This window comes from Lepus europaeus, chromosome 13, assembly GCF_033115175.1.
Source record: "Lepus europaeus isolate LE1 chromosome 13, mLepTim1.pri, whole genome shotgun sequence".
Classification (NCBI taxonomy): domain Eukaryota; kingdom Metazoa; phylum Chordata; class Mammalia; order Lagomorpha; family Leporidae; genus Lepus; species Lepus europaeus.
Window position 1 is genome coordinate 86,167,387 of NC_084839.1, and position 120,965 is coordinate 86,288,351.

At 50.7% G+C, this 120,965-nt stretch overlaps 4 protein-coding genes and 1 non-coding gene across 13 annotated transcripts; 3 read left to right on the top strand and 2 right to left on the bottom strand.

Moving 5' to 3' along the window:
- Nucleotides 1-18,222: 18,222 nt before the first annotated feature.
- Nucleotides 18,223-31,775, bottom strand: TMEM127 (transmembrane protein 127). The gene is made up of 4 exons (XM_062209878.1): nt 31,650-31,775; nt 30,926-31,243; nt 21,405-21,569; nt 18,223-20,729 (listed from the first exon to the last, which is right to left on the bottom strand). Exons 2-4 carry the CDS (start codon nt 31,167-31,169, stop codon nt 20,422-20,424), a joined length of 717 nt encoding a protein of 238 aa, XP_062065862.1. The 5' UTR covers nt 31,170-31,243; nt 31,650-31,775; the 3' UTR covers nt 18,223-20,421.
- A 218-nt stretch (nt 31,776-31,993) lies between these two features.
- Nucleotides 31,994-36,302, top strand: CIAO1 (cytosolic iron-sulfur assembly component 1). The gene is made up of 7 exons (XM_062209879.1): nt 31,994-32,258; nt 33,403-33,551; nt 33,635-33,746; nt 33,834-33,922; nt 34,137-34,338; nt 34,778-34,865; nt 35,672-36,302. The coding sequence occupies exons 1-7, from the start codon at nt 32,120-32,122 to the stop codon at nt 35,910-35,912; spliced, it is 1,020 nt and encodes a 339-aa protein (XP_062065863.1). The 5' UTR covers nt 31,994-32,119; the 3' UTR covers nt 35,913-36,302.
- A 6,732-nt stretch (nt 36,303-43,034) lies between these two features.
- SNRNP200 (small nuclear ribonucleoprotein U5 subunit 200) lies at nt 43,035-77,256 on the bottom strand. The gene is made up of 45 exons (XM_062209880.1): nt 77,086-77,256; nt 76,402-76,565; nt 73,633-73,804; nt 71,148-71,340; nt 70,624-70,679; nt 68,235-68,333; nt 67,731-67,883; nt 67,543-67,642; nt 67,220-67,356; nt 65,737-65,820; nt 65,474-65,647; nt 64,777-64,914; nt 64,383-64,538; nt 63,681-63,851; nt 62,377-62,570; nt 62,037-62,160; nt 61,088-61,237; nt 60,733-60,843; nt 60,126-60,257; nt 57,774-57,962; nt 57,242-57,439; nt 56,708-56,860; nt 56,517-56,597; nt 56,145-56,228; nt 55,366-55,472; nt 54,919-55,037; nt 54,493-54,647; nt 54,193-54,382; nt 53,840-54,013; nt 51,845-52,005; nt 51,340-51,567; nt 50,819-51,010; nt 50,545-50,723; nt 50,210-50,361; nt 49,246-49,354; nt 47,272-47,380; nt 46,722-46,911; nt 46,463-46,627; nt 46,132-46,253; nt 45,743-45,886; nt 45,487-45,663; nt 45,082-45,242; nt 44,898-44,979; nt 43,525-43,617; nt 43,035-43,428 (listed from the first exon to the last, which is right to left on the bottom strand). Exons 1-45 carry the CDS (start codon nt 77,128-77,130, stop codon nt 43,285-43,287), a joined length of 6,411 nt encoding a protein of 2,136 aa, XP_062065864.1. The 5' UTR covers nt 77,131-77,256; the 3' UTR covers nt 43,035-43,284.
- Nucleotides 77,257-77,398: 142 nt separating this feature from the next.
- On the top strand, nt 77,399-114,253 carry ITPRIPL1 (ITPRIP like 1). Of its 9 annotated transcripts, XM_062209881.1 has the most exons (7): nt 77,399-78,139; nt 86,599-86,896; nt 96,497-96,558; nt 97,134-98,672; nt 110,359-110,581; nt 111,712-111,816; nt 112,563-114,253. In XM_062209881.1, exons 6-7 carry the CDS (start codon nt 111,807-111,809, stop codon nt 114,221-114,223), a joined length of 1,671 nt encoding a protein of 556 aa, XP_062065865.1. In that variant the 5' UTR covers nt 77,399-78,139; nt 86,599-86,896; nt 96,497-96,558; nt 97,134-98,672; nt 110,359-110,581; nt 111,712-111,806; the 3' UTR covers nt 114,224-114,253. The 9 variants fall into 9 exon arrangements, 7 of the variants coding, with proteins under 7 accessions (XP_062065865.1, XP_062065866.1, XP_062065867.1 ...); XM_062209882.1 differs by lacking the exons at nt 86,599-86,896; nt 110,359-110,581; XM_062209883.1 differs by lacking the exons at nt 86,599-86,896; nt 110,359-110,581 and having other exon boundaries at nt 77,399-77,743.
- LOC133773120 (U6 spliceosomal RNA) lies at nt 82,836-82,942 on the top strand. The gene has a single exon (XR_009867894.1). It is a non-coding gene; the product is annotated as a U6 spliceosomal RNA (small nuclear RNA).
- Nucleotides 114,254-120,965: the final 6,712 nt, after the last annotated feature.

Genomic DNA, 120,965 nt, shown 5'->3' on the forward strand with positions numbered 1-120,965 from the left:
TATTTGAAAGGCAGAGAGAGAGAGACCTTTCATCCACTGGTTCACTCCCCTAAATGGCTGCAATGACAGGGGCTGGACCAGGCCAAAACCAGGAGCCAGGAGCTTCTTCCTGGTCTCCCATGTGGGTGCAGGGGCCCTACTACTTGCCCTAGTGCTCTCCCAGGCACATTGGCAGGGAGCTTGATGGGAAGTGGAGCAGCTGAGACTCAAACTGGTGCCCATATGGGATGCTGGCACTGCAGGCAGAGGCTTAACCTATGCCACAGTGCTGGTCACCAAAATAAATCATTAAAAAGTAGGAAGTTTTATATTTTTCCCTTATTTGTCTATATCCCCACAAAACTTTATCATAATGAAATATGTTTACAGTATAAGATCTTTTCCTCTTCTGTTATACATTGATATACACAAAATAGAAATTTAAAACTTTTTAAAATTTCTGTGTTCATTAGTTTCTTTCTTTTTCTGATGGCAGATTTAGACAGTGAGAGAGAGAAAGAGACAGAGAGAAAGGTCTTACTTCCATTGGTTCACCCCCCAAATGGCCACTACGGCTAGTGCACTACGCCGATCTGAAGCCAGGAGCCAGGTGCTTCCTCCTGGTCTCCCACATGGGGGCAGGGCCCAAGCACTTGGGCCATCCTCCACTGCCTTCCTGGGCCATAGCAGAGAGCTGGACTGGAAGAGGGGCAACCGGGACAGAATCCGGCGCCCCGACCGGGACTAGAACCCGTGGTGCTGGCCCATTATTTTCTTTCAGTATTTTTTCTGGACTGTGTTTTCCTTTCCATTGTTAGTGTACATTAGAACAGTAACATGCATTTATCAAATGTCAATACATAGTGAGGATAAAAATTTCTTAGATATTTCATATAATGAGATAGACAGGACTGATAGTTCTTTTAAATTAATATTCATTGAATATTACTGTATCTAGGCTAAAAAATAAAGTGTAAATCACTAGATCTTTTCTAATTTTTCATTTTTATTGATGTAGCACCAAGAAAGCTCACTCTGCTAAATAAATAGTTGGTAATGAAAGATGATTCTTCAGATTGTGTGTGTGTGTGTGTGGCACACTGTTCTGTTGTCAACTTGGTCAAGCTGCATATTACCCAGAATTCCCTTCCATATAATACAAGTCTTGTATGAGATTTGGGAGGCAGAGGGAAGCATTACTTCTGAAACTGTGGTCGGATGGGATAGGCAAACACAGAGGTAACTGGTGGGTTCTAGCTTGTTCTCATTGTCCTTTCCTCTGCTTCCAGGACTTCTTCCTGTCCATGGCCCTCATGACAACAAGGGCCCCAGCCTCAGCACCAGGCTGCAGACCCGCAGAGGCAATGGCTTCTCACAGCTTCCCATGACTTTCCAGCTCCTCGTCCTCAGCTCGGGAAGTCAGCTGGGCTCGCCTTGGGTCCCCCTGCCCGTGCTGCAGAGTAGACAGTTTGTCCAGGCAGCACCCTGGGCAGAGGTTCACCGACACAGGCATGCTGTGAGGCATTCCGAACAGGTCCCTGGGCCCCTGCGCAGCCAGTGCCTTTCCCAAGCACCATTGATTGGCTTCTCTCACTGTAGTTTTTTTTTTTGTTTGTTTTTTTGTGTTTTTTTTTTGGCACGCAGAGTGGATAGTGAGAGAGACAGACAGAGAAAGGTCTTCCTTTTTGCCGTTGGTTCACCCTCCAATGGCCGCTGCGGCCAGCGCATCACGCTGATCCGAAGCCAGGAGCCAGGCACTTCTGGTCTCCCATGCGGGTGCAGGGCCCAAGGACCTGGGCCATCCTCCACTGCCTTCCCGGGCCATAGCAGAGAGCTGGCCTGGAAGAGGGGCAACCGGGATAGAATCCGGCGCCCTAACCGGGACTAGAACCCGGTGTGCCAGCGCTGCAAGGCGGAGGATTAGCCTGTTAAGCCACGGCGCCAGCCACTCACTGTAGTTTTATATGAAGGAAATCATGTAGGATGTATGTTATATCTGGCTCCTTTCTCTTGAAATAATGCTTTTGCAATTCTTCCATGTTATTGTGTGTTTCAGAAATTTGTTCCTTTTTTTGCTTAGTATTCTGCTGAATGGATACACTGACATTTGTGCATCCCTTGAATGTATATTCCTGTTGTTTCCAGTTTGGGCTGCTGTGAATATTCCCATAGGAGTCTTTGGAGTAAACACCTAGAAGGGGAATTGCTAGATTGTATGATAAGTGTTTGTTGAACCTTTTACGATATTGCTGTTGTCCAAAGTAGTTGAACCATTTTATATTCCCAGCAGCAGCAGTATATGAGAACTCTGGTTATTCCAGATTCTTGCCAGTACAGGCACACCTCGTTTTACTGTGCTTTGCAGATATAACCAATGGAAGGTTTGGGGCAACTTTGCATCAAGCTTGTCTAGGGGCACCATTTTTCCCTCAGCCCAGATGATCTTCAGCATAATTTAGCAATAAAGTATTTTTCAGTTAAGGTATATACATTGTGTTTTATACATAATACTATATTTTACACTTAACAGACTAGTAAAGTAGTATAGTGTAAACATCATGTTTATATGCACTGGGAATCTTGCATTATTGCCATATTCACTTTATTGTAGCGATCTGGAACCCAGCCCACACCATCTTTGAGGTATGCCTGTACTTGGTGTTGCCAGTCCTCAATGTAGCCATTCTCAAAGTGTATAGTGGTAGCTCTTTGTGGTTTTAATTTGCACTTCCTTGTTAACACGTCATGTTAGCATTTCTTCAGGTGCTTATTGAACATTTGTATGTCTTTTATGACTTGTGTGTTTTGAAATATTTTGCCCATTTTAAAATTTAACAAAATTTTGTAATTTAAATTTTTTATTCTGGATCCACACCTTTTGTTAGGTAAATATCTGGCAAATATTTTCTCTGATTCTGGGCTTGCTTTTTCATTCTGCTAATTATAAAGCATAAGTATTTGATTTTGATAAAGTTCAATGTATCAAGTTTTTAATGGTTTGTGTCCTAAGAAATCTTTGCTTATCCAAATGTCACAAAGATTTCATCTAGAAGTTTTATAGTTTTCACTTTCATGTTTATGTCAATGGTGCACTTTGAGTTAATTTTTGTGTACTGTGTCAGGTAAGGATTGGGATTCCCCTTACCCCTTAGATATCAAGGTATTCTATCACTTGTTGAAAAATAATCCTTTCCAGGCCGGCGCCGTGGCTTAACAGGCTAATCCTCCGCCTTCAGCGCCGGCACACCGGGTTCTAGTCCTGGTTGGGGCGCCGGATTCTATCCCGGTTGCCCCTCTTCCAGGCCAGCTCTCTGCTATGGCCCGGGAAGGCAGTGGAGGATGGCCCAAGTCCTTGGGCCCTGCACCACATGGGAGACCAGGAGAAGCACCTGGCTCTTGGCTTCAGATCAGCGTGATGCGCTGGCCGCAGCGGCCATTGGAGGGTGAACCAACGGCAAAAAGGAAGACCTTTCTCTCTGTCTCTCTCTCTCACTGTCCACTCTGCCTATAAAAAAAAAATAAAAAAAAATAAAAAAAGTCAATGTATCCCAATCAAAATCTCATGAGGCATTTTTGTAGAAATTGACAAGGGGATTCTAAAATTTATATGGAAAGGCAGAGAACTCAGAATAACTAAAACAAGCGCACTGTGGCTGGCGCATTGCGCTGATCCGAAGGCAGGAGCCAGGTGCTTCTCCTGGTCTCCCATGGGGTGCAGGGCCCAAGCACTTGGGCCATCCTCCTCTGCACTCCCGGGCCACAGCAGAGAGCTGGCCTGGAAGAGGGGCAACCAGGACAGAATCCAGCGCCCTGATCGGGACTAGAACCTGGTGTGCCGGTGCCGCAAGGTGGAGGATTAGCCTGTTGAGCCACGGCGCCAGCCAGATACATTGACTCTTTGAATATTTGGGGAGAATTGATATCTTAACAATATGGAATCTTCAGAATCCATGAACAGCATATAGTTCTCTATTCAATTACTTAAATCTCTACTTCATTTCTCATAGCAATGTTTTTCAGCTTTCAATGTTTAATATTTACAGGCCTTGTAAATATTTTGTTAAATTTATCCCTACATATCCCAATTTTTAATGCTATTACAAATATATTTTTAGATTTCAAATTTTAATTCTTCATTGCTAGTGTATAGAACTACACTTGTCCTTATGTTGACTTCGTATCCTGCAATTGCTAAACTTATTTATTCATTTTTGTAGATTCCTTATAACTTTTTACATACATGCTCATATCTTATGCAAATAAAGAGTTTTGCTTCATCCTTCCCAATCTGTGCTTGTTTCCTTTTCTTGCTTCACTTCACAGACTAGAAACCCAGTACAATGTTAGATGGAAGCAGTGTGAGCAGATACCCTGGCCTTGTTCCTGGTTCTAAAGGCCAAGCATTGGGGCGAGCATTTGGCTTAGCAGTTAAGACACCTGCAAGCCATATCTGAGTGCCTAGGTTCAATTCCCAGCTCTAGCTCTTGAGTCTGGCTCTCTACCAGTGCCAGTCCTGGAAGGCAGCAGGTGATGATTCAAGTAGCTGGATTCCTGCCACCCATGTGGGAAACCAGGAATGAGTTCCTGGCTCCCAGCTCCAACCGGTCAGCCTGCCCAGTACCAGCCGTTTGGGGTATTTAGAGAGTAAATAGTAGATGGGAGTGCTCACACTCTCTTCCCCCCCCCCACCCCAGAATAAAATTTTAACACTCAAAAAGTTTATAAAAATAAGAAAAGGGGAATGCATTCAATATTTTACCCTTTTCCAGTCATGTTCCTTTACTGTAGATCTGCAAGTCTAGCCATCTCTCCTTGCAAGCAGAATTAACAACCAGATGCTCTACATCAAGTTGTGCCCCCTGGAGGATTTCCTTTGATTGTGCTGTGGTTGGTTTGAGGTTCATGTGCTGGAAGCGTAGTCCCTAACGTGGCAGTGTGAGGTGGTGGAACCTGGAAGAGGTGGAGCCTAGTAGTGGTTACCGCTGTGGTGCTGCTGCTCTTAGGATCAATGTAGTTCTCATGGGCCCTCACAAGGTTGCTCGAGAAAGGATCACTAAAAAGCAAACCTGGCCCGAGTCACCACCCACAGCTTCCTGTCCCAGCGTGTGAGCTCAGTCCCTTATCCCAAGGGACAGCCTAATGCCTTCGTGTCTGACTTGGGACCAGATGTGCCTCTCACAAGAAGCTTGTTATACTGGTAGATGCCCTGCCAACTCTTGTCTCACCTCCATCCACTTTATTCCTACCAGGATAGCTTGGTCAGGTGGGATACGAGTGTCCCGGTGTTCGAAGCATTCACTGGTGCCCAGGGCATTACCTAAGCAGTATATTTCTTACGAATCCCAGAGAGAAGAAGGTGTGGCTTCCCTGGGCCAGTGGGAAGGGAGAGTGGTCCAGGGCATTCACACTCAATCGGCGTCAGGGAACGAGAGAGGGGGCAAGGGACCAGTGGGCCAAGACCTTCACTGGTGCTCAGGGCATTACCTAAGCAGGTTTCCTGAAGGGAGCTGTACTTGGAAGGTTTCCAGCAGACACAAGTGCCGTGGGGTCACACTGTGCCTGAGAGGTGGTGCCTGCAGCACAGCTGGCACTCTGTAGGCTGAGAGGGTCAGGTAGCTGATACCCAGGTGTTCCATAGCGAAGTGGTCACCAGCAGGTGGTAGGACGAGGCAGGTCCCTGGAGGAGGTACAGTAAAGCACTAGGGGGCCATGGAAAGCCAGAAAATGTGTAGAGTGCTGGGCCCTCTCTTGCAATGGGACAGAGCTGACTTGTATTCAGAATGCATGTCGGGGCAACCCCAAATTCCAATCATTCACCAGAGATACCACAGCTTGGCTCAGAGTCCCAACAGCCTGCCCTGTGGTCACACAGCCTCCTCTCCGCCACTGCCACTTGCAGCTTTGTCACTTCTGCTGGGTCACAGGCCAAGTGCAGAGCAGCTTGCTGAGCAGGCACAGCTCCCGACAGTGCCTTCTTTTGTTCTGGGCCCTGTGCAAAACTGACAGCCTTTCAGTTTATTCAGAAAATGGGTCAGAGAAGAACATCCACATGAGATCTCACCTCCAGGGTCTGAACCTATGCCTCTCTGAGTGCCAGGAGGGGGCAGCTGCACTTCTCCTTCACCTTGAGAGAGAGAGCCCAACATGCCCCAGGCTGAGTGACCCCCAGAAATCTCACTGAGCGTGTGTGTGTGTGTGTGTGTGATTTGTTTCCCACTCTCTGGCAGACATTTGCTTCATCAAGGTGGCTACAGTAGCCGTTCCTTGCAGTCAGCATGACATCATCAGTGTATTAGACCTGCGTGGTACCCTGTGGGGCGAGAAGAGAACCAGGTCCCTGCAGACTAGATATGACAGATGACCAGGGAGTGAATACAGTCCTAAATCTAGATAAGCAACAGGGATTACTGGCCCGGCTAGCTCAAGGCAAACTGCTTGTGATGGTCTTTACTGAAACTCATCGAGGGGAAAAAATGTTCATCAGATCAATAGCAGAAGGCTTTGTTCCAAGGGAGGCATTGATCTGTTCCAGCTATGAAACCATACCTGAAACAGCAGCTGCAATTGGAGTTACAACCTAATTCAGCGTAGAATAATGCACATCACTCTCTAAGATCCTTCTTGGGTCTGCACAGACCAGGGAGCTAAGCCGGATGGGAACGTGGCAGAAATCCTTCCGGTCGGTGACTCGGGGCACTGAGTCGGCAGTCCTCCTAAAGGAATGCCATGTTGCTTTGGGTTCACCGTTTTGGTAATCAGAGGCTGGTGTTGATGGGTTCTCTTCTTCCACCCTTCATTTTCCATTTCCTCTCCCAGTTGAGTACAGTTTGTCTTGTTTCCAAAACTTACACTTCCTCATCAGTAAAGTGGGTAGTGACGCCAGCCCTGCCTGCGTTGAGGGTTGTTGTAAGGATCGCATGAGATTGCAAAAGACACATTGTAAACAGCAGAACCCTCTACAGGGTGTCAGGAATAATTGCTGTAGTTATTATTACCTCTCCTCTCCCACTTACATAGAAAACTTGAGGTCATAATCCCCACATTGCTATTTCAGTCAGGATTCTTTTTATTGCTTTTTCTTGTTGCAAGTACTTGGAATCCACTCAGAGTAGTTGAAGCATAAATAGGGAATAGAACCTGAAACACACAGGAATGTCTCAAGAAACTCATGATTCCGGGGCTGAAAATGAACTAGAACTTCATGTGGTACTGAAGCAGGAACTGGAGAAGCATTAAGACCATAGTGAGAGTGCACTTCTCAGATCTCTGGTTGTGGTGAGCATGATTAAGCTGCAGCCTCCAGCCGCCCGTTGGCACTGAGACCACCCTCCCCGCAGGCGGCTCCCGCCCAGTGGCTGCTGTGGCAGGGATACTAACGCGGCCCGTTCTGGGAGGTGAGGGACTCCTCCGACGCTGGCTCAGCATCAGCTCTGCCACAGCCTTGTTGGAACTGCACAGAGTCTCGGACCTCACCAGCCACTTCCTTCCTGCCTGCTCCACGGGGTCAGACCTGCAGCGCGACTCTCCTAAGCTCTCCTGGCGCCATAGTTCCTTCCTGTGTGTTTTCCCAGCACATAGCTTGGACATCCAATCCTGTCTGGGCATCTCCTCAGATGATTCAGACTAACACAGGAACCTTGATCTTTGCTATCCGACAATCCCAGGCTAGCTCGTCTCTTGTCTCTTTTCTTTATACTTTTCTGCTTTCCGCTTTATTCCTCACTCACCCAAACCCCTTCCTGGTCTGCTGTGCTTTTTCATCCATACAAAGATGTCTGACCCAGTTTCTAAATTTACAGATCCTCCCGGTTTGAGCACTAAGGGATACTAATATCTTTGAATCCTCATTTTTAAGCTTGGAAAACTGCAATGTCCTCACTTGGATTGGGAGCCCATCCCTGCTCTGACTGTGGCAGATACGGCCAAGGAGACAGAAATCATAATATAAACATTATTATTAAAACCCATTCCTCTTCTCCCTGTAACTCTTTCAAATAAATAAAATTAATCTTTAAAAAAATAAAGGGTACAGGGTTTCTTCATAAAAAAAGGGGGGGGCCCACAAAGTGGAGTTCCCCTTCTGAGATTCCCTTCTGTCTGAATTGTTCAGCAAATGTTACCTAGAGCTGCACCGAGAAGGGACAATGACCACAAAGAAGAGTTCTCAGCACGCCAGCACCAAATCTGCAGTGCTTAGTGTAGTGTGTCTGGGTGTGGGGAGTTAAAATAAGGACGTAGACAATGGTTTGGACATTGTAACTGGAATAGAATTCATTGTGTGGTTAGGAAGCTTATAAACAAAATTTTAAAGAAAATATATATTAGAAAAAAAAGACCCATTTCTCAGCAGATGACTGCCGTGTTTAAATGAGAAAATAGGAAAAATCAGTCAAGAACTGCTTCATTTTCCCACCAGTAAATCTACCAATATATACCTGTCTTTTTTGTTTTTTGTTAAAGCTATATAACCTAAACCCTCTTTTTAGGTGATTTTTGAAACATTTTAAAATATTTATTTATTTATTTATTTATTTGAAAGAGCGAGGAAGAGAGAGACAGGGAGAAGGGAGAGAGGGAGAGAGATCTTGCATCCACTGTCTTACTTCCCAAATGATTGCAACAACCGAATGTGGGCCAGGCCAAAGCCATGAGCCAGGAACTCCATCCAGGCCCCTCACATGGGTGGTAGGGCCCTGAGCACTTGGGACATCTGCTGCTGCCTTTCCAAGTGCATGAGCAGGAAGCTAGATTGGAAGCAGAATAGTCAGGACTCAAACTGGCATTCCAGTATGGGATGCTCACATTCCAAGTGGTAGCTTAACCCATTGTGCCACACCACCAGCCCCTTAAAATGTTTTTATTTATTCTGTTAGGGAGATCTTCCATTTGCCAGTTCACTCTCCAAATGCCCACAACAGCCAGGGCTAGGCCAGGCCAAAGCTAAGATTCAGAAACTCAATCCTGATCTCCACATGGGTGGCAAGGACCCAAGCAATTGAGCCATCACCTGCTGCCTCCCAGGGTGTGCACTTGCAGAAACAGAGTGAGGACTCAAACCCAGACATTGCAATACGGGATGTGAGCATTCCAAGCAGTTACTTATCCACTGCACCAAACACCCACCCCTACCTCTACTCCTAAATTGGAACCCAGGATGACTATGTTCTGTGGGAAGGCCTAGAGGATGCTTCATTTACATAGCAATAGGAGGAGCCAGCATTGTGGCATGATGGGTAAAGCCGCAGCCTGCATCCCAGCTTCTCCACTGACTTCAAATCCAGCTCCCTCCTAATGGCCTGGGAAAAGCGCCAGAAGATGGCCCACGTGTTCAGGCCTCTACCACCCACGTAGGATGAAGCTCCTGACTTTGGTCTGGCCCAGCACTGGCTGTTGTGCATGTCTCGGGAGTCAACCAGCAGATGGAAGAAGCTCCTGGCTCCTGGCTTCGGATTGGTACAGTTCTGGCCATTGCAGCCATTTGGGGGAGTGAACAAGCAGATGGAAGACTTTCCCTCTCTCTCTGCCTCTGCCTCTCTGTAACTCTGTCTTCCAAATAAATAAATGAATCTTTTTTCTTTTTTTTTTTTTTTTTTTTTTTACAGGCAGAGTGGACAGTGAGAGAGAGAGACAAAGGTCTTCCTTTTCCGTTGGTTCACCCCCTAGTGGCTGCTGCGGCCGGCGCACCGCGCTGATCCGAAGCCAGGAGCCAGGCGCTTCTCCTGGTCTCCCATGCGGATGCAGGGCCCAAGGACTTGGGCCATCTTCCACTGCACTCCCGGGCCACAGCATAGAGTGGACAGGAAGAGGAGCGACTGGGACAGAATCCGGCACCCTGACCGGGACTAGAACCCAGTGTGCCGGCGCCGCAGGCAGAGGATTAGCCTATTGAGCCGCGACGCCAGCCAATAAATGAATCTTAAAAAAAAAAAAAGAGTTCTGGCCGGCGTCGCGGCTCAATAGGCTAATCCTCCGCCTTGCGGCGCCGGCACACCGGGTTCTAGTCCCGGTCGGGGCACCGATTCTGTCCCGGTTGCCCGTCTTCCAGGCCAGCTCTCTGCTGTGGCCAGGGAGGGCAGTGGAGGATGGCCCAAGTCCTTGGACCCTGCACCCGCATGGGAGACAAGGAGAAGCGCCTGGCTCCTGGCTTCGGATTAGCGCGGTGCGCCAGCCGCAGCGGCCACTGGGGGGTGAACCAACGGAAAAGTAAGACCTTTGTCTCTCTCTCACTGTCCACTCTGCCTGTAAAAAAAAAAAAAAAAAAGAGTTCATCTACCATGAAAGAGACACTAAACAGGGACTAGCATTGTGGCATAGCAGGTAAAGCCAGCGTCCCATACAGACACCAGTTTGAGTCTCAGCTGCTCCACTTCCAATCCAGCTCCCTGCTAATGGCCTGGAAAAAAGCAGCAGAGGATGGCCCAAGTGCTTGTGCCCCTGAACCCATGTAAGACACAGGAGAAGCTCCTGGCTCCTGGCTCTGGTTTGGCCAAGCCCTGGCTATTGTGGCCAGTTGGGGAGTGAATCAGCAGATAGAACATTTCTGTCTTTTCCTGTCTTTTCTCTGTAAATCTGCCTTTCAAATAAATAAATAAATCTGAGAGAGAGAGACAGAGAGAGATAGACTAAACAAAGAAGTAGACAAAATGATCCCGTCAAGTTAATGTCAACCACATGCTACTGGCCACCCCAGTACTGGCACAATGGGCAGTGAGTGGGATAGTCATGGTGGCAGGGGAGGGGACAAAGCATGGACCCCATAGCATAGGCTCCCATTCAAAGACCGATGTACCTACTGCCACTTCTCAAGGTCCAAACTGGCAGCAATGAAGTCAGTGCTGCTGCTCCAAAAATGGCAGCATCCCCCAAGGACAGCAGGTAGCCACGTCCATGTCGGAGAAGGCAGCATTTATTTGGACTAGATGCATTCTGGGTATGGTTTGTCTTTTCTGCCTGCAGAGCCATGGCCAGCACCAGTGTCTGAGGGCTGAGTGTTTCACGCATTGATCCAGGATCCCACAGAACGTCCTGTGACCCCTGAGGAAGGGCCTGCTGCACAGCCTAGGAGACACGACAGTGGCAGGTGACGAGGGGACCCACTGCACCACCCTGGAGAGCCAAGCTGAAGGAATAGCTGAGGTGCCAGCTTAGAGAGGATACTTGTTAAGGCCAGGCCATCACCTTCCAAGACACAGTTTATACTCTATCAACAACCAGCTGGGTGTCATGTCCCACTAGGAAGAAGACAGAGGGCTAGGAACCAAGGTGGGAGTGGCTCCACTCTCCATTCATCCCAAAATGGGGTGTTTCTATCACTACAACTTTGAAGTTTGAGGGTTTTGAGGTCCTGGTTTCCAAAGAGCAGAAGTATGCCAAGGGACCAATAAACAGGAGTCACCATCCTGGCAGGAGTCATGTGTTTTAAAGATTATTTAGGGGCCAGTGCTGTGGCATAGCAGGTAAAGCTGCTGCTTGCAGTGCCGGCATCCCACATGGGCACCAGTTCGAGTCTCGGCTGCTCCACTTCCAATCCAGCTCTCTGCTATAGCCTGGGAAAACAGTGGAAGATGGCCTAGGTCCTTGGGCCCCTGCACCCACAAAGGAAACCCAGAAGAAGTTCCTGACTCCTGGCTTCAGATCAGCCCAGCTCTGGCCGTTGCAGTCATCTGGGGAGTGAACCAGCATGTGGAAGACCTCTCTCTCTGTCTCTCTCTGCCTCTCTGTAACTTTTTCAAATAAATAAATAAATAAATAATTTTTTAAAAAGATTTATTTATTTATTTGTTTATTTATAAGATGTGTTTGAAAGACACAGTGACAGAGAGAGAGGGAAAGAGACAGAGAGAGATCTTCCAACCACTGGTTCATTCCCCAGATGGTTGCAACAGCCATGGCTGAACCAGGCCATAGCCAGTACCTGGAGCTCCATCCAGTTCTCCCACATGGGTGGCAGGCATCCAAATACTTGACCCTTCATCTCCTGCCTTCTCAGGCACATTAGCAAGAAGTTGGATCAGAAGTGGCAGAGCCAGGATTCGCACTAGCACTCTGATATAGAATGCTGGTGTTCCAAGCAGTGGCTTAACCCATTGTGCCATAACACCCACCCTTGGCAGAAATAATTGACTCTAGAGGGTGGGGGAAGAACTGCTATAATTCAAAAGTTATACCTATGAAATTTATATCTGGGCCAGTGCCACGGCACACTAGGTTGATCCTCCACCTGCGGCACTGGCATCCCATAGGGTCGCCAGTTCTAGTCCCGGCTGCTCCTCTTCCTATCCAGCTCCCTACTGTGGCCTGGGAAAACAGTGGAGGATGGCCCAAGTGCTTGCGCCCCTGCACCCGCATGGGAGACCAGGAGGAAACTCCTGGCTCCTGGCTTCGGATCGGCACAGCTCTGGCCCTTGCAGCCATTTAGAATGAACCAACGGAAGGAGGTTCATTGAGGAGTGAACCAATGGGAGTAAGACCTTTCTCTCTGTCTCTCCCTTTCACTGTCTGTAACTCTAACTCTCAAATATAAATAAATAAATTTATATTTATTAAATGAAAGCTCTCTATAAAAAAAGAAATAATTGACTCTGATCAGCACAAAGAGGCAGGGCTTCAATTATACAAAGAAATCAAAAAGGACTGTTTGGCACCCACCTGACTCACCCAGATGTTTTTGTACGCACTTGCTCCATTTTGATGATCGATGGACAAGTGCCGCAGCTGTGGCCTGAGAAGGTGATGGTGGCCAGGGGCTCAGCAGAAGTGAGAGTGAGGGTGGGGAGATCTAAACCGGGTGGCAGACAAGGGAGAGGGTGAGCTCTTTTGCCACCTCCGGAAAGCTGTGGTGGAGGAGACTGGCTCATCTGATGAGCATCATTTTCCCCCAGAAAAAGCAGAGCTGCTCCCAGAACTCGCGCCAAGGAGCGCACCTGCTTGGCACATGGTGGTGAACGCCCACATCCCCTCGCGACGGAAGCACCGCTGCCCAACTGCCTCTGTGGGAACTCCACCCCCGTGAGTTTACTCAGCCAGGGTCACACTTCCCCTCTGGGGACAATGACTGGCCCCTCGCTTGTACTCAGGCCAACTCTGAAGGCCATCCCAGCTTCAGAGCTCTGTACAGGGCAGCTGAGGTGGCTATGAAAGTCCTCTTCAGCCCAACTTCTCCTTCCAGTCCCGGCTGCCTCCTTCCCTTCTGCCACAGGTGTTGAACTTGAGAGCACTTCCTGCATGCTGGTCTCCAACCCAAGACTGCTGCCGGAGGACCCGGCCTGAAACAGACTCTGTCCCAGAGCTCCAGCGCAGCCCTTGATCCTGGGCACCCTCTGCCTGGCCAGTGGGGAGGCTCAGCACACTCCCTCTCCAGCGTCCCGTTCTGCTGCCCCCTGTCACACTCCCTTGCCCTCTGTCCTGCCCTTGCTCATGGCCTGCGGGTCCCAGACTAGAGAGCATGTCTGCCAGTTTGAGCCTCGGGCAGTTAGTAAGCACCTATGTATTGTCTTAGCAGCAACATGCCTAGAAATCACTTCTCAGGCATTACCCCCAAGGGCAGGCATTCCACCAAGGGCTAAATGGACCTGCTCTCAGTTATCATTAGCTCTGATGCCTGTGCCTTGGACCCTTTCCAAAAGTAAGTTGTTTGAGTCTGATGCAACCCCTGGTCTCCAACTATTAGGCCAAAAGGCAGCAATAAGTGCCTTTTCTTTCTTTCAAAATGTGTATGCAACCCAAAGCTCTATCCATCTATTATTCATAATGGAAAGTGTTCACAGCCTTCATCCACTTCTCCTCACTATGTGGCATCTCCTCAGAGCAGGCAATTTGCTCCTAATTCAGAACCTAAAACCTTTTGAAAGATTCTGTTTTCATCATCAAGAATGAGGCTGTACATGAACTGCAAGGCCAAAGACACCTCAGGTCGACTCCTCTCAGAACCAGGCCAGAACATCTAGTGACCAGCTATTGTATGATGGGCCCCTTCCCCAACACCTGGCTGAGACACTGGGCCTTGGGGGCCAATGGCTACCTTCCCCTTCTACCAGGTCCCAGGCCCTCCACACCACTAGCCCTCGGAAACAGTGCTGGTTGCCTTCCACGTGCAGGGAGCTACACTAGGGGTGAGGTCCCTTCTCCTCTCTATCCCTTGATTGGCCCAGGGAAAGCAAAAGATGACTACACCAATAGGCAGGTGGAGAGGGGGAGACTGGTCGTGACAGGCAGCTCCAGCCCTCCTTCCCCTTGGGAGTGGGCCACCTGCAGGGAACAGAATCCCACTGCTTGGCATAGGGGGTGCAGTCCTGCAGAGGTCAGACTTCCTCTGGTCGAGTGCTGTCATGTTGGGGGTGGGGGGCAAAGGGGAAGTGGCTTAGTCTGCCTTGTGATAGGACTGTATGAGCAACCCACAAGCTGACAGACTTAAGGACAGGGCCTCCAACCCAGCCCATCTGCCACTCCTTTACTTCTCAGGGTCTTCAAAGAGACCCCAGGATAGCTTTCCTGACCCCTTCAGCCTTGCCCTTAGAATCCCATTGCATTGCATGGTATATCCCTAGTATGAGTTTGCACACTTTGGGTAGTCACCTTGTGCCCTTCCCTTGCCAGCTGAGATCTCGAAGACTCGGGAGACGCCATATGACTGTGCCAACGGAGGCTGAAGAGCAGCAACGAGCAGGGGAGGGAGCGCTTGGGGGCATGCGGTGGCTTCACAAGCCCAGCAGCCTCACATCGCCGCTGCTGGGAGGTGAACCCAAGGGAAGCAGCTGGGCTACCTGGTGCACCTCACCAAGAAGTGAAAGGTCCTTTACGGCGCTAGCTGCCTTTTTTTTTTTTTTTTTTTTTTTTTTTTTAATTTTTGACAGGCAGAGTGGACAGTGAGAGAGAGAGAGAGAGAAAGGTCTTCCTTTGCCGTTGGTTCACCCTCCAATGGCCGCCGTGGTAGGCGCATTGCGGCCGGCGCACCGCGCTGATCCGATGGCAGGAGCCAGGTGCTTCTCCTGGTCTCCCATGGGGTGCAGGGCCCAAGGACTTGGGCCATCCTCCACTGCACTCCCGGGCCATAGCAGAGAGCTGGCCTGGAAGAGGGGCAACCGGGACAGGATCGGTGCCCCGACCAGGACTAGAACCCAGTGTGCTGGCACCGCAAGGCGGAGGATTAGCCTAGTGAGCCGCGGCGCCGGCCTCTAGCCGCCGTTTTCTAGAGACAGAAGTAAGGACAGAACCTTCTGGACAGGGCTGCTCGAAGGTTGCATCCTCAGGGACTCACTCAACCCCTGAAACAAGATGGATCCACAGTTGTCTCTCAAGTTTCTTTTAAAAAAATCTATTTATTTGAAAGGCAGAGTGACAGGGAGAGGAGGACAGACAGAGGGAGAGAGATCTTCCATCTGCTGGGTCACTCCTCAAATGGTCGCAACACCTGAGGCTGGGCCAGGAGCCTGGAACTCCTTCCAGGTCTCTCATGTGAACAGCAGGGGCCCAAACACTTGGGTCATCTTCCGCTGCTTTCCCAGGTGCATTAGCAGGGACTTGCACTGGTGCTCATATGGGATGCCAGTGTCCCAGGTGGTGGCTTAACCACTGCACCATAATGCCAGTCCCTGAAAGTTCTTCCATTGCCGAACTCCTTAGATGCATGGTTGGGCTGAGGGGCCTTTCCCTCTCTAGTGCCCTCCCACCCAAGTCCAGCCCATCACATCCTTCAGCTCTGAGTCCAGTGACATTTCTCCCTCTAGCAGCAACACAGCCTAGCATTTTCCCCAAAGCTTCCAGAGAAAAACGGGTGTCTTAGCTCTCAAGCCAGCGTCCTTAACACAATGCCTTCACTTCACGTGAATAGAGACATTTTTTGTCCGCTGTACACCTCCCCACCCCAATTACAAGGCTATGCCCACAAAAAATGCAGAGGCAGAGGAAAGACTGTAGTCTTTGAACTCAAGGGCCACAGGCTTCACTCGTCCCTGGGGTCTCCACACAGATCCTCGTGTCCCCTGTATGCAGCGGCTGAGTGTGCGGACACTGTGGGTGAGACGCCAGTGGAAGGCTTCCTCATTATCCAGTGGAGACCACCCTCCCACCCCCCACAATGCTCCTGTTCACCAAGGGCCTTCCCTTGCTGCCCTGCACATCCCCCAGCTTAAGTGTGGGAGCCACCCTGGGCCTGCACAGCCAACTCCACCTTATAACTGTTGTGTGGTGATCCCTATGCCAGCACCCAGCAGAGACACTGGGCCTTGGGGGCCAAGTGTGACTGCTCTCTTCCCCTCCTACCATGTCCCCTCTGCTGCTCTGTAACTCTTTCAAATAAATAAATGTTTGAAGAAAAAAAAAAAAGCTGAGCCCTTTTCCCTTCTCAAAACCCTTCCAGGGCTTCCCTCACCTTTCTAACCTCCTCCCTCAACCCCATCCTGGCTAATGTGCTTTTGTTTTGCCATCACCTCAGTGGGTCCTCCCCACCCCCAAATAGTCTTCCACATCAAGCCCTCGGGGAAGCCTTTCCTAATCAGATCAGAAGTAGCACAGGGGTCTGCACTGTGGCAGCAGGTTAACACCCTGGCCCGAGGTGCCAGCATCACATATGGGTGCCGGTTCGTGTCCCGGCTGCTCCACTTCCGATCCAGCTCTCTGCTATGGCTTGGGAAAGCAGTAGAGAATGGCCCAAGTCCTTGGGTCCCTGCACCCATGTGGGAGACCCGGAAGAAACTCCTGGCTCCCGGCTTCAGATCGGCCCAGCTCCAGCTGTTGCAACCAATTGAGTGAACCATTGAGTAGAAGACCTCTCTCTCTATGTGTAACTCTTTCAAATAAATAAATATTAAAAAAAAAAAAAAAAGTAGCACAGCACTTTCCCATTTCACTCTGCCTCCAGAGACAGGTCCACCTCCTGAACCAGGGCTATAAAAGCCTCACAGACAGGGCACCCATCAGCCATGTCTTTCTTGGGGTAAACTAACAGTGCTTTATGCATAACCAAAGGGGCCCTTCACAAGTGTCTGAACCGACCTGCAGTGACAGCAGGCACGTTCCCAGCTCCTGCAAAATGTGTGTATTGTCCCAGGAATGGAAAAAGAATCTCAAAGTGTGCCACTTCCGAAAAGGAGCCCTAAGCCCTCTTACCATAGGCTCGGTATGTGGGCAAGTGCTTGAGGGAGGGACCGGGGAGATTCTGGGCAACCACTGAGGGCTGACACTGCCCTGGAAGAGCTCTGCTACAGATCACACTCCCACAACGGTTTTTACTCCCATGCCTTTCCCAGTATCCACTCCCAATGTTTCAAATAAGGGATGGACCACCAGGCACAGCCTGAAGAAGTCCACTACCTCCCATACAATGGTTACAGTTTGAAAGCAGCAGTCTCCTGCAGCTAACAGGGAATGCAGAGCTCAGGGTTTAAAGTTGAGAACGTGGGCAGAGTCTACTAAGTTGTGGGTGCTAGAAACTTCCTGTTGGAAGCTGTCAGGATCAGGGCACTCCTGGAGGTGAAAGTGGCGTGCATGGAGGGGTAGGTGTTTGGTTTAGTGGTTAAGAAGTGGAGGAGGGTGCATGTCCTATATCTGAGGACCTGGGTTTGACTCCCAGCGCCAGCTCCTGACTCCAGCTTCCTGCGAAAGCAGACCCTGGAAAGCAGCAGTGACGGCTCAAGCCATCAGCTTCCTGCCACCCGTGTAGGAGAGCGGATTGAAATCCCAGTTCTTGCCGGCGCCGCGGCTCACTAGGCTAATCCTCCGCCTTGCGGCGCCGGCACACCAGGTTCTAGTCCCGGTTGGGGCACTGATCCCGTCCCAGTTGCCCCTCTTCCAGGCCAGCTCTCTGCTGTGGCCCAGGAGTGCAGTGGAGGATGGCCCAAGTCCTTGGGCCCTGCACCCCATGGGAGACCAGGAGAAGCACCTGGCTCCTGCCATTGGATCAGCGCGGTGTGCCGGCTGCAGCGCACCTACCGCGGCGGCCACTGGAGGGTGAACCAACGGCAAAAGGAAGACCTTTCTCTCTGTCTCTCTCACTGTCCACTCTGCCTGTCAAAAAAAAAAAAAAAAAAAAAGAAAGAAATCCCAGTTCTCCACTTCAGGCCGCCAGTCACGGAAGGTATCTGGGGAGTGAAACAGCACAAGGGAGTGCTCTCTGTTTCTCAATCTAAAAAACTATAAATGCCCTGCACAGAGAAGGCACAGGTACATACCGAGTTTCTTCTAAATCATGAGCCGCTTGTCTAAGAGTTAAAGAACAAACCAAATCAGGAGATATGACAGAAAAATGACAGACAGCCATTGGAGTTTACATTCTCATTTGTGGTTTCTGCTGTTTTTGTTTTGCTTTTTAATTTTTTTCCTAGAAAAAAAAAAAAAAACACAACCAGGGGAATTTATATGACAAACTATCGGTGTCAGGATGGCGGGGAAGAGAGAAAGAAAGGCCCGAGGCATGGGAGGCTAATAAAAACTGGGTTCTGAATCACGTGGAACGGTCCACAGGGTCATGTCCAGGTCCTCGTGAGATGACCGGGTCACTTTGGCATGCGTGTTTGGTGCCTGGTCTCCTGGCCTGCCCACTCAGACGCCCACAGTCAAAGAGAGCTGGCCACACCTCAGGAAGCTGCCAATGACAAACTCAGGGCTTCACAGAAAGTCAGACTTCATTCAGCTCCGTGGCTCTGTGCGCGCCTACCACAGGGCAGCGTTCCTTGCCTGACAGAAGAGTCTGGAAGAGCGGAGAGTCACCTTGGGACACACTTTGGCATCACGGCAGTGAACTCCGGGCAGCCGCTCGCTTGTGGGCACACCTGGTCATCATCGCCCACATGGGCATCTGTCCAGACACCTCCTGTCACGTGGCCAAAGACAGACAGGGGCGGGACAGTCCCTTTCCAGCCACAGCTCAGGAGCAGTGTCCATTCTCCAGTCTTGCTTGAACTGCCTGTTGCCTTAAGGGTTGGAGGAGACTGGAATCTGTCTCCTTTCAGCTCAGCACTGGATGCTGATCCCAAAGCCAATAACTAAACGAGGACAGCTCGGCCATCTGGATCCATACTGAAGGTCTGTCAAGTTGCTCCCACTGTATGTCCCAATGTCAGGGCAGAGAATTCTGCCAGACCTGGAGCTACAGGGCAGCCAGAGTGATGGCTGGGCAAAACAGATCCAGTTCCACACTGCTAGGCCAGAGTACATTCGAGATGGGGAGAGGGGCATGCAGCAAGCTGTAGCCCCCAGTCACAGTCTAGGGGACGTGTGAGACCGAAGGCTACGGCCACACCTGCTTGTCTGACGGGGTGGTTCTGACACCTCATGTGATGGGGCCCGCTGGTTGTGGTTCCTATGTGGAGAATGGTGGGTTCCTGCCCTGCCATGGCCCCTGTTCCTGAACTGAGGCCAGGTTACATCTCAGTGCCGCAGTTCTGAGGAGCACCACGCTGGCCGGCCAGCCAGGCCACAGTCCTCAGCCCCTCGGGGGCCACGCGGCTCTGGGTTCCACAGGAAGGCCCCAGGGAGCCACAGTTACTGCGGGGTTGGGGGCAGGGACGAACCAGGGAGGAGGGCGCACACTGCTGGGAGAGACTCGGGGAAGAAATACTACAGGCTGGAAAGGAGCCGTGGCCCAAAATACTGCAGAGCCAGAAGGAATGGGACACATTTGTGGAAAACAACAGCCTTGTCCCTATTTTAAAAAGAATATTATGGTCGCTGTTGCTTGGTTTTGTTTCCTTGTAAAACCACTCACATTTTAAAAGGCGAAGGGGCTGGGGAGATCAAGTCCCCTTCGCTCTGGTCACGTGTAGGCACCAGGAGGCCTCGGTCTCCCACCAGGTTCTCCTGCCTGGCTCCAGTCACACAAAGCCAAGGGCAGGGCAGGGCAAAGCAAGCGACTGCCCTGCTTCCCAACGGCAATTCCTTCTCCCCATAGAACCAGAACACTTGTGAGGAGAAGTCCAAAGGCTAAAGTGCAGAGAATCCCAAGGGACGGGCGGCCTGGCGCTGGGGCACGCAGAGAGGGAATGGTGGGGGACTGGAGCAGGGGACACAGCAGGGTCACCCCAGAGCTGCGGCTGTGGAACAAACACTGGTCCTCGTGAAGGAAGCACCCCTTCCCCTGGGCCCTGGTGACACTTTTCTCTGGGGTGTTACTATCAGCAGCTTCCCAAGGAGGGTCTCGGCCCCCCTGATTCGGCCTGCAAGGGGAGGAAACTTGTCGGACTATGCCTGGTTGGTAATGACTAGTGAACATGACGGGAGCAGAGGGTGGTAGGAGGGCTAACAGTGCATTACATAAAATCGATGAATCCCAGGTTTCAAGAGCAGGGACACACAGACAACCCTAAAGGCAAAGTCTCTCCTGGGGAAGGTGTGGTGGAGATGGTCAGGATCCTACCCGTGAGGCCTGCTGGGACAGGAGCTCCCCTGGGAATGGGAGGAGCTAGAGTTGGGGGAGGGACTGCCATGGAAGAGAGCTTCTGGTTGGCATTAGGGAGTGTAGGCTGGGGGCGGCTGGAATTGGTTGATGACCTCATACTCCGCCGGGTAGGGCTCATTCTCCTCCATCTCAGAGAGCAGCTCCAGCGCCTGCTCCTCTTCCTCTGTGGGGTAGTGGCGCAGGAGGTTGGCTGCTGTGGCCAGGATTGAGGCTCCACCGGCTCCTGCCACCAGGTAGAAGCTGACAGCAAAGGTGACATAGACCTGGGAGCCATGGTACTTCTTATGTTGCTGCTGCTGGGCCAGGATGAGTTCGGAAGCCCAGTAAGAAAAGCCGATGACGGTGGCACACTGCAGGACTAGGGGATGGAGTGACAGCACAGAGGGCATTAGCCTTTAGCCGGGATGCTTGCTCTCAGCCTCTCTACCCAAACCCCATTCTCAGAGAACCTGCCTGGCTCTAGATCCTGGAAGGAAGCCTTGGGACTTCTGACCTGACTCTGGAGACAGCTGCAGGCCCCTACCAGGCCTGTCCCATCTGCCTTGAGAATTTGCAACTGGGATATGAAGGCTGCCAGGTATGCCTGGGTACTTAAAGGGAACGGACAAGGTCACAGGTGCAGGAGCTGCACTGGGCACCACCCCAAGTCCAATGGACATGCCAGCCCAGTCATGAGGGAGACAGTTGGCTGGTTTCCAGGGAAGCAGCCACCCAACCACGTACTCCAGGGGAGACAGCCTGGCTCCTCCCTCACTCCAGGCCCTGAGCTCGATTAAGCTGCAAACACCATGTTTGGAGCGCTGTGAGATTCCCTGTGGGATTCTAACACCGCCCCCACTCTCCCCAGCTGAACTGAATACGTTTGTGATCCTGGCAAATGTGCAAGCAAATGACTGAAGCAGGCTGCCAACAGCCCCGGTGCTCCGTGAAAAGCTACCGCCTGCTCCTACAAACCAGAGTCCTGCCTGCTGCTCCCAACAGTGTGCACCCTCCCAGGCAGTTCCTCCCCACTACAGGCAGGCCCCAGGCTTACCGGTGAGGATATGGGCGAAGGCATAGCGACGGGTGATCTTCAAGGCTGGATGCTTGGGCCCAAAGACATCCAGAAGGAAGGCAGAGAGACTACACAGGATGCCCAGGAAGCAGAAGGCGGCAATGACCCGCAGGAGTAGTACTGTCTGAGGATTCATGCAGAAATCTGGGGGGGGGGAGAAGCAAATCTTCAGGGCCTCAAGTAACACCCTGATGTAGGCAGTCCCACCTGGGCAGGGGTTGGGGGCCCCCAGCACAGGCCTGGGGGGCTGGGGAGTCCTGGAGTGCACTCTCCTAGCACCTGCTCCCAGCTGCTCTGCAGGGGAGCTGTGACAACTTTCACGGGGCCCCTTGGTGCAGCCCCACCCACCCCAAGGCTTTCTCAGGCGACAAGACCAGTCTAAAGCAAGACGCCTGCTTGTGCCTACTGTGCTCTTTCAAGAACTTTTAAAGATCCTGAGGATTAACTAGGCAGGTTAACCCATTCTGCCCCAGGATGCTTTGGCCTGGCACGAAAGGCTCACTGACTTCTAAGCCATGACAGAGGTGGCCATGGCCAGAAATCAAATAATGCTGATTCTCCATTCGCTCATTCACTCCCTTTTTGCTCCAAAATGAAAGCTGAACTTGACACTATGTTAAGCGAAATACACCAAATTCAGAAGGGACCACTCATGAGCCAGCCAGAACAAATTCACAGAGACAGAAAGTAGAAGGCTGGTTGGCAGGGCCTGGGGAGGGATCATTGAAAGGATACAGTTTCAGTTTGGGATGATAAAAAACTGTGCAAATGGATGGTGGCCATGGTTGTACAACAACGTGAACACACTTAATGTCACTGAACTGGACACTTGCAATGGCTAAAATGATAAAGTTATGTGTATTTTCCCATGGTAAAAAAGAAAAAAAAGAAAGGAAAAAGAAGCAGTTTAGAGAAATATGTACCTACAGGAACGTATTAAATATATTAGGAAAGATGGTAGATTGGACCATCTCATTTCTTTTTACTCCCTCCCTGAGCCCTACTAGAACAAAATAATTTCTTGAAGAATTATTTTATGGGGCTGGCACTTGGCGTAGCAGGTAAAGCTGCTTCCTGCAGTGCTGGCATGCCATATGGGCACCGGTTCGAGTTCCAGCTGCTCCACTTCCCATTCAATACTCTGCTGTGGCCTGGGAAAGCAGTACAAGATGCCCCCAAGTCCTTGGGCTCCTGTACCCACATGGGAGACTGGGAAGAAGCTCCTGGCTTCAGACTGGCACAGCTCCAGCCATTGCAGCCATCTGGGGAGTGAACCAGCAGATGGAAGACCTCTCTCTCTCGCTCTACCTCTGCCTCTCTGTAACTCTGCCTTTCAAGTAAATAAATATTTTTTTAAAAAAGGATTATCTTATTTATTTGAAAGGCAGACTGATAGGGTGGGGGTAGAGAACCACTGTGCCACAACATTGGCCCCAAAAGAACATTACGAAAAGGCATAAACCCATATGAAAGGAAAGAGAGGTACAAAACAAAATTCTGAAAACTGGGAAGAACAGACCTAGACTTGATAGAGGAGATGCAAAAAGCCAGCAGGGGAAGAGCAAAGCATCAACTACGCTTGTACCATAAAGCTCCAGAAGGCTCAGGAACTGACAGCACCGGGGGTGCTCACTCTACCAAAACCAGGAAGGAAACCCAGAAGAAGACACGCCATTCAAGGCACCCCAAGGTTGAGGCGGAGGGAGAGCCCCAGGATGGCAAACACACACTGTTCACACGGGGCAACTTCCGTGCCTTTCCAGGACTTCAATAGCATCTTTTTTAAATTTTTTTTTCTGAAAGGTAAAGTTACAGAGAGAGAGGGAGAGATAGAGGCTGAGAGATCCTCTATCTGCTGGTTCACTCCCCAAATGGCTGCAATGGCTGGAGCCAGGAGCCAGGAGCTTCTTTCGGGTCTCCCATGTGGGTACAGGGGCCCAAGGACTTGGGTCATCTTCTACTGTCTTCCCAGGCCATCAGCAGAGAGCTGGATTGGAAGTGAAGCAGCTGGGATTGAACATGGCACCCACATGGGATGCTGGCACAGCAGGCAGAGACTTAACCTACTATGCCACAGCACCAGCCCTGATTTTTTTTTTTAAGATTTTATTTATTTATTTGAGAGACAGAGTTATAGACAACAAGAGGGAGAGACAGAGAAAAAGGTCTTCTGTCCGTTGGTTCACTCCCCAAATGGCCGCAACAGCCAAAGCTGAGCTGATCCGAAAAGCTAGGAGCCAGGAACTTCTTCCAGTCTCCCGTGTGGGTGCAGGGGCCCAAGGACTTAGGCCATCTTCTGCTGCCTTTCCGGGCTACAGAAGAGAACTGGATTGGAAAAGGAACAACCAACCGGGACTAGAACCGGCACCATATGGGATGCTGGCGCCGCAGACGGAGGATTAACCTACTGCGCCACCACGCCAGCCCCGATTTTTTTTTTTTTTTTTTAATTTCAACAAGACACACTGTTGGTCTCCTTTGATGGTTAATGCAAACTGCTACAGCTCCCAGAAGTCTACAATAAAGGATGATCCAAAAAGAAAGCGGGCCAGGATTACGTATTTCAAGCCTTAATGAAAGTAGGAAATGGGCCTTCATTTTCTTCCCTCCTGTCTTCCAACCTGTGGCAAGCTCTCCCCTCTTTCAAGCCGTGGGTCATCAAGTGATTTAGGAAACTCGGGAAAGGGCTGGTGAGACTCGGACTACAGGTTTCTTTCCTAAATCCTGACCTTGGGCTAAGAGTTGGGGCAGTGATCAGTTTAGTGCATGTCTGAATCATGGAGGTGGCAGCTGAAAACATGTTCCCCGATCCCCAGACAGTCCGATTGTAGGTCTGGAGCAGGGCTTGGAATCTATAGAGTTCAACATGCAGCCCAGGTAATCCCCTGCAGGTGGTCCCAGCCTTACACAGCAAACAAAACAAAACAAAAAAACCCCACTGATCCCAGACTCCAAAGATGGACTGATGTAAAGTTCAAGAACCTGGGCAGAGGACCTAAACCTAAGCAAGCAGACTCAACACCATGGTGTCCTGAGTAGGAGGAGCCCCTGGACCTGTGTGACCAAGCATGTGGAGCCTGCCTCAGGGTTAAATTCATCAGCAGATGCTGCCTGGGCTCAAACAAGGTCCTCATGCTTGTGTCTGGCATCAGGTCCCCCATTCTTGTCTACGGACCATCTGTTTTGGGACCAGGCATCCAGGCTGAGCGACTGCCTACTGTCAGGAAGCTCGCCTGTGCGGGAGCCCCGCCAGCACCAGCGCCAGCGCCAGCACCAGCACCAGCCTTTGTTTAATCTAACCCCGCACAGCCTCAGTGCTATGGACCTGCACAGTCCAGAAACCCACAGGTGCTCACTGGAAGAAAAGCTCCAGGAGACAGGACTATCCCCTGGCTTTACTTGGAATATTGTTAACAACTCCCTGCGATAGTTCTTCCTGGGGCCCAGGTGGCACGTGGCAGGTACCAACAGAACCAAAGTGTCCACTTAGTGCCTCTGAGCATGACCGGCCAGAGGCAGGGTGTATGGGCTCGTGTCACACGCTGCTCTGCAGCTGGCTGAGATGCCAATTGCCTTGCTTAATGCCCCCTGGTACTCTGATGATGGGAACATGTGGGACTTCAGAAGGCCTGTACTTGGATTCTTCGGCTAGATGGTGAGCACAGGACGTCTTTGTTGTCCTTAAAAAATGTACACTTAGGATATACACTGTGCCACTTATTTTATACTTATTTTTATTAAAGATTTATTTATTAATTTATTATTTCCCACCCTCAGAGCGACAGAGAGGGTGAGAAAGACTGAGAGAGGGAGGAGAGCGGGAGGGAAGGAGGGAGGGAGAGAAACTTCCATCCTCTGGTTCAAACCCCAAAAAGGTCACAACAGCCAGCTCTGGGCCTGGTAGAAGTCAGGAGCCAGGAACATCCTGGACTCGCATCTGGGTGGCAGGGGCCCAAGCACTTGGGCCACCATCTGCTGTCTTCCCAGGCGCATCAGCAGGAGGCTGGATCTGAAGCAAAGCAGTCAGGACTGGAACTGGTGCTCCAATGTGGGAGGCCAGCACTGCAAGCAGCAGCTTAGTCTGTTCCTCCACAATGCCAATAATATACTTATTCCAGTGAGGAGGACAGATACGTGATACAAAGCTTCCCAGGTGATGTCCCTCTCCTTCCAGATGTCCTCTGCCTGACCCCAGAACAAACTCTGTTGGAACCACCTTGCACACAGATGAATCAAAAGTCTGGGGTGGATGCTGTGATGCAGTGGTTATGCTTGGGACAACCACATCCCAAGGAAGAATGCCTGGTTCAAGTCCTGCTACTCCACATCTGCAATGCAGCCTCCCGCTAAGGTGCCTGGGAGGCAGCAGATGATGCCCAAATACTCGGGTTCCTGCCAGCCACACGGGAGGCCCGGATAGTTCCTGGCTCGTGACTTCAGCATGTCCCATCCCTGGCTGTTGTGGGCATCTGTGCAGTGAACCAGTGGACAGAAAATCTGTTTCTCTGTATCTCCCTCTCTCTGTGTTACTCTGCCCTTCAAATAAATAGATCAATCTTTTAACAAATGCTATTTTTAAAAAAAATGTTCTTGGAGCCTGCATTGTGGCATAGTGGGTTAAGCTGCTGCCTGCAACACTGACATCCCATATGGGCACTGGTTCAAGTCCTGGCTGCTCCGCTTACAAGCCAGCTCCCTGTTAATGGCCTGGAAAAGCAGTGGATCATGGCCCAAGTGCTTGGGCCTCTGCACCTCTGTGGGAGACATAAATGGAATTCTAGGCTCCTGCCTGTTGTGGCCATTTGGGGAGTGAACCAGCAGATGGAAGATCGATCTCTCTTTCTGTAAGTCTTTCAAATAAACAAATATTAAAAAAAAAAAAATTCTCTCTGTCAATCCTTGTTGTCCACTCTGGGGTGGCCGGGGTGGTGGGGTGTGGTTCATAACACAGCTCAAATCAAAGTCTACTCTAGGAGATTAGGTTGACTTTGTCAAGGTCACACAGAGTTAGACTCCAAATGTCAGTGAGGGCTCCCCTGTACTGAGCAGCTCAGAATCACCCAGCACCTGAGCCAGGCACTTTATTTTTCGCTGATGGAGATAACCAATCAAGTCCTCAAGAGCTGTGTTTGAACAGCCAGAAGCTGACACCGTCAGAGGCAGCCGCAACCCGCAAGGCCAGCAGCTGCTGAGCTTACAAAAGGAACAGTGTGGGCATTGAAATCTTAAAAAAAAAAAAAAAAAAAAAAAAAAAGGGCAAGAAAGGTCTGGGCCACTGTGCAACAAAGAATGTCCACATGGGCAATTATTGGACAAAACCTACTTGGGGTGGTGTTGAAGCCTGGGCAGCACTCAGGCCCTCCAGTCCAGCTCTGGAACATGCTCAGGACACCAGCAAAGCTCTGGACCTGGAGCCAAGTCCTCGGCTGGCCACAGGCTGTGTGTTACCTTGAGCAGGTCACTTTCTGGGAGGGTCAGCTGACGCTATGCTGTGACACAGCAGCCCCCTGTACTGTGACTGCCCCTGGCCTCCGGTGTGCCTCTACTTGTTACCCCAAAACTTCAATGACACACATCAATCAGTGTGGGCCAGACTCAGGGGCTGCCCACCAGACTGAAAATGGGGTACCAAAAAGGGACTTTTGATCCAAAACTCCAACACATTTTGTTTCAATGTTAAACTGCTTTTCTCTGTTCCAAAGCTGTGACTAAACAAACCCTCAGGTTCAGTAGGAAAAGCAAACAGGAAATTCCCTCTGGGGGTGCTCATGGATGCCCCAGAGCCTGCCTGCTAACAGGCGGGCTTTCCTCAAAGGATCTCTGTGCACCCAAGAAGGCCAGGCAGTTCCCCGGGCATACAGGATGCAGCTCAGAGCCTCCCCTGGGCTCAGCAGCTCGGCATCTTTCTCCCCTCCCTTCCTGGACAGCACTACAGCAGGGCAGGCCACAAACACCAGCTCCCTTGAGAGCACGGCTAGACAAACAAAGCCCCAGAGGTGCTGCACGGGTGACTTTATTGGTGGGACAGAAATGGTACACAGGGCCAGGTCTGTAAATTTGACCCGGTGGTTCAGGGGACAACACTTTGGCAGGACGCACGGCACACTCTCTCCTCCAGTTGTGCTCCGGCCTGTTTATTTTGGTGCACATGGCCTGCCGGTCCCCTCCAGTCATCAGGGAAGAAGGCAGCTGCTGTGTAATAGGATCCCATGGAACTGACTTTGCCCAAGGTCAATGGTGAGTCACCGGCTGGGTTTGTTTTGAAGGCTCTGGCTCTTCCTGTCTACCTGTCCCTTGCTCTAACTCATGCCTGACCCACATAGGCTGCGGCAGGAAGGCAAACGCGGCTGCTGACCAGCTTCCTGCTTCTGTCCCATCTCCCTGCCTCCTTGCTGGGATTCCTGTTAGAGGAGCTCCCCCACTGCCCCAGGCCTTCTCTGTGTATCCATCCCACCTGCACGGCCCTCCCACTGTGACTCCAGCTTTCAGACAGGCCTCTGACACAGGCCACCAACAGGGCCATCTGGTGCCAGCTCCGTAATCCCACAGATACCAATGGTCTTAATCTGGAGACAGGCCTTGCAGGCCCTGGCAGTGCCAGCTGCACCTGTCACCACCCTGCAGGCACACAGGCCCTCCCTGGAAGGCCCTTGATCTTCCAGAGGCTACTGACAAGCATGAGTCACCTGACTTCAAATCCAGCACTTCCTCATTCTCCAAAGATGCTTCCTGAGGCTGTTGGTGGCACTGTCATTCGCCGGTGGCACTGTCATTTGCCGGCCACACTGGAGCAGCAGGTAGGGTGTGGAGCTCCCCCTCCCCAGGACCACTGGAGACCCCAGCCAAGTCTCAGGATCTGGGCTGGGGTGAAAGATCTCTGAGAGACACAAGCTCCCCTTTAGGGGAGAGGGAGAATTCAGAATGGAGTCTTTTAAGCCAGCCTGCATCTGCTACAGCCTCGGAGGCTGGGAATGACAGTGGGAGGGTGAATGGCTCTGCCTCCGGATTACCAATCCGAGCCCAAACATGGAGGCCACGTGCAATAAAACAGAGCTCGGCTTCTGCTGGGCTTGTGATAAAAGCTCAATGAGAACAGAGAAATGAAGAGCCTCGGGCAGCTCTAAAGGAAGGGCAAAGGAACCTGGAGCACACTTGGCAGGGTGGTCAGGGGATGGGCTTCAGAGCAGTTGTGTGCTACTGAGCTCCCTGAGCCAAGACCTTCGCAAAGCACAGCTGAAGACAGTAGCTACCAAGAAAGGATGTTCTGTAGGAGCAACAGAGAGCAGGCAGGAAGCGTGCTCAGCATCACGTCAACGTGGGCGTTCAGGCAGGGGCTGAGCGGTGACCAGCTAGCCTGCCCTCCCTCTGGAGCGTCTGTAGGAGCCGTATGCCCCCAGCTCTGCTCCCTCAGGCTTCCAGGTCAGGACATCTCCCGGCCCTGCAGATTAGCACAGCACACAGGACACCTGTGCCTGAAGATCGTATGCCTGGGCACCCAAAACCCAACAAGTACAAAGACAAGGGGGAGGAGAAGCAGTTAGGGACCTCCTGGATCCCCAGTTTCTCCTGTGATAGCTTGAGGGGCACCAGGGTCAACTTTCTAATCAATGGGCACCAAATGTTCCTAGTGTGTAACCACCAAGGAGAGGGCCACAGCTGCCCAGGTAGAAACTACACAAGGGCTAATGTGAGCAAATGTACTGTCAAGGTTAAGGCCACGTGCTTTATGAAAGACACAATCCGACCTGAGTAATTTCTTAGAAAGGGTACATAGGTATGTGAACAAAGGAGAGGCTGCAGCAAGAGTTCATTTTTATTTTTAATATGGCTTTGACAAGGATGCCCATGCACACCTAGGTGGGATGCTCATGAGCTCACTCTTCTGACAGCTGAGGTAAAACAAAGGATAGGGACCGTAAGTGAGATAACATCACTTCATTCACTTCATGCTGGCATGAGAGATGCGAGGGAGCCCCAGCTACACCAACCCCAGCTGGGTGGCCGGGGGGATCACTTTGCTTTTCTGAGCCCCAGCTCCCCAGATCTCAGAAATAACGATGAGACCTGATCACCTCTTGCTCCATCACAAGAAACTTCCAGGGATGATCTGCCAAGGAGGGGCATGGTGAACGGTCTCCCAGCTCCTGGGTGACACTGAACTCTCGAACACTGAACCACCAGAGGATCGATGCCGAATTAACAGACGGTGGCAGCTGTGTTTCAGGGAAAGCCAAGTGCAGGGAACTGTGCTGAGGGAAAGCCGACCAGACGCACTCCAACTCCCCGGCCTTTAAGCCATCAGCTACATGGCAGAGAAAAAGCTGCCAGCACCAAGCCTCCTTCACGGGCCTGATTTCGGCTTTCATGAGCCAATCCAGCCAATGGTATTATCCAGGTGAAATCTGGGAACAAACCAGAAAAGCTCCCAACCTGTGCTCTGTAAGATCACCCTAAAGCTTCTAGAACTCAAGAGAGAAGCAAAACGTTGAAAGAAGGCTCAGAGACAGACAACATGGGGAAGGAGATGAGGCTTTTCAGGCTTCTTCACCTTGAAGAGGTGGGATACGACCCAGGGCACAGAGAGGCACAGGGGCCTTTTTGCCAATTCTAGTGCCTGAATCCGTCAAGAGGCAACGTACAGATATTTCACAGGAAGGGCTTCCGACACACAGGGCAGCGACATCTGGAATGCCTCCCTGCCAGTTATGGCACAGGTGGAAAGCAAGAAGACCTTCAAGAAAGGCTCAAAAAGACTTCAGGGTGATGAACCGAGCTGTGACTAGGGGCTGTTGGGGGAGCACACACCATTTTCACATAAAAACCAGGTGCTGCCGTCCTGCCCTCACCCGGCCTTCACCCTCACCGAGGGACGCAGGACTGGGCAGGATGGGCTCGGGGGCTCCCAAGGATCCACCTTCCCGAAGGCACTGGCCTCCCTTTCAGTAAAGTGAACAGTCACTTTCCTCTGCCTACCTGGTGGAGAAGCAGGAGGACCACAGTCAGGCACACCTGTAATGGTTCCAAAGACTCACGTCCAACTCTTACTGATGCTGGCAACGGAATTGAGTTCTGATGACCTAAAACGCCACAGGCTCTGTTGTTCCTCTAGTAAAAATCCAACCACCAGACAACTCTAAAGTATCTTTTTAAACCTATTCATACTGGAAGCTCCCTTTTCTCCATCCATCAGTCCACTCCAGAGCGGCTTTCCTGTATCCCACAGGTTCCTTAGAAGGGAGCAGCTGGTTGTGATACCCAGCGCCCTTCCTCCCACAGAAGCCTAAAATAGCACCAGTCCGGATTAGCATGGCTGTGAGAAGGTGCATTGCTGAATAACATCAGATTTAATGAGGTGCCCGGACCCCAAACAGAGCCACCTGGTGGGCAGGAACACCAGGCAGGAATGGGGCCGTTTCCTTCCACCAAGTGCCTGGCCCTGGTCAGCTCTGCTCCAGCCTGCACCACATTCCGCTCCCCACCCAGGCCCGGAGCGCCCTCACCTTTCAGCAGGTCCGGGTGCACGTAGCCCAGAACATCCGAGACCCCCAGCTCTTGGCGGGAACAGGTGCCTCCGTGGATGTGCAACCAGGCGGGCTCGGCGAGGGCAGTGCACAGCGCGGTGATGGACAGGGCGCCAGGCAGGGCCGAGGCCAGGCTACGCTCCGGCTGCTTGGGCACAGAGCTGCCTCCTGGGCTCCTCCGCCGGCGCCCGCCGGGCAGCCCTGCGCCTCCGGGGGCGTACATGCCCGGGGCCGCCCGCCGTCGCTCTGCGGTCGCTGCTGGTAGCCGCCGACCTCCGCGGGGCGCGCAGAGCCTGCCTGTCCCGGGAAGAGCAATGCGCTAGGTTCGCAGCCGGTGAGGCCGGCGGAGGGCTGTCAGGGCCGACCCGGGAGGATGGGGGGTGGAACCAGGGATGAGAGGAGAGGGGAGGGCTGCGGCGATTTGGGGGGCGGGGACAGAGGACTTTGGAACAGGGGTGTGGGAGGAGGACCCGCAGAGGGCCAGCGACCAGGTTGGGTCTTGGCAAACTACGGTGACGGGGAGGAGGTACCGGGGCTCGGCTACTAGGAGGGAGAAGACCCGGACGCGGGGTCTCGGCCAGAGGGTGCTGGGAGGGGGCGGAGGGCCAGGCTGGGCCGCAGGGACCGGGGATCTGGGACCAGCACTTTGGGGTGCCACCTGAGCAGAGGAAGGACCCTCCCCAGGCGACTCCTTGTTCCTCACCGGTCAGCAGGCCTCAAGGCTGGGATGGCGCCCCGTCACGGGCTCCTCTGCTGCCCGGGGCCGAGCGATCCCAGGCCCCAATCCCGCAACGCCCGGACCGACCCAGCCGATCCACTTCCGGCTTCCTCCTCCTCTGCCTCCGCCTCCTCGGGCTCCCCGCCCCGGCCCCCGCGCGCGTCACGGCCCGGGCGTGCCGCCGGCTCTGTGCGCAGGGCCTCATGGGACTGGTAGTTCGGGGCGGTCCCCCGATGGTTTCCGGGGGTAGGGGTGGAGAGCGACTACAACTCCCAGAGGGCCATGCAGCCGCGCAGCGGGCGCTGTAGTTCCTGGCACGGCCCGGGTCCTCGGCCGGAAGCTGGACCTGTGGGTGGCTGTGGAAGCTGGAGTGGGCGTCGCGGAGGCTCGCGCGCCTGTAGCAGCGGTCGGCGCGGCTGACTGCCCACCTCCTCCTAACCCTGCGCCCCGTCGCCATGAAGGATTCTCTGGTGCTGCTGAGCCGTGTCTCGGCGCACCCGGACTCCCGCTGCTGGTTCCTGGCCTGGAACCCTGCGGGGACTCTGCTGGCCTCGTGCGGTGGCGACCGTAGAATCCGCATCTGGGGCACCGAAGGTAAGGCTGGCCTGCCTGTGCGACCCTGCACCGAGCGCGCACCGACGAGGCCGACCCCGAACGAATTACAGGCCGAGGGGTGGGCGACCTCCGAGCCAGGCGTTAGGCACCCCTAGAAGGGTTTTTCGTGCAAAGGAGCCAGCAAGTGCTGGACGCGAAACGCCGACAGACAGGCTGGAACGCTTGCGGAATGGTAACAGTGGCGGAGGCCGCAAGAGGTGGAGACGGGGTGGCGGGAAAGTAGCTCGCGGGAACCCTGGCACCCGCTAGGTGAACTTTGCATTTTATCCCGAGGGCATTTGGGAGCCGTTGTCAGTTGTCAGTCAGGGTGGTGGCTCCGTGGGAAGTAGATTCAGTTACTCTTTGAAGAAGCTTGTTTAGGGTGGGCGTTGTGGTGCAGCAGGTTAAGCCGCAGCTAACAACACCGGCCTCCCGTATGAGCCCCGGCTGGAGTCCCAGCTGCTCCTGCTAATCCAGCTCCCTGCTGATGCTCCTGGGAAGGCAGCGGATGATGGCCCAAGTGCTTGGGGACCAGGATGGAGTGCCAGACCTAGCCCTGGCTGTTGTGGACATTTGAGGAGTTGCTTTGGTTTTCTTTTTCTTTTTCTTTCTTTCTTTTTTTTTTTTTTTAAGATTTATTTATTTATTTGAAAGGCAGAGTTATAAAGAAGCAGAGGCAGAAAGAGAGAGAGAGGTCTTCCATCTGCTGGTTCACTCCCAATTGGCCGCAACAGCCGGAGCTGGGCCAATCCGGAGCCAGGAGCCTCCACCAGGCTTCTCACACAGGTGCAGGGGCCCAAGCACTTGGGCCATCTTCTGCTGCTTTCCCAGGCCACAGCAGAGAGCTGGATCGGAAGAGGACCAGCCAGGACTCGAACCAGTGCTCATAGGGGATGCTGGCACTGCAGGCTGTGGCTTTACCTGCTACGCTACAGTGCCAGCCCCTGCTCTGATTTTCAAATCAGTAAACAAGCCTCTTTAACAAGAAGAAAGAAAAAGAAGAGCATGTTGTTAAATAAACTGATGGAGCCTTATCCCTGCAACTTGGCCCCGCTCCTAGCCCCATTGTCAGACTGGCATTGGTGATGCCTCCGCGCCTCCTTTCGACCCCAGCTCCAGAGCCTGTCCTGTCCTCTGGTCTTAGGTGACAGCTGGATCTGCAAGTCTGTCCTTTCTGAAGGCCACCAGCGCACCGTGCGGAAGGTGGCCTGGTCTCCCTGTGGGAACTACCTGGCCTCTGCCAGCTTTGATGCTACCACCTGCATTTGGAAGAAGAACCAGGATGACTTTGAGGTAAGCAGGCTGGAGGGGACCTTGCTCCTTAGGGCAAGTTTAGGAACCTGAGCCAACCCTTCTCAACCCTCCTCCCTTTGCAGTGTGTAACCACGCTTGAGGGCCATGAAAACGAGGTCAAGTCAGTGGCTTGGGCCCCGTCTGGCAACCTGCTGGCCACCTGCAGCCGAGACAAGAGTGTGTGGGTCTGGGAAGGTGAGTCCGGGTCCCTGCAGGAGTCGGACCCAGCTGACAGGCGTTCCACGGTGGGCGTCCGGCTTCCCTTCCTGTTGTCTCCCACAGTGGACGAAGAGGATGAGTATGAATGTGTCAGTGTCCTCAACTCCCATACACAGGACGTCAAGCACGTGGTTTGGCACCCGAGTCAGGAGGTAACTGTTGTCCAGCATGGGCTCCTGGTGGGCAGGGCCCCTGGGAGCAGGTGTGCGCCCAGCCTTTTTCTGCTCCTCAGCCTCAGCCTGCTGGTACGGGGTCTCAGTGACCAGAAGACCCTGGTCTGAGCCCTGGGACTGTGCTACCCCAGCACACAGGCACTTCCTGGGCCACACAGACGAGTGCTGGGTCTCTCCCCTCTCTCCCCCCCAGCTGTTAGCCTCTGCCAGCTACGACGACACAGTGAAGCTCTATCGGGAGGAAGAGGATGACTGGGTGTGCTGTGCCACCCTGGAGGGCCATGAGTCTACCGTGTGGAGCTTGGCCTTTGACCCCAGCGGCCAGCGCCTGGCATCCTGCAGTGATGACCGAACCGTGCGAATCTGGCGCCAGTATCTGCCAGGCAACGAGCAAGGTGCGGGTCCAGTAGTGGAGCTACAGGAGACACAGAGGCGTGCGGTCTGCTGGGACACATCCTGATGGTGGCGCGTTGGAGTGAAAGGAGCAAGTGCCAAGAGAGGGCTCCAGAGAGAACACTCAGAGGAGTTGGGGAAAGCTGTGTGAACAAGGGGTCATAGGATGGAAAGGATGTGGGGAGGAGTTGGGTGGGTTGGCTCAGCTGGTTGTGTGGCCTTTGAAGGCAAGCTGCTAGGAAGGTACGCGATAGTCTGCGGCAGGACGGGAGCATTTCGTCCTTGGAGTTCTGCTCCAGGAAGACCCGTGTGGCCACAGTGTGTGCTGCGGGCCGGTGAGGATGGCAACGGGGACGGACACGGCGACTCAGAATGGCCTGAAGTCTGCGGTGCGCAGTCCCTCTGCCGAAGCCTCGGGCTCAGAACCGGTCTGTCTTGCAGGGCTGGTGTGCAGCGGCTCTGCCCCCAGCTGGAAGTGTGTCTGCACTTTGTCTGGCTTCCACTCCAGGGCCATTTACGACATTGCCTGGTAAGACCTCCATCCCCACTCCACTCCCGGTAAAGCAGGGATTTGAGAGAGATCGTGACCCTCTGCCCTGCTACCTGCGGAGCACAAGAGAAGAGCCGCCCCGTTTCTGTAGATGAGGCCCCCTGTCCACCTTCTAGAGCCAGCCGGCCTGCGAGTCCCAGGGGCAGGACTCATCCTTAGACCCAGGAGCCCTGGTTAGGAGCGCAGGCTGTGAGGGCAGCACCAGCCCCAGGATTCACGCAGCGCCATTCCGTTCAGAGAGCAGGACTGAATCTGTGGATCGGTGGCTGGGGTTGTTACGGTTTGGTAACACGAAGGGAGAGTTAGTCAGAAGATCGTTCTGGCCCTGAGAGTGAGGGAGGCCTAAGAATTAATGCTAAACAATGGAAAAAGTTCATAGGCATCCAACCATTAGTAGTAGTATTAGCAAACAGTTTGGAGTAATGTATACAAGTATGTTGCAAGAAAAGTGGACTTAAGCAAATAAGGTAAAACTCAGTAGCCTATTATATCAGTTAAAAAAAGACTTCAAAGCATGGGAAACTGCTTATGCTCAATGAGAAGTGTGCTGTTCAGAGCTGCTTGTGGTTTTTAGGTTAGTTATAACTGGAAGGAGTATGGAGGCATCTGCAGACCGAGGGAGGTGCTGCTCGTGGCTCTGTCTTAGGGACATTCTAAAGTAAGACTGAGCTGAGGCCTGCAGCTTGGAAGAGAACAGGCTGTAGAACAGATCTCTCTCTTGCCCAGTTTGCCTCATGGGGAGGGAAGAGCCGTCTGCACACCTCCTGATGGCACGTTTCTCCCAGGTGTCAGCTGACCGGGGCCCTGGCTACAGCTTGTGGGGACGATGCCATCCGGGTATTTGAGGAGGATCCCAGCTCGGACCCACAGCAGCCCACCTTCTCCCTGACGGCCCATTTGCGCCAGGCCCATTCCCAGGATGTCAACTGCGTGGCCTGGAACCCCAAGGAGCGGGGGCTGCTGGCCTCCTGCAGTGATGATGGGGAGGTGGCCTTCTGGAAGTACCAGCAACCTGAAGGCCTCTGAGCTGCCTGGACTTCGGCGTCACGGTCCCTGAGAAAGTGTGATGAGACTTTGCCAGTCCCAGGAGGGCCTGGAGGAGCATCCTGGACCGTGATTCAATTTGGCTGGCTTCTCTGCAGACTCCAGAAGAGGCCTGGAGCCGCACAGTGGCTGGCTTTTCCCCGCCTTTGACACGAGGCCCTCAGTAAAGAGCTACAGAATACCAGTCCATTTTTGTTATCCCACAGAGTTTGCTTGCTTTGGGATACAATGTTAAATTTGGGTGGGTGGGGAGTATACTATTTGTGTGTGTGTGTGTGTGTGTATACAAGGGTATGTCAGAAAGTTCCCAGAGATTGTATATTGTGAAAAGATCATTGGTTTCAAAAAAAAATTTTTGCACCAAAATAAACATCTTTTAATTCCACTTTCCATGAACTTTTTGAAGTTCCCTTATCTATATGTAGGAGGGAGAGTGTGTCTCAGACCTTTCCGAAATTGTAAACTTTATAAAAATAATACATTTGAGTCCAAAGTCCTCTATTTTATAAGAACAGTTCATTTTTTAAAATTCTGTGGTAAATCCTTGTCTGAAATAGGTTCTGCCTTCCCAGTTTCTGGGTAAATTTCTATGTTTAAGACATTCTACTAGGGGCCAGCATTGTGGCGCAGCAGGTCAGGCTACCACCTGCAACACTGGCATCACATATGAGTGCTGGTTTGAGGCCCAGGTTTTTTTTTTCCTTAAAGATTTATTTGTTTGAGAGGGAGAGACAGAAAGGTCTTCCTGTCTCTGGTTCACTCCCCAAATGGCTGCAATGGCTAGAGCTGGGCCAGGCTGCAGCCAAGAACCAGGAGCTTGTTCCAGGTCTCCCATGTGGGTGCAGAGGCCCCAGCACATGTGCCATCTTCCACTGCTTTCCCAGGCACATTGGCAGGGAGCTGGATTGGAAGTGGAGCAGCTGGAACTCGAACTGGAGCTCGTATGGGATGCCGGCTTGCAGGCCTCAGCTTGACCTACTGTGCCACAATGCCAGCCCCGATCTACAGAGTTAGAGGCAGAGGCAGAAAGAGCTAGAGAATTTTTTTTTTTTTTTTTTTTTGGACAGGCAGAGTGGACAGGGAGAGAGAGAGAGACAGAGAGAAAGATCTTGCTTTGCCTGGTTCACCCTCCAGTGGCCAGCCACTGATCCAAAGGCAGTAGCCAGGTGCTTCTCCTGGTCTCCCATGGGGTGCAGGGCCCAAGCACTTGGGCCATCCTCCACTGCTTTCCCGGGCCACAGCAGAGAGCTGTCCTGGAAGAGGGGCAACCGGGACAGAATCCGGCGCCCCGACTGGGACTAGAACCCGGTGTGCCGGCACCACAAGGCGGAGAATTAGCCTATTGAGCCGCGGCACCGGCCATAGAGAAGTCTTCCATCTGCTGGTTCACTTGCCAGATGCCCGCAGTGGTCTTAGCTGGGCCGGCCAGGAGCCAGGACCTTCCTCTGAACCTCCCTTGCGGATGCAGGGGCCCAAGGACTTGGGCCTTCTGCTTTCCCAGGCCATAGCAGAGAGCTGGATTGGAAGTGGAGCAGCCAGTATTCGAACTGGCCCCTATATGGGTTACTGGCACTGCAGATGGCAGCTTAACATGCTACACTACAGCGCCGACCCCAGTAAAATCTTTAAAAAAAAAAGTTCAACCAGTGTTAAAGGAAATATTTCTTAATTTGGGTTTGCTCAGAGTAAAGGAAGCCTCTGCTTTTCCTTAGAAACCCTCATACATCCTGGACCATTATGCTGTGATGGCAATGGAGGATACCACAAAGTAAATGGGGAAAGACCCTTAAGGGTCCAGTGGTGGGGGAAGGTTTCATGTGAGGTGTTAAGAGGGTGGACACTTAATCTCATTGTGGTATTTAGAGGTGGAGCCTTTGGGAGGTAAGATTAGATCTGGTCATGTGAGGAGAAGCAACCGCCCCCCCCCCCCCCATGATTTAATCCTAATGGCTTCGTAGAAACAGAGGCCAGGCAGACACACACGACCCCTTTCTCTTACTAGGTGAAGCCTTGCACCACTTTGGGTTTTTTTGTTTTTTGACAGAGAGAGAGAGAGAGAGAGAGAAAGGTCTTCCTTCCATTGGTTCTCTCCCTAAATGGCCGCCATGGCCGGAGCTGCACCTACCTGGAGCCAGGTGCTTCTTCCTGGTCTTCCATGCAGGTGCAGGGCCTAAGCACCTGGGCCATCCTCCACTGCCTTCCCAGGCCACAGCAGAAAGCTAGACTAGAAAAGGAGCAACTGGGACTAGAACCTGGCGCCCACATGGGATGCCGGTGCCGCCTTGCACCACTTTGGAACTCTGCCATCAAGACCATTGCCAGATGCAAACCCTTGAACCTCCTGAATTATGAAGATTTATTTTATTTATTTGAAAGGCAGGCCAGCACCGTGGCTTAATAGGCTAATCCTCCGCTTTGCGGTGCCGGCACACCGGGTTCTAGTCCCGGTTGGGGCACCAGATTCTATCCCGGTTGCCCCTCTTCCAGGCCAGCTCTCTGCTATGGCCCGGGAAGGCAGTGGAGGATGGCCCAAGTGCTTGGGCCCTGCACCCGCATGGGAGACCAGGAGAAGCACCTGGCTCCTGGCTTTGGATCAGCGAGATGCGCCGGCCGCAGCGGCCATTGAAGGGTGAACCAACGGCAAAAGGAAGACCTTTCTCTCTGTCTCTCTCTCACTATCCACTCTGCCTGTCAAAAAAAAAAAAAAAAAAAAAAAAAAAAGGCAGAATTAGAGATCTTCCATCTGCTGGTTTGCTCCCCAAATGGCCACAAAAGCCCAGGCTGAAGCCAGGAGCTTCCTCTGGGTCTCCCACATGGGTGCAGGGGCCCAAGCACCTGGGCCATCTTCTGCTTCTTTCCTAAGCACATTATCAGGGAACTGGATCAGAAGTGGAGGAGTCCCCACTGGAACAGGCACCCATATGGGATGCCGGCATCATGCTGGCTCCATTTTTTTTTTTTTTAGATTGATTTATTTATTTAAAAGTCAGAGTTATACAGAGAGAGAAGGAGAGGCAGAGAGAGAGAGAGAGAAGTCTTCCATCCGCTGGTTCACTCCCCAGTTGGCCGCAATGGCTGTAGTGCCAGGAGCCAGGAGCTTATTCTGGGTCTCCCACATGGGTGCAGGGGCCCAAGGACTTGGGCCATCTTCTACTGCTTTCCCAAGGCCATAGCAGAGAGCTAGATTGGAAGTGGAGCAGCCGGGATTTGAACCGGCATCCATATGGGATGCCAGCACTGCAGGCAGTGGCTTTACCGGCTAAGCCACAGCACTGGCCCTTCCATTTCTTTAGGAATGGTTAGCTACCTCAAGTATTTTGTTAATGTGACAAAACACTAATACAGGAGAGTTATGATTGGCCAAGGCCATACATTCTCAAAGAGGTAGACATATTGGTTCTTCAGTGGGCCAAAATGAAGAAATATTGGGAGACTGACTCGTGGCCTTCTTAAAGACCCCCCCAGGACCTAAGTGCAGTGTAGTCAATGGCATTACACTTTCATGGCGGGGCAGTTTGGAAAAAGACCTAACAAGGCTCCTAAGGGGAGTGATAACAGGAAAAGTCGCAAACACTGCCGTAAGCAGGTTCTTCAGCCTGCAGCAGGTTGTCTCCAGTAGGCACTTCCAAGATCTGGACGTGAGCACTGACCCAGAGCTGCTGTCTTCTGTTTCTCATATGGTAGAAATCATGCTGACCTTGGATTTTAGAAAGGTCTCGGGCAGTACCTAGAGCAGTTTCTCAAAGTCCCAAGACCCTTTCAGGGGGAATCTGGGGTCAAGTGTTGGCACCAAACTATTAGGAGTTGTCTACACCACGTGACACTGCCACGCACTGAGACATGTTCTCACAGAACCAGTAAAAATGCAGTGTCAACCCCTGGGAATCTGACATTCTGTGGGAAAATGGGACTGCTGCACGTGGAAGTGTGGCTGAGGAAAGCAGTTGGACAATGGCACAGTGAACTAGGCAAAGAGCTGTGTTCTTCACGGCACACCAGTTTTACTTGAAGAAACTAGCAAATTATGGTATTTATTTTTAAAGATTTATTTATTTATTTGAAAGGTGGAGTTAAAGAGAGGCAGAGAGAGAAAGAATCTACCATCTGCTGGTGCACTGCCCAAATGGAGCGGGTACAGGGGCCCAAGCACTGGGGCCATCTTCCACTGCTTTCCCAGGCCACAGCAGGGAGCTGGATCAGAAGTGGAGCAGCTGGGACTTGAACCAGCACCCATATGGGATGCCGGCACTGCAGACGGTGGCCTTAACCGCTATGCCACAGCACCAGCCCCAAATTACAGTATTTAGACTTGGCTATTTGGCTAACCATTTTCTGAAAAATTAATGGAATAAATCTTTTACTTCCCAGTAAATAACTGATAAAAGCTCTCAAGCAAAAATTTGCATTTCTGAAAACTTGTATTTCTACCATGAGCTTTATTGGCGGTGAAATATATACACGTTTCGTAGAAGTGCGTATTTCAATGATCCAACACTTTCCAAATGACCAATGCACGACATTACAATTCATGGGTAAAATTCACTCAAAGTGTAAACAGGGCCAGCATCGTGGTATAGCAGGTTAAGCCATGGCCGGCAACACCAGCATCCTGGGTGGGTGCCAGTTCTAGTCCTGGCTGTCCTGCTTCTTACCCAGCTCCTGACTAATGCACCTGGGAAAGCAGGGGAAGATGGCCTAACTGCTTGGGCCCTGCCATCCATGTGAGACCTAGATGGAGTTTCAGGCTCTTTGCTTTGGCCTGGCCCAGCACAGTGGAGTGAACCAATGGATAGAAGATCTTTCCCTCCTAAAGACTCTGCCTTTCAAATAAATCTATTAAAAAAAAAAAAAAAAAAAAGTAAAGTCACTGAGGTTTAACAGAACTGAATAGAAGCCAGGTGGGGCATAGCAGGTTAAGCCACTGCCTGCAATACTGGCACCCCATATGAGCTCCAGTTGGAATCCACCTGCTCCACTTCTGATCCAGCTCCCTGTTAATGCACCTGGGAAAGCAGTGGAAGATGGCCAAAATGCTCAGATCCCTGCACCCATGTGGGAGACCACAATAAACCTCCTGGCTTCAGCCTGGCCCACCATGGGCTTTTGTGGCCATCTTGGAAGTGAACTAGCAGATGGAACATCTTTGTCTCTCCTCTTCCTCTCTGCCTCTCAAATAAATAGATCTTTAAAAACAAACAAAAAGAATGGGTGAAGTTTCAGATTCTACATTGCCTTTAAGAAACTTCTACCTTGGGGGCTGGCGCTGTGGCACAGCGGGTTAACACCCTGGCCTGAAGTGCCGGTATCCCATATGGGCACCAGTTCGAGTCCCAGCTGCTCCTCTTCCGATCCAGCTCTCTGCTATGGCCTGAGAAAGCCTTCTCTCTCTCTCTGCCTCTCCTCTCTCTGTGTAACTCTGAATAAAGTTACTATTTGAAGAATATTAATGTAGTATCAAAAGAATAGCCATAATTATCTGAACAATTTTAAAACTCCTTCCGGGGCCAGCACTGTGGCTCAGCAGGTTAACGCCCAGGTCTGAGGTGCCAGCATCCCATATGGGTGCCAGTTTGAGACCTGGCTGCTCCACTTCTGATCCAGCTCTCTGCTATGGCCTGGGAGAGCAGTGGAAGATGGCCCAAGTCCTTGGGCCCCTGCACCCGTGTGGGAGACCTAGAGGAGGCTTCTGGCTCCTGGCTCCAGATCGGTGCAGCTCTGGCAGTTATGGCCAGTTGGGGAGTAAACCGTCAGATGGAAGACCTCTCTCTCTCCTCTGTGTAACTTTGACTTTCAAATAGATAAATCTTAAAAAACAAAACAACGCCTCCCTTTTCCAGCTCTATGTCTTTGTAAAGCCAGCTCACCTCAAACCACATAGAAGATTGTAGAACCAGTTCAGACTCCAATGGTCATTAAGCCAGACCTTAGAGATTTGCAAAACCATACATTCCACACTTCTCCCTGGGTTTGTTTTGGAAGTCATTTTTAAATAAAACATAGTGGCTGGTTTTGTGACACAGTGCATTAAGTCACCTCTTCAATGCCAACCTCTCAGGTTAGAGTGCCAGTTCAAGTCCCAGCTACTCCACTTCTGATCCAGCTTCCTGCAAATGTGCCTGGGAAGACAGCAGACGGACCCTGCCACCCATGTAGAAGACCAGGATAAGTTCTGGGCTCCTGGCTTTGGCCTGTCCCAGCCCTGGCTCTTGTAGCCATTTGGAGAATGATGGAAGATCTGTCTCCCTCTTTGTTGCTCTTTTAAATAAATGAATAAATAAATCCATCTTAAAAGCTAACATATTATTTTAAAATGAAGTTAACTTTTAATGAGTGAAATAATAGTTATTTCAATTTTTTTTTTTTTTTTTTATTTGAAAGGCAGAGTTACAAAGAAGCAGAGGCAGAGGCAGAGAGATCTTCTGTCCACTGGTTTACTCCCCAAATAGCTGCAACAGCCGGAGCTGGCCAATCTGAAGCCAGAAACCAGGAGCTTCTTCCAGTTCTCCCACGTGGGTGCATGGGCCCAAGCACTTTGGCCATCTTAGACTGCTTTCCCAGGCCATAGCAGAGAGCTGGATTGGAAGTAGAGCAGCTGGATCTTGAACTGGTGCCCAAATGGGATGCTGGCACTGCAGGAGGCAACTTTACGGGCTACACCACAGCACCAGCCCTAGTTATTTTAATTTAAGGTGTTTTTATTCTTAATAAATACCAAGAGGCATAACCTAAAGGTTCTTTGGGCTTCTTAATATTTTGCAGAAAGAGGTCTTTGGACCCTAGGGAAATTGCCCTTCAGAATCATCTTTGGTTTTGTGCAGTTATTCATAAAGAACAGAAGGTAGGAATTTAGAAAGAAAATCTGAAGATGCAGATTACAGTCAGTTTACCAAGAATGGGTCACATCTCCCTTCTGTGCTGCCTCCCTCTAGGAGGGGACACTACCCATCTCCTCCTCCTGACTGAGATGGGCACAAGTGACAGTCCCAGTTTTGTTCCCAAAGGGCCTGATTATAAGCAAGTTCAGTAGCTAACATAACAAATGTCTGAGGCAAGGCCTCAGGATGGAAGAAGAATCTTCTGAATGGACTAATATGAAGACAAATGGTTTCTCCAAGTCATTTTATTAGAACATCTGACAAACTGGAAGAACATGCCTACAAACGCTGTACACGGTTTAAGCTTCACGTGACACCTGCAGACACCAGGTCCACAGTGTGGACTGCGAGCTCGTGAAAGACAAAAGGGGGGGAGGGGGGGCTGAAACAGTGCCAGGCCCACAGATCTGATCTCCATGGCCAAGATCCCTACAACTGGGTTCCTAGTTCACGTTCAACTATCCTTGACGCCTCGGGATTCAATCCGAGTCGCTGTCTGTCTCGGCTTCTTTCACATCCACACTGAATTTGTACTCCTGGTCACAGCCCATGTAAGCGTCACTCATGAAGTACAAAGTGTAGTTGTGGGCCCCGGTGGCGGGGGCCACGAAGTCCAGCTTCACCTAGAGAGAGCAGGCAGAAATCAGGAAGACATGAACCCAGGGGAGGAGTTCTCACCCTGCCCTGCCTGAGAACAAACGCTGGGCCAGCGCACTCACCTTGGCCTTCTGCTGCAGGGTCAGCCTCTTGATGGAGATGAGGCTGTTGGACTTGGCATCTCCGATCACTACCCACCAGCCCTCTTCACGTTTCTGCAGGGACCAAAAACCAAGAATTTGTAAAACTTGATGGCTATAGCTGACCGTGAGAATGGTTACAAAAGCAGAATAACAAAAACCAGACAAAGCTTTCCAAATTCCTTTCTTCCTGAAACACAATTTGATATACCTAAAATTTTGAAACTACATGTCTCAAATGGACCCAGTGAAACACTTTTTATTGTTATTCATTTGACAGGCAGAGAAATAAGAGCTCCTATGCACTGGTTCACTCCCCAAACGCCTGGGACTGGGGACCCGATCCAGGTCTCCATGACCCAACTACCAGGCCCACTGCTGCGTCCCAAGATGTGCATTAGCAGGAAGCCAGAACCAGGAGCAGAGCCAAGACTTGAACTCAGGCCCTCCAACACGGGATGCAGCCATCTTAACTGCTAGGCATGTGCCTGCCCCCCTAACTTTTGGGAGATGGAACAACTCATTTGTTGGCCCTTGTCCCAAGGTACTTCTATTTAGCGCTTGCCACTGAACCCAAGATCGTACTGTTACAGACACAGTCTAGGTGCTGGCAGCTTCGAGTTCCTCAGGGAGTTTAAGTACAAGGCCTATGTTCCTGATGAGAAAAATCCCTGCCATGGGGTGAGCCTGCAGCCGAGGAGCCAAAGCAGGCCCTGAGAGGGCTCATTTCACTGAAGCCTCGCCTCTCTGCTGGCCACTCCAGTCATAAAGCCTAAGTCTCCCAGTGTAAAGCACTCTTTCCTCAGAGCCTGCTGAACTTGTTCTGGGCTCCAGTTCCTGATTCCAGCTTCCTGCTAATACGCACAAGTAATACACGGTGGGGAGAGGTGGGGGAAAGGGGATGGCCCAAGTGACTCAGTTCCTGCCATCCACAGGGGAGACCGGGATCATGCTCCCACTTCAGCCCAGCTCAGTACCAGCCCTTGGTGAGCGTTTAGAGCGAAGCAGTGGCAGGGAGCTCTGTCTCTACACAGAGTGAAACAGAGTGTGAAAGAAATACCAACAGAAAAGCCCAAGTGTCCTAAAAACATGGAAAGACAAATGAATACACACATACCATACAGACTGACAACACAGCGCAGTGATGCATGGAACACTGTCAATCATCTGAATTATAAAAGGTATGTAGGAAAATAGAGAAAACAACTCGTGGCTCCAAGATTAATTCTGAGCCTGTAAGTTCACTATCACTTTGAATTCCTATCCCCCAGTGACACTGCACCCTCATCCCCAGGACCTAGCCAGTGGATAGGGCCTCAAGTCAATGCCTGGGGAAGCCAGCTGCCAGGACGTACCTGTGGGAAGAGGGGTGCGATAACAGGGCCTGTGACTTCCTCCTCTCGCTCCAGCTGCACCAGCACCACAACTGGTCCGCCACTGTTGGGGGAGGGGGGCGGGGTGGGCAGCACATCAGCAAGGCACACGGTCATGCTGTGCCCAGCAGGGACCCCGGGCAGGCTGCCTGGCCCTCTGGCTCACCTGCGGATGCTGTCCTTCTCCACCACTTCGTAAGACAGCTCAATGTTAGGGTAGCGGTTGCAGAAGCGGGCCACATCAGCGATCTGGCTGTCAGTCAGTTGAAGCAATGCATTTCGTTCTTCATCCTCCATCTCCATGATGTCGAAAACACTCTCCACGCCCTGCATCGGGTATTCAGAAGTCAGCGAAGAGAATGCAGACCAAGAGCAAAGGACAAGGGCCCATGGAGCTGCTCACCGACTTCCCATGCTGGGAGGTCATCTAAAGCGGTGCCGCTGAAGCTCCTCAAACACCTCAACATGGACACCCCCAGAGGGTCAGATCTGGAGGTCTCCCCGACCAGGACTCACCCCGCAACCATCCCCAGTCCAGCACACTTGGCTCTTGGTCCCCCACCCAGTTCACCTTGTCTGTGCAACGTTTGATATGCTCTGAGGTGAAGTGTGGCAGCTGCTTCAGGTACGAGTCCTTGGACCACATGGCCTGGGTGACCATCTGGGCCAGTTCCATGGCTGCCAGAGCAGGGCTGAGCCACCCATTGCTGGAGAGGACGTCCACACAGGCCTGGATGAGCCTGATAGCCTGAATGGGGACAGGATGGTGAGAGCAGGCAGGGCTGGCCCCAAGCTTCCTAGGCCTCCACTCCACACCCACACTCTACCTTACTGAGGATCTCCTCTGTGTCTGACTGCAGCTCGGCACTCAGCTGCATGCGCGACAGGTGAGCCTGCAGAAGCAGGTTGGTCTTGACGTGGGGATCATTGAACTTAGGATTATTCAGCTTGTGGGGAACCTTCTGAGCCAACTAGAAAACGAGAAGGAAAAAAAAAAAAAAATAGCTGCTGCTGATGTGAGACCAGCTCAGGCCAAAAACATCATGTGGCCCGGGCCCATAAACTCCCAATACCCAGAAGTACGTGGGAGGAAGATGGTGGATGGAGTCATGTGGGAGTGACATAGAGGTGGGGGGCCATAGAGAGGGGTGTGTGGTCTGAGCACACCGGCCAAGTCTGACTTCCGAAGGTGCTCTCCTAGAGCCCACATCCTCACCTGCCGCAGGAGGTTGTCCTCGTGGTGCCGGATGGGAATGTTCTCATACTCTGCTGCATTGGAGATGATCTCGATAAGCCCTCGCACCTTGGTCTTGGCATTCAGGGACATGCTGAAGAGCTCTGACAGAGAAAGAGGCAATTTGGGAAAAGACGAAAGCAGGCAGAAAAGGGGCAGGGAGGGGAGGGTTTCCTGCCAGGGCTGCGCTCTCCTGCGACACCACCCCTGTGACACACAGGGAGCCCTGACATCTCTTCTCCCAGCAGGCTCCAAACCCTCAGGCAGGAGAAGGCTCCCACGGACTCAGACCCCAGCAGCCAAGGCCCCTCACCAATGGTGGTGTAGTTGATGTAGTAGTAGGCGGCGATCATGCCCAGGTTCAGCGGCGCCACGTCCATCTCATCCTCGATGCTGATGCACTTGGACTGCTCCAGGTCGCTCAGGGTCTGTTCCACCAGTTCTGACAAGTGGTCAGACAAGTGACGATGGGAGATGCCTGTGCAGGTCAGAGGCAAGGCGGGAGGCTCAGGAGAAGCCCAGCAGGGCTGGGAAAACCAGCACAGCACGCGTCTGACCCAGGCTCCACTGACCCTGCAGGTTGTAGTAATTGGGGTTCTGCGTCATGCGGCGGTACAGGAAGGTCCAGGTGAGGTAGTCCACAGCATCCTGCTTGTTCTCGATGGTCTTAGTGACAATCTCCGCATTGAAGTGGTCGTGCATACAGTGGTCCAGGTGAGACTCCACTGGCAATGGCTCGTATAAGAACTTCTTGAAGAAATCCTGGATTGGGGGAGGGGACGTAGTAATGAAGTCAGTGACAACATGGTCACAGAGAAGGGCCTCAGGCAAGTCAGTAGAGAACACTTCTTGTGTAGACACACGAGTAATACAAAAAACAAGAGAAACACGTCCAAAATGTGGCACTGCTGGCTATACTCTGCAGCAGGAATGGGACACACTAAGTCACATGGGCAGAACAGTGAGCAGTGTGTGAGGAAAGATGGCGCCATCCAGTGGGCAAAGACTTCAACAGAGAGTGGCAACAGCAATAGCAAATTAAAAGGCAGCGGAGTTCCATGTGGCGGAGCGGCTTATGACAAAATCCATGTGAGGGTGGTGTCGCCCAGGCCCAGCACTGACCTTTTTGGAGCCCTGACACATGATAACACAGCGGCCCTCATCGTCCTGCAGAGGGCGGTTGGCGTGGCCCACCATCTGAAGCACGTCATATATGGGGTAATCCACGTAGCTGTGATGGGGAGAGGAAGAGATGCATCACCGGGGGACTCCTCAGAAGCCTGCCTGCCTTCCACATCAAAGTGCAAACATGGGGACATGTGGTCAAATTATAGCAAGACTCTTTATGAACTTTTTATGGATGAAATAAGTTTCATTTGATATTTCAGTTTTTAAGTGTAAGAGTCATGTATTTGTTGCTTGAACCAAAGCTACAAACCTATCTAATGTCAAAAAGCAAAATATGGGGCTGGCACTGTGGCGTAGCGGGTAAGGTTGCTGCCTGTGGCATTGGCATCCCAAATGGGAACCGGTTTGAGTCCCAGCTACTCCATTTCCAATCCAGCTCTCTGCTAATGTGTTTGGGAAAGCAGCTGCAGATGGCCCAAGTGCTTGGGCCCCTGCACCACTTGGGAGACCTGGAAGAAGCTCCGCTTTGGATCAGCTCAGATCTAACCACTGTAGCCACTTGGGGAATGAACTAGTGGATGGAAGAGCTGTCTCTCCCTCTCTGTAACTCTACCTTTAAAAGAAATAAATCTTAAAAAAAAAAAAAAAAAAAGCAAAATATTCCCCCACTAAAGGATTAAGTGTGCAAGTCAAGGTTTCCAAACACAATAGCTGTATATTTTCTGAGTTATCAAGCTACCTGACTTAAACCCAAACCTAGCAGCAGATTCAGGCATTAAAAATGAAGCCATACAATAAAATAATCTGTATCTTAAAGAAAAGATTAAATTATTCAGACATTTTCTAAGGAAGACTGAACTTGCTTTTTTTTTTTTTTTTTTTTGACAGGCAGAGTGGACAGTGAGAGAGAGACAGAGAGAAAGGTCTTCCTTTGCCATTGGTTCACCCTCCAATGGGCGCTGTGGCCGGCGCACCGCGCTAATCCGAAGGCAGGAGCCAGGTGCTTCTCCTGGTCTCCCATGCGGGTGCAGGGCCCAAGGACTTGGGCCATCCTCCACTGCACTCCCGGGCCATAGCAGAGAGCTGGCCTGGAAGAGGGGCAACCGGGATAGAATCTGGCGCCCTGACCGGGACTAGAACCCAGTGTGCTGGCGCCGCAAAGCAGAGGATTAGCCTATTGAGCCACGGCGCCGGCTGGAAGACTGAACTTTCTACTTGCCACTACACAGGTGTGTGGGCATGACCAAGTCTGTGAAGTCTTCCTAACCTATAAAACACAGATTAACAACATAACCTGTAGCATTCCTCCTGGCTTGCTATGCTTTGAATAAGATCTGCCTATCCAACTCACAGATGTTTAATCCCCAAAGTTGTAAACCTTCCTCTGTACACCCTTCATGCCCATCAGATGCCAGACCAAAGGAGCTGCCCAATCTTGGTCTGTGAACCTCCAAAACTGTTAAATAAAATTAACTTCCTGGGGTCAGCGCTGTGGCATTGTGGGTTAAGCCTCTGCCTGTGGCACCAGCATTCCATACAGGTGCTGGTTCAAGTCCTGGCTGCTGCATTTCTGAACCAGCTCCCTGCTAATGGTCTGGGGTCTGGTAAAGCATTGAGAGATGGCCCAAGTGCTTGGGACCCCGCACCCATGTGGGAGACCCCGAAGAAGCTCCCGGCTTCGGATAGGCCCAGCTCCAGCCCTTGTGGCCATTTGGGGAGTAAACCAGCAGATAGAAGACCTCTCTATCTGTAACTCTGCTTCTTAAGTAAATAAATAAATCTTAAAAAAAAAAAATAAATAAATAACTAAAAACCAAATGTGCAACTAGTCCCACATGGCTGTGGTAGAATTTCTGCTGCGTGTTTATTTCCCTTATACTTTTTCTTCATAGTATCTTCATTTCTGCATCTGCAGACTAAGGTCACTTCAGGAGGGAAGTTTGTTATGCAGAGCCCAACCGTACTCACGCATGGATCTTGCCATTGTAGTACTGGGTGTCCATGATGATCACCAGGTGGGCAGCCACACTCATGCCCCAGCAGAGACTCCGAGAAGCCACCACCACCTGGATAGCCCCTGAGCAGCAGAGGGGAAGAGAAGACTCAAGGCAGGGCTCTCTGGACAAATCAGGATTTGTCTCGTGCACAGGCAGCTGTTTCAGAACTCAGAGCTAGGCTGGTGGGGACTGAGGTCCGACACGACTCAGAGACCTAACAGCGCTACGAGAAAGCTAACTCCCTGCTACTGCTGCCTTGCTCTAAGGACCATCCCAGAGGAAATGAGGCTATCCTGCACAGAATCCAAAGGCTAGGGAAAGCAAGGCTTATACTACAGTGGCAAGGACTGGCCCCGTCAGTGGCAAGTACTAACACCAACTCAGCCACAGGCTAACTCAGCACAAGCAAGCAAAATCGAACTAACCATGAGCATGCCCCGAGCTAGACAGGCTCAAGTGTGGAAGAGGGACAGTAAGTGATTCTGGCAGGGCCACTGCAGGGCCACCAGGCAGTATCAAAGTGCCACCACTCTGTGAAACGCCACAGGTAAGCAGGGGACAGTGATCAAGAGACCACTGAAGGGACAATCAGAGCTCTACTGCATATTAATGTCTGAGATGCACCCACCTTAGGGAGTCAGGTATCCAAGGAAAACCAAGTAGTGCTGAAAGTCTTAGACTTTAACACCTTAGATGTGCCTGTTTCCTCATCTAAAGAGTAGGGATATTTGCCCCCCCTATACAACAAGGTTCTTGAGAGGATCAAATAAGGTGATGGAATAATCCCAACAGTACTTCGAAAACGAGTGTGTTATGGGGAAACATCACCCACACCCTGAAGTTTGACACATGCCAGCTGGAGGAGCCTTGGACACAATCTCACTCCACACCATGAGTTTTTTTTTTTTTTTTTTTTTTTTTTTTTTTTTTTTTACCTGAACTGAAGAGCTGTTCCACCAAGCGTCGCTCCATGGGGCTGAGCCCCTCATGCAGGTAGCCCACCCCGTTTAGCAGTGTTTCCTTGAGTGTGCTGTCACTTAGCTTCTCCAGGTACGGGATCAGATCCTTCTCCGTGCAGTGCAAGAACCTGAGTAGCGTAAGCACTGTCTGAGCTCAGAGTGGCTCTGTTCTGAGGCGGATACCTGACCAGCCAAGCAGCCCTAGCCCCAAATCTGATGAGGCCACCGCCGATCCTCATCAACAGAGCACCCTTCAGGGTGGGCCAGCGTCCCTCAACCTCACCCTCATCCTCCCCCAGGCCCGGGCCCACCTCTGCCGCTGGATGTCTGCTGCACATGTGGTAAGGATGTCGATTGCAGTGAGGCGGGTCTGCTTGCGTGATGGCACAAAGACAATGACAGGCTTCTTGGGGGAGTGCTTGGTGATAGCGTGGTACACAGGCTTGGCCATGGACAGCAGGCGAGTCTGTGTGTGGCTGATGTTGAAGCCCTGGAGACCAAGGAAGACAACCAGACACACAGGCTCCCAAACCTGGGTAAGCTGGGGTATCTGAGGCCACGGAGGATGGGGAGAGTGGGTCCTACCTGGATGTGCAGTTCCAACGGCACAGGGCGCACGTTAGGGTGGAAGTTGAAGGTGGAGGTGGCACTGCAGCCCAGCCAGTGGGCCACGTCCTTAGCATTCGAGAGCGAGGAGCTAAGTGCCACAATGCGAATAGGCCGCTCGATCTGGGAGGAGATGTAGCGCATACGGGAGCAGATAACTTCTAAGACAGGCTGAAAAAGAGGGAGCAGAGTGTCACTCCAGACCCAGGTTCCCCAAACTCTGCCCCTAGTGCCCTTCAATAAATCACCCAACAGCCTCAAAGTGATCTCCTAAGTCTTCCTTCTAACTAGGGGCTCTCCTGCCTCCTGCCTTCTCCACAGGAGCCGATATTCACTAAGCCATGCTGGTTTCCAAGAGCTCTACAAAGAAATCTCACATCATCAGCCGTTTGGAAGGAGGCAGCAGGCAGAATCCTTAGTCTCCAGCCTCGGATACAAATACAGGGCCCAGTGCACCCAATCAGTCCCAGCCCCGGCTGCAGCGTGAGGCCCAGGCCTACCCCATTCTCTCCCCCGATCAGGTGGACCTCATCCACCACGAAGAGGTGGATGTTCTGGACGTTCTTGCGCTGCTTCCAGCGCCGGGAGAGGATGTCCCATTTCTCAGGGGTGCTGATGATGATGTTGCCTTTGCCCAGCAGCTTCAGGTCCGTGCTGGTCTCCCCTGTCAGCAGCACCACTTTCTTGTTGAGCCTGTCCTGAAACTTCTCATACCAGTCCATGTACACCTGGAGAGCAGGGTGCAGGAGGGCAGAAGAACATTAGGTCATACCAGACGTCTTCCAACTTACTACAAAGTATGCCTGAAGCTAAGCAGAGAGGCTTGCTCTGCAGCGCTCACGCAGCTCTCCTATCCCAGACCAGCCTTGAAGTGCGGGGCAGGCTCTCTTTAGAACGTAAACTCTGGAAATCACCCTAATTATATGAGGGCTAGAAAACCTTGGTGCGGAACCAGATGACATGGCTTCTGGGGAAGCACACCTGCCAGAGCACCCCATCACACACCTGTTCTGCCAGGGCCTCCATGGGGGTAATGTAGACGCAGCGCCCCTCCGAGTTCTGCAGCAGCATCCGCAGGATGGCAAACTCCGCACAGATGGTCTTCCCGCTGCCCGTGGGGGCCCCCACGAACACGTTGTCGTCACTGTTGTACACAGTGTTGAACACTGGAGGTCGACAGAGAAGTAGTGTGAGTAGCAGGAGAGGAGAGACTGGGACGAGGTCAGTCAGCTGTAGAGTGCAGCAAAGGGCTGATGGCACAGGTGCCTCCAAGGCAGGCTCAGCCCGCTGTGTCCTCTGAAACCTTCAAGGCCCCTGGAGATTTGTGGGACAGCCAAAGCAAAAAGAAGCCAAGCATCTTTCTTTGCTTCTCAGGGACTAGGATGCAGAATAAAGGGAATGGTCTAGCTTCTTCTGTGCCTTTAATACTATCATGTATTTCCTGCAACAGTCTAACATGGAAGCGAAGACTACGCCCTAGCATCAAGGCTAAATTAAGGGGCTGGCACTGTGGCATAGCAGGTAAAGCCATTGCCTGCAGTGCTGACATCCCGTGTGGGTGCTGGTTTGAGTCCCAGCTGCTCCACTTCCCATTCAGCTCTCTCTTATGCCCTGGGAAAGCAGTGGAAGATGGCCCAAGTCCTCGGGCCCCTGCACGCACGTGGGAGACCTGGAGGAAGCTCCTGGATCCTGGCTTTGGATCGACCCAGCTCCAACCATTGCAGGCATTTGGGGAGTGAACCAGTGGATGGAAGACCTCTCTCTCTCTCTCTCTCTCTCTCTCTCTCTGCTTCTGCTTCTCTGTAACTCTTTCAAATAAACAAAAAAATCTTTAAAAAAAGAAAGAAAAAATAAGGGGCCAGGCACTGTGGCGTAGTAGGTGAAGTTGCTGCCTGAAGTACTAGCATCCCATGTGGGTGCCAGTTCAAGTCCTGGTTGCTCCATCTCTGAGCCAACTCTCTGCTATGGCCTGGGACAGCAGTGGAAGATGGCCCAAGTCCTTGGCCCCTGCACCCACATAGGAGATCCAGAAGCTCCTGGCTCCTGGCTTTGGATTGGTCCAGCTTCAGCCATTGTGGCTTTCTGGGGAGTGAACTGGCAGATGAAACATCTCTCTCTCTCTCGATGGAATACCTCTTTCTCTCTCTCTGCCTCTCTATGACTCTGCCTTTCAAAGTTGCATTATGTATTAGCTGGTTTATTTGGGGTACCTGTTCACGCCTATTTCCTCATTTATAAAATGGGACCCCAATGGCTGAAGCTCAGATGGTAAACCCCTCAAAGGACAGGTAGAAGGACTAACAGAGAAAACAATGGTGCTGTACTCAGCCAAGTACTCAGAGCACAGAGCATGCTGTGTGAACGCACTGTTACTCATGATAGAGGAAGCCTCCATCAACGCCACATGCCCTAGTGCAGTACTTGAACATCAGGGGCAGGATCTAACACCCTAAGCCTAAGAAATGACAGTACACATGGAAAGGCCTTGTTCCTCTCACCTCAGTCTCCATGCAGAGTGGCAATGCAAATCCAACAGGGGCCAAGGAGTTTTCAGGAAACAGAGGGTCCTAGTGGTCCCTGACAGGCTGCTGGGTTGCCAAGTCTACCAAGAACTTGAAACGCCTGGTTCCCTGCCTGCTGCAGAACACACTGCTTCCAGGTACTCTTCAAATGCCTCTGAGGGGAGTGGGAGCTTAGCCTAGATGACAACATGCCCACATCCCACACCAGGGTGCCTGGGATCAACTCCGAGCTGCTGACTCCAGTACCTGGATTCCTGTACCCTACAGGGGAGGCCTGTATTGTGCTCTCAGCTCCTGCCTTCAACCCTGGCCTAGCCCCACCTGTTGGAAGCATCTGGGTGTGAACCAGTAGATGCTAACTGTTTCTCTATCACTCAAGTAATTTTTTTAATTTAAAAAAAAAAAAAAAGAAAAGAAAGAAAAGAAAAAGAAAAAAGGCCTTCAAGGGGACCCACTATCTGGGAATGAGAACACTCACCTTGGGTCTGGATGGGATTGAAGAAGGGAAATTTATCCTGGTAAAGGCTCTCAAAGGCACTGTTTCTGAGAGCAGACACGGGCAAGGGCTGCAGGTCCAACAGCTCGGTGGGAGGAGGATACTTCTCTGGCAGGATCAGGTGCCTGAAGGACACAGGCAGCTGCGTCTCACAAGCTGCCAGGAAGAAAGAGCAAGGAGAGTAAGCATTCTGTCTTTCCCCAACAGCCCTCCAGCGCCCCTGTGAAGCAGAAACCCTTGACAGCACATGCATTGCTCTCAAACAAGGGCAAGCCCGCCACAAAGTCCAAGACCTCCTCTTGTCCTCAGAGGGCCTGTTCCTAGGGGACACTCACAGAGCCAGCGGTCAGACACCACCCGGATGAAGTACTGAGGGGGCAGCGGTTCAAAGACAGGCACGAAGAACGTAATGAGATGCTCGTCCTGGGCATACTTGGCCTTGAGTAGAAAATACTCATGGTGCAGGATCACCTCACTGTCCACATCCTCCACCAGAATCCAGAATGCCTCTGACGAACCGTGGACCTGCCAGCACAAACAGGTAAAAGGACATGAGCCTGTGTGGGACCTCAGCACCTCGGGTCCAGCTCCCTCACCATCTCCTGCCCCTCTGCCCCCTCCCAGCAAAGCCTTACTTTTTCATCCCACTGGAAATCCGGTGTGATGGTCAGCTCCACTTTCAGGGTGGAACGTGTGATGGGCTGCAAGTGCACTGACAACTCCAATTTGGGAAACAGGTGGACATATTTGTGGATGGTCTTCCCCATCTTCGGCATGCGGATAAGCTCACCTAGGAAGAAATGAGAAATAGGGGCTGCAACCCAGCCATAGTAGCCTATCTATAAACTAGGCTGAAGACCACTGTGGGAAAAGGGTAGGCTCACCCCCTTTACTCTGTGGAGCCCAAGGATTCAAAGTCCCAAGACCAAGAGCTGGCCTGTAGTTCAAGGGGATGTGGGAAATGAACACAGGTCATTGGCACAAGCCCCAGGAACTAGAGAGTGAAGGCTAAGAAAGAAGCCCGGGCTGTGAGGACCAGAGGATGAGAGCTTCTCACACACCTATCTCATTATGATTCAGATCATACAGACGCTCAAAGGGAAAGTTTTTCTTCTCAATCTTCTTCACTACTTCCTCGGGGAGTTTCCGGAACTGGCGCAGAGGACACATCGACTGCCACCTGTCCAGGAAGGTGACAAAGCTGTTGGTCCCTTCTGTAGGACCATAGCAAATTGCCCTCATTGTCATTTCCAACAGGTTAGCCCCAACCTCACAAGATACTTTCTCACTAGAGAAAGACACTGGAAACTGTGACAGCAGTGAGACCTGAGAGTCAACAGTGACCGCCGTCCCCACTACACCCAGCCCCCCAGAGGGTTTTCCTTCTCCTTAACTTTCACCAGGGTTCACGTCACCCTCTAAGTATCAGGACTAGAGATCAGATGCACTCCAATGCATTCAGTCTGGGACCCCAACAGTGATCAGCCTCAGGCTTACTGGGCCCTTACATGCGCTTGTCAATCATCTTGCAGAGGTTCAAAGTCTTGTCCGTAAGCTGTGCCCAACCTCGGTTCAGGACAATTTCAAAAATCGCTCGCATCAACCGGCCAGCCGACTGGGGAAAGAAGATTCCCACAGTTAGGTCTCCATCATCCCTGGGCCTTGTGAAGCTACTCTACCCATGGTTTAACCACTTTCAGCTCTGATGCAATCACTCACACCAGCCCAGAAACTCGCCCCTCTGGAGTCACTTTCTAGTCACCTTTCTAGAAGGTAGATGCTTGTTGAATGCAGACCAGTTAGAAAAGTGCAGCTCAAAGTCATAGCACATTTTAATCTCACATGCACTGCGTGATTTTAAGGCTTCTGACTTACTTAGCATTCAGGATTCCAATGTAAGTGAAGGTACTGGTGACCTACCCTTAATGGTAAAGACAAAGGATAGCTAAGAAACCTTTTTTGTTTGATTTATAAGCTCTACAGCCACAGTGGGAAATCCCTTCCCTGTTGCAAGTGGACATTGTATCCTATGGATTACTGTCTTTTTGAAGGCAGACACAGTCTCCCAGAGTTCCCTCTGAGAACCTAACCTGCCCCACATGCTCAGGATTAGTACAACAGAGCAGCTATACCACATGTGCATTAACCAACTAGTCAACCCAGGCAAAGCAAAGCATTCCTTCTAACTCACTAGCGCCTGGCTTCCTTTCTCCACATCACCCACAGCACACAAATGATCGAAAATGTTTGCCCCCTTCTCGCAGCCTCAGCACAATTCTGCCCTCACCTGGGTAACATACACCATGTCAGCCATCAGAGCAAAGCCCTCCAGCTTCAGCTGTGAGATGAAGGCTTGGAGAAGCACATTGATCTGGAAAGAAGCAATGAGGCCAGCAGGAGGCCAATCACAAATAAGCCATGACAGTAAATTACTTTTCAGTTCTGGCTCCATGCCAGGTCAGATCTTCTACAACTCTTGATGTACAGACAAGAAATAACTGTTACTGCATATAAAAAAATTTGAGAAGGATGCAAAAACTGGGAGAACTGAGTCGGTTAACAGACACAAGCTCAAATTCAAGGTTCAACTTTTGGGAGATTATGCAAACTGATCCTTATATCCTGATCCTTATCCCAAGCAAAGAGCAGATGGGCTCACCTTGGCACTGGGCTCCTCAATGCTTTCCTTTACAGGAATGGGCACCCTCTCCAACAACTTCTGAAGCTCCAGCTTCTCCTCCTACCACAAGGAGCAAACTGGTCAAGGAACAGCCAAGTGGCCAAGGAGAGAAACCAAGCCCCTTGTCAGTGAATCCCAACTCCCCATTCCAGCACGCTGCACAGGCTCACCTCTCGCACGGTGATGTTCTTGAACTCTGAAGACAATGAGAAGACTCTGAAAAGTTCAATCTCACTCAGCGTAGGTTTTAGCAACTGGTTGTAGGTCTGCACTGTATCATTGGTAATGTAATAGTGGCTTGCTATCCGGCCCAGTTCTGTCACCTGGAGACAAGGGAGACTTGATTAAACACCAATGATTAATGAACTCCAAGCTCCAACTGTGGACAGCAGGTTAGTGTCTTAAAGGTAACTGTTCTAATTGGATGAACTGTTCTAAATGGATGAACTCTTGGCAGTACAAGTGCCTGGCCCAGGAACATGAAGACGGCATGATAAACTGACCTATACAGAACTGATGTCATATAAACAAGATAGCTGAATTATCTACCTAACTCAAGTTATGGGAAAAGCCATATTTTAGAAGTCCCTAGTTTCAAAGGTTACAATCCAATCCCATCATTGCCAGGCAGAACTCAGAGAGGGCATGTGAAAACCCTGCATCTTTTGCTGAGACCTTCTTCTCAAAACCCTCACCCCACTCACCTGGAAGTTGCCTGTCTTCTTATCATACTTGACCAGGTTGTTTTTGTCCAGCATCAAGGCAGCAGTGTGAACCAGATCTAGTCGGCGCTGGTCCAGCAGGGGATCTCCCTTAAGGTCATCGTGAGAGATGCCATAGAGAGTAGGAGATCGGAGCATTCGGATGTACAGGTAGGCGTAGCCCAGCCAGTTCACTGCATCCTATAAGAGACAGCTTGCGGTTCTTACCATAGACAACTCCTGATGTCCAAATGAAACGCTCCCATGGATTGCTTAGAGATTCTCAACTATGAAGTTGTATAGCACTTTCTGAACACTTAGAATATGTCACTATTAACTGACAAGAGTCCTTTCTAAGATCTTGGTAACAACAGAACTGTCTGTCACAAACCTGAGACGCTTACGCTGAAGAAGATGGGGGGCAGGCAGTGGAAGGCCCTGGATACTGCTGCCCTGAAGCACATGATAACGCACATCCACCCCCAGCACCGCAGTCTCCCGGAGGCATTTAGAAGCACCAAGGGCGCTCTCCTACCTTTGCATTCTGGACATTTCCCAGCACGATTTCTGCATTGAGCATATCCGGCAGCTTTGATACCATCTGACTCTCGATAGGAAGCTGCTGATTGAGGAGGGACAGGTAGTACTGCAGCTCGCCATGAGACGTGATGAGTATGCCTTCACCCTTGGTGTCATATTGGGGTCGTCCAGCACGTCCCAGCATCTAAGTCAGAGACAAGAACCAAGAATGCTAAAGCAAGACAGATTCTGTTTTAGTGTCTCACAATTAAATAAATTAAAAATAAGGGGTGGCGTGGGGGTGCTGAAGATGCTTGCCCTAGCTGTTAAGACGCCCACATCCCACACTGGAACGCCCAGGTTGGATATGTGGCTTCACTCCTGATCCAGCTTCCTGATAATGCAGACCTCAGGAAGCAGCAGATATGGCTCAAGTAATCGGTTCTTGCCACGCCTACCGGAAACCTGGATTGAGTTCCTAGCTCCAGTCTGTGGCTCTTGTTAAGAGCTGCAGTGGGCATCTGGGGAGTGAACAATGGATGTGAGCTCTGTCTCTCTCTGCCTCTCAATGAAATAAAAACTTTAAAAGGGAGAGGAGGCCAGCGCCGTGGCTTAACAGGCTAATCCTCCACCTTGCAGCGCCGGCACACCGGGCTCTAGTCCCGGTTGGGGCGCCGGATTCTATCCCAGTTGCCCCTCTTCCAGGCCAGCTCTCTGCTATGGCCCGGGAAGGCATGGAGGATGGCCCAAGTGCTTGGGCCCTGCACCCGCATGGGAGACTGGGAGAAGCGCCTGGCTCCTGGCTTCGGATCAGCATGATGCACCGTCCGCAGCGGCCATTGGTGGGTGAACCAACGGCAAAAGGAAGACCTTTCTCTCTGTCTCTCTCTATCCACTCTGCCTGCCAAAAAAAGGGAGAGGCATTGTGGCACAGTGGGTTAAGCTACCACCTACAACACCCACATCCCGTATCAGAATGCTGACTCATGGGGGCAGGCGCTGTGGCGCGGTGAATTAAAGCCCTGGCCTGTAGCACTGGCATCCCATGTGGGTACTGGTTCAAGTTCCATCTGCTCTACTTCTGATCTAGCTCCCTGCTAATATACCTGGAAAAGCAGTGGAGGATGGCCCAAGTGCTTTAGCCCCTGCACCCCTGTGGGAGACCCAGAAGCTCCTGGCTCTGGATCAGCTCAGCTCCAGCCGTTGACGCCATTTGGGGGGTGAGCCAGTGAATAGAAGACCTCTCAGCCAGCGCCGTGGCTCAACAGGCTAATCCTCCGCCTTGCGGCACTGGCATACCAGGTTCTAGTCCCGGTCAGGGCGCCAGATTCTGTCCCGGCTGCCCCTCTTCCAAGCCAGCTCTCTGCTGTGGCCAGGGAGTGCAGTGGAGGATGGCCCAAGTGCTTGGGCCCTGCACCCCATGGGAGACCAGGAGAAGCACCTGGCTCCGGCCTTTGGATCAGCGCGGTGCGCCGGCCGCAGCACACCGGCCACAGTGGCCATTGGAGGGTGAACCAACGGCAAAGGAAGACCTTTCTCTCTGTCTCTCTCTCTCTATCCACTCTGCCTGTCAAGAAAAAAAAAAAAAAAAGACCTCTCTCTCTCTCTGTAACTCAAATAAATAAAATAAATCTTTTAAAAAAAAGAATGCTGACTCCTGTCCTAGCTACTCCACACTATTCCAGCTTCCTGCTAATGTACCTGGGAGGCAACCCATGGTGGCTGAAGTGCTTGGGCCCCTGCCATCCACAAGGGAGACCAAAGTGGAGTTTTTGGCTCCTGGCTGCAGCTCGAAAAGCCCTGGCTGTTGAGGGCACATGAAAAGTTTAATAGCAAATGAAAGGTCTCTGTCAATGTGCCTTTTAAATAAATAATTATTCCTTTAAAAAAAAAATAATAAAAACAGAGAACTCTTATGGCTGGCATTGTGGTGCAGTGAGTTAAGCTGCCATTTGAAGGGCTGGCACTCCATACTGCAGCACCAGTTTGAGTCTCAGCTGCTCTACCTCCAATCCAGCTCCCAGATGATGTGCCCGAGAAAGCAGTGGAAGATGATCCAAGTACACAGCCCCTGCTACCCCTGTGGTAGTGCCAGATGGAGGTCCTGGCTCCCGGCTTCACCCTGCCATCGCAGCCATTTAGGGAGTGAACCAGTAGGTGGAGGATCTCTTCCCCTGTCTTCCTCTATCACTCTGCCTTTCAAATAAATAAAATTAACTTTTTTAAGGAACAAACAAACTTCTTCTGGTTTTGATTCAGGGATTCTACATCACAGAACTTGGCCTTTGAACTGCTGTGCCTCCATCATCCTGGCAATTCAAGCACACGACACTTCTCCCCACTGAGGATAAACCCAAAGGCGCGGTACCTGCAGAATGTCCAGTGCTCCCAGTTCCGTCCAGCGCCCCTTCTCTGGACTGTACACCTGGGTTCCTTTGATGATGACTGTATGTGCGGGAAGATTCACACCCCAAGCCAGAGTTGCTGTGGAAACTAAAACCTACAAAAGCAAGGCAAAGTACTAAGGCAAACAGATGTGGGCACCCGAGGGTTGGTCCCCCTGGTTTCTCCAGGAAACTTGCTTCAGAGCTTTTAACAGGACTGGTGGGGATGGGGCCAGGACTGAAGGATGGGGTGTGGGGGTCAGGATTTACCCTTCTGACACCAGAATCAAGAGGAAAGCGTTTCTTATCTATTCGAGAACTAACTTTTCAAGGTTCCAGAGGTACCCAAGAGTCAAAAGTACGGACTTACATTAATCACTTAAGACTAACACTAAGATACAAGATACCCTGAAAGAGGGAACAAACAGGGTCCTGACCTTATGAGGCAGTGTGGGAAGTGCAAGGAGAGGGGACATGAAGTTTTATTTATGGTACTCAGCACAACCTTCTGAATGGGCTAACTGGACCAGGAACAGACTTAGGGCACAAAGTCTGCATCACCTGCTCCCCAAGAGCTTTGCTCGCCCTCACCTGAATATGTTTATCAGCAAAAAGATCCTCCACGAGTGTTCGGTCAACTCTGGTCATGCCTGCGTGATGAATAGCAAAGCCATAGGGCAGCAGATCCTTCAGCTCCAGGTTCTGTGCAAGAAAGAACAGAGAATGAGGTGAGTCTTCCTGTGCGACTCTCCCAAGGACCAAGGAAATAGTGTCACATATGATGCTGTCCCTCATACCCCATCGCACGTAACCATATCCAATCAACGTTCACCTAAGTAATGGAAAACAACAGCCTTGACGCGGCAGTTCTAAAGGAGCCAGGACTAACCTCAGAAGGAGCCAGTTACGAGGGAGAAATGAGAGAACCAGGCCGGCCCCTACTCACCTTACACTGCTCAGCTTCTGTTCTAAGGACTTCCGTGGAGGCTGAGCCCTCTCTGAGAAACAGCCCCAGAGTGTCCTTCTCTAAGCACATGTCTCGGATGGCTCTGGCTGTCTTTCCGGTCTCCTTCCGGGAGTGGACAAACACCAGTACCTAAAAAGAAACCAAAACCAATTTCCTACAGTCAAAAGCTTCAGCACCAGCAGCATGGAGCAGAGTCTACACCATTATAACCAGAAGCCACAGCCTTGGTAGGGGAAACAATGGGCAGAAGCCTAAGTAGGGCTGGCAAGAACCAAAGGGAATGAACCCCCAGGCACAGTGACAGAGTCCTAGAGCTGGGAAACTAAAATAAGCCTAACACTCTATCTTGAACAGAAACATACTAGAGAGCAAATTCAGGAATCTCAATTCAGAATTTGTGTTAAGGTACCTAACAAGTCTAAGCCACATGAATATGTTTCTGCAAAATAACAGCTAAAATTCTGTATCATTGATAAAAGGGCTTAGGAAGTAAGTTTGAGACTAGTCAAATATCATATGAAATATAGTCCTAGTATTTAGTGCCAGGATGACTTCTCTATTTGGTGGCATTGTAGCATAGCAGGTAAAGCTGCGCCTGCAATCCCAGCATCCCAAATGGGTGCCGGTTCCAGTCCCGGCTGCTCTATTTCTGATCCAGCTCCCTGCTAATGGCCTGGGAAAGCAGCAGAAGATGGCCCAAGTGCTTGGGACCCTGTATCCACATGGGCGACCAGGAAAAAGATCCTGGCTCCTGGCTTTAGACTGGTCCAGCTCTGGCCATTGTGGCCATCTAGGGAGTCAATCAGCAGATTGAAGATTTCTCTCTGCCTCACTTCACTCTCTGTAACTGCCTTTCAAATAAATAAATCATTAAAAAAAAAAAAAAAAAAAGAACAGTGTTGAAAAACACAATTGACCATGCACAGACCTGATTTTTCCCAGCATGCTCCATAATTTTCTCATAGACTATTTCATTCATGATCTGGAAACGCTTGATAGCTTTTTTCTCTGTGATACCCACATAGGTTTGTTCCAGAGGCACTGGGCGGAAGCTGAAAGTTCAACAGTGACACAAATGAGGCTTTTGTCTGGGACTACTGAGAATAAACACTCCTTCTCACTGCCCAGAAGCAGTATCCTTTTTTCTGGATTCACCCCTCCAAAACCCAAAGACTGTTCTAAAACCCAACCCAATAGCGAGTGCTCCTTGGAAAAGGGAAGGATGGCAGGAAAGTCACCTTAGCTACGGTTTCCCAATCTTCTTATACCTGTTGTCAAAGTAGAAGAGGCCCTTGGCAGGGTCAACACGTAGGAAAGTGGCTACATCTTCATAGTTGGGGAGGGTGGCACTGAGACCAATGAGTCGGACATCCTCTTGAGTCATCTCAATGTTTCGGATGGCCCTGGCCACCAATGCCTCTAGCACAGGGCCTCTGTCATCGTGGAGAAGATGGATCTCATCCTAAAGAATGGGAGGGCAGCAAATTACCTCCAGGACTAAGAAATGTGGCCCCCTTCCCTGAGACTTGTAGGCATCTAACCAAACATGCAGAATAAAGATAAGAAAGGGTAGGGCAGAACTAAGCCAGAGAAACATAAATGAAACAGTATTCATCATGAAATGCTTTGCTAGTTAATAGCAAGAAAATCTAGTATTTCAGTAAATGAGTTCCTAACTTTACTTAAAGATAAATTTCTGCATAAAAAAATGAAGCTTCTGATCAGATCATATTTATATGAAATAAGGCTTCACCCCTGGTCAGGTATTTTGACCAAGAAAAAAAGATATCAATATATCACCTGCTTCTCAAATTTTAGCAAGCCAAAGCAGACAGGGATCTTGTTCAAATGTAGATTTTTTTCCAGAAGGTGCAGGGTGGGGCCAGGGCATTTCTAACAAGCCTCTCTCCCAACCTGCTGCTGTTTCCCCGTCAATCAGGATTTGAGTGGCCAGGCTCTAAGGCAGGGGCTGCCAACATTTTCTTAAAGGCCAGAAAGTCAAATTCTAGACTTGTTGGTCATGCAGTTCCTATTACAAATACTCAACTCTGCCACTGCAGCAAAAATGCAGCTGTAAACAATACATAAGCCCGGAGACATGGGTACATTCCAATAAGACAACACCCAGCAGCCACAAATCATTGACCTCTGTCCCAGCACACTGAACACCAGCACGTGAAGTCACTTCTGACTGTGCCAGACACCTCCAAGAAACATCAATCAGACGAGAGGCCCTCCTGTCTGGATGATTCTGGAACAATATCCTGGACTCTTTACTTGTTCCCTCGCAAAATGGATTACTTATTCAATGTTCAGGGAGGACAGGATTAGTTTGCGGTCAGTCTATTTGCACTTGTTTCAAAATATTTTAGACATATAAAAGATATAAAGAATAAGGCAAACACTAAGCACCTACTGGGAAATTTTCCTATTACGGGCAGATTCTCATTTAACACTAACAGCAAAGCTTTATTGCCTACAGAAAGGCACTGAAGGAACATTCAGCACTGAAACCCAGCAAACCTTCCCCCATCATGACTGGTCTCTGCAGCCCCAAAGTGCCCCCACTCACCAGAATGATGAGCCGCACCAGCTGGGTGTAGGTGCGCTCCCCACCCTTGCGGGTGATGATGTCCCACTTCTCAGGGGTGCAGACGATGATCTGAGTGGCACTGATCTCTTCCTTGCACAGCTGATGGTCTCCGGTGAGCTCAGCAACAGTGATCCCGTAAGTGGCCAGGCGCTAGGTGGAGGAGACCTATGTCAGGCAAGAATGCACAAAGAGGCCTAGACACCACACCTGAGCATGGAGTTCTGGGAGCAGGTGACTATCAAGTCAATCACTCCTTTTCCAAAAGCAAACCCAAGTTTCACTCAGGCAAATGAAGCACACAACAGGGGGAAATGGAGCTCTGGGAGTTCTGCACACAAAAGGAGAAAATGGAAACTTGTGGCTGATGTGACCTAGAATAAAACCACTAGGTCTGTCTACTGTCAACCACATCCATGTGCCAATTCATAAACACTTCAATGACGCAAATGACAACAACCACAGAAAATCATCATGGAGAACATGAACGAAAAATGGCAAATAAACCCTAGTAAAAGATGGTTTAGGATATTCTTGCTTCAGAAACCTCTCTGCCTTTGAAATGTAAAACACCACAGGAGGCATTCCAGGGATGCCCTAACACAAGAAGCAGTGATGTACAGGACTATTCACAATACTGACAGCTGCACCCAGTACTCACCAGAGGAAGCTCTACCCCCTCACCTTTCCAAAACTGCCCACCATCTCCTGCACCAAGGACCGCATGGGAGCAATGTAGATAATCTTGAAGTCATCCACGTTGATAGTGCCATCCATGTTTATGTGTTTGCCTATCTCTCGGAGCATACACATTAGGGCCACGTTGGTCTTCCCAGCACCCTAAGAGAGCAGTCAGGGATGAGACGGCCTACTTACTGGTAATGATCACTCCTCTAACTTCCATAGGCTTATCTCCAAAACAGAGGACACCGCATGTCCTGGGCATTTTATCCCACCATTTAACATTTGTTCCACTCAAGAATAAAGAACTGGAGGACAGGGGTGAAGATGAACACTCTTGCCACCAAAAAGACAGAGCACCACCTTCCACAAGAAAAGCAGGCAGGGCAGCACTTACGGTAGGAGCACACAACAGCAGATTCTCATCCGTCTCCAGGGCGGCACGGTACAGTTTACTCTGGATCCGATTCAGCGTTTTGAAGCCCTCGAATCCAGCCTGGGCATATTTCGGCAGCTTCTCCACGGGGAGTAGTTGCTAGAAAGAAAAAATACAACTCACAACATGCTAGCAGCATCCTTGATTAAGCAAGCTGCTTCTGTGGCATTGCCAGGATTTCATTCCTTGGCAACCTCCCTGCATAACTCTCTCCACTAAAGGCCAGTTTAGAGAGGTCACTATCATTCCTTGGGCTCAAAACCAGAATGGGAAAACTCTGCAGCAGCACCTACTTTTTAAATGGCCGCCACAGCTTGCACACTGCACCTATCTGAAGCCAGGAGCCAGGTGCTTCTCCTGGTCTCCCATGCTGGTGCAGGGCCCAAGCACTTGGGCCATCCTCCACTGTACTCCCAGGCCACAGCAGAGAGCTGGACTGGAAGAGGAGCAACCGGGACAGAACTGGCACCCCAACCGGGACTAGAACCCAGAGTACCAGCGCCACAGGGGGACGATTAGCCTAGCGAGCCGCGGCACCGGCCAGCATGTAGTTTTGAAGCAAAGTAACTGAGAGCAGGCTACCTTCTGGGCAATGGGTGAGATCCAAACAGGAAAAGAGACGAACTGAACAGAGAACTGAGAAAAGCAATTCACTCACTTCTTCAGAGCCAAACGGCTTGGGCTTCAGGGCAGGCACGTGCACCTCTTCATAGCCCTTACGTTGGCGACGGAAGGATCCGTCAGGAAGCTGACAGCGTTTGTTGGCCATGAAGTGGCTCCCCTGGGTAAAAACCAGGTCCTCCAAGTCCAGAACCTGCCGTGGAGCCAGTGCCTAGAATGCGAAAAGCAATATCAAGAAGTCAGAGAGCTGGCAAGTAAGTTTTCCATCTGTCACAGCCTGGGAAACTCCTCGCTACCTACCTCTCCACCCTGGTCCAGATCCATGGTCTCCAGATCTGTGTCCATTCGTGACTGACGCACTCGCTCCCTCCGGGACCTCTCCTCCTACAGGTGGAGAAAGGTAAAAAGTACAATGCCAATTCATCACTGTCCTGGGTTCTGACCCCTTGTGGTCTCTGTCTGGTTGTGCCTGACTCACACATGCTCACCCACATGAGGGCACTTCAAAAAGTTCCATAGAAAATGGAATTAAAAGGTTAAGTTTATGAGTTTATTTTGGTGCAAATAAAAAAAACTTGAAATCCATGCAGTTTTATAACAATATGCATTTTCCATGAACTTTCTGAAGATCCTGTCTGTATGGATTTCAAAATTTTTTGCCCTAATATAAATCTTTAATATCATGTATTGAATTTTTCTTTTATTATTTACTTAAAAGCAGAGCAACAAAGAGAAAGAGATCTTCCAAACACTTGTTCACTCCCCAGATGGCCACAACAGCCAGGACTGGGCCAGCCCAAAGCCAGGAGCCCAGAACTCTATCCATGTGGGTGGCAGGGACCACCCAAGTACTCGAGCCGTCTTTGCTGCGTCTCAGAGTGTGACCTCAGAAAGCTGAATTAGCAGCAGAGGCAAGGACGTGGCGTCTCAAGTAGTGGCTTAACAGGCTACACCACACACCTGCTTCTATACTTAAACAAACAAACAAAAAAACTTTGGAAAGCAGAACAACAAAGTGAGAGGAGAAATAGCGACAGAGAGAGATCAATCTTTCACCCACTGGTTCATGCCCCAAATGGCCGTAACAGCTAGGTCTGGGTCAGGCCAAAGCCAAGAACATCATCCTGATCTCCCATATGGATGGCAGGGGCTCAAGTACATAGGCCATCCTCACTGCCTTCCCAAGTGCATTAGCAGGAAACTGGATGGGAAGGTAAGCAGTGGGACTGGCAGTCTGATATGGGATGCTGGCACTGCAACATGATGGGCCACAACACTGGGCCCCCTAAACTTCCCTTTTCACCATCTTTTCCATGAATCTTTAGAAGCACTCTCATAAGGCCTCCCATAGAAAAGATGGCGTTTTACATTCAGATACCCGCCACTGGGATCACCAGAATGATTAAAGCATGAACACTTTCAAAGAGACAATACACAGAACGCTGATATCAGAAGTAGATTTTTACAATTCAGCATTAAGGGCTATCTCTAAGGGGTAAAAATGTAGGCTCTGTTAAGCAAATACACATGTTCTGTCCCTGTACAGTAAATGCCATGTATAGCAATGAAGGTCCTCAAGGTGCTGGTGAGGCCGGCAGCCATTGGGGTCCCCAGATAACCCCAAGGTGAACGTGTGTATTCTAATCCACATCCAAGGACAAACACAACACAAAGCACCGAGCAAAATACTTGAACTTGAACCTCCTCTTTTATGCTGCAATCTTCTGGCCTATGTCCCTTTTCTGCAGCAAACAGTCCCCATCAGGAGGGAGACCGCTCTTACTCGAATCAGATCCTCCTTCTCTGTTTCATGGAGCTGGTAGAGGAACTTGGACAGCTCTGGATCAGCTTCCATCTTTCCCATGATCCTTTCCTTTTCCGCTTCACTCTGTGCACTGGCCAACAAGGTACAGTATAAAACTGACAAAAAGAAAAAGAAGAAAGTGCGGGTGGTCAGGGGATAAGATAAAAATCAACCTTGACTCTTGGTAGAGAACAAAGAAAAATCAGTACTGATGCCATGAGAGCAACACAATCTCTATCACACGCAGGCACACACAGGCCTACACTCATATTGCCCACAGAAAGAGCACATTCTACACTCACTCATCATCCTGTGCTGGCGCAGAACTTTAATAAAATCAAAGGTGTTGAAGCCAAGGAGCAACACCAGCTGGTTCTCACACTCTCGATCATCGCTGGCAGTCTGGAGAGAAAAGAAAGGCAACATCACCATCTGCCGCTTCACACACTGTACCCACCTGCTGAACACAAAAATAGCATCTCGGTCATACCTTCAAAATCTCCAGCACTTCATCTGCCTTTTTCTGTGACACGATGGCATCGTCATAAAAACGACTGAGCTGCCGCTGCAGCCAAAATGCATCAATATCCCGAGGGTGCAAATCCTTCTTCTTGGAACTCATCAGTTCTCCGGAGGCTACAAGCTACAAGAGCAACCAGGCACTTAGCTCACCAGGTCCTCCTTCGCCCCAGCTGCTTCTTTCCACTCTGTCACAAAGCAACTTGCCATCACACAGACCAGCTTCTTTAGAGAAGTTCCCAGAGGAAAACAAAATTCTGCTATATTGTTCAGGAGCTCACCACACTAAGATCTCAATGTGGAAAAGGGAATAATTGACTAAAATATTGACTGAATCAGGACATCTAATGTTTGTTACCATGGCTTACCCTCTCAAAAGGTGGCTCAGAAAGTGATCTGTAATAGGACCTAGGCAAGGAGTGCTATATCATGCAATCAGCTGTTCTTGCAATAACAGGAAAGAGACCACACTTACGTTAGCTGAGAGGGTGCAGCGCACGACAGCCTCATCCCCTTCCATGTCGTCATCCGACGCCTCTTCTCGAACCTCCCCATACACATCTTCATCACCTTCCTGTGGAAATGGTCACAACCTCAACTGTGATCTGGAGCTGATTCTGTGTCACCACAGAACCTCTTCCTTCAGTCATTCTAAATGAGCTCCAGGATTAAAGCAATGGCTCTGGGATGAAACCAAGGGCTTCCTGGAACCCAGGTGAACCTTAATCCAGAGCACATCGAATGGAATGACCACTCGGCAGAGGTTCCTGAGACACCCGTTCTCTCTTCTGCTTCTGTTTAGGCTGCCACAATGACAACCAAATGGATCAGTCTCTCTTTGATACACTCAGTACTTGAAATAAGAATCATCAGTTAACAAGAAAGAAAAACTATAAAGAAGCATTTATGGGAAAGCAGGTAACAATTCAGAAATACAGAGGCCACATTTAAGTTTGCGCACCCCGTACTGATTTTTACAATGTAAACCACGTGTACTCAGCAGCGTCACATCCAAAGCAGGTACTTAATAAGCATTTGCTAAACCAACTGCCGTAAGTAAAGCATTCTGCTAGGTTGTTTAATTTATGATTTAAAATCATAAATTTTGGCTGGCGCCATGGCTCAATAGGCTAATCCTCCGCCTTGTGGGGCCGGCACACCGGGTTCTAGTCCCGATCGGGGCGCCAGATTCTGTCCCAGTTGCCCCTCTTCCAGGCCAGCTCTATGCTGTGGCCAGGGAGTGCAGTGGAGGATGGCCCAAGTGCTTGGGCCCTGCACCCCATGGGAGACCAGGAGAAGCACCTGGCTCCTGCCTTCGGATCAGCGCGGTGCGCCGGCCGCAGCACACCGGCTGCGGCGGCCACCGGAGGGTGAACCAACGGCAAAGGAAGACCTTTCTCTCTGTCTCTCTCTCACTGTCCACTCTGTCAAAAAATTTTAAAAAAAAAATCATAAATTTTAATTAACCATTCCGTGGGGATGGACTTGAAAGTCATCTGTTTCAATCACTTCATTTGGGAGAAGAAATTGAGACAAGATGACTTGCCCTAGGGCCAAGCTTCAGCACTCTCAGCTCCCAGTTCAGTGCTTTGCCCTCTAACTCTCCTGTGCTAACCCTCCTTCCTGTCCTGGTATATACACATACATATTTCCTTTTCAGGAGCCAAACATACCCAATGAGAACACTAAGACAAAACTGCAATTTTTTTCAGGTACCCTACTTGATTCTATTGAGTTACATTCAAGAATTTCTGATTAGATGGCAAACATTAGCTCCAGTGGCTGCTACAACTGTTAGTTTAAGTAAACGTGTAAATTTTGCCCACACATTTGAGCAAATCCGTGTCCTTTTGAAGCTGATAGTAGGACACAGTAATGAAAAAATTAGCACATACAGGCAAAAATGCAGTAAAGCATAAGGAAAATACAATCTCAATGAAGGTATATATGGTACTTTATCTTTTGTCTTTCTGCTGATCTGCTTGGTTTATTTTATTTTTTTAAAGATTTATTTTTTTGGAGCTGGCACTGTGGTGCAGCAGGTTAACACCCTCGCCTGAAGCGTCGGCATCCCATATGGGCGCTAGTTCTAGTCCCGGATGCTCCACTTCCGATCCAGCTCTCTGCTATCGCCTGGGAAAGCAGTACAAGATGGCCCAAGTCCTTGGGCCCCTGTGTCTGCGTGGGAGACCCAGAAAAAGCTCCTGGTTCCCGGCTTTGGATCAGTGCAGCTCCGACCATTGCAGCCAATTGGGGAGTAAACCACTGGATGGAAGACGTCTCTCTCTCTCTCTGTGTAACTTTGACTTTCAAATAAATAAATAAGTCTTTAAAAAAAAAAAAGGATTTATTTATTTGAAATGCAGATTTACAGAGAGAGGGAGAGGTCTTCCATCTGCTGGTTCTCTCCCTAAATGGCCGTAAGAGCTATAGCTGGGCTGATCCAAAACCAGGAGCTTCTCCTGGGTCTCCCACGTGGGTGCAGGGGCCCAAGGAGTTGGGTCATCGTCTACTGCTTTCCCAGGCCATAGAGGAGACCTGGATTGAAGTGCAGCAGCCAGGACTTGAGCCGGCGCCCATATAGGATGGCGGTGCTGCAGGCGGCAGCTTTACCTGTTAAGCTACAGCACAGGCCCTTGCTTGATTTATTTTAAAATTTTGTGTCAGATTATTTTGGTTTAAAAAACCTAAAGGTAACTATAACAATTTTTTTTAGCAAAATTATACTTATTAACACCTATATAACACCATAAAGTTATTCTGGCTTAAGCTCAGTAGCCTCTCAAATTAACTTCAAAGGGCGCCTTCACACCTTATTTCAAAAAAAGCGAGAATACACGGGGTCTCTCTGCTTTATTACTCACCTCCTCGTCAGACTCAAACTGCACATTCACACCGTACGTCTCATCAATGTTGTCATCTGAAAGGAAGAGGGAACAGTAAGAGGGCAGTGGGCAGTGAGTGCGCTCGGGGGGCCACTTCCTCTGCAATGCCCTGCCTTGCCTCTCTTCAGGAAACAATGAAGTGCTAAGGAGACAAAGACACCTGGGTGATCACACGAAAGCACCACCTGTGCTGCCACTGCCAAGGCTTTCTCCGACCCGCCAACCCTGGAATCAGCCCTGCCGTGCCTGCTAAAGCACTTGAGCTCCCACACTCTGCATAAGTTTCCTCTCATCTTCTACACAGTGACAGGGTCTCAGAGTGACAAATGACTGTGGGCATCTGGGATTCTGATACCCATCAACTACTTCACCCCTCAGCAAACACGGAGTAGGCGATGGGAGCCCACTGACACTCAGATTTTTAATGAATGACGCGAGAAGATGCTCACTTAGGGGTTAACCACAACCAGTTAACAAGACCAAGACATAGAGAGCGCAGTCACCCATGTTCTGGATTTCCTTGTCTCCACCATAGTCTGTGATCTTCTTGCCCAGGTTCACCAGCACGTGGTATCTGGTGTCATCTGTCTGACCCAGCAGCAAGTCAATCTCCTTCCGTCTTTCCTTGTCCCGCAGCTTTTCATTTTTCAGGACAGCTAGAACTTCATCTGCTGCCCCGCAAAGGATATCACGAGGCTGGCGGCAAAAACCAGCAACATTTAGACAACAACACTAAGAACAGCACCAACCCGCTTTTTATATTATTATTATTGAAAGGAAGAGAGGCGGGGAGTGGTAGGGGGTATCTTCCATGTGCAAGTTCACTCCCCAGATGGTTGTAATGGTCAGGACTGGGCAAGGCTGAAGCCAGGAGCCAGGAGCTTCACTCAGGTCCGCCACGTGGATGCAGGGGCCCAAGCACTTGGGCCATCTTCTACTGCTTTTCCAGGCCATGGCAGGAAACTGGATCAGAAGTGGAGCAGCAGGGACTGGAACCAGTGCCCATATCGGATGCCGACACTGCAAGCAGAGGCTTTACCCACCACGCCACAGTGCTGGAGCCTACCAACCAGCTGTTTGTGGCACTAGGATGTGAAGAGCCACACCTCTTCAAAACCTGCCGCATACCAGGTTTAAACCACTTTCCTTAATGTTGATTGCAAATGCCACTGAGGGGCTTGGGCCCCTGCCACCCACATGGGAGACCTGGATGAAGCTCCTGCTCCTGCTTGACCCAGAGGTGGCTGTTGCAGCCATTTCGGTAGTGAACCAGTAGATGAAAGGTCTATTGCTCTTGCTCTCTCTGTCTCTCCCTCTCTTTCAACAGAAATAAATCTTAAAAAATAAATAAATAAAAATGCTGAGTTATGGGCCGGCGCTGTGGCCCACTTGGCTAATCCTCTGCCTGTGGCGCTGGCATCCCATATGGGTGCCGGGTTCTAGTCCCAGCTGCTCCTCTTCCAGTCCAGCTCTCTGCTGTGGCCCAGGAGGGCAGTGGAGGATGGCCCAAGTGCTTGGGCCCTGCACCCGCGTGGGAGACCAGGAGGAAGCACCTGGCTCCTGGCTTCGGATCAGCATAGCTCCGGCCATGGCGGCCATTTGGGGGATGAACCAATGGAAGGAAGATCTTTCTCTCTGTCTCTCTCTCACACTAACTCTACCTGTCAAATAAGTAAAATAAATAAATAAAGGCCGGCGCCGCGGCTCACTAGGCTAATCCTCCGCCTTGCGGCGCCGGCACACCAGGTTCTAGTCCCGGTCGGGGCGCCGGATTCTGTCCCAGTTGCCCTTCTTCCAGGCCAGCTCTCTGCTGTGGCCAGGGAGTGCAGTGGAGGATGGCCCAAGTGCTTGGGGCCCTGCACCCCATGAGAGACTAAGAGAAGCACCTGGCTCCTGCCATCAGATAAGCGCGCTGTGCCGGCTGCAGCAAGCCAGCCGCGGCAGCCATTGGAGGGTGAACCAACGGCAAAGGAAGACCTTTCTCTCTGTCTCTCTCTCTCACTGTCCACTCTGCCTGTCAAAAACAAATAAAATAAAAAAAAATAAATAAAATAAAAAAAAATTTAAAAAATTAAAAATAAATAAATAAATAAAAAGCTGAATTAGAAAATTGAAGGAAGACTCTTTTTTTTTTTTTTTTCTTTTTAAAAGCAACTAGGTAGGTAATCTCAGGATACAGGACAGAGCTTCTACAACTTGGCAGTCTTCCCCTAGCCTGCCACATTTTTGGTAATTATTTGTCCTCACATACTCTAGAATCCATCCCACTGGAACCTCTCAGACTCAGAAAAGGCCTTAATTTGTTCTCACACATATAATAGTTAAGAATACAGATGGGATGGGATACTTGGATTCACAGCCTGGCTCTGCCAAATACTATTTCTGTGACTTAGCAAAATTACATAACTACTATGTGCCTTGCATCTCCCTTTATGAAGTGGAAAATGAATATTCATAGCACCTAGGGGTGGGCACTGTGGCAAAGCAGGTTAAGCCAATGCTTGGGATGTACACTTGTGCATATCTGAGTGTCAGTTAAGGTCCTAGCACCTCTGCTGCTGATCCAGCTTCCTGCTAATGCAGCAGATGATGGCTCCAAGTGTTTGGGCCCCTCTACCCACAAGGGAGACCCCAATGGAGTTTCAGGCGCCAGGCTTTGGCCTGGCCCAGCTCTGGATGTTGCAGGCATATGGGGAGTGTACCTGTGGATGGAAGACCAATCAACTGATAGTTCTCTGTCACTCTCCCTTTCAAGTAGACCAAAAGAACCATTTTTTTTAATAGCATCAATTCATAGAGTTAATGTAAAAGGAGGAAAAAACCATGTAAAGTATTATTTCACTTTAACCAAACACTTTGTGAACATCAGTCACTTCCACAAGTTGGTATGAGCCACATAGGGAAATCCAGAGACAAGTTTCTTCTGGTGGCCCCCAGCCGTCACCCCCTCCCTTCCCAAGCACAGCACTCACTCTCTGGCGGCCTCACCTGGTCCCCAAGTGCAGCCTGGATGAAGCTGAGCAGCACCTCATACGTCTCCCGGGTCTCCTTGGTTTTGGGCTTGTAGATGATGCCCACCATCTCGTCAATGCCCTCCGACAGCAGGGTATAACCCTTCATCTTGTTGATGTCATGCCGGTCCTCATCACGCTTTCTTCGCCTAAGGGACACACAGTGTGACGTTCCACAGGAGAACCTTGCCTCCCCCAGACAAGAAGAGAATCAAGCCCACCCTCCTCGGTATCACCGTACACCTGCACCACAACAAATGAGCCCCGTTTCACCTTAATCATTTGCACAAGTGTTTCTTTGTAGGACACAGTAACAGAAAGGAAGTGTGTTCACCCTCTCACTAAGTTCACTAAATGTTACAAGACAGGGTTATCATTCATTTAAAAACACGAGTAGGCATTTAGTACAGCACTTAGTAAGATGCCACTTGGACATCCACAGCCCATATTGGAACATCTGGCTTCAATTCTAACTCCACTTCCAACTTCAGCTTCCTGCTAACACACACATATCCTGGGAGGCAGCAGGAGAAGGTTCAGGTATGTAGGTCCTTGCCACCACATAGGAAACCCAGGTTGCCTTCCGGTCTCCTGGCCTCAGCCTGGACCAGCCACAGCTAACATGGGCATTTATGAAGTGAACGAGCAGATGTGAGTTCTCTAATCGGCCTGTCTCCATCTCTCAGATGAAACAAATTCAAAATACAAAGGGGCCAGTGCTGTGGCCTAGCAGTTACGTTGCCACCTGTAATGCCAGCATCTCCCATCAGAGCAATGATTCAAGTCTCTGTTACTCAGCTTCCAAATCAGGTCCCTGATAATGTGCTGGTAAAGCAGGGGAAAGTGGCCCCAAGTACTTGTGTTCCTGCCACCCACATGAAGACCCAAATGGAGTTCCAGGCTCCAGGTTTCAGCCTGGCCCAACCCCAGCTGTTGCAACCACTCAGGGAATGAACCAGCAGATGGAAAATCCCTTTCTCTCTCTGTTACTCTGTTTTTCAAAAATAAATGTCTTAAAAATTAAAAACCTACTGAAACAAGAAATACCAAAGGTCTTAAAGATACCCTCAAGAAAATTAAGATGTTTATGGACCAGAAACACACGCTAGAAAAAGGTACCAGTAAGTATTTTCCACTTGGGTGTACTTTTATTTATTTATTTTTTATTATTATTTTTTAAATTTATTTTTATTTATTTATTTTTTTAACTTTTTTTTTTTTACAGGCAGAGTGGATAGTGAGGGAGAGAGACAGAGAGAAAGGTCTTCCTTTTTGCCGTTGGTTCACCCTCCAATGGCCGCTGCGGCCGGCGCATCTCGCTGATCCGAAGCCAGGAGCCAGGTGCTTCTCCCGGTCTCCCATGCGGGTGCAGGGCCCAAGGACTTGGGCCATCCTCCACTGCCTTGCTGGGCCATAGCAGAGAGCTGGCCTGGAAGAGGGGCAACTGTGATAGAATCCAGTGCCCCGACCGGGACTAGAACCTGGTGTGCCAGCGCCACAAGGCGGAGGATTAACCTGTTAAGCCACAGCGCCGGCCATATTTTTATTTATTTATTTTTTGACAGGCAGAATGGATAGTGAGAGAGAGAGACAGAGAGAAAGGTCTTCCTTTTGCCGTTGGTTCACCCTCCAATGGCCGCTGAGGACGGTGCATCTCGCTGACCCGAAGCCAGGAGCCAGGTGCTTCTCCTGGTCTCCCCTGCGAGTGCAGGGCCCAAGCACTTGGGCCATCCTCCACTGCACTCCCAGGCCATAGCAGAGAACTGCACTGGAAGAGGGGCAACCGGGACAGAATCCAGCACCCCAACCAGGACTAGAACCCGGTGTGCCAGCACCGCAAGGCGGAGGATTAGCCTGTTAAGCCACGGCGCCGGCCCTATTTATTTATTTTTTAAGATTTTATTTATTTACCTGAGAGACAGAGTTACAGATAGAGAGGGAGAGACAGACAGAAAGGTCTTCCATTCACTGGTCCACTCCCCAAATGGCCCCAGTGGCTGGAGCTATGCCTATCTGAAGCCAGGAGCCAGGAGCTTCTTCCGGGTCTCCTACTCGGGTACAGGGACTTGGACCATCTTCTACTGCTTTTCCAGGCCAAAGCAGAGGGCTGGACTGGAAGATGAGCAGCTGGGACTCGAACCAGGGCCCATAATGGGATGCTGGCAGAGCAGGTGAAGGATTAACCCACTGCGCCACAGTGCCAGCCCCCAAAGTGTACTTGTTAAGGCCGAAGAATCTTCAAAGTCTCATAATCAGCTTTTACCTTCACCAATCTGGTTTTTTTTTTTTTTTTTCTGACAGGCAGAGTGGACAGTGAGAGAGAGAGAGACAGAAAGGTCTTCCTTTGCCGTTGGTTCACCCTACAACGGCCGCCGCAGCCGGCGTGCTGCGGCTGGCACACCGCGCTGATCCGAAGCCAGGAGCCAGGCGCTTCTCCTGGTCTCTCATGGGGTGCAGGGCCCAAGCACTTGGGCATCCTCCACTGCACTCCCTGGCCACAGCAGAGAGCTGGCCTGTAAGAGGGGCAGCCGGGACAGAATCCGGCGCCCCGACCGGGACTAGAACCTGGTGTGCTGGCACCGCAAGGCAGAGGATTAGCCTATTGAGACGCGACGCCAGCCACCAATCTGTTTTAATGCCACTGTTGTTCAATCTTGCACCACACATTTCAACAAAAACACTACTAATTGCTAAGGAAAAGACGGACTTCGGTTCTGAAGAAAAATAGGACTCCATTGGTACTTACTTGGCTCTTCTTTCCTCCTGCATCTGTGGTTTGGTCCGTTGTGCCTTATCTCCCATTCGGGTGCCTTCCAGCTTCCCAACCAGGGATAGCACCTCTCCCGTGGGTTCATCTCGGCGGGTTCGGTCAATGAGAGACCGGTCAGCTTGCAGCACAAGATTCGAGTTCTGAAAAGATCAGACCATTGCTGAAGCTTTGACATACGCGAGGCCAGTTCCTGCATCACCCTGATCCCAGCTCAAGAGTCACAATGAGCGTTAATAACCACTAGCCGGAATACAAAGGTATATAATTTGAAAAGAAATAGCAACATATAACGCTAAGCACGAGCCCAGGGCTGATAAGCCCTACGTGCCGTCTATCGGTTGAACAATCCTGGCTTCTAACCATAACAACCCACACGCGGGAAGTACTGAGCGAGTGGAGAGGGACAGGTGAAGGGGCGGGTTTAACGCTGAAAGGCTTGGTAGCCCGGTCCCACAGAGCTCTCCGCCTTGTCCTGCCCGCCCCAGGCCCCGGTGGGATAATCCGTATCGTCGCGTACCCAAACTTTCGCCCCGATCCGATTTCGCCTCCGATTTCGTGGCTTTCCTGCAGGCCTTGAGACTGAACCTCGCTCCCGCAGCTTCCCGCCTCCCCTACACACTGCACTGCCTCCCCCGAGTCCTCCCCTAAGCCCATACGCACCGCCTTGTACTCGTACTGCAGGCTTCGGGCGGTCACGTCCGCCATGGCGGCAGCCGCTCCTGGCCCTCAGAGATCCACTCCTCCTCACCGCACGCTGAAAACCGCGCTGCTCTCTGTTCAGGGCTTCAACAACGCAGGAGAGACGCAACGGAGGGGAAGGAGAAGGACTAATTTCCGCTTCCGGGTCGCGCGCCGGAAGTGCGGGGCGGGCCGGGTTTCTGGCAGGCGCGCGCCGCTTCCCGCTGCCTTCTGGGTGGAGCGCCTGGGACTTGTGCTTCCGGGTCCTGGCCCCTCAGAGCTAGGGGCGCCACAGTGCTTAGGGGTCCGGCCTCGGGTCCCGGCCAAGGCGCCTTCCACCGTATCCGGGATGCACGCCTCCTTTGCGTCCATCCTGTGCGCAGCCTCTTTTATATTCATTTGTTTATTTGAAAGAGAGAGAAAAACAGAGCAGTCTCCCATCTGCTGGATAACCCCCGGTAGTCGCAATGGCCAGGGCTGGGTCAGGCTGAAGCCAGGAGCCAAGGGCTTCTTCCAGGTCTCCCACGTGGGTGGCAGGGACCCAAACATTAGGCCATCTGCCGCTGCTTTTCCCAGGCCACTAGCGGGGAGCTGGATCGGAAGAGGAGCAGCCGGACAGGAACCAGCGCCGGTGTGGCAGGTGCGGCTTTACCCCCACCGCAGGCCTTTTTCTACAGCTGCTTCCGCTGACTCTGGCAACAGTCCTGGGAAGGCACCCGGCAAGGAGAGGCCAGTTAGCCTTCCATTTCTGGAAGAGGAAACTGAAGCGCTGGACAGCAGTATAATCGTGTGTGTTTCTCTTTCGCATGGAACAACAGAGAAGGCTCCTTCCCCCACCTATCCCACTAACCCCCATGCCCTCGAGGCCCTGGTTCTGGGCCAGCGGAATGAACAGGGCCAGATCTTTTTGTTCAGGCGTCGCATTCCGTGGCAGGGCCGTCTCCACCTCTCCGAGGAACATGGGCGACTGTGGCAGCCTCCTGGCGGGAGGAACTCCTTGAGGACAGCAACAGTTGCTTCCCAAAGCCCGGGACTGGTAGGCACCGCCCCCTCACCCACGCCTACCATGTCTCACAGGTGGAATGGCAGCTTACAGATGAATGCTTGCATGTTTGCTTATGGAAAAATGACTGAATAGAAGGATGGGTATTGGCCGGCGCCATGGCTCAATAGGCTAATCCTCCGCCTGCGGCGCCGGCACTCCGGGTTCTAGTCCCGGTTGGGGTGCTGGATTCTGTCCAGGTTGCTCCTCTTCCAGGCCAGCTCTCTGCTGTGGCCTGGGAAGGCAGTGGAGGATGGCCCAAGTGCTTGGGCCCTGCACTCGCATGGGAGACCAGGAGGAAGCACTTGGCTCCTGGCTTCAGATCGGCACAGCGCGCTGGCCATGGCAGCCATTTGGGGGTGAACCAATGGAAAATGAAGACCTTTCTCTGTCTCTCTTTCTCACTAACTCTGCCTGTCAAAAAGAAAAAAAAAAGGATGGGTATTAAGTAAAAAGAATTCATTCTCACTGGCAGTCTGCTGGGCCAGACTTGTGGCTTTTTTTTTTTTTTTTTTTTTTGGCTCACTGTTGGTTCATTAGTTAAAAATTGGCATAATTCCTGCAAAATCTGGCTTTTCCCCATCAGTGGCAGAATGAGAAAGCTGTCCACCTGATGCCTGCATTCCTAGATGGTTGTTTGCTCAGTGCTCATCAGCAGGTGTGAAGGTGAGAGGACGCACATACTCCTCGTGCCGTCCCTGTTTTCTCACACCTGGCCAGCTCACAGTCGTTACCTGCCTGATCCCTGTAGGCATGAAGTTTGCATTCCTGGCCCACGATTCTTGTTTATTTTATATATGACTGGCCTTCCGAGGGACAGTCAGATCCTCTGTCTGCTCCTTGGTTCCTGTGTGACTTTGAGATAGCTACCTGGTCTTTTCTGGGTGAGCCTCAGTTCCTCAAAATTGAGGCAACAAAACCTTCCTTGATAGGAGTGTTGTAATTAAATGGATAGTGTGTTTAAAAACACCTAGCAGGGGTCGGTATTGTGGCACAGCTGGCTAAGCTGCCACTTGGGATTCCCATACCTCATAATCAGAGTCCCTGAGATGGACTCCCACCTTTGCCTTTGCTTTTTTTTTTTTTTTTAATTTATGTAAGAATTATTTGTTTATTTGAGAGGCAGAATTACAGACAGAGGGAGGTTTTCCATCTGCTGGTTCATTCCCCAATGGCTACAACAGCAGGAGCTGGGCCAATCCAAAGCCAGGAGCCAAGATCTTCTGGGTCTCCCACATGAGTGCAGGTGCCCAAACACTTGGGCGATCTTCCTCTGCCTTCCCAGGTATGTTTTCAGGGAGTTGGATCAGAAGTGGAATAGTTGGAACTTGAACCGGTGCCCATATGGGATGCCGATGCAGTAGGCCACGGCTTAACCCCATTTAAATATATACATTTTTTTTTTTTGACAGGCAGAGTGGACAGTGAGAGAGAGAGACAGAGAGAAAGGTCCTCCTTTGCCATTGGTTCACCCTCCAATGGCCGCCATGACCAGCGCCCTGCGGCCAGCACACCACAATGATCAGGAGCCAGGTGCTTATCCTGGTCTCCCATGGGATGCAGGGCCCAAGCACTTAGGCCATCCTCCACGGCACTCCCAGGCCACAGCAGAGAGCTGACCTGGAAGAGGGGCAACCAGGACAGAATCCAGTGCCCCAACCGGGACTAGAACCCAGTGTGCCAGCGCCGCAGGCGAAGGATTAGCCTATTGAGCCACGGCGCCGGCCCCCATTTAAATCTGAGTCCTTAGGGCTGACTTCTTCCAGGTCCACGTGGCTCACTCACCTGACAGAAAGGTCTGGAAGGCGTTTCAGGGGTTGTACGGGTTCTGAGAGAGTGGCACTAGCATTCATGTTCAAACATGACAAACCTATGAAGTAAGGAAAGAAGAAAACTTCCTCCATCTTCCCTTCACCCTCGCTAAGCACACTCTGCCCAATGCAGATCCTCCACTTGGTCGTTTGGATGGATTTGGAAGCCTCCTAGGCTGTTCTGCTGCAAGGAGGTTACAGGTAGAGTAGTCCAGTTCTCATATTTCTTACACGGGAAGGCTGCAGCCTAGAGGGGTGTCACCCTGACGCATAGGGACAAAGGCAAAGTAACTGTGAAATAGAAAAGCAAATGCCAGCTGTGCTTCCACCCTGAAGGGAACAGGCAGTTCTGACCTTGGAGATGGGTTCTGCTGCGGGGGGAAGGGTCCACAGCAACCGCCTGGGCCATCTTGTTGAAGGAGAGAAGAGCAGGCATGGTGAAGGCAAATCAAGCAAAGTAAGGGCTAGGAAGGGAAGAGGCGTTAGTGTTGGAACTGGCGTGGAGAGAGGGGAAGAGAATATCAAGATCACAGTCTGCCAGGACCTGCCGGAGCCACAAACAAACAAAAATTTCCCATCATGGAGATTGGTTGATGCACCTTTTTTTTTTTTAATATTTAATTATTTATTTATTTGAAAGGCTGAGTGGCAGAGGCAGAGAGAGATAGAAGTCTTCCATCTGCTGGTTCACATCCCAGATGACCGCAATGGCTAGAACTAGGCCGATCTGAAACCAGGAGCCAGGAGCATCTTTGAGTCTCCCACATGGGTGCAGGGGCCCAAGGACTTGGGCCATCTTCCACTACTTTCCCAGGCCATAGCAGAGAGCTGGATTGGAAGTGGAGCAGCTGGGCCTCGAACCGGCGCCCATACGGGATACAAATGCTTCAGGCCAGGGCGTTAACCCGCTGCGCCACAGCATCGGCCCCAACATAGTGACTTTTTTTAAAAAGGTATTTTTTATGTTCATGTAATTATTTTCATCTACTTGAAAGACAGAGTGACAGAGAGAGAGAGTTAGCGAGGAAGAGATCTTCCGTCTGCAGGTTCCCTCCCTAGACGCCTATAACAGCAAGGCTGGGCCAGCCAAACCCAGGAGCTGGGAACTTCACCAGGGTCTCCCACATGGGTGTCAAGGGCTTAAGTACTTGAGCCATCATCTGTTGCCTCCCAGGGTGTGCATTATCCGGAAACTGGATTAGAAGTGAAGATGCAGGGACTCAATGGGACACAAGTGTCCCAAGCATTAGCCTAAGTCACTACATCACAACACCTACCCCTAAAATCTTTTTCTTTTTAATATTTACTTATTTAGGGGCCAGCTCCGTGGTGCAGTAGGTTAATTCTCCGCTTGCAGCACTGGCATCCCATATGGGTGCCGGTTCTAGCTCTGGCTGCTTCTCTTCAAATCGTGCTCTCTGCTATGGCCTGGGAAAGCAGTAGAAGATGGCCCAAGTCCTTAGGCCCCTGCACCCGCATGGGAAACCCGGAGGAGGCACCTGGCTCCTGGCTTCGGATCGGCGCAGCTCTGGCCATTGTGGCCTTCCAGGGAGTGAACCAATGGAAGGAAGACCTTTCTCTCTGTCTCTACCTCTCACTATCTGTAACTCTACCTCTCAAATACAGAAATAAAATCTTTAAAAAAAAAAATTTACTTATTTAGAGGCCAGTACTGTGGTGCAGCAAGTTAAGCTGCCATCTGTAGTGCCACCATCCCATGTGGGCACCAGGTGGAGTCTGGCTGCTCCACTTCCAATCCAACTCCCTGCTAATGTGCCTGAGAAAGCAGCAGAGGTTGGCCCAAGTGCTTGGGCCCCTGCACCCACATGCAAGACCTGGATGAAGCTCTTGGATCTCTTTTATTTTATTTGTTTATCTGGAAGTCAGAGTTACACATAGAGAGAGGAAGAATCAGAGAGAGAGATCTTCTATCTACTGGTTCACTCCCCAAATGGCCACAATGGCCTGGGTTGGGCCAGTCTGAAAACAGGAGTCAGGAGCTGCTTCTAGATCTCCCACATGGTTGCAGGAGTCCAAGCACTTGGGCCATTTCCGCTACTTTCCCAGGCACGTTAGCAGGGAGCTGGATCAGAAGTGGAGCAGCTGGGTCTTAAACCAACCCCCGTATGGGATGCCAGCTTCACAGGCAGCCGCTTCACCTGCTACGCCACAATGCCAGCTCCTCCTAAAAGGTTTTAAAGTTGCTGCCCATAGGAGCTTTGCAGGATTTCGCATCCATTTCCTCAAATCCTGAGTAAGAATTTACCACACACTGTTTAGAAAATGAAAGAATCATGGTGGTGTCCAGGGAGAGTTGAAATGAAGTGGGAAGACTTAGGTTATAGAGAGAATTCAGTGAAGGCATGGAATTGGTGCAAAAGCAGATGAGAGGGGGGCCGGCGCCGTGGTTCAACAGCCTAATCCTCTGCCTAGCGGCACCGGCACACCAAGTTCTAGTCCCGGTCAGGGCGCCGGATTCTATCCCGGTTGCCCCTCTTCCAGGCCAGCTCTCTGCTATGGTCCGGGAAGGCAGTGGAGGATGGCCCAAGTGCTTGGGCCCTGCACCCCATGGGAGACCAGGAGAAGCACCTGGTTCCTGCCTTCGGATCAGCGTGGTGTGCGGCTGAAGCACACCGGCCGTGGCGGCCATTGGAGGGTGAACCAACGGCAAAGGAAGACCTTTCTCTCTGTCTCTCTCTCTCTCTCACTGTCCACTCTGCCTGTCAAACAAACAAACAAACAAAAAACAGATGAGAGGGAAAATGTGTCCTTAAAAAATCTCAGGCCCCCAACGGTAAGGAGATTGGCTTATTCCCATAACAAGTAGGATGAGGCTTGAGCCCACCCATCGTAAGATTTTGTAGAAAGATCATAGGTGAGTGCTCGCTTCGGCAGCACATATACTAAAATTGGAACGATACAGAGAAGATTAGCATGGCCCCTGCGCAAGGATGACACGCAAATTCGTGAAGCGTTCCATATTTTTAAAAAATAAAATAAAATAAAATAAATAATAAAAAAAGAAAGATCATAGGTGAATGGATTAGAATCCAAAGTCAGGAAATAAACCCATACATTTATGGGAAAAGTGATAACAAGGATACCAGTATATTTCAATGAAGGAAGAAGACTCTTTTCCTCAAATGGTACTGACACTATTAGATGTTCATGGGCAAAGAGATGAATGTGCATCCTTACCTCACGTCACACTCAAAGTAACTCAGAGTGGCCTGTAACCTAAACAGAAGAGCTGAAACCCTAAAATCCTTACAAAAACAGAGGTAAGTCTTCATGACTTTGAATTAGGCAATGGTTTCTTAGCTCTGACACCAAAAACACAAGCAATGAAAGAAAAACTAGGTAATTAGACTTCATCAAAATTAAAAATACAGGGTGGGTGTTGTAGTGCAGAAAGTTAAGCCCCGATATGGGACACTTGTATCCAATACTGATCCAGCTCTCTGCTCAGGCGTACCCTGGGAGGCAGCAGATGTCTCAAGTGCTTGGGCCCTTGCCACCCCTGTGGAAGACTCAGCTGGAGTTCTGGGCTCCTGGCTGTTGTGGGCATTTCAGAAGTGAACCAGCAGGCCGGCGCCGCGGCTCAATAGGTTAATCCTCCACCTGTGGTGCCAGCACCCCGAGTTCTAGTTCCAGTAGGGGCGCTGGATTCTGTCCCGGTCGCTCTTCTTCCTGTCCAGCTCTCTGCTGTGGCCCTGGAGTGCAGTGGAGGATGACCCAAGTCCTTGGGCCCTGCACCTGTGTGGAAACCAGGAGAAGCACCTGGCTCCTGGCTCCGGATTGGCACAGTGCGCCGGCCGCAGTGCGCTGACCACAGCGGCCATTGGAGGGTGAACCAATGGAAAAAGGAAGACCTTTCTCTCTGTCTCTGTCTCTCACTGTCCACTCTGCCTGTCCAAAAAAAAAAAAAAAAAAAAAAAAGAAGTGAACCATTAAGATCCATTAACATTTTTAAGTGATTGTACTTTTAGACACCATCTGGAAAGTGGAAAGAATGAGTAGGATGTAAGAAAATATTTGCCAGTCAGTCATGTGTCTTTTTTTTTTTTTTTTTTTTTTTTTTTTTTTGGACAGGCAGAGTTAGACAGTGAGAGAGAGAGACAGAGAGAGAGGTCTTCCTTCCATTGGTTCACCTCCCAAATGGCCGCTATGGCCAGCGCTGCGCCGATCCGAAGCCAGGAGCCAGGTGCTTCCTCCTGGTCTCCCATGCGGGTGCAGGGGCCCAAGCACTTGGGCCATCCTCCACTGCCCTCCCGGGCCACAGCAGAGAGCTGGACTGGAAGAGGAGCAACCGGGACAGAACCAGCACCCCAACCGGGACTAGAACCCGGAGTGCTGGTGCCGCAGGCGGAGGATTATCCTAGTGAGCCATGGCGCCAGCCCAGTCATGTGTCTTATAACAAACTAGTACTTGACTATATTAAGAACTTTGCGGCTCAACAGGCTAATCCTCTGCCTTGCGGCACCAGCACACCAGGTTCTAGTCCTGGTCGGGGTGCCGGATTCTGTCCCGGTTGCCCCTCTTCCAGGCCAGCTCTCTGCTATGGCCCGGGAGTGCGGTGGAGGATGGCCCAAGTGCTTGGGCCCTGCACCCCATGGGAGACCAAGATAAGTACCTGGCTCCTGGCTTTGGATCAGCACGGTGCACCGGCCGCAGGGCGCTGGCCGCAGCAGCCATTGGAGGGTGAACCAACAGCAAAGGAAGACCTTTCTCTCTCTCTCTCTCTCACTGTCCACTCTGCCTGTCAAAAAAAAAAAAAAAGAACTTTGGACTCTCTGCTGTGGCCCGGGAGGGCAATGGAGGATGGCCCAAGTGCTTGGGCCCTGCACCACATGGGAGGCCAGGAGGAAGCACCTGGCTCCTGGCTTTGGATCAGCACAGCGCGCCAGTCATAGCAGCCATTTGGGGGGTGAACCAACGGAAGGAAGACCTTTCTCACTGTCTAACTCTGCCTGTCAAAAAAAGAAAAAGAAAAGAAAAAAAGAAACTGTGTTCCACGTAGGAGTACCTGTGTTAGATTCCTGGCTCAGATTCATGACCCCAGCTTTCTGCTAATAAAGATCCTGGGAGGAAGTGGTGATGACAAGTGATTGAGTTCCTGCCACCCACATGGAAGATAATGGATTGAGTTCCCAGCTCCTGACTTTGGCCTTGGCCTTGGCCTTGGCCCAGCCTTTGCAAGCATTTGGGGCGTGAACTAGTTGATGCGAGCTCTATTTCTGAAATAAATAGGCTTTTTTTTTCCTAATTATTTATTTGAGAGGTAGAGTTACAGAGAGAGGGAGAGACAGAGAGAGCCTTCCATTTGCTGGTTCATTCCCCAAATAACCACAAGAGCTGGAGCTGGATGGATCAGAAGGCAAGAGCCAGTAGCTTCCTCTGGGTCTCCCACATGGCTTCAGGGTCCCAAGTACTTGGGCCATCTTCCACTGCATTCCCAGGCCACTAGCAGAGCGCTAGTTTGGAGGAGGAGCAGCCGGGACTTGCACCAGAGCCCCTGTGGGATGCCAGTGCTGCAGACACAGCTTTACCTGCTACACCACAGCACCAGCCCCTGAAATACATATTTTTTTTTTGACAGGCAGAGTTAGACAATGAGAGAGACAGAGAGAAAGGTCTTCCTTCCATTGGTTCACCCCCCAAATGGCCACCACGGCTGGCGCACTGTGCTGATCCAAAGCCAGGAGCCAGGTGCTTCCTCCTGGCCTCCCATGCGGGTGCAGGGCCCAAGGACTTGGACCATCCTCCACTGCCTTCCTGGGCCACACCAGAGAGCTGGACTGGAAGAGGAGCAACTGGGACAGAATCCGGCGCCCCAACCAGGACTAGAACCTGGAGTGCTGGCACCTCAGGTGGAGGATTAGTCTAGTGAGCCACAGCGCTGGCCTGCTCCTCTTCTGATCCAGCTCTCTGCCATGGCCTGGGATAGCAGTGGAAGATGGCCCAAGTCCTTGGGCCCCTGCACCCATGTGGAAGACCCGGGGGAATCTCCTGGCCCCTGGCTTCAAATTGGCGCAGCTCCAGCCGTTGCGGCCATCTGGGGAGTGAACCAGCAGATAGAAGACCTCTCTCTGTGTCTCTACCTCTCTCTGTAACTCTGACTTTCAAATAAATAAAACAAATCCTTAAAAAAAAAAAAAAAAAGATAATATGTCTACCCAAAAACTCATACACATATGTCCATAGCAGCAGAATTCACAGTAGCCAAAAAGAAGAAACAACCCAAATGTCCAGGAATCTACCTGGTGAATGGATAAAAAAAAAAGTTTAATATTCATACAATGAAACATTATTCCACCACAGAAGGCAATGAGGTATTGATGCATGATGCAACATGGACGGATCTCAAAAGCACACAAAGTGAAAGAATCCAATCACTAAAGACCACATATTGTAAGAGTCTGAAATGAAATGGCCAAAGTAGGTAAATCTTTGGAGACAGAAAACTAGTGGTTACCTAGGATGGGAGGTGGAGGAAGAGAGAGAAGGAGTATCTACTATTGGAAACAAGTTTCTTTTGGAGGTGATGAAAGGGCTCTAAAATTAGATGAGATTGGTGCACATTAATGATAATTGGCATCTCAATGGGTATCTTTTTTTTTTTTTTTTTTTTTTTTTGACAGACAGAGTGGACAGTGAGAGAGAGAGAGGTCTTCCTTTTGCCGTTGGTTCGCCCCCCAATGGCTGCTGCGGCCGGCACACCGCGCTGATCCCAAGGCAGGAGCCAGGTGCTTTTTCCTGGTCTCCCATGGGGTGCAGGGCCCAAGCACTTAGGCCATCCTCCACTGCACTCCTGGGCCACAGCAGAGAGCTGGCCTGGAAGAGGGGCAACCGGGACTAGAACCCCGTGTGTGGGCGCCTCTAGGTGGAGGATTAGCCTGTTGAGCCACGTCGCCGGCCCCCCAATGGATATCTTAACAGGTAGGCCAAACACTCACCTCTGTGTTTAACTTCTTATATTTTCCAAAGTGGTTGCAATGTTTTACATCCCCACCAGCAATGCATATTGTAGTTTTGGTTTGCATTTTCCTGAAAATCATTGAAGTGGGTGGGCATTTGGCCTAGTGGGTAAGATGCAGGTTAAGATGCTTGTGTCCCTTGTTAGAGTACCTGAGTTTTCTTCATGGTTCCAACTCCCGATTCCAGCTTCCTGCCAATGTAGACTATGGGAGGCAGCAGGTGATGGTTCAAGTACTTGGGTCCTTGCCACCAATGTGGGAGAACATGATTGAGTTCCTGGCTCCCAGCTTCAGGTCAGCCCAGTCTTGGCTGTTGCAGGCGTTTGGGGAATAAACTAGGAAATGGAGCTCTCTCTCTGACTCTTGTGGGCTGTCGCTCCCCCCCCCCTTTCTGCTTGAATATTTTTTTTAAAAGTTGAACTGTACATTTTTAAGCAAATTCATAATTATGACTTTTTAAAAATTTATACTTCTGTATTTGAAAGGTAGAGAAACACAAGACAGTACAGAAGAAGATGGAGAGAGATCTTCCACCTGCTGGTGTCCTTTCCAAATGGCTACAACAGTCAGGTCTGGGCCAAACTGAAGTCAAAACTCCATCCGGGTTTCTCACATGGGTGGCAAGAAGCCAAACACTTAGGCCATCATCTGATGCCTTCCTGGTGCATTAGCAGGAAGCTGGATTGGAAGCAGAACAGCTGGGACTCTAACAGACCCTTTGATATGGGATGCTGACATTGCAAGAGACTGCTTGACCTGCTGAGTCACAGCTCCGGCCTCGCCTCTCAAATATTTCTAAACCAAGTGAACACTTTTAGGGACTGGAGAGAAATCAGACACAATATAGACTCTTGAGAAGTTACAGTCTTAGAAAAGTAAAATGCATAAATGGTGGCAAAAAGTAGAATGCTGTTGGTGCCACTAGGGGGCATTGTAGGAAAGCGGAGACACATTTTTGCTTTGGGTGACTGGGTGAAGTTTTGAAGTTGTGATGGAAAAGGTAATTGGGGTTTCAGTAGGGACAAGAAGGGGAATTTCAGAGGTACACAGGAAAAACAAGCATGGCGGTGGGAAGGCAGAGGCGCCACTCAGCACCTGTCAGCTGAGTGTGGGACAACTCCAAGGAATGAGGGATGTGATGACAGCTACAGTCTGGAATCTGTTTAAAAATTGCTGTTGTTAAGAGTTTGTACTGGGGCCAGGGCTGTGGCATAGTGAGTAAAGCCGCCGCCTGCAGTGCCAGCATCCCATATGGGCACTGGTTCAAGTCCTGGCTGCTCCACTTCTGATCCAGCTCTCTGCTATGGCCTGGGAAAACAGTAGAAGATGGCCCAAGTCCTGGGACCTTGCACCCATGTGGGAGACCTGGAAGAAGCTCCCAGTTCCTGGCTTTGAATTGGCACAGCTCTGGCCATTGTGGTCAACTGGGAGTGAATCAGTGATGGAAGACCTCTCTCTCTCTGCCTCTCCTTCTCTCTGTGTGTAACTCTGACTTTCATGTAAATAAATAAATCTTTAAAAAAGAAGAGTTTGGGCCGGGCCGGTGCTGCAGCTCATTAGGCTAATCCTCCACCTGCAGCACCGGTACCCCAGGTTCTAGTCCCGGTCAGGGCACCGGATTCTGTCCCAGTTGCTCCTCTTCCAGTCCAGCTCTCTGCTGTGGCCCGGGAAGGCAGTGGAAGGAAGTCCTTGGACCCTGCACCCACATGGGAGACCAGGAGGAAGCACCTGGCTCCTGGCTTCGGATCAGCACAGTGCGCCAGCCATAGCAGCCATTTGGGGGGTGAACAAACGAAAGGAAGACCTTTCTCTCTGTCTCTCTCTCTCTCTCTCTCTCTCTCTCACTAACTCTGCCTGTCAAAAAAAAAAAAAAAAAGAGTTTGTACTTTAATTCAGTGATAAGAGAAAGCCATAGCAGATTTCTTGTTTGAGGGACTTAATGTGTTTTATTTACAGCTTCATAGCAGATATTAGAAGGACCAACATTTAGTTAAGCTAAAATTTACAGGGCATTTTTTATGTGGCAAGCAAGCATTTTTGCAAAGTTCCGCTTTAGCATACATTAATCCCTTGTGACACTGAACATATTCCGCTTTTGTCGTTGTTGTCACATACGTTAACCCATTAGCTATGGGCCAGTGATGTCTCAAATGATGGTGCCTCTGCAGGTCTTTCCATTCCTTCAGTCTCTGCAGGCCTCACTGTGATGGTGGAAGTGGTGCTGTGTGTGCAGGCACCACTAGCTCCTGCAGCAACCACGGCGCCAGATCCCCGTGGCTCATCTCTTCGTCTTAGTTTTGCCACAGAAGGAGCGAGTATAGTTGTCACGCTGACTGATCACAATTTTCTTCACCACTTTCCAGAGGGAGGCACCACAGCCGTCCCATGTCTATCTATGATCTAAATATTCTTGGTGAATTTAGCTTTATTGCTGCCATCTAGCCCTGGGCCCAGAGAGCCACATTCTTCTTTCAAATTGCAAAAATTATATGTCTTTTGCCTCTGGAACTGAGACTGTAGGATTTAGGCAGTCAGTGGGCCTGGGAACAAGAGCAGGGAATCTGAAACAGTTTGCTCACTTGAGCCTGTTTGCTGAGGATGTTCCAGGAAGGCTCATCTTGCAACCCTGGACTCACAGGGGGCCACACCACCACAAACAAGACAAGATGCAGGAGACCGGCTGGAGTCAGATTGTCAGACACAAATGTATGAAGGTGTGTGTTGAAAGCAGGAAGGGGCCTCCACTCCCCCATTTTTACACCCGGTACACATCCCTAGCCCTTGCTATAAAAGCCCTGGCAGCCTGCTACTTGGGGCAGCAGTTTCTTTAGGAATTATAACTTCCCACTGTCCCCTTTATTTCTCGCAGATAGAGTTCTCCTTTGAACAACTCCCACTTGAGGCTGGTTATTAGGTGATACCCCAAGCAAACAAACCCCTTGCACCAACTAACAAAATTGACAAGCCCAGATGGAACTGCCCCTAGCCTAGGACGAGGGTGACTGGGAACCAGGAGGGAAGCAGTCAGTAGCAGCAGATTGTCCAGGGTTTACTTGCTCTTAGGTAGCGGTTGCTCCATCCTGTTGGCATGGAAGATTTTGCTTGGTGCTTGGAAATCCTGAGTTCCTTACTCAGATTGAACCAGTCAAGTGGTTACCTGCACCTTTTCTGTCCAGCACCTCATGAAAAGATGGAGTAATGATTGTTTCTCTCCTAAATGTCTTAAGAGTTGCTACAAGTGGGGGCCAGCGCTGTGGCATGGTGGGTAAAGCTACTGCCTGCAGTGCTGGCATACCATATGGGTGCCGGTTCGAGTCCCGGCTGCTCCACTTCCAATCCAGCTCTCTGCTATGGCCTGGGGAAGCAATGGAAGATGGCCCAAGTCCTTGGGCCCCTGCACCCATGTGGGAGACCTGGAGGAAGCTCCTAGCTCCTAGCTCCTGGCTTTGGATCGGCGCAGCTCTGGCCAATGTGGCCATCTGGAGAGTGAACCAGCAGATGGAAGACTCTCTCTCTCTCTCTCTCTCTCTCTCTCTCTCTGCCTCTCGTTCCCTCTCTGTAACTCTGACTACTTACAAATAAATAAAATATTAAAAAAAAAAAAAAGTTGCTACAAGTGAAAGCCAGGACAGGAGGTATGCTACCAGGAAAGAATCAGGAACTAGAAACAGGCAGCCTTTGCTTTGGAAGCTCAAGGATTACAAAAGGTAGGCATGAGAAATCTGGCCAGGTTTCTGGGTTACTTGATCCTGTCATTTTATCCAGGTGTAGAGATCTGTATTGGAAAAGGTTAAAGAATGCTGGAGAACCTCATGTTTAGAACTGATAAAAATTGTGATCGCTTGGTTTGTCTCTCTACTGTTTTTTGGAATTATGCCAAACGGCCCACAGCCTGTGTGCGGTCATGCCATTCCTGATTACCATTGTTCCTCATTCCTACCCCCAGCTGAGCAAGCACTCCTGTGGTCCCCGTTTTGAGCGCTGGTTAGTCAATGACAGGTAAGATCCTCTGGGGGACAACCTAAGACAGGCACAGCCACATACGGAGACCACATGGAAACCGGGTCAACAATGTATGGCCAAGAATCATGCCTCCCACTGCTCAAAAATAAAGGAAAAAGGGGAAATGTGGTGGAATGAGAAGGCCTCACCAAGATGGCCACTGGCAACAGAAACTGCCTGGCAACAGGCTGTGATTGGATGGTTCCAGAAACCACATGACAATGGAGCCTGACTGGCAACAGGCTGTGATTGGATGGCTTCGGAAACCGCCTGGCGACAGACTGTGATTGGTTAGGGCATAGACCGCCCCTTGACCAGATTGGCTGCCTTGGCTATTTAAACTGCTGTACCAACTGAAATGAACAAGTCTGCGGGCTGCTCGCCTCTGGCCTGCTTTCACCTGACTCCCGGGGTCTGTGTGGTGACTCCGCGCTTCTGGCCCCCACCACACTCCTCCTCTCAGAACAAATCCACTGCAAGATCTTAGTATTTTTTTAAAGATTTATTTATTATTCGAAGCGGGGAAAGAGCTCTTCCATCTGCTGGTTCACTTCTCAAATGGCTGCACAGCTGGGGCTGGTCCAGACCGCAGCCAGGAGCCTGGGGCTCCATCCAGGTCTCTAAAGTGGGTGGCAGTAGCCCAGGCACTTAAACCGTCCTCCACTGCTTTTCCAGGCACATTAGCAGAGAGCTGGATCTGAAGCAGAGCAGCTGGGACTTGAACTGGACTCCAATATGGGATGTCAGCATTGCAAGCAGCGGCTTAACCTGCTGTGCCGCAGTGCTGGCCCCCTGAGACGGCAGTTTGATGTGGTAATTGATGCACGGACTCTTGTGCCGGACTGCCTGGGTTCAGATCCCAGCTTCATCCCTTACCAGCTGTGTAATCATAGTTGTTAGTTACTCTGTGCCTAACAGAAATAGTGTTACCTGCTCCGTAGAGTTGCCTGGCACCTAGAACTAAGCCAGGAAGAGTAAGTCTCAGGTATCATCTAACAGTGCTGCACTTCTGAAGCGCTCTGTGCTTAGAGGCATTGAGTGAGTCACACAGGAACGCGGCCTCATTCTTTATGGTGTTTATCCTTACCCCAGTGGTCTTACCCAACCTGATGGACTTTTCACCCAGCAAACTTGGTTCTGAATGACTTCTGGACAAACCCCAGGCCTATACAGAAGATTACATATTAGCAGCACTGGATGTGTTCAGTAGCGTGACTGTAGGACGGTTCTTCCCAGAATTCTGTGAGCCCTGGCTCCATTATTAGCTTTATTATTGCCTCACCAGTCTGATTTGCAGATACTGAGCACTCATTTTGATTGTTATATACTTGTTAAGAGAGAGAGAGAGCGAAAGAGAGACAGAGGGAGAAGAGGGAGAGGGAGAGGGAGAGGGAGAGGGAGAGGAAGAGGGAGAGGGAGAGAGGGAGAGAGGGAGAGAGGGAGAGAGAGAGAGAGAGAGAGAGAGAGAGAGAGAGAGAGAGAGATGAGAAAGAGAGAAAAGAAAGATAGGTAGGCTCCTTACAAAACAGCCATATACCAAGGTGTGGGTCATACTGATTTCAAGATGAATTCCATTTGTAACCAGGCACAGGTGGACTAAGAGTTGTGAGAACAGCTTCTTCCACAGACACAGAACAATCTCCTGTGATAAGCCGAGTCTCCTACTTGTCCCAAGCAGCTCCCCCTTCAGGCTTTGCCTTCCCTACCATCCCATTCTCTCAGTTTCTATAGCAGAGTGTAGCTTTTAAGATCAGGGACAGGCATTTGGCCTTAGTGCTTAAAACACCCATGCCCCACATTGGAGTGTCTGGGTTCTGTACCTGGCTCCGTTTCCTGACTCCAGCTTCCTGCTAATGTAGACCTTGGGAGGCAGCAGTGATAGTATAAGTCATTGGCTTTCTGCTACCCACACGGGAGTCTTGGATTGGCAGAAAACTGGACTGGAGAGCATTTTCCTTCAGAATTTTGAAGGCATTGCTCTTTCATCTTACTGCTTCTAATGCTGTGTTAAGAATTCTGATACCTGGGGCTGACGGTGTGCTACAGTGAGTTAAAGCTGACACCTGCACTGCCGGCATGCCCTGTGGGTGCCTATTTGAGTCTCGGATGCTCCACTTCTGATTCAGCTCCTTGTTAATATTAAGCCTGGGAAAAGCAGTGAAAGATGTCCCAAGAGCTTAGGCCCCTGCCACCTACATGGGAGACCTGGATGAAGCTCCTGGCTCCTGGCTTCAGCCTGGCCCAGCACTGACAATTACAGCCATCTGAGGAGTGAACCAACAGATGGAAGATCTGTCTCTCCATCCATCTCTCTCTCTCTCTCTCTCTCTAACTTTCAGGAAAAGTAAATCTTTTTAAAAAACATTTTTATTTATTTATTTGAAAGGCAGAATTACAGATAGAGGGAGAGACAGAGAGAAAGGTCTTCCATCTGCTGGTTCGCTCCCCAAATGGCTGCAATGGCCAGAGCTGGGCTGATATAAAGCCAGGAGCCAGGAGCTTCTTCCTGGTCTCCTATGTGGGTTCTGGGCTCACCTGGGTCATCTTCCACTTCTTTCCCAGGCCATAAGCAGAGAGCTAGATCTGAAGAGGAGCAGCTGGGACAGGAACTGGTGCTCATATGGGATGCTGACGCCACAGGCAGAGGCTTAGCCTACTATACTACAGTGCCAGCCCCAAGAAAAATAATTTTTTAAATAAAACTGGCTGGTTTTTTTTTTTTTTTTTTTGACAGGCAGAGTGGATAGTGAGAGAGAGAGAGACAGAGAGAAAGGTCTTCCTTTTTGCCGTTGGTTCACCCTCCAATGGCCACTGTGGCCGGCGCATCTTGCTGATCCGAAGCCAGGAGCCAGGTGCTTCTCCTGGTCTCCCATGCGGGTGCAGGGCCCAAGGACTTGGACCATCCTCCACTGCACTCCTGGGCCACAGCAGAGAGCTGGCCTGGAAGAGGGGCAACCGGGACAGAATCCGGTGCCCCAACCGGGACTAGAACCCAGTGTGCCGGCGCCGCAAGGCGCAGGATTAGCCTGTTAAGCCACGGCGCCGGCCAAAACTGGCTGTTTTTTAAAAGATTTTTATTTTATTTATTTGAAAGACAAGTAACAGAGAAAGATAGAGACAGAGAGAGAGGTCTTCCATTCGTTGGTTCCCTCCCCAGATGGCCACAACAGCTGGAGCTGTGCCTATCTAAAGCTAGGAGCCAGGAGCTTCCTCCGGGTCTCCCACGTGGGTGCAGAGGCCCAAGGACTTGGGCCATCTTCTACTGCTTTCCCAGGCCACAGCAGAGAGCTGGATAGGAAGAGGAGCAGCCAGGACTAGAACCAGCACCCATATGGGATGCCAGTGCTTCAGGCCAGGGCTTTAACCTGCTGCACCATAGTGCCAGCCCTGAGAAAAATAAATCTTTTTAAAAATTCTGAAACCATTATTCTAATCCCATATATGTGATTTTTTTCTCCCAAGAAGCTTATAAAACCTCTGCTTGTCCTAGCATTCTGACATTTTATGAGTGGTTTGTTGTGTGGGTTTCCTTTCATCCTTGTGCTGGGCACTCAGTTTAAATATGGAAAATCATGTCTTCCCATTATGGGACACTTGCTTTATCATCTCCTTGACAAGACTACCTCCTCTCCATCTTCTCTCTCTTTCCGGGACCCCCTAATCTTCATATGATCTACAGGGCTGGCCCTCACAATTTTTTCTCTTCTCTTTCTTGATCTTTACATTTTTACTCTACTTTTGGGGGATTTTCTCAATTTTTTTTTTTTTTTGACAGGCAGAGTGGACAGTGAGAGAGAGACAGAGAGAAAGGTCTTCCTTTTGCCATTGGTTCACCCTCCAATGGCCGCCGCGGTAGCGCGCTGCGGCCGGCGCACCGCGCTGTTCCGATGGCAGGAGCCAGGTGCTTCTCCTGGTCTCCCATGGGGTACAGGGCCCAAGCACTTGGGCCATCCTCCACTGCCTTCCCGGACCACAGCAGAGAGCTGGCCTGGAAGAGGGGCAACCGGGACAGGATCGGTGCCCCGACCGGGACTAGAACCCGGTGTGCCGGCGCCGCAAGGCGGAGGATTAGCCTGTTGAGCCACGGCGCCGGCCGATTTTCTCAATTTTATCTTTCAGTTTCTCTATAGTTTTTCATATCTGTCATCTAGATACTCATTGTACTTAATACATATATATATTTTATAATTATAAAAATGTTCAAATAAATGTTTGTTAGTCAATGAACAAGAGATCAGGGCAGACATTTTTTCCCCAAAGAAACCTTTTATTTAAGGAATACAGATTTCATGCATTTCAAAAGTACATTAGGAATATAGTGATTCTTCCCACCATACCTGTTCTCTCACCCACACTCACCCGTCCTCCTCCTCCCTCTCTCATCCCAGTCCCATTCTCCACTAAGATCCATTTTCTCTTCTTTCTTTCTTTCAAGATTTATTTAATTATTTGAAAGTCAGTTACACAGAGAAAAGGAGAGGCAGAGAGAGAGAGAGAGAGAGAGGTCTTCAATCAGATGGTTCACTCCCAAATTGGCCGCAATGGCTGGAACTGTGCCAATCCAAAGCCAGGAGCTAGGAACTTCCTCCAAGTCTCCAATGAGGGTGCAGGGGCCCAAGGATTTTGGCCATCTTCTACTGCTTTCCCAGGCCATAGCAGAGAGCTGGATCAGAAGTGGAACAGCTGGGACTCAAACTGGCGCCCATATGGGATGCTGGCACTGCGGGTGGTGGCTTTACCCGCTACACCACAGCACTGGCCCCGACAATAATTAATTTCATAAAATCCTTGAAGTTGTTGAGAAAAGCATTTTTTGAAATTTGTTGGAAGAAGTGGCTTGTTATGTAGTTCTTTACTATATTGGTTACTTTGCCTGGTTTATCTGCATCTCCCATCTCTAACCCCAAACCCAAACATTTCACTTCAAATTGGAATGCTTATTTGCTTATCTGATTTTTGGCTACACACCCAATTTCTGCAACCTCTTGGTCAGGGTTCTGTGAGGACCTTAGGCTTGCTTCCTCTAAGTTCTCCTCAGCTTCTAGACTTCCTATACAAAAAGGGGATGTAGTTCCTACCCCACCCCACTGACTCACCCATTTCTCATGGCTGGAACCTCTGCTATCTTTCATTCCCTCAAAAACTCTTAGCTGGTAGACAGCAGCAACTAAGCTAGATCTAATTTTTTAAACATCTGAATCATTATTTTAAAGATTTATTTAAATGACAGTTACACTGAGAAAGAGAGAGAGAGCGAGAGAGAGAGAGAGTGAGCTTCCATCTGCTGGTTCACTCCCCAAATGGCCAGGGCTGGGCCAAGCTGAATCCGGGAGCCTAGAGCTCTATCCAGGTCTACCATGGGGGAGCAGGGGCCCAAGTACTTGGGCTGTTTTCTGCTGCTTTCCCAGGCACATTAGCTGGGAGCTGAATTGCAAGCAGAGTAGCTGAGACTTTAACTAGTGCTGTGCTATGAGATGCCAGCATCGCAGGCAGAGGCTTAACACATTGTGCCACAACGCCAAACCCTAAGCTAGATCAAATTTTTGTCTTTGCCCTTAAGGATCTCAGAACTTCATGAGAGAAAGCAACACATAACCACAGATGAGGATGCAGTGTGAAGCAGTAAGTGCTACGTTTGGTCATTGGACACAGACCACAGAGAGCCTGGGAGGCTTTGGGTGACTCATCCGTGAGCCAGGTGCTGTGAATACTCACATACAAGGTCATTTAACCTGTGCACCAACTGTAAAACGGGAGGATATTTTTCACTGTACTTGTCAGGGAGGAAGCTGAGGCTCCCGGAGGGTCAGCGCCTTAGTGGTCCCCTTAGCAGGCAGTGAGACAGAGCTGTGAGACCCAGCTCCTGTGGTCCCTTTTCCTTTCCTGGACTATCTACCTGGGGGTAGATGGCAGCAAAGGAGTCTTCTCAGCCCCCCTCCCCCCCCCCCCCCCCCCCCGGGAAGGGTAGGGCATGCGCTGAGCTCTGAGCAAAGGTGCCACAATGTCATGGAGAGGTCCAGCCCTTGCTAGGGTCTGGGGTCTGGGAGGGAGAAGGAAGCCACACAAGGGGCTCCCACCCCCCCCGCTGTGTCACCCCTCCTCCTGGCCTCCCTCTGCCCACAGGGCTTTCCCTGCCCCAGTCTGTTGCCTGAGACAGACTCATTTCCATGTCCATCCAGTCCGAGTGTTCCTTCTAGGGACAGGACGGTCAGAAGAAGGACCTGCGAAGAAATTTGCTGTGACAGCAACAGTGGTCTCATCGGACGCCCCATCTCCTTTTTCATCCTGAAAACGTAAGCTAGAGTGGAGGAGTTAGGCAAAAAGGGGCACAGGAACACAGGCGGAGAATCTGAAACCGTTTTGTTTGTTTGTGTTTTTTGCTTGAGCTTGGTTTCCAGAGGATGTTGAAGTTTATCTTACTACAGTGTACTCAGCGGAGCCAGGCCACCGGAACCCAAGGACTTGTTGAAACTGCAAGGAAACAGGCTGAGTCAGATCTTTACTGCCTAAACTGAACTTCTTCCTCTTTATACTAAATCCTGTGCCCAGGGGAGGGGACTTTCCACCATGTGCTGGCACACATGTATGAAGAAGCACGAAGATGTATGTTGCTTGCCTGGTATGAGCAGCAGGGGCCTTCCCCCTTCTTTTGTGCTACATCCTGGACAGTGCCCTAACCCTTGGTACCGAAGCCTGGCAAACGGCTTCTCCGGGAGGCACTTTTCTTTTCCAGGACTACACCTTCCTGTTATCTCCTTTACTTGTCCTAATCACAAGTCAGTGAAGCTGGAGGCTGATTATCCTGCAAGCCACGAACCCCTCGTTGCCACTAGAAAAAATGACACAGCCAACGCACCAATGGCAATCCATTTCGTAACACAAAAATGAGAGCTAAAGTGTGTCGGGCCCAGGGCAGGCACACGCGAATGCTCCACCTGGGCACAACTCCTCGGCTTCTCTGTGTAGTAGAGTGGGTGAGCTGGCTGGCATCCTCAGGCACCAGCATCTCACTGATAGCCTCCAGGGACCCCTGGAAAGGTAAGGAAGAAGATACATGAGGTAATCCTCCAGGAGCCCTGGGGTAGGAGGAAGAAGGGAGAAACATACACAATATACTGTTCAGTGTTCCATCCACCAAACATCCTGGACCTGTTGGAGCACACTCCTAACTTCCCCATGAAACATGAGCGCCATGTTAGGCCACTGCTGATTGGTTCCTGGCTGAGCCAATCACATTCAAGCTGTGCTGATTCATGTAGAATACCTCATTAGTGTAGACCTCGACCAATCAGATGAACTTCCTCCTTTGGAAACATACAAAAATAGGAGCCAGGCAGTCTTGAGAGGCAGGTGAGGGGATGCAGCCCTTCAGGGCGGGCAGTCCTTAGTGGGCAGTGTCTCCCGCTGCAGGACAGCTTTCCCTTCCTCTTTGAATAAGCATGCAGCCTTCACTTTGTTTACTCTGTGGTCATTCTTCATGGTCAAGAGAACAAGAACCAGACCAGAGCAGAGAAGCGGTAACACAAAAGACTGCAACACTTGACAAATCCCGCAGAGAACTTGTGTGACCCAACGGGAGAGGAGATGTCTGAAGAACCCTGCAAGACGAAGAATCTGCCACATTTCTTGGTGATGAGCTCTTGCAACACCAACACTTGAACTCTTGCAACATCGCAACTGGACTCTTGCCTCGTTGAGACTCCCCAAACTCTGCTGCAGGGACCGGTGCTTCCTGAGTGAGTCCCACTCCTGAAGGTGGTGAGGTCGTCCCAGGTGGAGAGGGCAGAGGCGGGGTGGCAGCTCACGGGCTCCAGAAAGCAGTGGGGGAGAGGCGGTCAGGGCACAAAGCTTTCCTGTGGCCCTGGGTTAAACACGCCATCATGGGTGCACCTGTTCCTTTAGAAAAGGTGTTCTGTGCTGCAGTCAACTAAGGTACAAAAGGGCTTTGGAAAATTAGCCTGTTCAAACTGGACATTTGTATTTTTGTAAAGTATAAAGAGTACCTGCCCATTGCTAAATAGACAGTTGGAAAAAGGCTTAGTTTTTGTTGGTTCTTTTTTTTTTTTTTTTTGACAGGCAGAGTGGACAGTGTGAGAGAGACAGAGAGAAAGGTCTTCCTTTTTGCCGTTAGTTCACCCTCCAATGGCCGCCGCGGTTGGCGCGCTGCGGCCCGCGCACCGCGCTGATCCGATGGCAGGAGCCAGGTGCTTCTCCTGGTCTCCCATGGGGTGCAGGGCCCAAGCACTTGGGCCATCCTCCACTGCACTCCCTGGCCACAGCAGAGAGCTGGCCTGGAAGAGGGGCAACCGGGACAGAATCCGGTGCCCCGACCGGGACTAGAACCCGGTGTGCCGGCGCCGCAAGGCGGAGGAATAGCCTAGTGAGCCGGGGCGCTGGCCAAAAGGCTTAGTTTTTTAAAAAGGATTTTTTTAAAATTTATTTGAAAGAGAGTTATAGAGAGAGGTAGAGACAGAGAGAGGTCTTTCATCTGCTGGTTCACTCCCCAATTGGCCACAACGGCTGGAGCTGTGCCAACCCAAAACCAGGAGCCAGGAGCTTCTTCTGGGTCTCCCACGTGGGTGCAGGAGCCCAAGGAATTGGGCCATCTTCTACTGCTTTCCCAGGCCATAGCACAGAGCTGGATTGGAAGAGGAGCAGACGGGACTAGAACTGGCACCCATATGGGATGTGGGCGCTTCAGGCCAGGAATTTAATCTGCTGCACCACAGCACTGGTGCCAGATTTTATTATATTATATATATATATATATATTTTTTTTTTTTTTAAGAAAAATCACCTGCAAACCAATCCTGCCGCCCTCAGAAGATCGCTGTAAACATTTTGGGATCTGCCCTTTGAAAATTTGCCCTAGGCATAGAAAACACACACACACACACAGATTAAGTCATAGCATGTTTTTTGTAACCTGCTTTTTTCCCAGTTAACAGGTTATGATTTATTTCTTATGTTAATGAATATAATTACAGGATCTATAATCTATAGTACATTCCTATGTTTTTATAAGTGTATTGTATAAAATACCAAAGCATAAGTGTGAGATAAGTGTGCAGTGACTTAATTGCAAAAATATTGAAAACTCATGAGTGCATCACAAGCATCTTTTATACAAATTTTATGATTTGTGAATCATTTTAAAATATCTTCAGAGACCTGTGGGGCTGAGCTTACCCCCGTGATTTTTATTACTTTCTCATGCATCGCACCATTCACTAGCACTGGGAGTCCCCTCTTCCAAGTGGCCTCTTCACATTCTTCCAACATCTAATTCTTCCCTGCTTGATGATGTCAAAGAGATGATCCAGGCCTCCTTCTCCTGACATCTTGTGCTGTCACCTCCAAGGAGGTGAGATTCCCTTTGGAGGAAATTAGCATGGTGAGCCTGAATCTAGTCTTAAACATGTGGATCTGAATGTGTTTGGATTGTACCCGCAGGATTGGTGTCTCAGATGGTGAACTCACAGACTGGCGCTTGTCTGAGACAAGTGTGTTAGCCCTGGCAGTGACTGGGCTGCAAGTTCTCCACTGGCCCTGGCAAGATGCTCCCTTTCCTTTCTCCTCCCTACTGTGTGCCCTGGCACCCAGCTTGTCCTGTGACTCCCAGTGGGCATCAGCAGGAGGTAGGAGAGAAGCATGAGGGAACCCCTCTGTCTTCCTATGGGGTCCCAGAGGGTTGCCTCTGTTCTGGTTTTTGGCTAAAGGCTACCCTTTCTTTTCAGACCCCTTCTCCACAGGGCCACCCTCCTCCTTTTTATTTATTTATTTTATTTATTTTTTTGACAGGCAGAGTGGACAGTGAGAGAGAGAGACAGAGAGAAAGGTCTTCCTTTGCCGTTGGTTCACCCTCCAATGGCCGCCGAGGCCGCTGCAGCGCGGCCGGTGCACCGCGCTGATCTGAAGCCAGGAGCCAGGTGCTTCTCCTGGTCTCCCATGGGGTGCAGGGCCCAAGCACTTGGGCCATCCTCCACTGCACTCCTGGGCCATAGCAGAGAGCTGGCCTGGAAGAGGGACAACTGGGACAGAATCCGGTGCCCTGACCGGGACTAGAACCCAGTGTGCCGGCGCCGCAAGGCAGAGGATTAGCCTGTTGAGCCACAGCGCCGGCCAACCCTCTTCCATTTCAGTTAACAGTCTGGCCTGTGCCCTTCACACTCAAGCAGAGGTGAGCTCCAAATTGTACTCATTCTTTGTAATTTTCTCTGAACGTTTAACCTTTTAGTCCCTAATTAAACACTCCTCAGTTTCCCAGCTTTGGTATACTGTCCATTAGTGCTGGGGATCCTGATAAAACAGGGTGAAGGATAATTTTTTAAAGAGTTATTTATTTATTTATTTATTTCAGGTCTCCTACATGGGTGCAGGGGCCCAAACACTTGGATCATCTTCTGCTGCTTTCCCAGGTGCATTAGCAGGAAGCTGGATTGGAAGTAGAGCAGCTGGGACCTGAACCGGTGCCGATATGGGATGCTGGCATCACAGGTGGAGGCTTAACCTACTGTGCCACAACAATGGCTCTGATTGATTGGTTTTCCATCCACCAGTTCACTTCCCAAAAGCCAAACTGTAAATGGGCCAATGTGAAACCAGGCGCTCAGAACTCAGTCCAGGTCTCCCATGTGGGTAGCAGGGATCCAAGTACTTGAGCCATCGCTGCTGCCTCCCAGGGTGTGCATTACCAGAAAGCTGGAATCCGTAGCAGACCCAGAACTTGACCTTGGGCACTCTGACATGGGATGCAGGCGTCCCAAGAGGTGTATTTACTGCCGTGCCAAATGACTGCCCTGGTGAATTTTTAAGATGTCAAAGGGCAGATGGTTGGTCTCGTAGTTATGATGCGCATGTCCCACAGTGGAGTACCTGGGTTTGATTCCCAGGTGGGTGCTTAGTCTGGAGCCTTTAGAGTGAAGACACAGAAACACAAGGGGAAATGTCTACTTTATGCGTAGGCTTGTGGAAACAGGGACAGCCGTGTAGAAATGGGAGGGGACAAGAAGGGTATGATCGAATGGTGATAAGCTGAGTGGAAACACCCAGCAAGGCCTGTCTGTTTGCATTCTTCTTAACCTGTTTGTGGTAGATCTTGCTGGGTGTGGGACAAAACACCTCTGGGCCGGCGCCGTGGCTTAACAGGCTAATCCTCCGCCTTGCAGCGCCGGCACACCGAGTTCTAGTCCCGGTTGGGGCGCTAGACTCTATCCCGGTTGCCCCTCTTCCAGGCCAGCTCTCTGCTGTGGCCCGGGAGTGCAGTGGAGGATGGCCCAAGTGTTTGGGCCCTGCACCCGCAAGGGAGACCAGGAGAAGCACCTGGCTCCTGCCTTCAGATCAACAAGATGCGCCGGCCGCAGCGGCCATTGGAGGGTGAACCAACGGCAAAAAGGAAGACCTTCCTCTCTGTCTCTCTCACGATCCACTCTGCCTGTCAAAAAAAAAAAAAAAAAAAAAAAAAAAAACCACCTCTGGAAAAAGGGTCTTATGATCTACCAGACTATGGTAGGCGAGAGACTTTTAATGAATAACTCCGAGATAGAAAAGTGGGGAAAGGTTATGGTAATGCTTCTAGTTTTGATGGCTTACTTTGGGGAAAGAAAACGTGTTCTCGTTTTTAATGACCAGCCTTGGGGATGAGAAATCATGGTTCCTATGGCTTGTTTGGGAGAGAATAATGTAATGGGTAAGGCAGATGGCAGGTCAGGGAGACCTTGGTTCTGAGGCTGCTTCCGAGGCCTTCTTTGAGTCAAAGAACTCAGCCTGACAAAGTGCCGTCCTCGGGGGTATTCCTTTTTGAGCCCCAACACAAACCAAGAGGCAGAATCAAGGAGTTTCTGCATGTACTCAGTTAATAAGAGAAGACAGCTTTCCACACCAATCTTTTTTTTTAATATATTTATTTATTTGCCAGCGCCGTGGCTCAACAGGCTAATCCTCCGCCTTGCGGCGCCGGCACACCGGGTTCTAGTCCTGGTCAGGGCACCGGATTCTGTCCTGGTTGCCCCTCTTCCAGGCCAGCTCTCTGCTGTGGCCCGGGAGTGCAGTGGAGGATGGCCGAGGTCCTTGGGCCCTGCACCCGCATGGGAGACCAGGAGAAGCACCTGGCTCCTGCCTTCGGACAGTGCAATACACTGGCTGCAGCGTGCCGGCTACGGCGGCCATTGGAGAGTGAACCAACGGCAAAGGAAGACCTTTCTCTCTGTCTGTCTCTCTCTCTCTCTCTCTCACTGTCCACTCTGCCTGTCAAAAATAAAAAAATAAAAATAAATAAATAAAATTTTAAAAATAAGATTTATTTATTTATTTGTTTGAAAGGCAGAAGTTACAGAGAGGCAGAGGGAGAGAGAGAGAGAGAGAGAGAGAGAGAGAGAGAGAGAGAGAGAGAGAGAGGTTTTCCATCCCCTGGTTCACTCCCCAAGTGGCTGCAATGGCTAGAGCTAGGTCGATCCGAAGCCAGGAGCCAAGAGCTTCTTCCTTATCTCCCACGTGGGTGCAGGGGCCCAAGGACTTGGGCCATCTTCTACTGCTTTCCCAGGCCATAGCAGAGAGCTGAATCGGAAGTGGAGCAGCCGGGTCTTGAACCAGCACCCATATGGGATACCGGGCAGCTTTACCTGCTACACCACAGTGCTGGCCCCTACAAAATCTTTTACAAAATTCAGAATACGATCATTTTAGTACAGTTTTTAATGTGGGTCTACTAATGAAAAGAATGGAATTTTTTTTTTTTTTAAATAACTTGTTGCTTAGTCGCTAGCATTGTAGCATGGTGGATTAAGCTGTTGTTTGTGATACCAGCATCCCATATGAGCACCGGTTTGAGTCCCAGCTGCTCCGCTTCCAATCCAGTTCACTGCCAATGCAGCTGGGAAGGCAGCAGAAGACAGTCCAAGTGCTTGGCCTCTGCCTCTTATGTGGGAGACCCAGAAGGAGTCCAGGCTCCTGCCTTGGCCTGGTCCAGCACCAGTCATTGCAGCCATTTGGGAAGTGAACCAGAAGATAGAAGATTCTCTCTGTCTCTCTCTCTCTCTCTCTTTCTCTCTTTCTCTCTCTCTGTCTTTCAAATAAACAAATCTTTGGAAAAAAAAACATGTCACTGTGTTCCTTTTAAAATTTTTAAATGTATTTGAAAGGCAGAGTGAGAGCGAGAAAGAAAGGGACGTAGAGTGAGCTCTGCCATCCACTGGTTCGTTCACCAAACAGCCACAGAGCCAGGGTAGTCCATGCTGAAGCCAGGAGCCAGGGGCTCAGTCTGGGTCTCCCACATGTATGGCAGGGATCCAGGTACATGAGCCATCACCTGCTGCCTCCAAGAGTGTACGTTAGCAGAGAGCTGGGTTGGAAGCAGAGGCCGGACTCAAACCCAGGCACTTTGAATGGGATGTGCGGGTCTTAACTGCTAAGCCATAAGCCTGCCCCTTACCTGGGCTTCAGTGTTATTGTTTCCTGTCATTCCAAAATGATTGTGAACATTCATCTGTTAATGCTCATCTTTAAGGAGATTTTACATACTTCTTCTTGAAAATGTCTTCATACAGACAGGTACACCAAATACTGATGTTAGTCCATGAGCATGTGATTTTAATTGAGCATGTTCATTGCTTGGAAAGTGTTTCTATAATTAGGTTGTTCCATTGATATTTACCTTTTAGTGTGGCATTACATTTGCAGATTAATCACTTGTAATTGAAGATTAGATGGAAGGCCTTCAGTTGCAAAGTTAAATCAACTTTTTAAAAAAAGATTTTATTTATTTGAAAGTCAAAGTTACAGTGAGTGAGGGAGAGACAGAGGGATAGAGGTCTTCCATCTGCTGGTTCACTCCCCAAATGGCTACAACAGCCGGAGCTGGGCCAGGCTAAAGCCAGGAGCCAGGAGCTTCTTCCAGGTCTCCCTCCTTGGTGCAGGGGCCCAAATACTTGGGCCATCTTCCGCTGCTTTTCCCAGACCATTAGCAGGGAACTGGATAGGAAATGGAGCAGTAGAGACATGAACTGGTGCCCAAATAGGATGCCTGCGTTGCAGGTGGCAGTTTTACCTGCTACGCCACAGCACCGACCCCAAATAAGCTTTGCAATATAGGATTTTCCTTTGTCGTAACACTGATGTCTGACAAACTCTGCTAGAAGTATAGTTTGAACTCAGAAAGTATATCTGTTGTAATTTTATGTGGGATGGAGTTCTTTTTAAATTTATTTTTATTTGTTGAAGAGAGGGAGAGGGAAGGTAGAGAGAGAGAGAGAGAGAGAGAGAGAGAAATATAAATCTCCCTTCTGCTGGTTCATTTCCCAAATGCTCCCAATAGCCAGGCCTGGATCAGGCCAAAGCCAGGAGCCTGGAACTCCATCTGGGTTTCCCACATGTAGCAGGGACCCGAGTACTTGAGCCACTACCTACTGTCTCCCAGCATCATCAGCAGGCCTTGCTTTTTTTGACTTGGTATTTCCTAAGATTCAGAGTTAGTTGCAGAAATGACTTCACAGGATAAATTTCATTTACAACACTTTTTTTTTTCTTGAAGTTTTAGATTAAATCCATTAAGAAGCAATAGTGGTTGAGGGGCCAGCACTGTGGCATAGCAGGTGAAGCTGCCGCCTGGAGTGCTGGCATCCCATATGGGCACAGGTTCGAGTCCCAGCAGCTCCACTTCCGATCCAGCTCTCTGCTATGGCTTGGGAAAGCACTAGAAGATGGCCCAAGACCTTGAGCCCCTGCACCCATGTCAGAGACCCAGAAGAAGCTCCTGGCTCCTGGCTTCAGATCGGCGCAGCTCCATTACAGCCATCTGGGTAGTGAACCAGCGGATGGAAGACCTCTCTCTCTTTCTGCCTCTGCCTCTCTATAACTTTGCCTTTCAAATAAATAAATAAATCTTTTTTAAAAATAGTGGTTGAGAGCAGTTCTAATTCAGAAAACTTTGAATTTCAGCCCTTAGCTTAAAAAAAATCACAATGAAATGTTACTTCTAAGCCACTGATCTGATGGTGTGATAGGGCAAGTCAGGATATCTAACTTCTATTCCTGAGAAAATTCACTGAATTAATGACTTTTTAAAGATTTACTTATTTATTTGAAAGGTAGAGTTGCAGGGAGGCAGAGGCAGAGAGAGAGAGAGAGAGAGGTGAGAGGTCTTCCATCCACTAATTGACTCCCCAGATGGCTGCAACGGCCAGAGCTGGGCTGATCTGAAGCCAGAAGCCAGGAGCTTTCTCCTGGCCTCCAATGCAGATGCAGAGGCCCAAGGGGTTGGGCCATCTTCCACTGCTTTCCCAGGCCACAGCAGAGAGATGACCAGCACCCATATGCGATGCCAGCACTGTAGGCAGCAGCTTTACTTGCTACACCACAGTGCTGGCCCTTGAATTAATAACTTAGGTCCTTAGGCTGGCGCCGCGGATCAATAGGCTAATCCTGCCTTGTGGCGCCGACACACCGGGTTCTAGTCCAGGTCGGGGCACTGGATTCTGTCCCGGTTGCCCCTCTTCCAGGCCAGCTCTCTGCTGTGACCCAGGAGTGCAGTGGAGGATGGCCCAAGTACTTGGGCCCTGCACCTCATGGGAGACCAGGAGAAGCACCTGGCTCCTGGCTTAAGATCAGCGCGGTGTGCAGGTCGCAGCGGCCATTGGAGGGTAAACCAATGGCAAAGGAAGACCTTTCTCTCTGTCTCTCTCTCTCACTGTACACTCTGCCTGTCAAAAAAAACAAAAACAAAAAAAACAAACAAAAAAAAACACACAACAACAACAACAACAACAACTTAGGTCCATGGGAGAGAACAAAGGTCCCCATTGACATTATTGGTTCACTAACAAATGATAGATTAAAACATTTTCCACAAGGTATGTACTGATGAATAATACAATGAAAAATTTTAGGCTTTAAACATCTTATATTTTCACAAACCTTGTAAATTTTCCCATCGAAGTCTTTTTCTGCTACATACTTATTTTTAAACTGTAACACATTTAGCAGATTCAAGTTCAGGTTATACTGAATCACTGTTTTTTCAACTCCTTTGAATATTCTTGCCTGTAATTACTTCATGCACACTATTTATGATGTCTAAGGTTTCATTAACTGAAGTTCTGCATTATCTCCTGGAATATAGAGCATCAGTGAACAGTATCAATAATACCCATCAATTAGTCAAAAGCCATGGAAAACCACTCCAAATCATTTTGCCTTGTTTTTAAAAATTGATTATTGGTGTTTCTGCCAACATTCTAGAGTCTTTGACCACTAGTGTCACCAAAAGGCTCATAGTTTTAAGCAAGCTTTAGGTTCTGTTGGTCAAGTGGCAGAATCAAGGGTAGTATGTAGATATCAACTCTATGTACTTTATAATGTCCTGACTTTTTTAAGTGACAAAATACTTGTATGGGAGGGGGACAAACAACCGTGTTTCCTTGCTCAACAAGGATAGGTTCCCACTACAGTAGAGTTGAATTGTTAAAATGTGACTACCACAATTTTCTTCCACCTGTCATTGTGTATAATCACCCATTAGCATGAATGAGGTGTCCAGATGACTTGGTTTCCTCTTAATCCCACTGCCTAAGCCACCGTCACTTCCTATCATGCTGAAAGAGAACAGAAAACAGGCCAAGAAATGTTTGTTTCCACTAGGCTTTTGTGGATTTAAGTCTGATCTTGAAGACTTAAGATCAGCTTGGAGTCTTTAATTCCTTGTGGCAACCAACTCCCTTTCTGTGCAGGCCATGAATTAATAAACATCCTCTAACCCTTTATAAAAACATTTTAATTTTTTTCTTTTAAAGATTGATTTACTTGGGGCCAGCTCCATGGCTCATTTGGTTAATCCTCTGCCTGCGGCGCTGGCATCCCATATGGGTGCCGGGTTCTAGTCCTGGTTGCTCCTCTTCCAGTCCAGCTCTCTGCTGTGGCCTGGGAGGGCAGTGGAGGATGGCCCAAGTGCTTGGGCCCTGCACCTGCATGGGAGACCAGGAGGAAGCACCTGGCTCCTGGCTTCGGATTGGCACAGTGCCGGCCGTGGCAGCCATTTGGGGAGTGAACCAATGGAAGGAAGACCTTTCTCTCTGTCTCTCTCTGTCTCTCTCTGTCTCTCTCTCTCATCGTCTAACTCTGTCAAATAATAATAAAAAAAAAACTTAAATAAAAGATTCATTTACTTGAAAAGCAGAGTTAACGCACACACACACGCACACATACACAGAAAGAGAGAGAGACAGAGATCTTCCATCTGCTGGTTCACCCCCCAGTTGGCTGCAACTAGCCGGGGCTGGGCAGAGCTGAAGTCAGGAGACAGGAGCTTCTTCAGGTCTCCTATGTGCAGGAGTCCAAATACTTGGCCCATTTTCCGATGCTTTCCCAGGCATATTAGCAGGGAGCTGGATCGGAAGTAGAGCATCTGGGACTCGAACCAGCACTCACATGGGATGCCCAGCATTGCAGGCAGCAGCTAAACCCATCACACCACAATTCTGGTTTATTTTATTTAATAGAGTTATTTTGGGGCCAGCATTGTGGCCTAGTGGGTAAAGCTGCCCCCTGTGATGCTAGCATCTCATATAGGCCCCATTTCGAGTTCCGGGCTGCTCTACTTCCAATCCAGCTCCCTGTTAATGCACCTGGGAAAGCAGCAGAAAATGACCCAAGTGTTTGGGCCCCTGCACATGGAAGACTTCAAGAAGCTCCAGGCTCCTGGCTTTGGCTGTTGAGACCACTTAGGGAGTAAAGTGAACTAGCAGCATCGCTTCTTGGCCTTTTGGCTAAGATCAAGTGTAAAGTGAACCAGCAGATGGAAGATCTCTCTCTCTCTCTCTCTCTCTCTCTCTCTCTCTCTGTGTGTGTGTGTGTGTCTCCCTCTCTCTGTCTCTAACTCTACCTTTCAAATAAATTAAAAAAAAAAAATCTTTAAAAAAAAAAGTGTTAGGGGGCCGGCACCGTGGCTTAACAGGCTAATCCTCCGCCTTGCGGCGCCGGCACACTGGGTTCTAGTCCTGGTCGGGGCGCCGGATTCTATCCCGGTTGCCCCTCTTCCAGGCCAGCTCTCTGCTGTGGCCCGGGAAGGCAGTGGAGGATGGCCCAAGTGCTTGGGCCCTGCACTCGCATGGGAGACCAGGAGAAGCACCTGGCTCCTGGCTTCAGATCAGCACGATGCGCCAGCCGCAGCGGCCATTGGAGGGTGAACCAACGGCAAAAAGGAAGACCTTTCTCTCTGTCTGTCTCTCTCTCTCACCATCCACTCTGTCAAAAAAAAAAAAAAAAAAAAAAGTGTTAGGGGCCAGCACTGCAGCGCAGCGGGTTAAGGCCCTAGTCTGAAGCACCGGCATCCCATATGGGCACTGGGTTCTAGTCCCGGTTGCCACTCTTCCAGTCCAGCTCTCTGCTGTAGCCCGGGAGAGCAGTGGAGGATGGCCCAGGTCCTTGGCCTCCTGCACTCACGTGGGAAACCTGGAGGAGGCTCCTGGCTCCTGGCTTTGGATCGGTGCAGCTCAGGCTGTTGCAGCCATCTGAGAAGTGAGCCAGCGGATGGAAGACCTCTCTTTCTGTCTCTACCTCTCTCTGTGGCTCTTTAAAATAAATAAAATAAATAATAATAATAATAATAATAAAAAGTGTTAGGAGCCAGTGTTGTGGCATAGCAGGTAAGGCCACAGCAGGTAGCCTAATAGCAGGTAGCCTGCAGCACCAGGATCCCATATGGGGGCTAGTTCAAGTCTCAGCTGCTCCATTGGTGATCCAGCTCCCTGCTAATGCACCTGGGAAAGCAGTAAAAGATGGCCCAAGTGCTTGGGCCCCTGCACCCATGTGGGAGACCTCAAAAAAGCTCCTGGTTACTGCCTAGCTCAGCCCTGGCCGTTGTGGCCATTTGGGGAGTGAACCAGCAAGTGGAAGATATCTCTCCTCTGACTCTCCACCTCTCTCTGTAACTGCCTTTCAAATAAATAAAAAGTAAATATTTAAAAAGCATTATTTTGATTTATTTTAAAAGGCAGAGTTACAGAGGGAGAGAGAAAGAGACAGAAATTTTTCCATCCACTGGTTCACTCGACAAATGGCCAAAACAACCAGGGCTGAGCCAGGCTGAAGTCAGGAGCCTGGAACTCCAGCCAGAATTCTCCCTTGTAGATGGCAGGGGCCTAAGTACTTGGGCCATCTTTTACTGCTTTCCCAGGCATGTGAACAGGGAGCTGGATCGGAAGTGGAGCAGCCAGGACTTGAACAAGTGCTCATATGAGATGCCAGCATGGTAGGGCAGCAGCTTAACCAGCTGTGCCACAATGCTGGTCCCAGTAACCAATTGCAAAACAAACCCTTACTTGACTGTGAACATAACATCTTTAAACGCATGGTTTTAATCACTGTTGGTTTTGCACACTCTAACGTGCATTTTTTTTCCCACGCTGACATTGTCATGTCGTGAATGAAAAGATTTCATTATCGTACTGATGCTCATAAACCTGTGGTCTACTTCTCATCATCCGGGTTTCTGAAAAGTACCTGGAACCTCAGCCGCTGTCAGCCAGGAGACTTTGGCTCCTTCCCATGATTCGGTCAGCCAGCCTTTCCGGAAGTTTCTGCCCCGTAGTTGGGGGGCTCCCTCTGCATCACCACTCAGTAGGGGACTTCAAACGTCACCTGGAGGAGGACTGCAGTGAGTCAGCATCCAGGGTTCATCACTTCCTTTTCTCCTCCCCTGGCTGCCAGGGGACAGGAAGACGCGGGGCTCTCTCGGAGGCTCTTTAGATCCCTTTCAGGAAACTCTCTTGGTGTTTCTTGAGGCGTGGCAAGGCCGGTCCAGCGGTGTAAAGTTCTCTTTTGCACTCCGTGTCTTCAGCGCGGCTCCCTGTGGGCTGCAGACTGGCAGGCCAGGCAACTTCTCCGTCTTTGGGAGCTGCCTGGTCGTTTCCTGATTGTCCCTTTGAGAAGTGGGAAAGACCCCTGGGTGAGGCACATTTCGGGCTGTGAAAACACACCTCTTCGGAACCGTTTCTGCTCAGAGCCACCCTGACGTGAGAATGGCTCTCCCCCTGCTCAGTTCCTAGTTTCGCCATCGTCTCCGCACGCCTCGAGCCGCGCCGTGATTAGATAGATCCCCCACGAACCGACAGTGCAGCTGACAGCAGGCGCTGCAGCGGCCCCTTTGTGCCACCCTGGGGAGGCCCGGTTGCTGCGAGGGTGTGGCCGCCGCCCCTCGGCTCTAGTCCAAACCCGGGGTGCCGGGGCTGCGGGCAGAGGGCGCGTGCGCTTTGCAAGGGGCCGGGGTCCGGGGGCCTGGACTCGGGGCGGTGCTCCCGACGCACGCGTCGCCGCCGGGGTCTGGGTGGGGCGGAGCCTGCGGGGCGGAGCGGGGCCCGGGCGGCGGGAGCCTCTGCGGCCGGCGGGCGCCCTCGGAACCGCGCGCGGCGTGGTGTGGATCGCCGGGGCCCCGCTGAGCACGGACGCTCCGACAGTCATGGTCTGGGCCCTGGGAGAGAGGACCGAGGCCACTCCCGTGGGCTGTCCGGGCGATGAACCGGGAGCCCCCACCGCGCCAGGAAGGAGGCAGGGGCGGTCAGGCCGCGCGGTCTCTGTAAGACCGTGACCCTGCTGACACCAACAGTGAGTAACCTGCCCCCAGCCGGGGAGGAAGAAACCCTGAGAGGGGCTGAGTCCTTGATTTGGCTTGGGTGGGAGGATGAGAGTCTAACTCTCTGGAATTTGGGGTTAGTTATAAAGGTGGAAGGGGCGCGGGAGGGCTCTGCGCTGAGCCAAATCCCCCAGGTACCTTGCACATTTTAACAGGGCTCCTGGAGGGGGCGGTGACACCTGCCAAGGCCTGAGGTCCAAAGGGAGGAGAATCCCCACCTGGCTTCAGTGTCCACACGGAACAACCCTTCATGAGTCTCGGTAAGCCAGGTAGCTTGAGAACTTTTGGGGTGAATGCTAGAAGCTTCAGGCTCCAGTGGTGGGTGGGGAAGCAGCCGCTAGCCTCTGTCAGGTGGGCCTGGGCACTGGTTCTGCAGGCAGTTTCCAGGGCTGAGAAGTGGACCTGGACTTACAGGGCGTCGAGCAGCCCCTTGGGGTCCTCAAGTGGGCATGGGAGCAAGCAGCCGGCAGCGCTGTGCGTTCTGGCACCCGCTGGGCGGGGGTGGGAGGATGGGGGTGGGTGAGTGGTGTGATGACACTGGGTGAGCAGAATGAGGACTGTGAAGTCACAGAGGAAGTGGGATGCCACAGCTGCCTGGAGCCAGGAAAGGTGCGGCTCAGGCCGGCTCAGTGCTTTCTGCCCGTGGGAGCAGGCTGGGGATCAGCAGGGTGTATCAGGTGCCCCTGGTGGACTGATGAGTTGGTGAGGCCACCCCACCGCCAGGGCCCCCTCCCCACCTGCACAGGAATCAGTACGGCCCCATGGCCGCCCTCTGGAAGCCTAAATACCACCCGCACCATGCAGAGGAAAACAGTGCAGAGAATGAATGTGGCACCTCCTGCTGTCGCTTTCTCCCAGACCTCCTCCTGGCAGACCCCCCTTGCTCTGGCCGGGCCCAGCTCTTTGAGTAGTCGGCGTCCAGGACTTGGGGTGCCAGGGCTTGGGGGCACGTGCACTGGAGAGCGGGTTCGTGGAGATCACTGACTCCCACCCTCCTACTTCTCAGATGCAGAGGCGTCCATGGCTGTGATAAGCCTGCTGTTCTTGGCAGTGATGTACGTGGTGCATCACCCCCTGTTGGTCAGTGACCGGATGGACCTGGACACATTAGCCAGAAGTCGGCAGCTGGAGAAGCGGATGAGCGAGGAGATGCGCCAGTTAGAGACAGAGTTTGAAGAGAGGAAGCGGGCAGCGGAGCAGAAGCAGAAGGCCGAGAACTTCTGGAGGGGAGACACTTCCGACGACCATCTGGTGCTGGGGAAGAAAGACATGGGGTGGCCGTTCCGGGCCGACAGCCAGGAGGGGCCGCTGGGCTGGATGCTGGGCAACGCGTGGAACGCTGGCCTCTTTTGCCTGTTCCTCATCTTTGAGCTCCTGCGGCAGAACATGCAGCATGAGCCGGCCTTTGATTCCAGCAGTGAGGAGGAGGAAGAGGAGGAAGTCCGGATCGTGCCTGTCACCTCCTACAACTGGCTCACCGACTTCCCCTCGCAGGAGGCCCTGGAATCCTTTTACAAACACTATGTCCAGAACGCCATCCGTGACCTGCCGAGCACCTGTGAGTTCGTGGAGAGCTTTGTGGATGATCTCATTGAGGCCTGTAGGGTGCTCAGCCGCAGGGAGGCTCACCCACAGTTGGAGGACTGCCTGGGCATTGGCGCTGCCTTTGAGAAATGGGGAACCCTCCATGAGACCCACACATTTGATGTGCTGGTGCCCATTGTCCCCCCGCAAGGCACCATGTTTGTCCTGGAGATGAGGGATCCAGCCCTAGGCCACCGCTGCGGCAGCGTGCTGGTGGAGTCGGAGTGCGTGTGCAAGCGGGAGAAGCTCCTGGGCGACGTGCTGTGCCTCGTGCACCACCATGGGGACCACTCAGCGGGGGTGGGGAAGTGTGGCAGCTCCATCAAGGCAGCTCTGTGCAGCGGCTCCCACCTGGATGTGTGCAAGACCGTGCAGTGGTTCCGCAACATGGTGGGCAATGCCTGGGCCCTCGTGGCCCACAAGTATGACTTCAAGCTCAGTCTCCCACCATCCACCACCTCCTGCAAGCTCAGGCTGGACTACCGCTCGGGCCGCGTTCTCTCAATGCATCTGGTCTTGGGGGTGCAGCGGGAAGACACCTTGGTCTACCTGGTGAGTCAGGCCCCTGACCAGGAACAGCTCACCAGTGTGGACTGGCCCGAGTCTTTCGCGGCCTGTGAGCACTTGTTTCTGAAGCTGGTAGGGCGCTTTGCCCCCGAGAACACCTGTCACCTCAAGTGCCTCCAGATCATTTTGAGTCTCCAGGATCATCAGAGCTTACCTCCCGGGGCATCCCGCCCCATCCTCACCTGCTACCACTTCAAGACGGCCCTGATGCACCTGCTGCTGCGGTTACCCCTCACGGACTGGCAGCACAACATGCTCTCTCAGCGGCTGCAGGACATTCTTTGGTTCCTGGGCCGTGGCCTCCAGCAAAGGTCCCTCCATCATTTCCTCATTGGTAACAGCTTCCTACCCCTAACCATCCCGATCCCAAAGACATTCCGGAATGCTGAGCCTGTCAATCTCTTCCAACACCTGGTGCTAAACCCCGTAGCACATTCACAGGCAGTGGAAGAGTTCCACAACCTTCTGACCCAGGTGAAGACCCTGCCCTGTGCCCCACTGGCTGGGGCATCTTAATATAAAGACCATTAAAAAACAAACAAAAACCACACACCCACAATGGGAGAAGGTATTTCTGATTTCTCGGGCTGCAGGAGTTTGTTTTTCACATCTATCAGCTGTGTAGGTGACCGTCCCCTTGCCAGTGGGGGCTGTGCTAGATGGAACCACTTTACAGAGTACGTGTGAAGTTCATGTGGATGCATGAAGCCTGCAGGGAGTGGATCTGAGGATTACTTTTTCTGACTTAACTTTCATCATGACCCAAAGCAGGTCAGGGTAATGGATGTTAGGGGAGGATCTTGCTCCTGAGGAGTCGAGGTCCTGAGGGGGCCTGTGACGTTGTGTTTTTATATCAACACTGGAAGTGAAAGCGAGCCAGAGAATACCTCCATCCCAGCTTACTCCTTTCCGTGGGCAGTTCCCAGCGTGCTCCCTGTGAACTGCTTCCCTTGTTTAACTATCAGCTGCATTCCTATCCAAGCTGATGGCACTCCCACTGTATCCCAAATACTGTGACAGCAACTTCTTATATTTTTGGATCTAATTTTCCAGACCTTTGACTATTTGGAAAATGTAACCAAGATGTTTATTTTACATTTTCTTGGTTTTTGTATGACATTGCTATTTTTTTATACATCTGAAAAAAAAAAAAAAACAAAAAAACCTTGTACTACCCAAATAATTTACTAGCACTGATTCATAAACAAACATTAAATCAATAGTGACCTGTCCCGTAATGGAGATAAAGTGTTTCCTATGCATTTCCTATAATGAAACGGCTGTCTGATAGCTTTCTGAGTGCAACATTATAAGCCCTTCACAAGGACAGGCTTTCTGGGGACGCCGTGTCGCCGGGTCCTTTGTTTCTGAGTGGGAGCCACTTGTTTGTTAAGTGGAAAGAAGGTTTGGCTACATGTTTGGCTGCGTTTTTTCCACAGCCGGGTGGTGTCTTTGTATTGTCTTTTCAAGATGACAAAGGGATTACTTGAGCTATGTTTGTGGTTTTGAGAAGAGGCCTCATCACAATCCAGGCCCACTGCCAGGTCTGGTCAGGAAGGGACCGTGGAGCAGTCCAACGCCAACGAGGCTGCGTTCCTCGGGATGTGACTGGTGTGTTTTCCCCCTTCTTTCCAACCTTGGGCATCCTGAGGGGGAGTGTTAAGAAACAGGCATGGGTGTGGTTGTTTTGCTGTTCCTACCCAGCCACGCCAGGAAGATCTGCTGGGGAGGAGAACCTGGCCCCACATGTAACTTGGCTTTAGGGCAGGGCACCCGGAGGGCGGGGAGGAGGGGTAGCGGTCGTGGAGGGGTGTGAGATACTGGCCTTTATGGGCTTTTGTTGTGGGGCCCACACTCTCTCCTCAACAACAACAAAAATCAATACAATTTAAAAATTTGAAGTGTCCCAGGAGCTGATGCCAGTCAACACAGGGGCTCTTGCTGGCATCCACCAGGTACTACTTTTGGGGTAATATGTGGTGACGGTTCTATGCTGGTGAGCTTTTGGTGTTTTAAAAAACTCCACATACTTCTTGTTTAGAGAATCATTTGCTGGTATTTTGATTTAAAATCAATAAAGGCTGTTTTCTATTGAATTTGGAATCTGTGCAGTAATATCACTCAGGGGTGTTACATACCTGTTCCCAACAGGTTCATGTTACCCTGGGAGTTTCATTCAGCACATCCTGGTATTTCTCAGTGTACCTTAAACCAGTCTGTCCTGTGGTTTTCCAGTGGCATGGACAGTAGCCAGGAAAGAATAATTCAGATGTTAAGGAACATCAAGGTTATTAATTCTCAGGGTGCCCAAACCAAAATATCAACCAAATGAAAGGCCCTCAGTAGCTACAAGCAACATGTATAAGCTCTACATGTCTGTTGAGGAAGGGGGAACGTGGTATGATTTCTAGGACTGCATAGTTGTTTCTAGTTTAATAGGAGACAAGAAAGAAAATGTAAAGTTGTGAGTAGGCAGGAGATTACCGAGGGAAGAGTCAGCAGAGCTTGGGTGGGGCAGAGGGTGCAAGAAAGGATACAGACAACCAGGCAGTAATGGAAAGAACAGACCTGCAGTGCTCTGGGAATATTCTCACAATTAAAGAGGAAAACTTCCAGCTTAGGAAACCGAGCTTTCTTTGAGAACAAAACCTGGCTAGCCCCCAGGATGCAACAGCAGCTATGGTAATAGGAATATGTGTACATGGTGTTCACTGAACACTGCCAATGGTCCAGGCACTGTTTAGCTGTCCATCTGGTAATTCATTTAATCCCTGGTACACAGGAGGGAACAGGCACAGAAAGGCTATGCAGCTTTCCCAGGATCACACAGCTAGGAAGTGGCAGAGCCTGGAAGGAGGTCGGCTGCCTTTCAGGGTGGTCTTGGGAGTGAAACAAGATGCAGCAAAACACTCTGTGTTAATTTCAAGATAAAGGGTAGTATGCTGTTTAGATTCTACAAGACAGGAATTGTTGGTTCTCAGCCCTGTCTTTAGGAGGTCAGGGATTTCACATTCCATACAAAAATTAAGGCATTTTCTCAGAGGTCATAATGCATGCAAAGCCATTTCCAGTATGGAGCCTGTGCAGTCCCAGTGACTTGATGGTTTACAACAGGAACTGCATGATGATATAAGCCAGCTGCACGCTGGGAGGTCAGGGTGAATTCGAAGCTAAAAGACCATTTGCTCAAGTAGTCAGTTGATAACACTGCTGTTTAAACTACGGCTGTTTCCCGTTTATTTGAGGGAAGAATTTCTGTGAGGAGTAAAATGCAGAGGACTGACTCCAGCTCCAGCACTGGCTTTCTGGCTGCCTAGGAGTGGGGGAGGGGCCCCACTGTTTTAGTTCTGTACAGAGGACTTGAGCTTTGCATACCACTGATATCACTGATAAATCATTTAGTCCTTTGGCACCACCCATAAACCTAACCCTGAAACAAAGAGCGCATTCAGAGCAGGAGGTGAAAGACTCGTCTGCACTGGGCGGGCCTGGCCTACAGTGACGTTGGGTTAGGAGCTGCCTCTGCTTCCGTGCACAGGGCGCCCCAAGCAGTCGGCTTAGGAATGGCCGTTACTGGCACAGAGCAGGCTCAGCTCCCGCCTGCCTCTGCCAGGGGTCCCGATTCCGTGCCACTTACCACCCTCCCAACACACTGCTTCTAACGCACAGGCACTTCTGAGGATCACCTGTGTCCACTTGTCCTCCTTCAAATGCACTCGGCAGAGACAACCAGCCAGGGAGATGACAGGGACCCAAGGCTCTCAGGGAGTTTAATCTATTACCGATTCTTCAAAAAGTGAGGGGTATTGTTATCCCCATTTTATAGATGGGGAAGACATGAGGCTCAGAGGTTAACATGCTAACCCAGGGTTTAAATTTGCCTTCCAGCTTCATTCAATTTTTTTTTTTTTTAAGATTTATTTATTTGAGGCCGGCGCCATGGCTCAATTGGCTAATCCTCCGCCTTGCGGTGCCAGCACACCGGGTTCTAGTCCTGGTCGGGGCGCTGGATTCTATCTCGGTTGCCCTTCTTCCAGGCCAGCTCTCTGCTGTGGCCAGGGAGTGCAGTGGAGGATGGCCCAAGTGCTTGGGCCCTGCACCTCATGGGAGACCAGGAGAAGCACCTGGCTCCTGGCTTCGGATCAGCGTGGTGCACCGGCTGCAGTGCGCCGGCTGCGGCGGCCATTGGGGGTGAACCAACGGCAAAAAGGAAGACCTTTCTCTCTGTATCTCTCTCTCACTATCCACTCTGCCTGTCAAAAAAAATAAAATAAAATAAAAGATTTATTTATTTGAAAGTCACACAGAGATGGGGAAGATGGAGAGAGATCTTCGAACCTCTGGATCACACCCCAGATGGCTGCAATGGCCAGGGCTGGGTCAGGCTGAAGCCAGGAACCAGGAGCTGCTTCTGGGTCTCCCTCATGGGTGGTTGGGTCCCAAACACGTGGGCCATCTTCTGCTGCTTTTCTCAGGCCATTAGCAGACAGCTGGATTAGAAGTGGAGCAGCCGGGACATGAACTGGTGCCCACATGGGATGCTGGCATAGACGATGGCAGCTTTACCCACTGCACCACAGCCCCCGTCCCATTTGATTTTTTTTTTTTTTTTGGACAGGCAGAGTGGACAGTGAGAGAGAGAGAGAGACAGAGACAGAGAGAAAGGTCTTTCTTTTTGCTGTTGGTTCACCCTCCAATGGCCGCTGCAGCCGGTGCATCTCGCTGATCCGAAGCCAGGAGCCAGGTGCTTCTCCTGGTCTCCCATGCGGGTGCAGGGCCCAAGCACTTGGGCCATCCTCCACTGCACTCCCGGGCCATAGCAGAGAGCTGGCCTGGAAGAAGGGCAACCGGGATAGAATCCGGCGCCCCGACGGGAACTTGAACCCGGTGTGCCAGCACCGCAAGGCGGAGGATTAGACTGTTAAGCCACGGCGCAGGCCCCATTTGATATGTTTTTAAGAAGCAGCCATGTTCAGGGCCGGCATCAGGCCCTGGGAAAACAATGTTGTGCAGAAATAGCCTTTTTTTTTTTTTTTTAATAGGCAGAGTTAGACGGTGAGAGACAGAGAGAGAAAGGTCTTCCTTTTCCATTGGTTCACCCCTGAAATGGCTGCTACGGCTGGCACGCTGAGCCGATCCGAAGCCAGGAGCCAGGTGCTTCTCCTGGTCTCCCATGCAGGTGCAGGGCCCAAGCACTTGGGCCATCCTCCATTGCATTCCCAGGCCACAGCAGAGAGCTGGACTGGAAGAGGAGCAACCAGGACAGAATCCGGTGCCCCAACCGGGACTAGAACACAGGGTGCTGGCGCTGCAGGTGGAGGATTAGCCTAGTGAGCCTTGGCGCCGGCCTGAAATAGCTTTGTTTTCATGCATTTGTTGTTTATGGAGGAGATGGACATGAATACCACCAAGACATGTACAATTGCAATGGAGACGAGTTCTACTGATCCTTCTAGGAGACCTGAGTGTATTCCAGAAGTAATGGGAACCGAAACCCAAGTGGAGCTAACTGGGTGAAGATGATCCCAGACAGAGCAGAGTGCGGGTGCAGAGGGTCTGTAGTTGCAGCAGACCTGGCGAGGCTCTGAAAGAAGGCCCAAGTGACAGCGGGCAGGGAGCAGGGAGGGGCAAAGTGCAAGATGAAGCCAGACAGACCCGGGGACCCACAGCCTGCAGGGGCCCTTTAGAAATTCCCAGGACAATGGAACCTTTGAAGAGCTTTAGAGTTCCTTCCAGGAAGCAGTGGAGGTGACAGGTTGGATGTGTGCTTAGCAAACAAGGGAGAGCAGGCCAGTGAGAAGGTAATGTGGCTGACAGAGACAGGACTGAAAAGACTTTTAGGAGGTGAAAACTGGTGCATAATGAATTGTGTGGAGAAAGTGGGAGAGAGACATCAGGATCACTCCTGCAGGCTGATTTGGGCTATCACTGGCTAGGATGAAGAACCCTGTGAACACCGTTTCTCTCTCATCCCACACTGCCTTACTTGAAGGGGGTCACAAGAACAAGTTCATGCAATAAACAAACAGGTTTAAAAAGTGGTTTTTGAGACTGTGTTTGGCCTTGCTGTTGGGATAACCTGCATCCCCTACCAGCATGCCTGGCTCTGGCTCCTGATTCCAGCTGCCTACTAATGGCTCAAGTGATGGTGTTCCTGCCACCCACATGAGAGCCCTCTACTAAGTGCCCAGTTCACAGCTTCCACCCAGCCCAGCCCCAACCTCTGCTGGCATCTGGGGAGTGAGCCAGCAGATGGAAGCTTTTTCTTTCTCAAATAAATAAAAACTGGGGGAGTGGGGGTTGGGGTGGGATGTGGCTTCCAACCAAGCGCCAGTCCTCTTTTGGCTGCCAAAATGAGGGGCTCAAGTGGCACGTGGTGGGCAGACAGTCCCAGGGATGTTCAGCATCCTGCAAAGAGAGCAACAGCCACCCCCCCCCCAGTCAAGAACTGTTTCACCCTGAATGCCAACAGCATGCTTGAGAAGAAACTGTAAAAGACTGCAGATGTGTGTGACAAGAAATTATAGGAGGGAGGCCAGAGCTGTAGGGCAGTGGATTAAAGCTCCAGCCTGCAGTGCCGACATCCCATATGGGCGCCGGTTCAAGTCCTGGCTGCTCCACTTCCCATCCAGCTGTCTGCTATGGCCCAGGTCCTTGGGCCCCTGCACCCGCATGGGAGACCTGGAAGAAGCTCCTGGCTCTGGATCAGCTCAGCTCCAGCTGTTGTGGTCATTTGGGGGAGTGAACCAGTGGAAGGTAAGTCCTTTCTCTCTCTCTGGCTCTACCTCTCTCTGTAACTCTGTCTTTCAAATAAATAAATCTTAAAAAAAAATTACGGGAGGCTATAGGGTTATTGGGGGAATCGCCCCAGCCTTTCTTCCCTAAATACAGTCCTTGGCCAGGGGAAGCAGAACGGGCAGGGGGCCCCTTATACCCCCCTTACTTCTCCAGCCTGTCACTGGAAGGGGGGGGAGGAGTCATTTCCAGGGAGACTTTCACACGAATCAGTGAAAACGATGGCCTTCACTTATAAAAATAATTTTCTAACTATCTGTCAAAAAAAATTTTAAAAGTACACAACGTTGATTTTGCACCCGACCTCCCCCGCCCCCTCCCCCAAGTGCCTCATTCCGGAGCGGGCTCGCTCTCGCTGCTTCCAACCCACACACACCCCGTCTTCACTTTGCATCTCCTCAGCGCTTTGCGGCCCTCAAGGTACCGGTCCAGCGACACCTGGTTCCTCGGGGATCCGCCTCCC

Bases quoted from the DNA above. Each gene is read 5' to 3' on its own strand.
- TMEM127 (XM_062209878.1), bottom strand. From the start codon at position 31,169: ATGTACGCCCCCGGAGGCGCAGGGCTGCCCGGCGGGCGCCGGCGGAGG. The intron at 21,570-30,925 runs GTGAGGGCGCTC...CCCCCCCCCCAG, and splicing joins GCACCCGGACCTGCTGAAAG to ATTTCTGCATGAATCCTCAG. The intron at 20,730-21,404 runs GTAAGCCTGGGG...TCCATCCCCTAG, and splicing joins CTTCGCCCATATCCTCACCG to TCCTGCAGTGTGCCACCGTC.
- CIAO1 (XM_062209879.1), top strand. From the start codon at position 32,120: ATGAAGGATTCTCTGGTGCTGCTGAGCCGTGTCTCGGCGCACCCGGAC. The intron at 33,552-33,634 runs GTAAGCAGGCTG...CTCCCTTTGCAG, and splicing joins AGAACCAGGATGACTTTGAG to TGTGTAACCACGCTTGAGGG. The intron at 34,866-35,671 runs GTAAGACCTCCA...CGTTTCTCCCAG, and splicing joins GCCATTTACGACATTGCCTG to GTGTCAGCTGACCGGGGCCC.
- SNRNP200 (XM_062209880.1), bottom strand. From the start codon at position 77,130: ATGGCGGACGTGACCGCCCGAAGCCTGCAGTACGAGTACAAGGCG. The intron at 70,680-71,147 runs GTGACTGCGCTC...TCTTCCTTTCAG, and splicing joins CAAGGAAATCCAGAACATGG to ATGACAACATTGATGAGACG. The intron at 55,038-55,365 runs GTAAGGGCCCAG...CTTCCTGGACAG, and splicing joins AAGATGATTGACAAGCGCAT to GTGGCAGTCGATGTGTCCTC.